Genomic DNA, 144179 nt, shown 5'->3' on the forward strand with positions numbered 1-144179 from the left:
CGGGCCCATAGTCATTGGAGTATCTAATGCCTTCAATTATTTCTTGATATTGAAATGAATTGATTTGGCTGAAGACTGGATTCTGTGATGCTAGGGACGCTGTTGGATCATTCACATGGCACTTCTGGCTGAAGATTGCTACAATGCTTCAGCCTTATCTTTTGCAGTTACATGCTGGGCTCTTCTATCATTGAGGTTGGGGATATTTGTGAAGCCTCCTCACCTAGTGAGTTGCTTAATTGTCCTCCACCATTCATGACTGGATGTGGCAGGACTGCTCAGCTCATATCTGATCTATTGGTCTTGGGCTCATTTAGCTCTATCATTTGCTCCTTATGCTGTTTACCATGCAAGTAGTCCTGTTGGGTAGCTCCACTAGGTTGACACCTCATTTTTAGGTATGCCTGGTGCTGCTCCTAGCATGTCCTCCTGCACTCTGAATGAATTAACACGTAACTACTGAGGTCACAGTGACATCACTGGTTACCTCAGAGGCTCACTTACATAATCATCAAATCCTATCCTTGCATCCTCCAATTTGGTATACCACTATGCATGTACAGCAGATAATAAAGAAAGTGAATGTATTGTTGGCTTTTATAGCTAAAGGAATACAATATAAAGGTAAGGAAGTATTGTTGCAGTGGTAATTTTTTGAAGAGATACCAAAGAGTTGATAAAGGCAAGCATGGTGATATGATGTACATTGACATCCAAATGGCATGGAAACAGCATCGTTGAAAGTGACACATCATGGAATAAAAAGAACAGTTGCAATGTAGAAATAAAATTAGCTGAGTGATAGAAAACAAGTGTAATGAATAACATATATTTCATGTAAGTAGTGGAGTTCTCCAAGGATTGATATTGAAAGCATTGCTTTTCCTTATATATCTAGATAATCTAGATCTTAGTGTATCCTAGGATTAGTGTTTTACAGCATAGAAAGAAGCCCTTGTAGAATCTCAAAAGGATATAGGTAATTTGATGGATATGAATTTCAGTGTGGAGAAGTGCAAGAAGTATACGTTTGCACAAAGAACATGGAGAGTCAGTCTAAAATAAAGGATACTATTCGAAAGGAAGTGTTGCAACAGTGAGAACTAGGTCTGTGTGTGCATAATTCATTAAAGGTGGCAGGACAGGTGGAGAGACTTTGTTTGTTTATAAAGCACGTAGTATTCTGGACTCCATTAATCAGACAAAGAAGAGGAAAGTTATGTAAACCTTATTTAGGACACTTAGGGTCATGCTCTGGCCACCACAGTTTAGGAAGGATATATATGTAGTGGAACAAATGCAGAAGAGGTTTACAAGAATGATTCCAAGGATAATAAACTTCAGTTACAAGGATAGATTGGGGAAGTTGAAACTGTTTTCCTTGGAGATAAGAAGGCTCAGGTACAGCTCTCTTTGAAGCAGAGAAGGCTAGGACAAGATTTGATTGAAGTTTTCATAATTATGAGCAGACTGGACAAAGTAGATAGGGAGAAACTGTTCCACTCTCAAAATGATTGAGAACCAGAGGGCACAGAGTTTTAAGTGTTCTGCAAAGGAAGCAAATGTGAATGAGGAAATCTTTCTTGCGCAGCAAATGGTTTGGGTTTAGAATGCAGTGTCCAGAAGTATGATGGAGGCTGGCTCAATTGAGGCATTGAAGGCAGCAGTAGATGATTATTTGAAGGGAAATAACATATAGAGCTAAAGGGAAAAGGTAGGAATCTGGTACCAAACCAAAATGCTCAGAGCCAGTGCAGACACGATAGGCTCAATGGTCTACTCGTGCATTATAACAATTCTATGATAAGGATCTATGTGATAAATTTATGGGTACAAAACTTAAGATCCTCTATATCTTTGACCCAAACAGATCAATATTAAATAAATGTAGAAAATGTCTGGAACTATGCAGCACATTTGTAAACATCTGTAGTTAAGTAATTATGCAGATTATAGAGTATTAAAATCTGTGTATTCCCATTCGTTTGATTTAAATTTCACTGTTTGCTTTCACTAATCTGTAATTGTTCTGCAGTCAGTACGAGAAGCTAGGTACCAAATTACGAAGCACAGCCTCGAAGGTCATAAACTTTGCATTATTATTCTACCTGCATGCAAATTGGTATTGGATATCAGATCAGAGAAATAAGTGACATGGGAGAAATGGATTCTGGTTCATGGGACAAGGCCCCAATACTGGAGAAAGTGATATCAATGATCAGTCTGTAACTCAACTGCTCTGGGGCTGATGTTCTGATTTAATTAGGGTAGTAGAGAGGATTTTAAAATAGTGAAGTTAACGGATGAAATTTGGGAAGATGTGAATAGATGAGTACAATCAAGGTCAAATATGGGAAATGAAGAACAGTCTGTGACAAAAGGTAAAGACAGCAAGAATCTATGAATCAACCAAATGATAAGATTAGAATTTACAAACAGAGTCAATGGATAAAACTAAAGGCTCTGTATATGAATGCATGTAGCATTTAACAAAACAGATGAACTGAGAGTGCAAATAGAAACAAGTAAGTATGATATGATAGCCATTACAGAGACATGGCTGCAGGATGATATGGATTGGGACCTGAATTTTCAAGAGTGCAGGCTATTTAGAAATGGCAGGCGACGAGAAACAGGCTGTAGAGGTGGCTCTGTTAATTAATTAAAGTATTAGCAGAATAGAGGTAAATTATGAAAATTTATGAAACAAGCAGTTTGGGTAGAAATTATAAAGGTAAAAGAAGCCACTTTGGGAGCAATTAACAGGCCCCTAACAATATACCATGTGGTATAATGGAGTATAAAGGAAGAAATAATGAGAGCCTGTCAAAAAGGTACTTTGGTAATCTTGAGACATTTGAATCCATATATAGACTGAAAATATCAGATCAGCAAAGGAAGCATAGGTTAGGAATTAATGGAATACATTTTGTTTATTTTCTTAGGACAGAGCATTTTGGAGTTGATCAGAGATCAGGCTATAATAAACCTGCTATTGTAATCTGTAACAAGATTGAATTGATTAATGATCTCACAGAGAAGGTTCTCAAAGATAAACCCTTGAGCCTCCTCTGTCATTGATAAGATCCTGACTGATCTGATTGTAACCTCAAATCTGCATTCGAGCCTACCCCTGATAATCTTTTATCCCCTTGCATAACAAGAATCTATTTACTTTCACCTTTAAAATATTCAAGGATTCTGCTTCTGCCACCTTTCCAGGAAGAGAGTTTCCAAGGCTCATGACCCTCTGAGGGGAAAAAGGATCACTTAATCACTGATTTAAATGGATGATCTCTGCTGTTTAAACAGTGACCCCTTGTTCTAGATTCTTTCACAAAAGGAAATATCCTCCCCACATTCACTCTTTGTCAAAACCCCTCAGGATCTTCTGTGTTTCAACCAAGTCATCTCTGATTTTTCTAAACTCCAATGGAAGCAAGCCTAGCCTGTCTAACTGTGTCTGATAACACCGTCCACTTGTTCCAAGTATGAATCTGGTAAACTTGCTTTGATCTGCTTCCAATGTATTCACATTCTTCTTAAATAAGGTGACCAATACTGTACTGTGTCTGGATTAAAGTGGTGCTGGAAAAGCACAGCAGGTCAAGCAGCATCCAAGGAGCAGGAAAAGCCCTTCATCAGGAATGGAGCATCTATTCATGATGAAGGGCTTTTGCCCGAAACGTCGATTTTCCTGCTCCTTGGATGCTGCCTAACCTGCTGTGCTTTTCCAGCACCACTCTAATCCAGACTCAGGTTTCCAGCATCTGCAGTCCTCGTTTTTACCCAGTACTGTACTGTGCACAGTACTCCAAAATGGTCGCAGTGGTATCCTGCCTAACTCGTGCATAATCTCCCTATTTGTATAGTCAATGCCCCTTGCAATAAAAAAATAACATTCTATTAGCTTTATTAACTAATTTCTGCACCTATTTACTTGTCTTTTGTGATTCATGCGGTAAAACACCAAAATCTTTCTGAATGCCGAAGCTCCACAATTTCTCACCATTTAGATAGTAATATTTTTTAAAATTCTTCCTGCCAAAATTGATCATTCTACATTAGATCCCAAATTAGATTCCATTTTCTACATCTTTGCCCATTCACTTAAACTATTTACTTCTTTTTGTAGCCTCCTTATGTCTATTTCATAATTTACTTTCCTACCTAACATTGTGCCATCAGTAAATTTAGCAACCTTGTCTTCTGACCCTTCATTCTAGTCATAGAATCATAGATTATACACAGTTGAGGTCCTAGCACCAATACCTGTGGCACACCACTCATTATGCCTTGTCAACCAGAGAAAGACCCTTTTATGCTTACTGTCTGCTTTCTGTTAGCCAGTTAATTTTCTATCCCTGACAATATGCTACATTACGATTGGATGTAGGTTTGTTCGTTGAGCTGGAAGGTTCATTTTTAGCTGAAAACAAACCTTCCAGATCAGCGAGCAAACCTACATCCAGAACCTCAACCTGAGCTACAAATTTTCTCAAAACTCGCTAACTCCACTACTCTGCAAGCTTCATTTTCCACTGTAACCTTTGCAGTAGCTTCTAACATTTTCCCAATGACAGATGCAAAATACATCTTCAATTCTTCTGCCATTTGCTTATTTTCATTATTAATTCTCCACTCTCTCTTTGTATAACCTAATATTCACCTTGTTAACTCTTTTTGAATATATTTATAGGCACTCTTACTCTCTGTTTTTCTATTTCTAGCTAGCTTTCTCATACAGCAGATTTTCCCTCATTTTTTCTTAGTCATAGAGATGTACAGCTTGGAAACAGACCCTTTGGTCCAACCCGTCCATGCCGACCAGATATCCCAACCCAATCTAGTCCTACCTGCCAGCACCCAGCCCATATCCCTCCAAACCCTTCCTATTCATATACCCATCCAAATGCCTCTTAAATGTTGTAATTATACCAGCCTCCACCACTTCCTCTGACACATACTTTGCTGTTTTTTTCCTATTGTCCAATCTTCTGTCCTGCCATTGTCTTTGCACAATTTTATGTCTTTTCTTTAAATATGATACTACTTTTAACATTTGTAATTAACAATGGATGGGTCCAACCCCTAGAATTTTTCTATCTCTTTGGAATGTATCTATTCTGTACATTCTGAATATCCCCTTAAATATATGTCATTACATCTCTATTGAACTATCCTTTAATCTCATTTGCTAATTTTATTTTAGCCAGTTCTGCTTTTGTGCCCTCATTATTGTTCTTATTTAAAAATTTCAAATCCCTCAAACTAAATGTAAAATTCAATCACATTATTGTTGCTATTACCCAGGGGCATCTTGATGATGAAATCACTTCCTGCTCACTCTTTCCCCATAGTCTTGCAATCCTTTTCTTTCTCAAATATTTATACATTTCATTTTGAAAGTTACACCCGAATTTGCTTCCACTACCCCTTCAGGCAAAGAGGTCCAGATCACAAAAACTCATTGTGTAAAAAGCATGTTTCATCTCTTCCTGTGATTCCTTCACTAATGATCTTAAATCTGTGTCATCTTTTACTATACAGCTAACAGTCCCAATTGTCTGGCTGGGAATGGACAACACTTCTCAACTGGTCTCAGTCTGTGCACTGACAGGAAAGCCACTTTTGAGGCACAGAGTTCAAACTATCTTTGTTGGACTGCTACAGTCCTTTACTCAGTCCAATGTTATTAAAAGAACTAAGAGAAGTAGGCCACTCAGCCCCACAAAAATGCTGTGTCATTCAACACCATCACGACTGATTCCCTAGATCAACTTTACTTTCTCACCTGTTCCCTTGATTTTCTTAGTATTCCAAAAATCTATCTAGGTCAGTCTGGAACATGCTCAATAATTTATCATAGACAACCCTCTGGGTATAACCAAATTGATGCCGGCTCCTTAAACTGCATTTGCAATATGGCAGATCTCTGTTAGTACAGTAGCTTCCAATGTTCAGACATCAATGTGGACTGTACATTATATTAAGTTTCCTACACTCCTACAGTGACTACAGTTCAAAAGTATAAAATTGTCTGTCAAAAACTTTGAGATGACCTGAGGTTGTGAATGGTTCTATATAAATGCAAGTCTTTTATTTTGCTATGATTTGCAAAAGCCAGCACCTTATGTTTGTGTGAAACAGATGGTGAGTGCACTGGTCTTGCTCAATATAAAAGCAGCTTTAATCAGCCGGATTTATAGAATCCACTGCTTAGAAGGTGAATGTGTGGCTCGTACTGAACTGTAAATCGGAGTGATTAGTACCATCCAAAATTAGAATATTGATATTTATATGCCAGTCACTGAACAATTGCTAAACAAGAACTGGCAAGTTGTTAAATGCATATGCCGGAAGACCATTGATCTGATTCCTAAAGTGTTTTGCATATACTGTCACTTTAAATTTAATTGAATTTGTAGATCTAGTGAGCTAGCTAGAGCATCTAACTGGCCTGACTGTCTTATGTGGATACATGAACTTTTGTTCAAGGAGAGTAGAGGGCATGTGGTATTACGAGGTTGTAAGTCCATGGTGAAAAGATAATAGGATATCAAAGTGTTAAGGAACAGCTTTTATTATACATAGGAGAGTAAGAAATTCATGTGACTTCAAAGGCTGGAAAAAGTTGAATGAACTTGAACAATTTAAACATTATAGAAACTAAGTTACAGGGGCCTGAACAATTCAGGCTCTGGTGAGAAATATGGTAGAATCATGTGAGAAGTTCAATAAGGCCTGTCTAGACATTGGGAACAACTTGTTGTATTTTGTTTAACTAAGTTTTGGATGTCAAGGCAGGATTTTCGCTATGCAGTAGCAAGATTAGATTAGATTACATTACAGCGTGGAAACAGGCCCTTCAGCCCAACAAGTCCACACCGACCCGCCGAAGCGCAACCCACCCATGCCCCTACATTCACCCCTTACCTAACACTACGGGCAATTTAGCATGGCCAATTCACCTGACCTGCACATCTTTGGACTGTGGGAGGAAACTGGAGCACCCGGAGGAAACCCACGCAGACACGGGGAGAACGTGCAAACTCCACACAGTCAGTCGCCTGAGGCAGGAATTGACCTATTACCTATTAAGGAGGATTATTGCTTCTTAAGTATATTAACTGCAAAGCGTGCCTCATTAATACACAGATTTCTATCCTACCATCCGCCATTATTGAACTAGATGCTGAGAAGTCTCAACATGAAAGTCAGAGTGAGTACCTGGAAACTTCCACTGACTGCTGACGTCCATGTTGGTCATTGCGCAACAGCATCTCAGGATATAACCTGCGGCTATCAGCTACATGCATCCCTCATCCACAGGCATTGGCATTCGATAATTACTCCTCTCTCAGGATTCTCATGGTACCTCTGATCTGCTTGCAAAATGTTTTGAACTTTGAGAGCAGCACTTCTGGAAACACCAGAAACTAGCATTAAGATACCGCTGCAGCAACATTTTAGGTGCTGGGGCAGGCAACAGGCTCACAGATTGGACCAGGCTGCATCTCAGGGTTGTTCACTTGCTTTTACAAAATTCAGTCATTTAGCGCACACTTGCGTCATCACAACATTCTTGCCTTGACTTGCCATGCCATGACTCTTAGCCTAGCTACAGAACCAGGCAACTTGTCTTGTTAGTCATCAGACTTTGGTCAAGGGGTGGACATTTTGCTATATGGGCAACCAGAGATTCAAACATACAGATTTAGTGCAAAAATCTTAACATCTACGAAAAATGTGAGGCTCAATATACAGTGTGAGGCATAATATAACATCCATGCCACCAACATTGTTTCAGGTTACTTTTTTCTTCTTTCCTTCCCGTTACGTCTCAATGCAATGTCGGGTACCACGACTGGAGTAGAGGGAGCCTGCTCTACACTGCAGCCTGTTGGGCTTGGAGGTTCGGTTAGGTGACCTTTGGGGGCATTTGCATCTAGATGACCCAACCAAGCTGACAGTCTCCTTGCTGGAGGCAAATGCATCGTCCTTGGCTCAAATTTCCACAGGTTGGAGGGGAACAGGTGGGGTAGAGCTGGAAGGCCCAGCACTTCTGCAGTGTCCTCACTGGAAACTTCTGAGGGGCCTGTGTGCGGTTTCTCCTCCAGCAAGTTGCCTTCTGGAGGAAGGTGCACCTGGAGTAAGGTCAAGTTCCCCTGATCCCTCTCACCTTGCTTTTGATCCTGAGGACCAATGGGTTGGTTGATACAGTGCAAGTCCAATATGCTGTCTATTATACCCTGAAAGTGCTGGAACTGGCTCTGCATGGCAACTACCTTCCTATCTATGGAAGTAGCCAGACGATCTTGAAGCGGCATGGGTCTCCATTAGTGTAGCTACACCCTTTCAGCTTCTGGGCTAAAAAGATCCATTGCCTCGCACATACCTATCTGCTGCTCCTTTGTCTCCTTATGCATTTGAATGAAGTCCCTGGTTGCCAATTCTCCTGCTTAGAACCTGGGGGTCTTTCTTACTTGGAAAGCTGTGGAGTTATCACAGTTTAGTGCTTACCAGCATATGCTCCCAAACACTATAAAGCTGAACTTATGCCTATGTCTTATTTTTCTCCAATCTTTCCTCGTGCCCTCTCTGAACCCATCTTGTCCTGTAGACTTGTCCACTCCACCCTCCTTTCTGACCTATCACCTTCATCCCCACTCCCATTCACCCATTGTACTCTTTGCTATCTTCCCCCACCCTCCTCTCTGACCTATCACCTCCATCCCCACCCCCATTCACATATTGTACTCTATGCTACTTTCTCCTCACCCCCATCCCCATCTCATTTATCTCTCCACTCTGCAGGCACCTTGCCTCTATTCCTGATGAAGGACTCACATACGGATGAGGAAGGACACCACTTCGACTGGGACAACACATCCATCCAAGGACAAGCCAAATAAAAACACGCACGAGAATTCCTAGAAGCACGGCATTCCAACCAGAACTCTATCAACAAACACATCGAGTTAGACCCCATCTACCATGTTAGACCCCATCTAGAATGTCAATTTTCCTGCTCCTCAGATGCTGCCTGACCTGCTGTGCTTTTCCAGCACCACTCTAATCTAGATGTTGCTTTCTCAATCCTATTTCCACTAAACTACTGACCAGCCAACTTCTCTCCTGGCTCCAAAATAAGACAATATTATGAGCAATTCTCCCTCTTCAGATACTGTCCCCTTACCCTTCAAATCTGCCATTGTGTTTGGAAATATTGTCACTTTCTAACCTCTCTATCTTCTTCACAGTCTGTGGAACTGTTGTCACTTCCTAAATTAAGATCCACCTTTCCTGGATCACTATGATTGAATCCCTTCAGTCAGGTTTCTGTCACACCATATTAACTTGCATCAAAGTTATAAGTGAAAGACTGTATGACTATAGCAATGTTAAATTATGCCCTGTCTTCTTTCTCAATCTGTCAGTTGACTTACATGTAAGTTGATTGAACTATCCTCTTCCAATGACTCTGCTGTCAGGTAGACAGGTAGGACTTCACCCACCTGGTTCCAAATTTATATATCTAGTTGCAGCCAGAATATCACATTGGCTTTTTCTTTCCACTCACAAACCATTACCTTTTGTGACCTGCAGGAATCTATCCTTGGCTCTCTCCTCATTCTTTTCTACACAAGATACCCTTTGCAACATCATCTGAAAATATATTAATTTCCAGATGTATTGATGATATCCAGCTGTCCTCACCAGTACATCTTCAAATCCCACTATGTCTCTAAATTTTTGTCTGACATCAATACTGGATGAACAGTAAATTCCTCGAATGTTGAAATGATTGCAGCCATTTACTTTGGTCCAATCAGTGACTTCACCTCTTTGCCAAAGATCCTAATTCCTCCCTCAAGAGACTTAACCACATTAGTGTTGTATTAGACCCCAAGGTGGGCTTCCAACTACATATTTACATAGATATGTAAATTACTAAGATAATTTATTTTCACTCATCACTCAGGAGTTCACCTGCTGTTGAAACTCTTATCCATTCCTTTTTCATCTGTAGATTTGATTAATTCCTTTCTGCCTGGTGTGGTTCCTGTGTCTTAACTCACACCAAATCCTGTTATGACATCAACCTTGCACTCACTGACCTACGCTAGTTCACTATTAAGCAAGACGTTGACTTTAAAGTTCTTATTCTTGGTTCAAATCCCTTCATAGATTTATTCCTATTTCTGTAATCTTTTTCGACCTCACTACCTTCTACAATCTCTACCCACCTTTAATTCTGGATTTTAAAGTCCCAGACATTAATCATTCCACCATTTGTGGTTGAGATTTTAATTACCAAGAACCTAAACTCTGGAATTACCTCCCTCTTTGTCTCTCTAACTCTTTTCCTTCTTTAAGATACAGCACTCCTTTATTATCTACCTCTTTTTGACCAAGAAGCTTTTGGACCTTTGCCCAAATATATTTTTATGTTGCTTGATGTTTCAGAGTGCCCCTGTGAAAAACTTTGTGGTGAGATATTAAAGATTCTGTGTCAATATATGTTCTATAATTGTTTAATTTAAAGGATAAAAGACATTTTGTTTTAAAATCATGAGAGCCATACTACACTAGGTCAAGGTACAAATGCATGTTTACATCTTTCCTTACCTGCTGTTAAGACAGAAGATAACAAAAAAGTCAATAACTTTGGTATATATGCAACTTGCCTTCATTACACTAAAATCCTCCAGGGTGCTCACAAATAATGGCAAAAGAGACAGCAATTAAGAAGTGGACGTAAGGACAGGAGGTTGTAAATTTGATGGAAAGATCAAAAACCAGGGGCCATAGATTTAGGATCGGGGCAGGACGTTTAGATGGTACATGAGGAAAACAGGTTTCAACCAGAGAGCGTTGAAAATCTGGAACTCTCTGTCTGTGAAGGTGGTAGAGGGAGGTATCTAATCTCACTGCAGAAGAATTTAGATGGACAATATCAAGGGACACAAGACTATGGGCCGAGTGCTGGAAAATAGAATAGTTAGGTTCATCCTGTCAAAAACAAGCTCCTAAGGACAGAAGACCTAATCTGTACAGTAGACCTCTATGAGGGTTTCAAACAGAAGGAGAGAGCGAGAGATCAAGCTGGACACGATTTTGCAGGCAGTAAATTTGTTAAAGCACCTTTGTTACAAATGTCAACGCTGCAAGGGAATAAAAAAGAACGGGGTTTCTGCAACAGCTTGTCCCATTCCTTCCCTTCTGATTCACGGCCTCCTTGACAACAGCGCTCCTTAGCAACCGTCCGAAACAATATGGCCGACGACAAAGAAGCGGCAGGTAAGCAGCGGCTTGGATAAAGGACGGCGATGGTGATGGTGCAACCTTAATAAGACTCTTTTTTTTTAAAAAAAAGAACATCAACAACAAGGGACTCTTCAGGCCCGGAGCTTAATTCCAGCTCAATCTTTTCCGCTCAGATTCAAGATGGAGCCCAGCTGGAGACCTCCCAGTCTTTGTTCTGAGCCCAACCCTGAGAGGACGATTTGTGTGGAAAGAATTTTAACCCATAATTTGTAGAGAGTCTGTAGCCGTCTAGTGTTTTTTGATTTGTTCTCTCTCAAAAAGATCACGGGTACACTATATTAAAACTGGCGGAACCTGAGTTTACCTTTTCAAGAGCGTTAAAAGCCATGGAGTCTTGAAATCAATGTCAGCGACCATTTGAGCGACATATTGAAAAATAATCATCTTTTTCCAGATTATAAACAGAAACGGTACTTTCGTTCAAAAAGGCGACAAACGAGTTTATTTAAAGTCCAGCCTGCCTGGTCACAATTTAACGCAATAAACATAGAGACTGCTGGAGAGTCTCAACAGATCTAGCAGTATCTGTGGAGGAAAAGCAGTTAACGTTTAAGAGCCCAATCACCCTTCCTCAGAAGATTTAGTGCATATTATTTTGACAATTCATTTCCGATTTAAAGGACTTTTACCTTTGAGTTTATTTTTGTAGGAAATTGATTGTTTTAGCAGCAGCCCTACTTTAAAAAAACACCCGTTTATTGGTATTTCGTGAAGTAAATTAAACATAGCTTGTAGTTTAAAAATGCGCAATTTTTATATTGCATACAGCTGAAGAAGGGCACTGTCGTGATTTTTTTTTGCTGTGCAGGACCATCCACAAGAATACCACTGTAAAGGAGAAACTGCATTTATTCTGTACGAGGAGACTCCTGATTGATGAGCAACTGGCCTCCCAAATGGTAGATGCATTGCAATGGAAAATGCACCAGTTCAATGATGAGTGACAGTTAATTACCAAGATTTGTTTACATTTTAAACCAGACAGATTATCTTTGACTGGTCAAGATATTTCCCTGATAAATGAACCAGAGAATGGCCATCATTATTCTATTCTGGTTGAAACACACACAGTGTGTGTACATGTTCTGGATTAGTGGTGCTGGAAGAGCACAGCAGTTCAGGCAGCATCTAAGTAGCTTCGAAATCGACGTTTCAGCTACTTGGATGCTGCCTGAGCTGCTGTGCTCTTCCAGCACCACTAATCCAGAATCTGGTTTCCAGCATCTACGGTCATTGTTTTTACCTCGTGTGTACATGTTCGTTATGTCTATAAAGACTAGGACCCTACAGCTTCCAGTGTGCACAGGTATGCCACTTTGCAAACCTGACTAGCATTCCTAAAATAGGAACAAACTACTACAGATGCTAGAACCTGTGCTGAAAACAAGAAATACTGGAGATCACATCAGGTCAAGGAGCAGACGTAAAGAGAAAGCAAGTTAATGTTTTGAGTGTAAATGACTTCATCAGAGCTGAAGTGTGGAGGGGACAGCACTTATGCAATAGGCTGGGTGGTGGTGGGGGGGGGAGGTGGAGTGCTGGGGGAGAAAGGATGTTGATACTTAATCTGAATTATCAACATCTTTTCCCCTCCAGCACTCCAACCTGTCTGCTCCCACTGTTGCATAAATGCTGCCCCCTCTGCACTTCACTTCATCTCTGATGAAGAGTCATCTAGACTTGAAACGTTAGCGTGCTTTCTCTCCATGAATGTTGCCTGACCTGCTGTGATCTCGAACAATCCTAAAATATTTGACAGTGTAATTCTTTGTGCATTCATGATCATGTAGCAAATGTTTTCCAGTTGCAGACTCACATGTAGTATTTGGCACCATGTTTTGAATTTTTCAAACATGGACTGGTTTGTTACAGTCTTGTTTGCTGCAACAGCCAAAATGGTTTGTTGTTTGATATGATTTGCCAGGTTTTGGGACACACGGCCCATACAGCTAGCACTACACTGACACTGAAATTCATTTACCACGTTACTCAGTTGTGTAATGTGATGAACATCTTTTTAGCTTGATGGCAGAACGCATGTTAGTGGCGAATAGCCCTTATGATACCACTGCATTGTAGTAGCTTTCAATAGCTAGCATGCTGATCAAACCTTTGAGATATTGTACCCTTTCATCTAAGCTGGATTACTCAGAGGACCATGCAGTCAGAAACAAAAATGGAAAAAGTGCTGGTGACAGCCATTCTCTGGTTCATTTCTCAGAAAAGTGCCTTGACCAATCAGAGTAGTCTTGCTTGATTTAAAATTTAAATAGATCTTGGCATTTAACTGTTAGTCATCATCTAATTGGTGCATTCTCCATGGTAATGCTAACAGGAATCAATTTGCCAACCAATCAACATTGTCCTCATACAGTATAAATATTGTTTTTCTTACATTATTCTTGTGGATTGTCCTGAGGAGTGCAAAATGTAAAACCTTGAAAAATGTGTCCTTTTTCAGCAATGTTCTGATTCTGTACTACTAAACAACTGTTTCTATATCACTGTTAAGAAAAGAGCTGCATGAAATATTAAATTTCACAATTTATATTTTACCATTTTATTCCCTCCTTTGCTGGTAGTATGTAATTCATTTTAAATTCCTTTCTTGAATAACAGTCAGAGACCAGAAGCTGAAGAAAAGCGAGCTTCGCTATTCCCAAAGCAATAAAAAACAATTTATCTTGTTATTTCTGTGGGGTTTTATAATCTTGCCAAACAAAATTTCACTATTATCATATTCAATGGTGTTGATGTAGAGTGTGGAATTATTTCAAAGGCCAAAATATGTTGTTTTCTCATACCATTAACAAAATTGTATCACAAATGATATAAAATAAAATCAAAGGAAGAAGCATTTCCACCCCATCATTATTTTGATGTTATTATCATCCATTTGGATGGGCTGAAGATATGCTTTCTGCACACTTCTAACTTGAATTCATTTAACAGTTGGTGTGTGGTCTTCAGAAATTGAAGTGGTAAGGTATATTTACTCCTCAGGCCTCCCAATTTTTCCTATCCACCTGAAAAAACCTATTCAATCAAATAAAGCCACTGAGAAATGAAATAAAATCAGTCTGGATGCTCTATTTCTTTATTTTGCTGACTGAGAAAGATCTCACAATTATGTTAATTAGAGCTCCAATTCAGTAAAGTATAATTTTGGTCATTCTCCCTAATATCTTCAGAGATATTTGAGGAACTAGACTTGAATATCTACAAAGGCGATCACGGGTACTGTCCCACTGGTAGTATTTTCGGCCCGAATAAACTTTAGCTGCTTTATCAATTACCTTCAGCTGCAAATTCAGAAGTCAGACTGATTACATGCATTTGCAACTCCTTAGATAATGAAATATTCTGTACCTGAATACAGCAAGACCAAGGCAAATTCAGGCTGGAATTGAGAAGTAGCAAAGTGGAGTCACAAGTAGACAGGATGGTAAAGAAGGTGCTTGGCATGCTTACCTTCACTGGTCAGAATAGGATACAGGAGTTGAGATGTCATGTTGTGACCATAAAGGACATCGGTGAGGCCACTTTTAAATTATTGCATACAATTCTGGTTGACCTTCTATAGGAAGGATGTTGTTAAACTTGAAAGGGTGCAGGAAAAATATACAAGGATGTTGCTGGGACTGGAGGGTTTGAGTTAGAGGGAGAGGCTGAATAGCCTGGGGCTTTTTCCTTGGACCATCAGAAGCTGAGGGGTAACCTTATCAAGGTTTACAAAATCATGAGGGACATGGATAGGGTGAATAGCCAAGGCCTTTTTCTTAGGGTAGGGCAATCCAAACATACAGGGCATAGGATTAAGGGGAAAGATTTAAAAAGGACTTTCGCATAGAGGGTGGTTGTGTATGAAATGAGCTACCAGAGGAAGTGGTGGAGGCAGGTGCAATTACAACACTTAAAAGGCATCTGGATGGATATGTGAATAGGAAGGGTTTAGAGGGATATGATTGCTGGCGTATGAGACTAGGTCAGATTAGGATTCTGGATTAGTGGTGCTGGAAGAGCACAGCAGTTCAGGCAACATCCAAGTAGCTTCGAAATCGACGTTTCAGGCAAAAGCCCTTCATCAAGAATAAATTAGGATGTCTGTTCAGCGTTGGACTGAAGGGTCTGTTTCTGTGTTGTATGACTCTATGACCTTATTACTCTATTTGTGTCATGCAAGTGGCAGGCAATAAGCATCTCCAACAAGAGACAATCTAACTATATTTCCTCGACATTCAATTATAGTGCCTTCACTGAATCTCCATTGTCAACATTCTAGTAATCAATGCATGGATGCAGTGTATCCACCAACCACACTACAGCAATTTAGGATTCTTCAATAGTATCTTCCAAATTTACTTACATTTGTCCACTTTGATGAAAATCTGCCACAAAGTAGTTCATGAGACATTGAAATCAGTCCAGACCCTAGTTATTTAAATGAAGTTCCAACATCCATCTAACCAGCAATATTCCATTGATGTCCTCACCCAAATCATTTAAAAGCCAGTAACAGAAATGATTCGAAAAGGATCCTGGCAGGAAAAATTATGACGTGACCTTATACAGAATCTCCTCTCATCAGTTGCTGTCACTTTCTCTCATAAGATCAGAGTGCCAATTATATATGACAAAATTTAACACTTGATTGAGTACAACATTTTATTGAAAGATTTCTGGATACCAAAACATGGATACTAATTATTACCATCCACCTCCTTTAGGATTATCATTCAATTCTGCAAAAAGCTTAATCACATAAGCAATGTTTGGTAACATTATTAATGCTTTCATCTATATAGTTTTTGGCTGACAACTTTCAAGACTTCTGCCAATTCTACCCCACTGTACCTTTTGCAAAACTCTCTCTCTCTCCTATTAGCAGATCAATAATGTACTTTTAAGATCCTCAATCACCGAAACTGACATCCGTGTCCACCCTTAAAGTCATTAGAATCATAGAGTCACAGAAATGTACAGCACGGAAACAGATGCTTTGGTCCAAATGGTCCATGCTGACCAGATATCCCAACCTCATCTCGTCTATTTGCCATCACTTGACCCATATCCCTCTGAACCCTTCCTATTCATATACCCATCCAGATGCCTTTTAAATGTTGCAATTCTACCAGCCACCACCACTTCCTCTGGCAGCTCATTCCATACACGCACCACAGGCTGTATGAAAAAGTTGTCCCTGAGGTTCCTTTTATATCTTTCCCCTCTCACCCTAAACTGACGCCCTCTAGTTCTGGACTCCCCCACCCCAGGGAAAAGACTTTGTCTATTTATCCTATCCGGGCCCCTCATGATTTTATAAACCTCTATTAGGTCACCTTTCAGCCTTCGACGTTCCAGGGAAAACAGCTCCAGCCTATTCAGCCTCTCCCTTGAGCTCAAATCTTCCAACCCATCCTTGCAAATCTTTTCTGAACCCTTTCAAGTTTCACAACATCCCTTCAATAGGAAGGAGACCAGAATTGCATGCAATATTCCAAACGTGGCCTAACCAATGTCGTGTACAGCCGCAACGTGACCTCCCAACTCCTATACTCAATACTCGGATCAATAAAGGAAAGCATACCAAATTCCTTCTTCACTATCCTATCTACCTGCGACTCTACTTTAAAAGAGCTATGAACCTGCATTCTAAGGTCTCTGTTCAGCAACACTACCAAGGACCTTACCACTAAGTGTATAAGTCCTGCTCTGATTTGCTTTCCCAAATTTCAGCACTCGCATTTATCTAAATTAAAATCCTTCTGCCACTCCTCAGCCCATTGGCCCATCTGATCAAGATCCCATTGTAATCTGAGGTAATCGTCTTTGCTGTCCACTACATTTCCAATTTTGGTGTCATCTGCAAACTTACTAGCTATACCTCTTATGTTCATATCCAAATCATTTATGTAAATGACAAAAAGTAGTGGACCCAGCACCAATCCTTGTGGCACTCCACTGGTCACAGGCCTCCAGTCTGAAAAACAACTCTCCACCACCACTCTCTGTCTTCTACCCTCAAGCCAATTATGTATCCAACTGGCTTGTTCTCCCTGTATCCCATGAGATCTAACCTTGACAACCAGACTCCCATGGGGAACCTTGTTGAAAGTCTTACTGAAGTTCCTATGGATCACATCCACTGCTCTGCCCTAATCAATCTCTTTGTTACTTTTTCAAAAAACTCAATTTAAGTTCGTGAGACATGATTTCCCATGCACAAAGCCTTGCTGACTATCCCTAATCAGTCCTTACCTTTCCAATTATCTGTATATCCTGTCCCTTAGGATTCCTTCCAACAACTTGCCCACCACTGACATCAGGCTCACTGGTCTATAGTTCCCTGGCTTGTCCTTACCACCTTTCTTAAATAATGGTACCACATTAGCCAACCTCCAGTCTTCTGGCACCTCACCTGTGACTATCGATGATACAAATATCTTGGCAAGAGGCCCAACAATCACTTCCCTCGCTTTCCACAGAGTTCTCAGGTACACCTGATCAGGTCCTGGGGATTTACCCACCTTTATGCATTTCAAGACATCTAGCACTTCCTCTTGTGTAATCTGGATATTTTTCAAGATGTCACCATCTATTTCCCTACATTCTATATCTTCCATGTTCTTTTCCACAGTAAACACTGATGCAAAATACTCATTTAGTATCTTCCCCATCTCCTGCGTCTCCACACAAAGGCTACCTTGCTGATCTTTGAGGGGAGAAAGTGAGGACTGCAGATGCTGGAGATCAGAGCTGAAAGTGTGTTGCTGGAAAAGCACAGTAGGTCAGGCAGCATCCAAGGAACAGGAGAATCGACGTTTCGGGCATAAGCCCTTCTTCAGGAATGATTCCTGAGTAAGGGCTTATGCCCGAAACATCGATTCTCCTGTTCCTTGGATGCTGCCTGACCTGCTGCACTTCTCCAGCAACACATTTTCAGCTCTGATCTTTGAGGGGCCCTATTCGCTCCCTAGTTACTCTTCTATCTTTAATGTATTTGTAAAACCCCTTTGGATTCTCCTTAATTCTATTTGCCAAAGCTATCTCATGTCCCCGTTTTGCCCTCCTGATTTCCCTCTTAAGTATACTCCTACTTCCTTTATACTCTTCTAAGGATTCACTCGATCTATCCTGTCTGTACCTGACATATGCCTCCTCCTTTTTCTTAACCAAACCCTCAATTTCTTTAGTCATCCAGCATTCCCTATACCTACCAGCCTTCCCTTTCACCCTGACAGGAATATACTTTCTCTGGATTCTTGTTATCTCATTACTGAAGGCTTCCCATTTTCCAACCGTCCCTTTACCTGCGAACGTCTGCCTCCAATCAGCTTTTGAAAGTTCTTGCCTAATACCGTCAAAATTGGCCTTCCTCCAATTTAGAACTTCAACTTTTAGATCTGGTCTATCCTTTTCCATCACTATTTTAAAACGAATAGAATTATGGTCGCTGGCCCCAAAGTGCTCCCCCACTGACACCTCAGTCACCTGCCCTGCCTTATTTCCCAAGAGTAGGTCAAGTTTTGCACCTTCTCTAGTAGGTACATCCACATACTGAATCAGAAAATTGTCTTGTACACACTTAAGAAATTCCTCTCCATCTAAACCTTTAACATATGGCAGTCCCAGTCTATGTTTGGAAAGTTAAAATCCCCTATCGTAACCACCCTATTATTCTTACAGATAGCTGAAATCAATGGTATGAAAACATGGAGTCATAGAGTTTTACAAAATAGCACAAAATAGACCCTTTGGTCCAACTTGACTGTACTGACTAGAGATCCGAAACTGATCTAGTCCCATTTACCTGCATTTGGCCCTTATCCCTCTAAACCCTTCCTATTTATGTAGCCGTCCAGATGCCTTTTACATGTTATAATGTACCCAGCTCCACCATCTCCTCTGGCAGCCCTTCGACCATGAGTTAAGCTTCCACCCAACTGCCAGGATCGTCTATTGGCACTTTGGCTATATTGCTGACTTTGAATGTTTGATTATAATAAGTGCAAATTATTGTTGTAACTCAGCCAGAAATACTGAAATTGTCACATTCCCATTTATTACAGAGGCATTAATAGCAGAGCTTCAGAAGAACATCAAAGATGCTTTTGCTGTTTTTGATCATGAGTCAAACAACTCTGTGGATGTCAGGTCAGTCTATGATGCGGAGCTACATTTATGAAAGCAACAATTCTTGTTTTTGAGGGCAAAATTCGTATAGTTACAGAAGATTATTACAATTTGGATATAATTTTGTAATGGAGTTTGAGCTCTGTGTGAGGGATATTCAATCACCTTCTTGTATAGAATTGAGGTGTGTGAACTAAAATGCTTGATAGAGTAATGCAACCCGACATGTTCTCGTCACGTAAGGCGATATACATGATTGAGACAGGTGTAGTTATTTAAATAAGTGTATGGCTTAAGTGGCTGACACATTGATAGCATACACAATACATTTGAATTACTTTAGACCTTGGATGTTTTGTATTGTTATACCTGAATGGAGTACTTGCCATTGCTTGTGTCTTTTTAAATGAGTTTTTTAAAATTCATTCGTGGGGCGTGGGTATTGCTGGCTGGGCCACCATTTATTGTCTTGAGAAGGTGGTGATAAGCTGCCTTCTTGAACCACTGCAACCCCTATCTTGTAGGTAGACCCACGATGCCATTAGGGGGAGAATTCTTTTAATTATGGTAGAAATTTGCAATGACCATCAAAAGTTCTGGCTGCCTTTGCTTTCCCTCCCAGCCCATCCCCACTTACCATTCCCTCCCCTGACAATATTTACCTTGCAAGAACTGGATGGACATTTCATCTTTCAGAAGGCAAATTGGAAAATCTTGTGCCCTTGCTGTTTTTGGCGGGTTTCACTGGTATTCCACTAGACATCTTGTTGAAAACAGAGATCTTAAGTGGAAAGGGTCCCTGACATAAATGGAAAATATTGAGAGAGAAGGATGTAGATTGGACAGGAATTGGGGAGAGAAAGACTGTACTCCATTTTGGATACTGCTGGTGGGAATGGCCCACCAGGGAAAAGCCATAGTTGTCAGGTCTCTGGCACTGTGGCTCAGAAGGGAAGGGGGAAGAATAGAAAAGCGCTAGTGGTAGGGAACTCAATAGTTAGATGGATTGACAGGAGATTTTGTGGTAGGAAACGGGACCGCCGGAAAGTACGTTGCCTCCCCGGTGCCAGGATCCGGAATGACACCGATTGGGTTTACAGGATTCTGAAGGGGAAGGGTGAGCAGCCAGAAATTGTGTTACATATTGGCATCAATGATGTGGTTGGGAAGGGATTGAGGATCTGAAAAGTAACTACAGAGAGCTAGATTGGAAGTTGAAGAACAGGACAAGTAGAGTAGTGTTCTCAGGTTTGCTATCGGTGCCTCAAGATAGTGAGGTGAGGAACAGGCAGTGAGTGCAGCTTAACACGTGGCTGCACAGCTGGTGCAGGAGGGAGGGCTTTAGATATTTAGACCATTGGGATGCCATCTGGAGAAGGTGGGACTGGTACATGAAGGTTGGGTTGCACCTGAATTGGAGGGGCACGAATGTCCTGGGTGGGAGATTTGCTCATGTAGTTTGGGAGGGTTTAAACTAGTTTGGCAAGGGGGTGGAAACCAGAGCTATATATCTGAGAGGGGGGTAGTTAGATATGGGGGAGTGACAGGATGTAGTGCATCTATCGGGAAGGTTATTCATGTGATGGAACAAAAGGATCAGTTAAAGTGTGTCTGCTTTAATGCAAGGAGTGTCAGAAATAAGAGTGATGAACTTAGCTCATGAATCAGTACTTGGGACTATGATGTTGTGGCCATAATGGAGACGTGGATTTCACAGGGGCAGGAATGGTTGCTAGATGTTCTAGGGTTTAGAACATTTAAAAAGAACAGGGAGGGTGGAAAAAGAGGAAGGGGTGTAGCATTGCTAATCAGAGAGTGCATCACAGCTATAGAAACTAAGGTTGTTGAGGAAGGTTTGTCTACTGAGTCAGTATGGGTGGAAGTTAGGAACAGCAAAGGAGCAGCGACCTCATTAGGGGTTTTCTACAGACCTCCTAATAGCAATAGGGAGCTTGAAGATCTCATCGGCCAGCAGGTTTTGGAAAAATGCAGATGTAGCAGGGTTGTTGCTATGGGTGACTTCAACTTTCCCAATATTCACTGGAACCTCCTTAGTGCAGATGGTTTGGATGGAGCCGTTTTTGTCAGGTATGTTCAGGAGGGTTTCCTTACTCAGTGTGTAGACAAGGGGAGAGGCCATTTTGGATTTGGTGCTTGACAATGAGCCAGGACAGGTGTCAGATCTCGCGGTGGGAGAATACTTTAGTGACGGTGATCACAACTGCCTCACATTTACTATAGCCTTGGAGAGGGAAAGGAGCAGTTATCAAGGCAAGATATTTAATTGGGGAAAGGAAAATTATGACGCTATCAGACAGGAATTGGGTAGTACAGATTGGGAGCAATTGTTCCACAGAAAGGGCACAACAGACATGCGAAGACTGTTTAAGGTGAAGCTGTTGTGAGAGATGCACAAATTTGTTTCTCTGAGACAGACAAGAATGGGTAAGGTTAAGGAGCCCTGAATGATGAGAATAGAGGAGCTTCTCGTCAAAAGGAAGAAAGCAGCTTATGTAAGGTGGAGGAAGCAAGGGTCTAGCACAGCTTTAGAGGATTACAGGCTTACTAGAAAGGAGCTCAGAAATGGGCCTCAGGAGGGGATACAAAAAAGGCTTGGCAGGAAGGATTAGGGAGAACCCAAAGGAATTTTACTCACATGTGAAGAATAAGAGAATGATCAGGAAGAAGGGCCAGTCAGGGATAGCATAGTGAACTTGTGCGTGGAGTCTGAGCAGACAGGGAAGCCCTAAATGCGTTTTTTGCTTCAGTTTTCACTAAGGAAAGGGACCTTGTTGTGAATGAGAACTCTGAGGAACTGGGAAACAGGCTTGAACAGATCAAAATTGATGGAGTTGATGTGCTGGAAATTTTGGCAAACATTAAAATTGATAAGTCCCCAGGGCCAGACCAGGATTATCCTAGGTTGCTCCGGGAAGCGAGAAAGGTGGTTGCTAAGCTACTGGTGAAGATCTTTGCTTCCTCACTGTCCACAGGAGTTGTACCGGAGGATTGGAAGGAGGCGAATGTTGTTCCTCTTTTCAAGCAGGGGAATAGGGAAATCCCTGGCAATTACAGACCGGTCAGCCTTAGGTCTGTGGTCAGCAAGGTTTTGGAAAAGAATTCTGAGGGATAGGGTTTATGATATTTGGAAAAGAATAGCGTGATTAAAGGCAGTCAGCATGGCTTTGTGAGGGGCAGGTCATGCCTCACAAATCTTATTGAGTTCTTTGAGGAGGTGACAATACAAGTTGATGAAGGTCGAGCAGTGGTTGTGGTGTATATGTACTTCAGCAAGGCATTTGATAATGGTAGGCTCATTTATAAAGTCAGGAGGTGTGGAATACAGGGAGATTTGGCTATCTGGATTCAGAATTGGTTGGTTGACAGAAGGCAGAGAGTACTTGTCGATGGAAAGTATTCTGCCTGGAGGTCAGTGGTGAGTGGTGTCCCGCAGGGCTCTGTTCTTGGGCCTCTGCTCTTTGTAGTTTTTATAAATGACTTGGATGAGGAGGTTGAGAGGTGAGTTAGTAAATTTGCTAATGACAAAAAGGTTGGAGGTGACATTGATAGTATTGAGGGCTTTGCAGGCTGCAGTGTGACATTGACAGGATGCAGAGCTGGGCTGAGAAATGGCAGATGGAGTTCAACCTGGATAAATGCAAAGTGATTCATTTTGGTAGGTCAAGCTTGAATGCTGAATATAGGATTAAAGATAGGATTCTTTGCAGTGTGGAGGAACGGAGGGATCTTGGTGTTCAAGTGCATAGATCCCTCAAAGTTCCCACCCAAGTGGATAGGGTTGCTAAGAAGATATATGGTGTTTTGGCTTTTATTAATGGGGGGGGGGGATCAAATTTAAGAGCTGCAAGGTTTTGCTACAGCTTTACAAGTTCCCAGTGAGACCACACTTGGAATATTGTATCCAGTTCTGGTCGCCCTATTATAGGAAAGATACAGAGGCTTTGGAAAGAGCGCAAAGAAGGTTTACCAGGATGCTGCCTGGACTTGAGGGCTTGTCTTACGAAAAGAGATTGACTAAGCTTGGACTTCTCTCGCTGGACAGAGGAGAAAGAGACCTGATTGAGGTATACAAGATAATGAGAGGCAATATGGATGAGATGGATAGAGTCAATAGCCAGAAACTTTTATCCAGGGCAGCACTGGCTGGCATAAGGGATCATAGTTTTAAGATATTAGGAGGAAGGTATAGAGGAGTCCTCAGAGGTAGGTTCTTTATGCAGAGAGTTGTGAATGCATGGAATGCGTTGCCAGCGGTGGTTGTGGAAGTGGAGTCATTAGGGACATTTAAGCGACTGCTGGACATGCACATGGACATCACTGAATTGAAGGGTGTGTAGGTTAGGTTATTTTATTTTAGATTAGGAATAATCCTTGGCACAACATCATGGGCTGAAGGGCCTGTTCTGTGCTGTACTTTTCTATGTTCTACGTTCTAGTGGTAATTCCTACCGTCTATGTGACACGTTGGGATTACAGCTTCATTATTAAATAAAGTAAGATTAGACTACCTGTTGCACTTATCTTGACCAAGCTGACAAAAGGAAAGTCTATTCCAGAATGGGATTGATAGATTCTGTGATACTAAAGTATGAGGGGAATAGATAGGGTAGAAACCTCACCTTTTAAGAGCTGCCAACAACCAGGGGCCATGGCTTTATGATAGGAAATGAGAGGTTTAGAGGGGATCGAAGGAAGAAGTTTTTCACAAGAGATTGGCGGGTATCTGCCCAAAAGCATGCTCGAGGTAGCAACCATCATAGTATTTAAGAAGTATTTTGATGAACATTTGGAACAAGCATACAAGGCTAGACAGGTGCTTGATAACTGGCACAGGCAGAATGGACCAAAGGGCTTCTTTCTATGTTGTAAAACTCTATATTGCTATGACATGGGGAGCTAAAGGAGAGGAAAAATGAAGTTTCAACAGAAGATCAGACGAGGTTTTATTGAATGTCAGAGGAGGCTGAAGAGGCCTTCTCCTGCTCCTATTTCTTATAAACGTACGTAATCTCTATTGTAGCTACTACATAGAAGTGAAAGAACTGGATTAAAACTGACTGCTCTAATGGGAGCCCTAATTAGTCTTGTCTGACTTTCCTGAACTTAAATATTTAGCATGATCTGTCAGGCATATTAGAGAAACAAAACAATGGACTTGTTTAAAATATAGTAGGTTACTAGGCTGTCATAAAATAGGAATTTTATTGCTCCTAGTGATCATTTCTCATCATTGACTGTTGTGTATTTTGTGTGTGAATTTTCTCCATAGCATCAGGTATTGCTGTGAAGTGGCTATCTCGTTTTTATTAGTCTCTATTGAACATAATGGGCGGCACGATGGCACAGTGGTTAGCACTGCTGCCTCACAGCGCCAGAGACGCGGATTCAATTCCCGACTCAGGCGACTGATGTGTGGAGTTTGCACATTCTCCCCGTGTCTGCGTGCGTTTCCTCCGGGTGCTCCGGCTTCCTCCCACAGTCCAAAGATGTGCAGGTCAGGTGAATTAGCCATGCTAAATTGCCCGTTGTGTTAGGTAAAGGGGTAAATGTACAGGAATGAGTGGGTTACGCTTTGGCGGGTCAGGTGGACTTGTTGGGCCGAAGGGCCTGTTTCCACACTAAGTAATCTAATCTAATAATACTTTGCTCAGTACTTGCCAGTTGAGACTTCAACAGTCTATAAGCGAAGCTTAAATACTGCATTATTAATCATAATGTAATGTGGTATAATGCCTCACATGAGCCTAACTTCACTGTATATTATATAAAATAGGTAATAATTTTAAAGAGCACCCTTGCAATTGAATTAAACTTATAGGAAAGTGTAGGTTGGGGCAGGAGGGACGTTAAAGGGGGATGATGGAAAAGGGTACCTGAGCTAAGAAAATTAAAGTTACTTTGAAGAAATATTTTTGCCTAAAACTTGCAATCCCAGTGGAATGAATTCTCAGAAATTCACTGCTATTGAAGATCGTTACAGATTTCATACAGCCAGCTTATATTTAAATCTTGAAGTTGCAGTTTACTTGGATGTACCCAGGCTGGGATCAATCAGCATACCTGGATCTCATAAAAACATTGATTTATGTTTGCATTATTTTTTCATGCAATTTGGCCATTGTTGGCAAGATTACCTTTTCTTGCCCATCTCTAATTGCCCCTGACTTGAGTGGTTTCAGATGGCATTTAGAGGTCAACCACATTATTGTGGATCTGGAGTCACATATAGCCAGACATGCTAAGGAAGGCAGATTTCCTTCTCTAAGGGCATTAATGTACTAAATGGGTTTAATGACAATGAAAGTTAACTTCACAGTCACTATTATTATGTTCCCAGCTGTTAAAAATACAGGACCAGTCAGGTACCAGAGTTAAACCTGGCTTGATAGACTATATGTTTTACTTTTGCAATTTGCTTATTATGGTAGTCAGTCACTGAACATATTCATAAGATGCTGCCAATGGATATTTAACAAAAGAACTTATGTTTATCACATAAAGAGATAAAAACAAACAGCAAAAATAAAGATTCAACCCTTTTCCTCAGCAATATCCTTTACAGAATCTCAACCCCAATGAAGCTTCTGATTGTTCATAAGATAGGGGGCATCTCTGGCTAAGTCAGCTCATCCCCAAATGCCCTGGAGAAAGTGGGTCTCTCGGCTCTGCACGTGCACCTGTTGCTCCTAGCTCTCCATCCATCCCCACCCCTCCTTCCTTACCCTTCTCTCTATCTCCACCCTATAACTCTGGTTCTTCTGTCCCATGTATACCACAGAAGAGGCCTGGGTGACAGATGGATGTAGGGAAACTAGGGATATAGAGAGGCAGGAACAAGATGAGAGCAGCTTTGGGAATGCCAGGAGGGCCAGGATGAACGGACCCCCATGTAGTGGTGCTGATGAAACTGGGTGTATAAGGTTAATGGAAGCACTACAGGGGTTAGTTCGGGAGGTGCTGAGGGAGGGGAAATCTCGAAATGAAAGTAAATGAAAGAAAACATAAAGTGATCAAATGCACTTACTTGTTATTGAGCTAAAAGGACACAAGTTCAGTTTATGACATGCCATGGGCCATGACTCCATTGTTGGTATTTCAAAAGCCAGCATTGTATGACTGTAAACATGACTCACTCATCTGGAAGAGTGTTCATTATCATTTAACTGAAATTGATGACTGATTTCTGTCATTCAGGCATTAAAAACAGTTTTACTCCACTTAAGTCCTGGGTACAATGTTGTGCTATTTGTTATACATTAGAGTTTATCTCACTTCAAATAAGGTTATTACCTGGGGTGGGGTCTTATAGTAGGTACTATGATCACTAAGCGCATGGAAATAGTTAATTGAAATGTTTCTCTTCCGATAAGACACAAATTCTGGCAAACCAAAACATCAAGGAGTTCAGTTCCAAGTCCAGTTCTTTATCACAGGATTTCTTCTTTTGATGATAAACAACAAAGAGGACAAATTTCAAATTGGACACAAATATATGATGTTCCCACTCCCACAAAAATAAAGGTTGAAAATCTCTTTGTATTTTTTCTGAGCAGCTTCCAACATTTCTTTTAAGGTCTGCTAGCCAAGCCATACAAAACCTAATCCTACAGGTCAAGACAAGCCTGGTATTAGCAATGACCAATGTTACCTCAGAGTCAACTGGTTTCAGTAATTTACACCTTTAAGTAGCCTACACCTGTTGTGGTCATGCAACATATTAGAGGGAAAAAGCCTTCCGCCACTTCAAATCAATTGGCATCTTGGAGGTCAGATCATCTCTGGGCCAGACCAGGCACGACAGTTCACAATGTGAGATTCAGAGGCCCAATATCAAGTCATAATATGGGCTGCCACAAATTGAATATCTCCATCAAATGATTTTTGTTAAACTTCTTTAGCAGTCAAAGGTTTAAAAAAATCACTAATAAGTAAAACCTGAAGAATAATAGTTTATCAAAAATCTTTTTTGAGGGGTAATTATTTTGTATAATGAACACAGAATTGGCCAATGAGCTACAGACATTGTCACATATAGACATACTTCAGTGATATCATTGTGTTGGTTCTTAAATATAGATAAATTGCAACAGCAAACTTGGACAGCACTGACATTCAGTGACCAGATTGATTACTGCTGTCAGTGCAAGATCATATCCACACAGACCAGTTTAAATGGTACACATCTTCTATATTAAAAGTATTGTGTTTAGATATTTTAATGTACCTCTAATTCTGCTAGTTGCTCCAAGTTGGAACGTTGGGAGTGGGGAGGAATATAGATTTAGGAGCAATTTCAACTTGTTTTCACTGACAGTGAGATCTTTTGCATTTCTCCTATTGGGTAATGTTCCACTCAGGCATTTTACCTGCTTTGCTTGCTCCTAGATGTCTATATTGCTCTTCTCCTCCCAGGTTCGCTCAAGAGCCTCTTCCATCCATGATGGTTCACTTTAAGTACATTGAGCTTTACACTGTTGCTTCAACATTGGCTCACTTAAGTACTCCAGCTGTGTCTCCTACCTCACAGTGGTTTGTAATAATGTTCCACATTCTTCCAGCCTAGTCCATACAACTTTCTTTGAGTCTGTGCCCAACTGCTATTGCCATTGTCTTTTGAGGGTGCTGGTGAGGGGTTGTTTTTCAGACTGGAGGCCTGTGACCAGTGGTGTGTGTCAAGGATGGTGCTGTGTGCACTGCCTTTCGTCATTTATATGAATGATTTGGATGTGAAGATGGGAGGTATGGTTAGTAAGTTTACAGATGACACCAAAATTAGACATGTAGTGGACAGTAAAGAAGGTTACCTCAGGGTACAATGGGATCTTGATCAGATGGGTCAATGAGCTAAAGAGTGGCAGATGGAGTTTAATTTCGATAAGTGTTAGGTGCTGCATTTTGGAAAGGCAAATGAGGTTAGGACTTATACACTTAATGGTAAGGTCTTGAGGAGTGTTGTTTAACAAAGAGACCTTGGAGTGCAGGTTCATAGTTCCTGAATGCGGAGTCGCAGGTAGCTAGAATAGTGAAGAAGGCGTTTGGTATGCTTTCCTTTATTGGTCAGAGTATTGAGTACAGGAGTTGGGAGGTCATGTTGTGGTTGTACAGTACATTGGTTAGGCCACTTTTGGAGTATTGTGTGCAGTTCTGGTCTCCCTCCTATCAGAAGGATGTTGTGAAACTTGATAGGGTTCATAAAAGATTTACAAGGATGTTGGCAGGGTTGGATGGTTGGAGCTATAGGGACCAACTGAATAGGCTGGGGCCGTTTTCCCTGATGTGTCAGAGGCTGAGGAATGACCTTACAGAGGTTTATAAAATCATGAGTGGCATGGATAGAGTAAATAGATAAGGTCTTTCCTCTGGGGCGGGGGAGTCCAAAACTAGAAGGTGAGACGGGAAAGATTTAAAAGGGACCTAAGGGGCAGCTTTTTCACACAGATGGTAGTGCGTGTATGGAATTAGCTGCCAGAGGAAATGGTGAAGGCTGGTACAATTACAACTTTTAAAAGGCATGTGGATGGGTATATGAATAGGAAGTGTTTAGTGGGATATGGGCCAAATGCTGGCAAATGGGACTAGATTAGTTTAGCATATCTGGTCAGCATGGACCAGATGGACTGAAGGGTCTGTTTCTGTGCTTTACATCTCTATAACTCTGTGACTTTATTCTGTTCTGATCCATGATGCTGCATTCTTTGGATCTGTGCAGTTCTGCACATGGCCATGCTGAAAGTGCTGAATCTCATTGTAAATCTATAGCTTCCATATTGAACTGTCTTTATCTTGAGGGTCATTTTGCCAGAATGAAGAACGTTATTAAAACTATTGTGAAACTGCACCTGGTTCCTCTCCATGACACTTTTAACCACATCCAAGCCTACATGCTTGCCTTGTTTCACTGGGTGGCTTTCTCCTGCCTTCTGTAAACAGGACATCCCTCCTCTCTCTTATTGTCTCCAGTAATGTTTCACATTCCAAATCCTTGAAGCGAGGGACAGCCCTTCTCCATGTGGCAGGCATTTTCTCCTGGTCAGCTGCAAGTTCTACTCCAAACCACACACTATCCTGACTTGGAAATATATCGTCGAACCTTCATTGTCACTGGATGAAAATCCTGGAATTTCCTCCCTAATGGCATTGTGGATCCACCTATAGTATGTAGATTGCAGCGCTTCAAGAAAACAGCTCATAACCACCTTTTGAAGGGCAGCTAGGAAAAAGAAATAAATGTTGATCAGCCAGTAATACCCACGTCCCGCTGGACAGTAAAAAAAACTGGAACCAGTGTGCTTCCAAACAGTTGGCATGATAATGGCTGCTGTGATGCCTATAAATTGGACCCGTGTTTCAGAAGCCCTAACTCCATCCCACATTACGAATTATTAATTGGACACGAAAGCTTCCCTCAGCCGCTTATGTGAAAATCACAGATTGTGGGACTAGCTCCCCTTGACCCCTCCTCTGGTGCAGAATTGGGATTCAAAAATGGTTCCGACATTGGTTTCCCTACCCTGGATGCAATACCCTGCCCACAGTGATCCCATTTTACCATCATTATAATTGAAAACAGGTTGAAGTTTTCTCCTCTGGAAACTATCTGGTCCTTGAAACATACTAATTACCACAGGCTTACAACATTACACAAGAGCCTGTGGAAAATGCATATCATTTACATTGCCTGTATGTGGGTCAGTGTGCTGTCAGCAATGATCAAATTAACCACCAAGTGTCAGTGTATTCCATGTTTTTGCTGCTGCATGATGACATTTGTATTCAGGAACCTACTACTTGCTTGTCAGCACCGAGCCCAGTTTTTGAATGTCATTGTGTACCTTATCCCCAAGTTCTCTTCCCGTTCTAGTTTCAAAACCTCTGCCTCCCTACTACTTCTCCTACAGTTAACTTAATCCACTCCCTCTTGACCTGAACCTGCTATGTCTTGCCTGTTTAAATCATACACCACTGTAAGCCTAACATCCTGGTGCAGACCTCAGCCATGTAAATAAGAGCCTCTGCCTTCTCTCATTTATGCAAACTGGATTGTATTCTGGACACATCAGGACAATAATTCTAGAAATCATCCAGCTATTATAGACTTTCATCACAAGCATTGACTACTTTTCCTGTTTAAGATGTCTGTATCCTCACATTCCCTTAGCTGCTCCCTGACTCCTCCTACACACATTGGATTCCATTCCAGAATGTCTCTCCAACACCAAGAAAAAATTAGGTATACGTAAGAAATGGAAACAGGGAGAAGTGAAGATCTTCAGAAAGAGCAACATAGGAGAAGTGTGTTTTTTTTTGTTATATTTATATTGTATAAGCTAGCAATGTGTGAAAATTGTAACATTCCGGGGACTTGGTGGTCCAATATTAGCTGCATTCTAGTTTCACAACTAGTTACTATTCAATTCTGCTTAGCAACAGGGATGGGGCTTGTTGTACGGTTTTCATAGGTCTCTCAAACATTCAAGGTCTAGAGCCAGTTAGAGTTAAGAGAGTGTGTGAGCATATGCCTTACAGCGACCCATGCAGCAGGCAGGCTGTGTAATTATGATGCTGAGAAGGTGACTGAAGGCCACTGGTTCTGTATAGTTAGGGCTCAGGAGGAAGTCCCAGAGCTTTTTGATAGTTTGGTGCAGGTAAGATCCAGGTGAAGTCCTAGCAGCTGTGGGGAGTTGGAAGAACCCTGTGAATCATTAAAATTCATTGCATTAGAGAGTGAGATGCAAAAGCCCACAAGCAGTGGTGCACTATGTAGCTGAGCCAGCTTACAGCTAGAAGCTGGATAAATGTGAGGTATTGCATTTTGATACAACAAACAAGGGTAGAGCTTATACAATTAATATTAGGGCCTTGGGTAGTATTGTAGAACAGAGGGACCGAGGGGTCCAGGCACATAATTCTTTGAAGTATGCATCACGTGTAGACAGGGTGGTTAAAAAGGCTTGGCACGCTTGCCTTCATTGCTCAGTCCTTGGGTACTGGTGTTGGTAAGTAATATTTAGGTTTACAGGACATTGGTGAGGCCTCTTCTGGAATACTGTGTCCAGTTCTGGTTGCCCAGTTATAGGAAGGAGATTACTAACCTGGAGAAGGTTCAGAAGAGATTTACCAGGATGCTCCTGGGTTTGGAAGGTTTGAGTTATAAAGAAAGGCTGGACAGGCTGGGACAGCTGAGAAGTGGCAGATGGAGTTTAATTCAGATAAATGCGAAGTGCTGCATTTTGGGAAAGCAAATCTTAGCAGGACTTATACACTTAAAAGTAAGGTCTTAGGGAGTGTTGCTGAACAAAGAGACCTTGGAGTGCAGGTTCATAGCTCCTTGAAAGTGGAGTCACAGGTAGATAGGATAGTGAAGAAGGCAGTTGTTATGCTTTCCTTTATTGGTCAGAGTATTGAGTACAGGAGTTGGGAGGTCATGTTGCGGCTGTACAGGACATTGGTTAGGCCACTGTTGGAATATTGCGTGCAATTCTGGTCTTCTTCCTGTCAGAAAGATGTTGTGAAACTTGAAAGGGTTCAGAAAAGATTTACAAGGATGTTGCCAGGGTTGGAGGATTTGAGCTATAGAGAGAGGCTGAACAGGCTGGGGCTGTTTTCCCTGGAGCGTTGGAGGCTGAGGGGAGACCTTATAGAGGTTTACACAATTATGAGGGGCATGGATAGGATGAATAGATAAAGTCTTTTCCCTGGGATCGGGGAGTCCAGAACTAGAGGGCATATGTTTAGGGTGAGAGGGGAAAGATATAAAAGAGACCTAAGGGGCAACCTTTTCACACAGAGGGTGGTACATGTATGGAATAAGCTGCCAGAGGATGTGGTGGAGGCTGGTACAACTGCAACATTTAAGAGGCATTTGGATGCGTATATGAATAGGAAAGGTTTGGAGGGATATGTGCTGGGTGCTGGCAGGTGGGACTAGATTGGGTTGGGATATCTGGTTGGTGTGGACAGGTTGGACCGAAGGGTCTGTTTCCATGCTGTACATCTCTGTGACTCTATGACTTTATGAGGTTGAGAGGTGACCTAATAGAAGTTTATAAAACAATGAGAGGTATTGATAGAGTTAATGGTAGGTGTCTTTTCCCTAGGATGGGGGATTTCCAGACTAGGGAGCATATTTTTAAGGGGAGAGGGGAGAGATTTAAAAAAGACATGGGGGCAAATCATTTACACAGAGGGTGGTCCTTGTGTGGAATGAACTTCCTGAGGAAGTTGTGGTTTTGAGTACAGTTGCAATGTTTGAGTGACATTTGGATAAGTTCTGGATGTAGGTTTGCTCACCGAGCTGGAAAGTTAGTTTTGAGACATTTCGTCACTATACCAGGTAACATCATCAGTGAGCCTCCAGGTGAAGCACTGTTGGCATGGTCCACTTTCTATGTATGTGTTTTGGTTTCCTTGGGTTGGTGATGTCATTTCCCGTTCTTTTTCTCAGAGGGTGGTAAATGGGATCAAAGTCAATGTATTTGGTGATAGAGTTCTGGTTGGAATGCCATACTTCTAGGAATTCTTGTGCATGTCTCTGTTTGGCTTCTCTGAGGATGGATGTATTGTCCCAGCCGAGGTAGTGTCCTTCCTCATCTGTATGTAAGGATACTAATGAGAGTATGTCTTTTTATGGCTAGTTGATGTTCATGTGTCCTGGTGGCTAGTTTTCTGCCTGTTTGTCCAATATAGTGTTTGTTACAGTTTTTGCAAGATATTTTGTAAATGACATTAGTTTTGCTTGTTGTCTGTATAGGGTCTTTCAAGTTCATTAGCTGCTGTTTTAGTGGGTTTGTGGGCTACCATGATGCCAACAGTTCTGAGTAGTCTGGCAGTCATATTCGAGATGTCTTTGATGTAGGGGACGTGGCGAGGTTTTCTGGAAGTGTTTTGTCTGTTTGTTGGGGTTTGTTGCTGAGAAATCGGTGGACTGTGTTCATTGGGTACCTGTCCTTTTGGGTACCTGTAGAGGTGATTTTCCTTTGCACTGCATAGTTCCTCTGTGCTGCAGTGTGTGATGGCTCATTGAAATAATGTTCTAATGCAGCTTTGTTTGTGGATGTTGGGATGATTACTTCTGTAGTTCAGTATTTAGTCAGTATGTCTGGCAGCAAATTTATTTAGTCAGTATGTGTTGTTTTCCTGTAGACGCTGGTTTGAAGTTCCCCATTGGCTGTTCGCTCTACTGCAACATCTAGAACTGGCAGTTTGTTGTTGTTTTCCTCCTCTTCAGTGAATTTTATGCCAGTAAGCGTATTATAGATGGTCTTGGAGGTTTCCTCTAATTTGTTTCGTTTTGTGATGACAAAGGTAGTTTGGGTTGGATGGTTGGCAGAACTGTTTGTTTGAGTCTCTGCATTACTGCCTTTGCTAGGAACCCTGATATCTGAGGTCCCATGGGTGTTCCGTTGGTTTGTCTGTAGGTTTTGTTGTTGAAGATGAAGTGGGTGGTAAGACATCGGTCCACTAGCTTGACGACATTGTCCTTGCTGATGAAGTTGGTGGTGTTTCCTGTATGAGTCTTTGGTTCTTCTAATAATGTAGTCAGTGTTTCCTTGGCCAGGTTGATGTTGATGAATGTGAACAGGGCTGTTACGTCAAAAGAGACCATTATTTCATCCTCTTCTATCTTGATGTCTTTGATGGTCTTCTGGAATTCTTGTCTATAGACAAACCAATAGAACACCCATGGGATCTCCGATATCAGGGTTCTTAGCAGAGGCAGTAATGCAGAGACTTGAACAAACAGTTCTGTCAACTATTCAACCCAAACTTTGCGTCCGCTATGTGGATGACACCTTTGAAGACCACTTCACATTCAACAACAAAACCTACAGACAAACCAACGGAACACCCATGGGATCTCAGATATCAGGGTTCCTAGCAGAGGCAGTAATGCAGAGACTCAAACAAACAGTTCTGCCAACCATCCACCCCAAACTACCTTTGTCATCACTAAACAAAACAAATTAGAGGAAACCTTCAAAACCATCAATAATATCCTTACTGGCATAAAATTCGCAAAAGGGGAGGAAAACAACAACAAACTGCCATTCCTAAATGTCGCAGTAGAGCGAACAGCAAACCAGCGTCTACAGGAAAACAACACATATTGACCAAAGCCTGAACTGCAGAAGCAATCATCCCAACACCCACAAACGAAACTGCATTAGAACATGGTTTCAACGAGCCACCGCACACTGCGGCACAGAGGAACAATGCAGAGCGGAGAAAAATCACCTATACAGTATATTCAAAAAGATTGGGTACCCAATGAATACAGTCCACCGACTTCTCAGCAACAAACCCCAACAAGCAGACAAAATGCGTCCAGAAACCCTAGCCACTTCCCCTACATCAAAGACATCTCGGAAATGACTGCCAGACTACTCAGACCTCTTGGCATCATGGTAGCCTACAAACTCAACAACACACTAAAACAGCAGCTAATGAACTTGAAAGACCTGATACAGACAACAAGCAAAACTAATGTCATTTACAAAATACCTTGCAAAACCTGTAGCAAACACTACATTGGACAGATGGGCAGAAAACTAGCCACCAGGATATATGAACATCAACTAGCCACAAAAAGACATGACTCATTCTCACTAGTATCCTTACATACAAATGAGGAAGGACATCACTTCGACTGGGACAATACATCCATCCTAGGACAAGCCAAACAGAGACACGCACGAGAATTCCTAGAAGCATGGGATTCCAACCAAAACTCTATCAACAAACACATTGACTTAGATCCCATTTACCACCCTCTGAGAAAAAGATCAAAAAATGATGCCACCACAGGAAATGATGTCACCACAGGAAATGCTGTCACCAACCCAAGGAAACCTAAACACATAAATAGAAAATGGGCCATGCCACTAATGCTTCATCCGGAGGTTCACTGATGATATTATCTAGTATGGTGATGAAACGTCTGAAAATGAACCTTCCAGCTCAGCGAGCAAACCTACATCCAGAACCTCAACCTGAGCTACAAAACTTCTGAAAACTCGCTAATTTGGATAAGTACATGGATACGAAATGTTTGGAGGGATATGGACCAGGAGTAGGCAGGTGGGATTAGTTTAGTTTGGGATTATTTTCGGCATGGACTGGTTGGACCAAAGGGTCTGTTTCCATGCTGTGTGACACTGTGACTCGAAGAACTTGGTGAAGCTGGCTGCCTGTGAACAAACTGAAAGTGTGCCCATGAGTAAGTTCTATAGTGCAGTTTCCGGAAATCTGGGGAGTGTATTCCCAACTGGAGAGCGAAGTACCAGAACATGAGCATTTGTTGAGACTGTCCGTGAAAGGTCTGCTTTTGACAGAATTCTGAAACTAAATCTTTGAAAAAGAAAAATTAGAGTCACTTAGAAAGAATTCATGAGACTTGATGTCCCATGGTTTCACTAAAGCATGGAGGGTTGCTGAGAAATCAGTGAGATCTGTCTTGACTGCATTTGTGATTTGACATTTTCTGTGGGATGCTCAGCTGCAGGTTGACTGTTACTGATAGTAAGAAGGAAATAAGAAGGAAAACTCAACAGGGCATTTCACTTAAATATGAAATTGTTGATTCATGAAATAAATGTTCATTTTGTTAATTTTGAATATTGGAACATGGGTTGTACAACTGTATTATTGTTCTAACTTCATATGGCAAAGTTTATTTTTGTTTGTTCAAAACCATGGCATCTTGTGGCTTTATTCTCTTACCAAGTTCCTGGAATCTCAGAAGTTAGTTTAAGAAATAAGTTACAGGTCCCTAGCTGTATTGTAACATAACTTTGGCGGTATGATCTGTCATAAAAATTATTTGAAGAAAGATTCAAAGTTATAGATATAGCAATGACAAAGAATGTGGGACTTGTAGAGATTTATCACAGGTAGTTCTTCTATAACACGACGGTTGCGCTATTGTGCAACCTGCATTATAGAAAAATCGCACTTTAGAAACAGCACTTACTGTGTCGGTGATGTAATCGTGTTACAGCTAACACACACAGTGTCCCCAATTCGTCAATTGTATTACAGCGAATTCACATTAATGAATTGAGCATTATAGCACTATGACCTGTACGTAATAAAAGATAGTTAGACTGGAGCAACAGAATGAACAAGAAAGTAAAGCAAAAGGACAGAGTTGGTAACAGAAAGAACCACATTTTTCATTTTTCTGTGAGCAGCGCCCTATGAAATCAGTTTAAACATACATTGCTAGTTTCTGGCTGTGACTAAAACTTCAGATGATTTACAAAATATTTGAGCATAACTATCATGGTTTTTGATGTAGATAAGATCCCTTATTAAAAATATTGCTATTTAAGCAGCATATTTAAGCAATAAATTTGATTATCTATCATCTGTATTTTATGAAATCCATTTATTAAATTGCATAGCTAATCTGTTTATCTTCTGTACATAGGGAAATTGGCACAATAATTAGATCTCTGGGCTGTTGCCCAAGTGAAGGAGAACTTCATGAACTGTTGGCAGAGGTATGCCAAGTTTAACTAGTACTATTCTCAAATGATATAAAATTGACATGCATTAATTTGTGAAAACAGAGCCAGCGCAAAGCCAATTATTTACAGTTACTGCCCTATGTGTATCTGTTCATTTGGCATAATGTCATGCAATAAATGATTAGAGGGCTCGCAATCCTTTGATTTTATCTTTTTGGACCTGACCTGAACCTCTGGGTATTAAAGAGATAATGTTAGAAACTAATGATAATGGCACAAAAGCCGTGCCTTCTATGTCCTTGTCCAGACCTTATCAAGACCCATGCACTGGATACCAATCTAAGCCCCACACCCCCCTTCATGGTCTCACACACACTCCATACCAAGTTATGCCGTCTACCCTCACCATAGCCCCTCATACACTATATGCAAAACTACGCAACCACCAGCACATGGCCTCTCATACCATCATGCCAGGCCATGATGCTGTATTCACCCAATGTATTGAACCAAATTGACACAACGTGCTAAAAAAGTTTTTAAAAATCATTTCACTTGAAACAGTCCTTTCATTAAAGGACAATAAACATGTCAGTTACATAACTCCCTTTAATTATCAATAGCAGAAAGTAAAAGCACTTGAAACATTGGGACTCGGCAATTTCAACATTCTAATGGGTGTTTGAGCTCTCAGCTAGGTCTCACCATTCATTCTTGGCTGAGGGATGCGGGCGGTGAGGGCTAAATGACCCTAACTGTCCCAGAGCCTTATAAACAGTATGTCTGGTTAACCATGAGGTCTTGTGGCTACTTCCAAACGCTTCCTGAAATTGGCTGACTCGGCTAGTCTGCACTAACCACCCTACAATGAAAGTCTTATATTTGAAGCAACATTTTCCAAAATGGGTGTATATAGTCAGGAAATTTCTCAATTCTCAATACTCACCCTTAAGATAAAAAACCAGCCTAGTGAGCCTGTTGCTACAACACTCTCATATACTATGCAACATTCACTATTTTATATCCAGAAGTTCTGTGCATTCTAAGAAATGTATACATTACATAACCTTAAATGCACACTATTGTACAACCATAAGACCATAAGACCATAAGACATAGGAGTGGAAGTAAGGCCATTCGGCCCATCGAGTCCACTCCGCCATTCAATCATGGCTGATGCGCATTTCAGCTCCACTTGCCAGCACTCTCCCCGTAGCCCTTAATTCCTCTAGACAACAAGAACCTATCAATCTCGGCCTTGAAGACATTTAGCGTCCCGGCTTCCACTGCACTCCGTGGCAATGAATTCCACAGGCCCACCACTCTCTGGCTGAAGAAATGTCTCCGCATTTCCGTTCTGAAATGACCCCCTCTAATTCTAAGGCTGTATCCACGGGTCCTAGTCTCCTCACCTAACAGAAACAATTTTCTAGCATCCTCCTTTTCAAAGCCATGTATTATTTTGTACGTCTCTATTAGATCTCCCCTTAATCTTCTAAACTCCAACGAATACAATCCCAGTATCCTCAGCCGTTCCTCATATGCTAGACCTGTCATTCCAGGGATCATCCGTGTGAATCTCAGCTGGACACGTTCCAGTGCCAGTATGTCCTTCCTGAGGTGTGGGGACCAAAACTGGACACAGTACTCCAAATGGGGCCGAACCAGAGCTTTATAAAGTCTTAGTAGTACATCTCTGCTTTTATATTCCAACCCTCTTGAGATAAGAGACAACATTGCATTCGCTTTCTTAATCACAGACTCAACCTGCATGTTTACCTTTAGAGAATCCTCGACTAGCACTCCCAGATCCCTTTGTGCTTTGGCTTTATTAAGTTTCTCACCATTTAGAAAGTAGTCCATGCTTTTATTCTTTTTGCCAAAGTGCAAGACCTCGCACTTGCTCACGTTAAATTCCATCAGCCATTTCCTGGACCACTCTCCCAACCTGTCTAGATCCTTCTGTAGCCTCCCCACTTCCTCAGTACTACCTGCCTGTCCACCTAACTTCGTATCATCGGCAAACTTCGCTAGAATGCCCCCGGTTCCCTCATCCAAATCATTAATATATAATGCGAACAGCTGTGGCCCCAGCACCAAACCCTGCGGGACACCGCTCGTCACCGGCTGCCATTCTGAAAAAGAACCTTTTATCCCAACTCTCTGCCTTCTGTTAGATAGCCAATCCTCAATCCATCCCAGCAGCTCACCTCGAACACCATGGGCCCTCACCTTGCTCAGCAGCCTCCCGTGTGGCACCTTATCAAAGGCCTTTTGAAAGTCCAGATAGACCACATCCACTGGGTTTCCCTGGTCTAACCTACTTGTTACCTCTTCAAAAAATTCCAACAGGTTTGTCAGGCATGACCTCCCTTTACTAAATCCATGTTGACTTGTTCTAATCAGACTCTGCTCTTCCAAGAATTTAGAAACCTTATCCTTAATGATGGATTCTAGAATTTTACCAACAACCGAGGTTAAGCTGATTGGCCTATAATTTTCCATCTTTTGCCTTGATCCTTTCTTGAACAAGGGGGTTACTACAGCCATCTTCCAATCATCCGGGACCTTTCCTGACTCCAGTGACTCTTGAAAGATCTCAACCAATGCCTCTGCTATTTCCTCAGCAACCTCTCTCAGAACTCTAGGGTGTATCCCATCGGGGCCAGGAGATTTATCAATTTTAAGACTTTTTAACTTTTCTAGCACTATCTCTTTCGTAATGGCAACCATACTCAACTCAGCTCCATGACACCCTTTAATTTTTGGGATATTACTCATGTCTTCCACTGTGAAAACTGACGCAAAGTACTTGTTAAGTTCTCCTGCTATTTCCTTATCTCCCATCACTAGGCTCCCTGCATCAGTTTGAAGTGGCCCAATGTCTACTTTTGCCTGTCGTTTGTTTCTTATGTACTGAAAGAAACTTTTACTATTATTTCTAATATTACTGGCTAGCCTACCTTCATATTTGATCCTCTCATTTCTTATTACACTCTTTGTTATCCTCTGTTGACTTTTGTATCCTTCCCAATCTTCTGATTTCCCACTGTTCTTAGCCACTTTATAGGATCTCTCTTTTTCTTTAATACATTTCCTGACTTCCTTTGTTAGCCAAGGTTGTCTAATCCCTCCCCGGTTAATCTTTCTTTTCTTGGGAATGAACCTCTGTACAGTGTCCTCAATTATACCTACAAACTCCTGCCATTTTTGCTCTAGTGTCTTCCCGGTTAGCCTCTGCTTCCAGTCTATTTTAGCCAGTTCCTCTCTCATGCCCTCATAATTACCTTTATTCAACTGTAACACCATTACATCAGATTTTGCCTTCTCCCTTTCAAACTCCAGACTGAACTCTACCATATTATGGTCGCTACTTCCTAAGGGTTCCCTTACTTTAAGATCTTTTATAGAGTCTGGTTCATTGCAAAGCACTAGGTCCAGAATAGCCTGCTCTCTTGTGGGCTCCATGACAAGCTGTTCCAAAAAGCCATCCTGTAAGCATTCCATGAATTCCCTTTCTTTAGATCCACTAGCAATATTATTTACCCAGTCCACCTGCATATTGAAGTCACCCATGATCAATGTAACCTTGCCTTTCTGACATGCCTTCTCTATTTCCCGGTACATGTTGCGTCCCTGGTCCTGACCACTGTTAGGAGGTCTGTACACAACTCCAATTATGGTTTTTTTGCCTTTGTGGTTCCTCAATTCCACCCACACAGACTCCACATCATCCGACGCTATGTCATTCAATACCATAGATTTAATTTTGTTCTTAACTAACAAGGCAACCCCACCCCCTCTGCCCACCTCTCTGTCTTTTCGATAAGTTGAAAAACCATGGAGGTTTAACTGCCAGTCCTGACCCCCCCTGTAACCAAGTCTCTGTGATGCCTACTACATCATAATCATTCACTATTATCTGTGCCATTAATTCATCGGCTTTGTTATGAATGCTACGAGCATTCAGGTAAAGTGCCTTAATGCTAACTTCCTTATTAGAGATGTTGTAAGTCATATGTCCTAAGTTATCCTTGCTTTTTTCTGCATTCTCAGTCTGCCTCAATTTTAAATCCGCCTGGAAACATGCTATCCTGCTGCTTATCTTTCCATTTACCTCCATACTCCCTGTCGCTTTCACTTTCCCTTCCCCCCAACTCAGAAGTTTAAAGTCCTACTGACCACCCTATTTATCCTCTTCGCTAGAACATTGGTACCTGATCGGTTCAGGTGGAGACCGTCCCAACGGTACAGATCCCCCCTGTTCCAAAACTGATGCCAATGCCCCATGAAGTGGAATCCCTCTTTCCCACACCAATCCCTTAGCCACGTGTTTACTTGCCTAATTTTCTTGTCCCTACAAACTGAAATACCTTGTTTAATGAATAGTGGAAGATTATGAAATAAACATTCTCCAAAAAGAATAAATTTATCCTTAAAATGTCCAAACGCAAGCATAAGAAGGAAAACTCACTTAAATATGAAATTGTTGATTCATGAAATAAATCAAATATGTATGTTTGTATTGTGAATATGAAATCATTTTTATCAAGATTAAGCATTATAATTTGATATAGCAAAAGAAAATGCTGCAAACTACAGAAAGTTAAAAGCTTTTATTTCAGCCTCTTGGTAGTCAACTGTCATGACGTTTTCTGATAATTTAATATCAATTAAAATGGCACTTAATTACCTATATTATGTTTTAACAATCTGGATTATTTTGACATTTAGCTATTTTGAAAGCAATGTTGTTCACCCCCAACACTTTGACTTTGATTTATAACCTAGGTTTCAATATTACCAGAAAAACTATATATTATCATGGAGGCATAGTGTCATACAACATAGAAACAGGCCCTTCAGCCCACTATGTATGCTGGCCAACAAGCACCAAACTACACTAATCCCATTTACCTGCACGTGTTCCTTAGCCTATTGTGCCTTGACATTTTAAATGCTCAGGCAACAGTGAGGACTGCAGATGCTGGAAATCAGAGTCTAGATCAGAGTGGTGCAGGAAAAGCACAACAGGTCAGGCAGCATCTGAGGAGGAGGAAAATCAACGTTTTGGCAAAAGCCCTTCATCAGGAATGATTCCTGATGAAGGGCTTTTGCCCGAAACATTGATTTTCCTGCTCTTCGGATGATGCCCGACCTGCTGTGCTTTTCCAGGACCACTCTAATCTAGATTTTAAATGCTCATCCAGATGCTTCTTAAATGTTGTGAGACTGCCTGCCTCCTAGGCACCATGGTCCATATTTCTACCACCTTCTGGGTGGCAAAAAAAAAATTCTAAGATCTCCTGTAAACCACTTGCTCCTCATCTTAAATGTGTGCCTCAGGTCTTAGATATATCTACCATGGGAAAAGATTCTCATGACCTACTCTGTCTATGCGTATCATAATTTTGTATACCTCAATTAGATTCCCACTAAACCTCCTCTGCTCCAAGGAAAGCAATCCAGCCTATTCAGTCTCTCCTCATAAATGAGACATTTCATCCTTGGTAACATACTGGTGAGTTTTCTCTGCAGTGTCTCCAGTACACTCGTTCGAATAGTGTGGTAACCAGAACTGCATACAGTATTCCATCTGTGGCCTAGCCAATGTTTATAAATTGTAGCAAGACTTCCTCGCTCCTATATTGTATGCTGTGGCTAACAAAGACGAGTATTCTGCCTTCTTCACCACCCTGTCTACCTGTGCAGATACCTTCAGGGATCTATGACTTGTACGTCAAAGTCCCTTTGTTCCTCAGTACTCCCTCGGGATCTGCCATTCATTATGTATGTCTTGTCCTATTAGACCTCCCAAAATGCATCACCTCACACTTAGCAGGATTAAATTTCATATGCTATTGCTCTGCCCAATTTATCAGCTGGCCAATGTCAGAGATTGTAGCTCAAGACCATCCTCCTCACTATTAACACCACCAATTATTGTGCCATCTGCAATCTCACTAATTATACCTTCTATATATTTGGGGGAGGCAATAGACTAGTGGTATTATCACCAGACAGGGGAGCACGGTGGCTCAGTGGTTAGCACTGCTGTGTCACAGCGCCAGGGCAACTGTCTGTATGGAGTTTGCACGTTCTTCCCGTGTCTGCATGGGTTTCCTCCGTGTGCTCCGGTTTCCTCCCACAGTCCAAAGATGTGCAGGTCAGGTGAATTTGTCAGGTGAAAGTGTTAGGTAGATTAGTCATGGGTAAATGTCGGGGAATGGGTGGGTTACTCTTCAGAGGGACTTGTTGGGCCGAAGGGCCTGTTTCCACACTGTGGGGAATCTGTAGGGAATCTAAACTATAATTCCAGAGTCTCAGGTAATATCCTGAGGAGCCAGGAGGATGCAGGAATTTGAATTCAATAAAAATAAGTTTGAAGTTAAGAGTCTCACGATGATCATGAAATTGTTGCCAATTGTTGGAAAAACCCATCTGATTCACTAATGTCCTTTAGGGAAGGAAACTGCCAATCTTACTTGGTCTGGTCTACATGTGACTCTAGACCCACAGCAATACGGTTGACTCTTAACTGCCCTCTGAGGAATTAGAGATGGGCAATAAATGCTAACCTAGCCAGCAATACCTACATACTGTGAATGAATTTTTAAAAAAAGTGACTCAGCACCAATCCCTGTGGTATGCTGGTGGTACAGTCTTCCAATTATAAAAATAATCTTCCACCATCACCTTTTGCCTCCTAATTGTAAGCCAGTTTGGATCCAGTTTGCCAACTTGCCTTGGATCTCGAGAGCTCATACATTTTGGACTAGCCTTCTGTGTGAAGTCTTGTCAAAGGCCTTACTGAAGTCCACATAAACCAAATCAACTGCATTAGCCTCATCAATATATTTAGTTACTTTTTCAAAAAAACTCAATTAAATTAGTCAGACAGCATCTCCCTCTAACAAATTTGCGCTGACTATCCCTGATCAATCTCTGTCTTTGCAAGTATTGATTAATCTAACCTTCAGAATTTGTACCCAATAATTTCTCTACCACAGACTAACTGATCTGTAATTACATAGCCTATCTCTGCTGCTCTTCTTGAACATGGTCATTTGTGGCCAGTGAAGTACTGTATTGCAATTGTATCTGGTTGGTGTCTAGAGGAAGATTAATGGAATTAAAATATTAATATACCTGAGTTGTTTTATATTGTAATTTTGTTTTGCAATTTCTATTTAAAGGTGGAGGAAGAGGAACCCACGGGATATATACAACTTGATAAGTTCCTTCCTATGATGACTAGAGTGTTATTAGAAAGGAAGTGAGTTCTAAGTCTTTATTTGTTGATTTATATACTAATTTCTTTAAGTGCCTTGATAACTAATTTATGAAGTAAAAATTTATTACTGTGATGATCAAAAATTTCCAATCTGTTACAACATCGTTTGATAACATCCAAACAGATATTTTGCCACACTTTCTATAAATATTTTTAGGACTGCATATTAATTATTGTTCCATATTCCTAATCTTCCGCAGATGCTTAAATAAACTTCATTGGTGTTAAACTGCTGGGATGATTGGGAATTTTAGCAGTTTGTGAAAGTGAGGTGCCAGGCCTGAGAATGGCCGATTCCAACTCATTTATGTTGTTACCTGTTGGCATCAAAATCTTGTCTGAAAGATCTTACACAGATCGCTGATGTGTTTTCATTGAAATTCCATGTGTAGACCTTCTCAGTGTTTTCCTTAGGTCTCTCTTTGTATTGTTCAGCGGACTGCAGTTGTGGGAGCCACCAATTTTCTCTGGGGGCAACCTAGCAGGGACTAAGATCTAATTCAAAAAGTGTAATCTTTTTAAGTTTTCGTTTTTGGATTTTGTAGGATGTTGAACTATCATAGAATTGAATAATGAAGCAACAGACATTGTGATGAATAGTGCCACCATGTGCCCAAAGTATTCATTAACATCCTAGAAACCCTTTTCCAACACAGACTTATTTCACTTTGAATTACAGCTCAGACAGTGATTGAGTTTCATTTTGAACTACTAATAACTTTGATTTGTTTCTACTGTTCTATGGCCATGTTACAATTGAAACAATGATATCCATGCATGATTCAGTCACGGTGGATTTTGTTTGGTCCTTTTAGCTTGTGTTCAAAGTTTTGGATTTGAGGTTTTGCCTTCTAATAACTTTTATTTCCTTGGACCCTGTGTGTTAGTCAACCGTATTCATTTTATCAACTGTACAGGTTTGGCTCCAGCAGGAGTTTGGAAAGGCAGTGATCAAAGCTATACTGCTTACTGGGAGCCGATCCACATGCTGAGCTGCCTGCAACAGGTGGTCTGAATTCATCACAGCTTCAGAGATTTTCATCACCCTCTGATGCATTTAGGTTACTGTTCCAAATTGATTTTCTGATTTTTTTAAATTCATAGAACTGACCCACATCTATTTGCCTCTATTTTGAAATCTAAATCTAGAATATTTATAGATATATCAAGTGCACCTTTCACCACAACAGTGAGAGACTGTTGTAATTTTAGATTTTTATAGAGTTGTTTTGTTTTGATTTACTGATGATTGATTAACAGTTTCTCTACATGAACATATTTCTCCAATGATATTAAAACTACATATTTTTATTCTATTCATGCTGGCCTTGAACTTTTATTTACTCTTATTAATCCTTTATGGGATCTGGGCATTGCTGCCAAGGCCACCATTTGTTGACCATCCCACAGCCCTTTCACTGGGTTGCTTGCTAGGCCACTTTCAGGAGGCCGCTAAGAGATAAGAACATTGCTGTGGTCCTGGAGTCACATGTAAACCAAACCAGGTACAGTTAGCAGATTTCCATCACTAAAGAACATTAGTGAATTCGATGGATTTTCAGTGACAATTGATGTTGACTTCATGGCTACCATCACTGAGCCTAACATTTTGTTTTCATATTTGCTTAATTGAATTTTAATTAACCACTATTCATGGTGGGACATGTCCCTTGGGCAATACTTTGGGTCTCTGTGTTATTCTTTTGTTGACTACTATGCTACTGTCTCCCCTTATAATTAGCAATTACCTTGTTTGTGATGAACAAACAAACAAATTCAGTATTTTACCCTGTATAACCAAGTTTTCTTCAAAATGATGGATATTGGCATTTAGGAAAGAAGTTTACAGACTAAATTGGCTAATAATTAGATACTAAACGATAAATAAAAAGTATTTTCTGAGGATAATTGACTGCCTAATTATTATCCCTATTTACACAAGTGTTCCTTAAGTCTGTTTATTCACGTTTCTACATATTAAAGAAATGATTTTTGTTATATGAAATGAAACAATGATGATGATTATATCAAGGAAACAAACCATTTTGTTATCTAAATGTGATAAATATCTGAATTTTCTTAATAAACTACGTTTCCAGAAATTGAAATTAATAATGTACTCCCTGTGCTTTGTACTGTACAGGTACATTTTCAGTTTAACTGCATTGTTTTTATTCTTTTATTCCTCTGACTTGCAAATTATATATAATCATCTGGTGTGGAATTCTAGCATTTGGTCACTGATGTGATGTGACAAAGATTGAAATGAAAAGAGGATTCCCTGTAAAATTGACTGCACAAAGGCATCGTATTGTATTTAACAGTTATTATTTTCCCCATCTTCTATACCAATTATGGATAGAATGAGAAAAATTATTGAGGCTGCAATTTACATATAGGTAGGAGAGAGGGAAGTTTCAGATGGTGTTATAAACCAGAGTAGTAGTGCCTGAATGACTACTGGTATTACCTGAATCAATGGTAAATATTTCAGTCAATATTCTTTGATTTTTAACTGTAAAATGAAATTATATGAATTGCAGTAGGATTACATTCATCACTCTAATCCTACTATTCCATGAGTCACATCAGAGTTGAGATAAGGGAAGGATTTTCAGGATGGCAACATATAACCAGTGGAGTGCCACAGAATTCAGTGTTGGGATCACAGCTATTAACAATATATATTAATGACTTGAATGAGGAAAGTGAATAGAACTGGTCAGGTTTGTGGGTGACACAAAAATAAGTAGGAAGGCAAGTGGTGAGGATAACACAAAGCATCTGCAGAGGTATATGGACAAATTAAGAAAGTGAGCAAAAACTTGGCTGAAGGAACATAATGTGGGAAAATATGAGGTTATGCACTTTTGCAGGAAGAGTAGAGAAGCTGAGTATTATTTAAACGGTGAAAGCCTGCAGAAAGCTACAGAACAGAGGGATTTGGGAGCTCTTATGCATGAATCACAAAAAGCTAGCATCCAAGTTCAGTGATAATAGGGAAGGAAAATGGAATTTTGGCCTTTACATCTCAGGGAATGGAGTATAAAAATTAGGAGATTTTGCTAAAACTATATTATGTGCAATTCTGGTCTCCCTCCTATCAGAAAGATGTTAGAGTTATAAAGTCATACAGCACAGAAACAGACCCATTTTGTCCAACCAGTCCATGCCGACTACAATCCCAAACTAAATTAGTGCCACCTGTCTGCACATAAGCCATATCCCTCCAAACATTTCTTATCCAAATATCATTTAAACGCTGTAACTGTACCCGCAGAGTTGACTCAGCCCTAAACTCTGAAGTTCCCAGTCAAATATCTCTCTGTCTCTCTACCTCGCTTACCTCCTTTAAGACCCTCTTATAACTTACTTCTTTGACCATACTTTTGACCTAATATCTCTCTAGTGGCTGGGTGTTACACTTTAATACTATTGCTCTGTGACACAAGTTGGAGGGTTTAATTATGTTAATAATACTTTATAAATATAAGCTATTATTGTTTTCAATGAAATATCAGGAAATTTAATTTTAATTTGTTTTCATTAAATTTTATTTTAATTTTCTCAGCTGCCACCCCCTTACCCTTCCCAGCAATGCCAACATTGGGAACAAATCTGGATTTTACCCAGCTATTACCATTCTCTAAAATCACCATTACACCGACCTGTAAATATGACGAACTCAATTAATAATGAACTATGTTCTGATAAACATTAGGGAACAACATGTATTCAAAGTGTCATAGTGTTCTCAATATTTATGTTGTGAAACCTGGAAAGGTTCAGAAAAGATTTTCCAGGATGTTGGCAGGATTGGATGTTTTGAGCTATAGGGAGAGGCTGAATAGTGAGTTTTGAGAAGATTTGTAGCTCAAGTTGAGGTTCTGGATGTAGGATTGCTCGCTGAGCTAGAAGGTTCATTTCCAGACGTTTCGTCACCCTACGAGATAAAATGTTCAGTGGTGCCTCCGGGCGAAGCACTGCTGATCATTCCTGCTATCTATTTGGGTTTCTCTGGGTTGGTGATGTCATTTCCTGTGGTGATGTCATTTCCTGTTTTTTTCTTTGGGGGTGGGAGATGGGATCTAATGCGATGTGTTCGTTGATAGAGCTCCAGTTGGAATGCCATACTTTTTCTTATAATATATTTTTATTAAGAAAAAATAGATTTTTAAATATTACAACAAATACAAAACAATACAATTCAAAACAGTACAAAAATAGTACAAAAGTAAACCCAAATAATAAAAAGAATTCCCCAACCCACCCTCCTGTACAAATGTATAAACATATATAGAGAAATATAAAATTAAAAAAACTTAAACTAGCTGTTTAAATAAATAAATAACAACAAACAAATAAATAGTAATAACTCAGCCCAGCCAAAAAACACTCATACGTTCACAGTTCCTCCTCCCTGGATATTGGACCTATGAACCACAATCGTTACGGCTATATAAAAGCTCTTATTAGTGTGGCAGATAAATCTGGGTCCAGGTATTTCAAAAAGGGTTGCCATGTCTTGTAAAAATTTTCAGTTTTGTGGTGTACCGTATTTGTGAGAAAATCCAGGGGAATATGCTCCATAACAATCTTCCGCCAACCTGACAGGCCTGGGGGGGTTTTCTGATATCCATCCTAGCAAGATATTCTTCCTTGCACAGAACGTAAGAATATTGAAAAGCTTTTTCTTATGCGCGTCTGCAGGAAATACAATGGGTAGGCCCAAAAGGAGAGAAATAGGGTCCTTCTCCACCCCTACACCCAAAATCCTCTCCATTGCACCCGCCACAATATGTTTGAAGCCTGTCACAAGACCAGAGACACTGGGTAGGAGTGCCCGTGCAGACCTTGCACTTGGGACATGCTGAAGATACCCCTGGTTTAAATTTTGACAAACGGTCTAGGGCTAAGTGGACCCTGTGGAGAATCTTCAACTGTAAAGCATGGGTCCTATTGCAAATTGATATCTTCCTTGCATTCTCCCAAATATCCTCCCATGCCTCTGAAGAAACTTCAACACCCAGCTCTCTTTCCCACATCTTGCAGAGTCGATCATACTCATCTGAGGTGGCACCCCCCAGTTGGTGATATAGAGTACTGATAGAGAGTGTACTCTTAGCCCTTAGTACCCCTCTTTCTATGTCAGATTTGTAGGGATCAGTCAAAAGTGTGGTCCTTTTTTGAATAAAATCCCTAATTGAAAAAAAACGAAAGAGGTCTCTATTAGGTAACTCGTACTTCCATACTAACTGAATGAAGGACATCATTACGTCTCCCTCAAATAAATCACCCATGCAAGATACACCCCTAGCTGCCCAACGTTTAAATCCTGAATCTAACCGACCCGGTTGAAAACCCGGCATACCCACTAAAGGTGTAAACAAAGATGTTTTGCCAATATTACCTTCTCTCTGCCGAATTGCCCTCCATGCTTTAACAGTATTGATGACTATTGGGTTATGGCAATATTCCCTAACTGTCCTCACCTTGTCCAAAAGCAGCAAACTGGTAAGGGGGTACCTTGCCTGGGAGGCTTCGATATCTAGCCATATTAAAAGAGGGTCCACACAAACCCAATCACTCACGTTGGTCAAAAGCGAGCTTAATTGGTAATCTTTAATGTCTGGAAGGTCTACTCCCTCCAATCTGTGAGGCAACTGCAGTTTGGCTATGGCGCCAGATAAAGGAGCTGAACCAGCCGTTCAGTCCCCTGAGTGTTTGTTTATTGAAAATCAGGGGGAGCATCTGTATAGGGTATAGCAAATGAGGGAGAATATTCATCTTAATAAGCGCTATCCGACCCAACCACAAGACTGGAAGTGCCTCCCATCTTTGGAGATCTTGTTTAAATTTCCAAATAATTGAGTAAAATTGGCTTTGAACAGCCAATCAGAACTGGAGTAATGAATATGCCCAAATACACAAAACCCCCGTGTGACCACCTAAATGGGAATCTATAGTCACTCCCAAGAGCCAACTTTTTCGGAAGACCACCCATAGGCATAGCCTCTGATTTAGCAAAATTAATCTTATACCCTGAAAAAGCGCCAAACGCGTGAATGCATTGTATCAGGCAAGGCACTGAAACTGCTGGATTTCTCAAGAAAATTAGAACATCGTCTGCATATAGCGAGATCTTATTTAATTTTGACCCCACTTCTGGAGCTGATGTATTGAGTTCCCCCATGAATGGCCTCTGCCAACGGTTCAATCACCAACGTAAAAAGTAATGGTGAAGGGGGACAGCCCTGCCGGCTGCCCCTAGAAATATTAAAATTGCTTGATCGTACCCCGTTAGTGATGACTGCCGCGAGAGGTACACCGTAGAGAACATTCACCCATCTTATGAAAACTTCACCCAGACCAAACCGGTCTAGAGTATAGAAAAAGTACAGCCACTCAACTCGGCCAAATGCCTTCTCTGCATCTAAAGAAATCACCAATCCCTGTATTGACTGCTGTTTGCGTGCTTAAATTACGTTAAGCAGCCTCCTAAGGTTATTGGAGGATCTGCGACCCTTTTAAGAAGCCCGTCTGATCCTCTTTAATAATAGAGGGTAACACAGTCTTCGGCCTTAACGCAAGAGCATTAGAGAGGATCTTAAAGTCCACATTTAAGAGCAAGATGGGCCTGTATGAAGCACAGTCTTCTGGGTCCTTCCCTTTTTAAGGACAAGTGAAATATTGGCCTCTCTCAGAGATGGTGGGAGATAATCTTGATTGTATGAATCATTAAACATATTCAGTATCACGCCTGACAGTATCATTATAAATTCCTAATAGAATTCATTGGGACGTCCATCAGGACTGGGCACCTTTCCACTCTGAAGCTGCCTCACAGCTTCCTGCTCTGATAATGGGGCATTGAGAAAGGACTGTTGTTCGGGAGTCATACCCGGGAGCTTCAGATCTCTAAAACAGGATTCCATTTTGGCCTGCCCCTCCTCACAATTCTCAGATTGATATAACTTAGAGTAGAATCTCTGGAACGCCACATTAATCTTTTTAGAATCACATGTTAGGTCCCAGACCCCTCCCTAATCGCCGTAATGGTTTGTAGGGCACTCCTCTTTCTGGCAAGATATGCTAAGTATTTGTCTGGCTTGTCACCATACTCGTATAACCTTTGTTTTGCAAAAGCCAGCTCCTTCTTTGCCGTCTGCGTGAGCACGGAATTTAATGCAAGCCGCAGCACCGTAATCATCTGTAGTTTGACCAACGAGGGTCTGTCAAAATAAGCCTATCTCGGCTGCCTTCAACCGTGCTTCAAGGAGACATTGCTGCTCACCCTTAGATTAGATTAGATTACTTACAGTGTGGAAACAGGCCCTTCGGCCCAACAAGTCCACACCGCCCCGCCGAAGCGCAACCCACCCATACCCCTACATCTACCCCTTACCTAACACTATGGACAATTTAACATGGCCAATTCACCTGACCTGCACATCTTTGGACTGTGGGAGGAAACCGGAGCACCCGGAGGAAACCCACGCAGACACGGGGAGAATGTGCAAACTCCACACAGTCGCCTGAGGCGGGAACTGAACCCAGGTCTCTGGCGCTGTGAGGCAGCAGTGCTAACCACTGTGCCACCGTGCCGCCTTCTGCCACTTCCTACTGGTGGAATATGAAATAACTAACCCTCTGGCATAAGCTTTGGCAGTTTCCCAGAGAACAGATCAACCGAACCTATGTTGATGTCTAGGAATGCCCGAAATTCCCTGGAGAAATACTTCACAAACTTGCTGTCCATGAGAATAAAGGAGTCCATTCACCAGTACCTTGAATCCACTGTAGCATCCTTAATTTTAACCATGAGGTACACTTGAGCATGATCAGAGATGGCAATATTACCAATTGCATAAGATGCCACCAGATCCAGGGTTATCGCAGGGGTCAGAAAAAAATCAATCCTCGTGTGACATCTGTGTGGATTGGAGAAAACCGTGAAATCCCTCTCTGTAGGGTGGCGATGCCTCCAGACGTCCACCAACTCTAATTCCCCCACACAAACCCAATAACTGTTTAGTTTGTGCAGAGGGTATCCAGGGACCTTGAGGCAGCCTGTCTACTGTGGGGTCCATGAGACAGTTAAAATCTCCCCCTATAATGAAATGCCGAGACTTGAAACTTATCAGTTTAGAAAAAGCATCTACCAAGAATTTAAGAGGATGAGCTGGGGGGACAATAAACATTTAAAATGCCATATTCTTCCCCTTTTATCAAGGCTTTAAGAATTACAAACCTCCCGTATGTGTCTTTAACACATTCCAGCAATTTAAATGGGAGATTTTTCCTAACCATATAGCCACTCCCCTACTTCTGGTATTAAATGATGAAAAATAAACTCGGTCAAAGCCATTCTGCTCTAATTTCAGATGCTCCTTGTCATCCAAATGTGCCTCCTGTAACAAAGTAATATCCACCTTCTCCCTTCTAAGACTCAATAGTACCGTCTTCCTCTTAATTGGTGAGTGACATCCCTTGATATTCCAGGTACATCATTTAGTCAAATCATTCACAATAATCTTCTGCAATTACATTTAAATTCCAGAGAGGAGGAACCCAAACCACAAATTGCTGAGCCTTAGTGTCGCAAGGTCCACCAAATAGAAAAACTACATAAACTAAAACCACAACATTTAACAAACATACAAAATTATTAAATATAAAAAACAAAAAAAAACCAGGAAACAAACCAATATATAAAGCGCCAACAGCGCTGAGTATGGGAACTCACCCCCTGCCCGGAGAGAGCAACTACTCATCCCGAACTGCCCATAAATAGGCATAACCATCTCAACCACCTTCATTTCTCCCAGCCAGAGCCGCATCACAAGCACAAGCTAAAAAGAATAAAAACCCCATAGAATATCAATATGAATAAAAAAAATTCTTTCATATAAAAAAGGGGGGAAATAAATACCCCACCCATCCTTTGGTATGTCCTAACTTAGAAATTTAAAATGGACACCTTAACAACCGTCAGACATAGTTTGAACCAAATTATTATCAATAGAGGTAAACAAAAGGGGAAAAAAACAAAGCTCCAACTGGATTTCCTCCATTTCTCTTATAGAATGATAAACGCATACCGAAGCAACAATATTTGTACATACTACAATTGTTTAACTTAGGTTAGTTTGTTCACAAAGTCTCTTGCCTTCTCCGATGTGTCAAAGAGATGCATGGATCCATCTAAAATGATCCGAAGCACTGCCGGATAACTCAGGGAGTACTGAATCCCATGCTTCTTCAGTCTTCTCTTGACACCATCATACGATTTTTGTTTCTTGATCACCGCCGCTGAAAAGTCCTGAAAAAACATGATTTTAGACCCCTCGTAAATTAGGGCCTTTGGATCCTTCCCCTGGAGCCTGGAAGCCTCCATGACTCTCTCCTTACCCCGGTAATGATGGAACCGCACCAGGAAAGGACGAGGGCGTTGTCCCAGACCCGACGTCCGTGCTGCGACCTGGTGAGCCCTCTCTATCTTCAATCCTCTCATGACAGTCTCCAAGTCAAGGAATTTCGGAAGCCAATCTTCTATAAATTCTGCAGGCCACGCACCTTCTTTACCCTCAGGCAGACCGATGATCCAAATGTTTTGTCTCCTGCCCCTGTTTTCAAGATCATCCACTTGGTCACGCAAATTACGAACCTGCGTCTTCAGGGCTTGGATCTCATCCTTGAATGAACTGGCATCAGCTTCCACCACTGTGACCCTGTGCTCCACCTCATCCGTCCTCTTCTCCAGGTCCCGCAGCTGCTGCTCATGCTTCTGCAACATGAGAGAGACTGGAGTCAGTTTCTCTTCAATCTGTTTCCCCAACATCTCATGAGTCTTCCCGAGATGGTTCACCAGGTCCTGGAGAGTAATCGGCTCCGCGGCTGCTGCAGGCTGAGCTGCAGACCCAGCCTCAGATGCTCCTCCTCCCTTTTTAGGCATTTCTGGAGAGCTGAAAATACAGGTAAGTCAATTTTTAAATGCTTCTTGGGACTCCACAATCTTTCCAATGCCCCAAGAAATCCCGATAGCCTGGGTTGGGCGGGTTAAAGGACCGTTCTGTTCCTGCTGCGATGCGAGGCTCATCGTTGCAATCTTCTCAGATCGCCGCCATCTTCGATCCCCAGAATGCCATACTTCTAGGACCTCTTGTATGTGTCTCCAGGAACATGAACATAAACTAGCCATAAAACGATATGACCCCCTCTCACTAGTATCCTTACATACAGATAAAGAAGGATACCACTTCGACCAGGACAACACATCCATCCTAGGACAAGCCAAACAGAGACCACTCGAGAATTCCGAGAAGCATGGTATTCCAACCGGAACTCTATCAACAAACACATCGAGTTAGACCCCATCTAACACCCCGAGAAAAAAAATCAGGAAATGCCATCACCACAGGAAATGACATCACCAACCCAAAGAAACCCAAACATATAAAAAGAAACCAGGAATTATCAGCAGTGCTTTACCTGGAGGCCCACTGAAGATGTTACCTAGTAGGGTGATGAAATGTCTGGAAATGAACCTTCTACTTCAGCAAGCAAACCTACATCTAGAGACTGAATAGGCTGGGGCTGTTTTCCCTGGAGTGTTGGAGGCTGAGGGGTGACCTTATAGAGGTTTTTAAAATCTTGTGGAGCATGGATAAGGTAAATAGACAAGATCTTTTCCCTGGGGTGGGGGAATCCAGAACTAGAGGGCATAGGTTTAGGGGGAGAAGAAAAACATTTAAAAGGGACCTAAGGGGCAACCTTTTCATGTAGAGGGTGGTGCATTTATGGAATGAGCTGCCAGAGGAAGTGGTGGAGGCTGGTACAATTACACATTTAAAAGGCATGTGAATGGGTCTATGAATAGGAAGGGTTTAGAGGGATATGGGCCATATGCCGGCAAATGGGATGAGATTAGGTTCAGATATCTGGTCGGCATGGACAAGTTGGACCGAGGGGTCAGTTTCCATACTGTCCATCTCTATGTGTCTTTACAAAGCACTGGTCAGACCACAGCTGGACCACAGTTTTGGGTTCCTTATCTAAGGAAAGATAAACTGGCATGGAGGCAATCCAGAGAATATTTAATGGGCTGATACTGGGTATAGAACAACTGTCATATGAGAACAGATTGAATAGATTGGACCTTTACTCATTGGAACTTAAAATAATGAGAGGCAACCTTACTAAAACTACAAGATTCTTGACAGGGTCGATGCAGAGAGGTTGATTCCCCCCTGTGGGAGAGTCCAGGACCAGAGAGTATTATATCAGAATAAGGGGTCGCATATTTAAGACAGAGATGAGGAGGAATTTATCCTCTTAGAATGTAGTGAATCTGTGGAATTCTTTCTTCCAGATAGCTGATGAAGCTGAGTCATTAAGTATATTCAAGGCTGAAATAGACAGATTTTTAATCAATGAGAGAATCAAGGGTTATGGGAAAGAGGGAGGAAAGTGAAGTTGAGGATTATCAGATCAGCTGTGATCTCATTGAATGGTGGAGAGACTTGATGGGCTTATAAAACAAAGATACCGTATATACTCGTGTGAAACTCAATTTTTGAGATTATTTTTAAAGGTCCAATTTATAGGGTTGACTATTACTTGGGCACTAGTTTTGAGAGGCTGAAATTCATGCTGCAGTTTGAAATACTATTATTAACAGAAGTTAATTTGATCGCTCAACTAATCCCAGGTAAAGAAGAAAAACACAATGAATTATGGTAATGGTAATTACCGGATAAAAGCTAGAGAAACAAGAATGAATTTACTGGTAGTAAATTTTATTTATACATACCGGTATGAAAATCTAACATGTCAAAGATTAATTGAAATCCTGCAAAATCACACTGTACAACATCGTCATGGCCTGGTACAATGGCACACTTAAAATGAAACATTTATTAAATTCTGAATGTGTAAGTGTCTTGAACTTTCCCGCCAACTTCTTTCATTTCCTTCCCATTCACTCTTGTATGTAACGAATTTCAGCAATATTAACAAATTTGTCAAAGAATTAAAGATATATGTAGCTAATATATCTCAATTTTATTCAGATATAATGGCACAATTAAAATGATAAACTTTTTTTATAATATATTTTTATTAAGAAAAAATAGATTTTTAAATATTACAACAAATACAAAACAATGCAATTCAAAACAGTACAAAAATAGTACAAAACTAAACCCAAATAATAAAAAAATTCCCCAACCCACCCTCCTATACGAATGTATAAACATATATAGAGAAGTATAAAATTTAAAAAAAACCTAAACTAGCTATTTAACTAACTAAATAAATACCTAACAACAAACAAATAAATAGTAATAACTCAGCCCAGCAAAACAAAACACTCATACATTCACAATTCCTCCTCCCTGGATATTGGACTCATGAAACACAATTGTTACGGCTATATAAAAGCCCTTGTTAGTGTGGCAGATAAATCTGTGTCCAGGTATTTCAAAAAGGGTTGCCATGTCTTGTAAAAATTTTCAGTTTTGTGGTGTACCATATTTGTGAGAAAATCCAGGGGAATATGCTCCATAACAATCTTCCGCCAACCCGACAGGCCTGGGGGGGTTTTCTGATATCCAACCGAGCAAGATATTCTTCCTTACACAGAATGTAAGAATATTGAAAAGTTTTGCCTTATGCGAGTCTGCAGGAAATACAATGGGTAGGCCCAAAAGGAGAGAAATAGGGTCCTTCTCCACCCCTACACCTAAAATCCTCTCCACTGCACCCAGTACAGCGCTCCAATATGTTTGAAGCCTGTCACAAGACCAAAGACAATGGGTAAGAGTACCCGTACAAACCTTGCACTTGGGACATGCTGAAGATACCCCTGGTTTAAATTTTGACAAACGGTCTGGGGCTAAGTGGACCCTGTGGGGAATCTTCAACTGTAAAGCATGGGTCCTATTGCAAATTGATATCTTCCTTGCATTCTCCCAAATATCCTCCCATGCCTCTGAAGAAACTTCAACACCCAGATCTCTTTCCCACATCTTGCAGAGTCGATCATACTCATCTGAGGTGGCACCCCCCAATTGGTGATATAGAGTACTGATAGAGAGTGTACTCTTAGCCCTTAGTACCCCTCTTTCTATGTCAGATTTGTAGGGATCAGTCAAAAGTGTGGTCCTTTTTTGAATAAAATCCCTAACTTGAAAAAAACAAAAGAAGTCCCTATTAGGTAACTCGTACTTCCGTACTAACTGATCGAAGGACGTCATTACAGCTCCCTCAAATAAATCACCCATGAAAGATATACCTCTAGCAGCCCATTGTTTAAATCCTGAATCTATTATACCTGGTTGAAAACCTGGCATACCCACTAAAGGTGTAAACAAAGTTGTTTTGCCAATATTACCTTCCCGCTTCCAAATTGCCCTCCATGCTTTAACAGTATTGATGACTATTGGGTTATGGCAATATTCCCTAACTGTCCTCACCTTGTCCAAAAACAGCAAACTGGTAAGGGGGCACCTTGCCTGGGAGACTTCGATATCTAGCCATATTAAAAGAGGATCCCCACAAACCCAATCACTTACGTAGGTCAAAAGCGAGCTTAATTGGTAATCTTTAATGTCCGAAAGGTCTACTCCCCCCAATCTGTGAGGCAACTGCAGTTTGGCTAATTTAATGAGGGGCCGTTTAGGTGCCAGATTAAGGAGCTGAACCAACTGTTCAGTCTCCTGAGTGTTTGTTTATTGAAAATCAGGGGGAGCATCTGTATAAGGTATAGCAAACGAGGGAGAATATTCATCTTAATAAGCGCTATCCGACCCAACCTTGAAGTGCCTCCCATCTTTGGAGATCTTGTTTAATTTTTTTAAATAATTGAGTAAAATTGGCATTGAACAGCCAATCCAGAACTGGAGTAATGAATATGCCCAAATACAAGAGCCAACTCTTTCGTAAGACCACCCATAGGCATAGCCTCTGATTTCGCAAAATTAATCTTATACCCTGAAAAAGCGCCAAACGTGTGAATGCATTGTATCAGGCAAGGTACTGAAACTGCTGGATTTCTCAAGAAAATTAGAACATCATCTGCATACAGCGAGATCTTATGTAATTTTGACCCCACTTCTGGAGCTGATATATTGAGATCCCCACGAGTGGTCTCTGCCAACAGTTCAATCACCAACGTAAAAAGTAATGGTGAAAGGATACAGCCCTGCTGGCTGCCCCTAGAAATATTAAAATTGCTTGATCATACCCCATTGGTAATGATTACAGTGAGAGGTACACCATAGAGAACCTTTACACATCTTATGAAAACTTCGCCCAGTCCAAACCGGTCTAGAGTATAGAAAATGTACGGCCACTCAACTCGGTCAAATGCCTTCTCTGCATCTAAAGAAATCACCAATCCCTGTATAGACTGCTGTCGGCATGCTTGAATTACGTTAAGATCCTCCTAACGTTATTGGAGGATCTGCGACCCTTTATGAAGCCCGTCTGATCCTCTTTAATAATAGAGGGTAACACAGTCTCCAGCCTTAACGCAAGAGTCTTAGAGAGGATCTTAAAATCCACATTTAAGAGCGAGATGGGCTGTAAGAAGCACAGTCTTCCGGATCCTTCCCTTTTTTAAGGATAAGTGAAATATTGGCCTCTCTCAGAGATGGTGGGAGACAAACATGACTGTATGAATCATTAAACATATTCAGCATCGGGCCTGACAATATATGTATAAATCCCTTATAGAATTCACTGGGAAGTCCATCAGGACCGGGCGCCTTTCCACTCTGAAGCTGCTTCACAGCTTCCTGGACTTCTTGCTCTGATAATGGGGCATTGAGAAAGGACTGTTGTTCGGGAGTCACACCCGGGAGCTTCAGATCTCTAAAAAAAGATTCCATTTTGTCCTGCCCCTCCTCACAATTCTCAGGCTGATATAACTTAGAGTAGAATCCCTGGAACGCCACATTAATATTTTTAGAATCACATGTTAGGTCCCAGACCCTTCCCTAATCGCTGTAATGATTTGTGGGGCACATCTCCTTCTGGCAAGGTGTGCTAAGAATTTGCCTGGCTTGTCACCATACTCGTATAACCTTTGTTTTGCAAAAGCCAGCTCCTTCTTTGCCGTCTGCGTGAGCACGGAATTTAGTGCAGACCGCAGTGCCGTAATCCTCTGTAGTTTGACCAACGAGGGTCTGTCAAAATAGGCCTTCTCGGCTGCCTTCAACTGTGCTTCAAGGAGACGTTGCTGCTCACCCTTCTGTTGCTTCCTACTGGTGGAATATGAAATAACTAACCCTCTGGCATAAGCTCTGGCAGTTTCCCAGAGAACAGATGAGCTATCAACTGAGCCTATGTTGATGTCTAGGAATGCCCGAAATTCCCTGGAGAAATACTCCACAAACTTGCTGTCCATGAGAATAAATGGGTCCATTCGCCAGTACCTTGAATCCATTGTAACATCCTTAATTTTAACCATGAGGTACACTGGAGCATGATCAGAGATGGCAATATTACCAATCGTACAGGATGCCACCAGATTCAGGGTTACCGCAGGGGTCAGAAAAAATTAATCCTTGTGTGACATCTGTGCAGATTGGAGAAAAACATGAAATCCATACCTGTAGGGTGGAGACACCTCCAGATGTCCACCAATCCTAATTCCCCACACAAACCAAATAATTGTTTAGTTTGTGCAGAGGGTATCGAGGGACCTTTAGGCACCCTGTCTACTGTGGGGTCCATGAGACAGTTAAAATCTCCCCCTATAATGAAATGCCGAGACTTGAGACTTATCAGGTTAGAAAAAGCATCTACCAAGAATTAATGAGGATGAGCTGGGGGACAATAAACATTTAAAATGCCATATTCTTCCCCTTTTATCAAGGCTTTAAGAATTACAAACCTTCCATGTGTGTCTTTAACACATTCCAACAATTTAAATTGGAGATTTTTCCTAACTAATATAGCCACTGCCCTACTTCTAGTATTAAATGATGAAAAATAAACTCGGTCAAAGCCATTCTGCTGTAATTTCAGATGCTCCTTGTCATCCAAATGTGTCTCCAGTAACAAAGAAATATCCACCTTCTCCTTTCTAAGACTCGAGTACCTTCTTCCTCTTAATTGGTGAGTGACTTCCCCTGATATTCCAGGTACACCATTTAATCAAATCATTAGCCATAATCTTCTGCAATTACATTTAAATTCCAGAGAGGGGGAACCTGAGCCACAAACTGCTGAGCCTTAGTGTCGCATGGTCCACCAAATATAAAAACTACATAAACTAAAACCACTACATTTAACAAACATACAAAATTATTAAAAGTTAAAACAAAAAAAACAGAAAACAAACCAACATATAAAGCGCCAATAGCACTGAGTAGGGGAACTCACCCCCTGCCCGGGGAGGGTAACTATACATCCCAAACTGCCCATAAATAGGCATCTAACCATCTCAATCACCTTCATTTCTCCCAGCTACAGCCGCATCGCAAGCACAAGCTAAAAAGAATAAACACCCCATAGAATATCAATATGAATAAAAAAAACATTCTTTTATTAAAAAAAAGGAGAATAAATACCCCACCCATCCTTTGGTATGTCCTAACTTAGAAATTTAAAATGGACACCTTAACAACCGTCAGACATAGTTTGAACCAAATTATTATCAATAGAGGTAAACAAAAGGGGAAAAAAACAAAGCTCCAACTGGATTTCCTCCATTTCTCTTACAGAATGATAAACGCATACCGAAGCAACAATATTTATACATACTACAATTGTTTAACTTAGGTTAGTTTGTTCACAAAGTCTCTTGCCTTCTCCGATGTGTCAAAGAGATGCATGGATCCATCTAAAATGATCCGAAGCACTGCAGGATAACTCAGGGAGTACTGAATCCCATGCTTCTTCAATCTTCTCTTGACACCATCATACGATTTTTGTTTCTTGATCACCGCCGCTGAAAAGTCCTGAAAAAACATGATTTTAGACCCCTCGTAAATTAGGGCCTTTGGATCCTTCCCCTGGAGCCTGGAAGCCTCCATGACTCTCTCCTTACCCCGGTAATGATGGAACCGCACCAGGAAAGGACGAGGGCGTTGTCCCAGACCCGACCTCCGTGCTGCGACCCAGTGAGCCCTCTCTATCTTCAATCCTCTCATGACAGTCTCCAAGTCAAGGAATTTCAGAAGCCAATCTTCAACAAATTCCGCAGGCCGCTCACCTTCCTTACCCTCAGGCAGACTGATGATCCGAATGTTTTTCTCCTGCTCCTGTTTTCAAGATCATCTACTTGGTCATGCAAATTACAAACCTGGGATCTCTTCCTTGAATGAACTGGCATCAGCTTCCACCACTGTGACCCTGTGCTCCACCTCATTCGTCCTCTTCTCCAGGTCTCCCAGCTACTGCTCATGCTTCTGCAGCATGAGAGAGACTGGAGCCAGCTTCTCTTCAATCTGTTTCCCCAACATCTCGCGAGGTTTCGAGAGCTGGTTCACCAGGTCCTGGAGAGTAATCTGCTCTGAGGCTGCTGCAGGCTGAGCTGCAGGCCCGGCCTCAGATGCTCCTCCTCCCTTTTTAGGCATTTCTGGACAGCTGAAAATACAGATAGGTCAATTTTTAAATGTTTCTTGGGGCTCCACAATCTTTCCAACACCCCAAGAAATCCTGATGACCTGGGTTAGGTGGGTTAAAGGACTGTCCTGCTCCTGCTGCGATGCGAAGCTCTGCAGTGTGATCTTCTCAGATCGCCGCCATCTTAGATCCCCCAAAATGATTAACTTTTTAACAATATTAACTTTTGGATGTATAGTGAACAAAGTGCGATAAGTACCGAAAGACTTAGTATGGTCTGAATGAACAAATGAATCAAAATGTGCTGTAGTAAGCCGAGTGGGCTAAGTAGAGTTGTGAATAAATCAATGAATAGAGACCCAATATAATAAACAAAGAATGATGAATAGAGTTACCAGTATGAATGAATGAATGTGATTTTGTTTAAGTGGGCTAATGGAAACATGCAGTTTTCTTTGTAAGAGGTTTATAATGCGATATAGTAGGATGGACCTTTACATGAGATATATGGAAAATACAAGATTTTTTGGCCAAAAGTAAGGGGGTGGACTTTTACTGAGATCGACTTTTACATGAGTATATATGGTACTTTTCCCAGTCATAAAACATAGAACAATAGTCCGCAGAACATAGTTCTGTGCTGTATTGTTCTATGTTCTATGTAGAACAGGCCCTTCGGCCCTCGATGTTGTGCCGACATGTGAACTATTCTCAGCTCGTCCCCCTACACTATCCCAAAATCATCCATGTGCTTATCTAAGGATTGTTTAAATCTCCCTAATGTGGGTGAGTTGACTACATTAGCAGGTAGGGCATTCCACGCCCTTACCCCTCTCTGCATAAAGAAACTGCTTCTGACATCTGTCTTAAATCTATCACCCCTCAATTTGTAGTTAAACCCTCTCGTACAAGGTGAGATCATCATCCTAGGAAAAAGACTTTCACTGTCTACCCTATCTAATCCTCTGATCATCTTGTATGTCTCTATCAAATCCCCTCTTAGCCTTCTTGCCCATGAGAACAGACCCAAGTCTCTCAGCCTTTCCTCATAAGACCTTCCCTCAAGACCAGGCAACATTCTGGTAAATCTCCTCTGCACCTTTTCCAATGCTTCCACATCCTTCCCGAAATATGGGGACCAGAACTATACACAATATTTCAAGTGTATAGTTTTGTATAGTTGCAGCATGATATTGCAGCTCCGGAACTCAATCCCTCTACGAATGAAATCTAACACACTGTATGCCCTCTTAACAGCACTATCCACCTGGGTAGCAACTTTCAGGGATCTATGTACATGGACTCCAAGATCCCTCTGCACATCCACACTACCAAGAATCTTTCTTTTGACCCAGTACTCTGCCTTCCTGTTATCCTTCCCAAAGTGCATCACTTCACATTTAGCTGCATTGAACTCCATTTGCCACCTCTCAGCCCAATTCTGCAGTTTATCCAAGTCCCCCGCAACTTGTAATATTCTTCCAAACTGTCCACTACTCCACCGACTTTAGTGTCATCTGCAAGTTTACTAATCTAGCACTTATGCCTGTGTCTAAGTCATTTATAAAAATGACAAATAGCAGTGGTCCCAAAACAGATCCTTGTGGAACACCACTAGTAACCGTACTAGGAGAAAGTGAGGACTACAGTGCTGGAGACCAGAGTTGAAAAATGTGTTGCTGGAAAAACACAGCAGGCCAGGCAGTATCTGAGGAGCAGGAGAATCGATGTTTCGGGCATAAGCCCTTCTTCAGGAATGAGGGTGGTGTGCCAAGTGGGCTGAGATAAAAGGTAGTGGGGAGGGAATTTGGGGGAAGGGTGCTGGGAATATGATAGGTGAAAGGAGGTGAGGGTGAGGGTGATAGGCCGGAGAGGGGGTGGGGGAAGAGAGGTCGGGAAGAAGATTGCAGGTCAAGAGGGCGATGCTGAATCCGGGGGTTGGGACTGAGATAAGGTAGGGGGAGGGGAAATAAGGAAACTGGAGATCTCCCTAGGTCGTCTTCTTTCTTTCACTGTGTATGTGTTTCATATGAAAAGATACCTTTGATAGAGAGTGTTTCAATGTCTTGGGTCTCTCTCGATGGCAGTTACTCTGTCTGATTTTCAAAATGTCTGCCTTTTTTATACCCCCAACATTGGATTGTCTCATTGGTTTGAAGTTGGCAAAACCGTAAATTCAAACTCGATTGGGTTGTAATATCCTAAATTAAACTGATTGGTTAAATTTGAATTGTTGTCAAAACAGCAACCAGCTCTGGTATCTATTTCACAGCCAAATGTTACATATTTTCAATTTTCCAGTACACTATGAGACTGCTTCTTGCAAGCTCTCAGTGCAGAACAGCATTCACTCTCTCTTAAAGGTACAGTACATGTCTTCAACTGCCAGAGGAAGTGATGGATGCAGGTACAGTTACAACATTTGAAAGACATTTGGATAAGTACATGAATTGGAATGGTTTGGAGTGATATGGGCCAAATGCAGGCAAGTAGATCTAGTTTGGTTTGGGAACATAATTGGCGTGGACTAGTTGGACCAAAATGTCTGTTTCCATCCTGTGTGACTCTATTGGTTTAATATCAATCAAAACATATATTCGATGAAAATGTCAAAATAAATTAACAGTCAGTAATACAGAAATATAAAAGTATCTCCCTCTAAATAACCCACAAATCACTTTAGGAAAAGGGGAAAATAAACAAATTTTTCTGCAAAGATTGTCTTTCTGAAAAAAAAAGAAAAAAATTCTTTGACCTATAGGTTGCATTTAAGGCTTTGAGCTAGAAGATAAAGCATTAAATATTCTGGAGTCATTGCTCTGATGTTCTAGCATGGATAGTGTAATCACAAACTATGTATTACATGGTCTCTGAATCTTGCAGGCACAAATTACTCAGGAAATATTGAGATGTTTCCTCAATCACTTTTTCAAAATAACAAATAGATTTCTCCCTGAGGTCACTAACAGGGATTTTTCAAAAATGAAAGAGATCAGCTATGCAGCATATTCTAAGCAGGCTTCCCTCCAAATGAACCAGGTAAAACAAGCCCCTTTCAACGACAATCACTGTTAAGAAACAGTCCTAGCAAGGATGTACAGTTATCATCATCCATGTGACTTACAAGCAGCCTTTTTAAAAAAAATCTGATGTCCAAAGTGAACTCTCAATGACCTCTTTTAAATAAACTACTCCAGGTATTTCCACAAAACTTGAAATAAATCAATTTCTACAATCTTTCAAAACCTAAGTCTTCTAAACAATATTAAATGTAAAGTATCTTTGTAATGTAAGGCATGTGTATAAAGTGTATATTGAACTTATTAACCATTCTATTGCCTTAGTATGAGGCAGTGCAAGCCTAACCACTAGTGACACCATGTCGTGTATGTTTCATCGCCTTATGTGCAGTCAGATCCCTGTAGTGCTTATTTTCTCATTGACTCCACACATTTTTTTGATGGTTAGCTGAGAGTTTGATTTAAAATGGTCTCTCATGCTCTGAAATTGGACTATTCAAATAGTAACCCTTACTGCATGCATATAAAATTGCATGTTTCACTTTCTGAGAAATTAATGAGTTCATTGATTACATATAGGCATCCTTTTGCACTCAAATAAATATTCCCCTCAATAGTTAGTAGGTTCCCTATATTCTATTTCCAATTGTGATGGATTGGCAGAGCATAATGTGGCTGTAGTTAACCCTGGAGATTCAGATGACATCTTAAAGCAATAATAATAAAGCTCAAAATGTAGTTTAAGGTTCAAAGTGGCTAATTTCTTGAGATTGGCATGCAGATTTCATTTTCACATCTATCTAGTATTGGTTAATAATTATCATTGTCTAATTCTGAAGACACTTTTAGCTTAAATTTCAGGATTAGATTTTACTCACTGACTCATGCCTACCATTTCTGTACAGTGGTGAAATATAGGAAGAACATAAAAGGAACAAGGGATGAGAAAAAACCCATTTGAAAATTGATGGCACTGAGAATTACAAAATAGGATGACTGATAGGATATTGTAATTCAGAAAAGATTGAGCGTTTTAGTGCACAGATTGGACAGCTCTTATATCCAAAGGATGACCATTGATACTGCTAAAAATTGCAGTCAGTGTAATTTACCTTTGGGCTATGTTTCCCAGTATATAACAAAAAGATACTGTCAGACAATTCTAGTACATCTGCAGGCAAACATCTGTGTGACATTATAGGCTTACAGAACAAAAGAAAACAACTAATTTCAAGATATGCCATAACATATCTTCTTTTTGAGAAAATGGAAATTAAACAAATGAAAAACAATGTGTTGTTTTCCTCTATTGCACTTGCCTGACTAAGTAAAACATATCCAGATACTTAAAGGACTATCTTGTTGCATTTAGGAAATCACTACTTTGAACTATACCAGATAACTCCATAAATCACTGACAAAGTCTTCTTGACTGCAGAATGAGTTTTTAAAAATTCTTTACTGGGATGAGGGCATCACTGGCTAGGCATCATTTATTGTCCATCCCTAATTGCCCAAAGGGCAGTTGAGAGTCAACCACTTTGTTGTGGTTCTGGAGTCACATGTAGGCCAGACCAGGTAAGGACAGCAGACTTCCTTCCCTAAAGGACAGTAGTGAACCACATGGGCTTTTCTGACAATTGGCAATGGACTTATGGTAATCATTAGATTCTCAATTCCAGATATTTTTGAATTCTGCCATGGTGGGATTTGAACCTGGGTTTCTGGAATGTTATCTGGATCTCTGGATTAATAGTCCAGTGATAATACCACTAGGCCATCACCTCCCCTCATTAAATTCTAAATTGCTGGTTCTGGGTTCTACTGCCAAAGATGGAAAAGTCTGTGTTATGGACCAGACCAAACCCCCTCAAAGCATACCAAGAAAATAGCCTAGTCCCTAACTTTTATCTTATTTAAAGGCAAGTGTAAGTTGCTGTTCCAGATGTGATTCAATTTGTCAAACTACTTGACTTTAAGCAAAACACATTTTATTCTTACACCACAGTTTAAGTACAAACAAAAAAAAGCATAACTCTATTGAAATACTTTTGCAAAAGCCGGGAGACAGAGCTGTATCCAGCAGCTTTAACTCCAAAACCCAACTTCAACTCCAAAACCCAACTTCAACAACTGAAAGCAAAACTAAAACTGTGTGAGTGTGAGGCTGACTCCACCCACTTATGCTACCTTTATCTACTTTACAAAAAAACCCAAAGTTACTTACACTGCTTTCCATGGAGTGGACACCTTGTCACCAGGTTTACAACATGCCTCTTCAAGAGAAGCAGGACAGAAAAAATCCCTCTTAAAGGCACAACTCCTCACACTGTAAAGGACAAAATCAGACAATCATCCATGTAACCTGTCAAAACTGAACTCCCAATGTCAGTGATCATGTCACACAACTGAAGATTCTACCTTTACTTACACTGTTAACACTTTTCTTGGGTTAAAGTGAGAATGAAGTCACAATTATATATCAAATCCTGGAATAAAAACCACTGAAAGGAAAAAGACCTATCTATACATAATGGGCAACATGGTGGCTTAGTGGTTAGCAATGCTGCCTCACAGTGTCAGTGACCTGGGTTCAGTTGTCTGAGTAAAGTTTGCATGTTCTCCCTGTGTCTGTATGGGTTTCCACCAGGCTTTCCTTTGTTCATTCACAGGATATGGGCTTTGCTGGCTAGGCCAGCATTTATTGCCTATCCCTAAATGCCCAGAGGGAAGTTAAGAGTCAAACACATTGCTGGATCTGGAGTCACATGTAGCCTAGATCAGGTAAGGATGGGTAGTTTCCTTCACTAAAGGGCATTAGTGAACCAGCTAGAGCTTCCCCACAATTGGCAATGGATTCATGGTCATCATTAGACTCTTAATTCCAGATGTTTTTTATTGAATTCAAATTCCACTATCTGCTGTGGCGGGATTAGAGGTCAGACCCCGAAATCATTACCTGGATCTCTAGATTAACAGTCCAGCGAAAATGCCACTAGACCATCACCTTGTAGACAACGTTGTCAACAATTAATAATCTTGAGAATTGTTCTGGGCTGTACTGAAGGACCTCTCTTGAGCTATCCAGATAATGAAACTATTGTTTCAGGCTGTTATACTGGTCTGCTTTATCAGAACCGTTGACTTTGATTTGTTCTATATTGGCACTCTTGTCTTTGATCGAGTCCTTGATAGCATTCATGAGCCAGATTGCAAGGTTATATTCTATTGGCACTCTTAATCACCAACTTGCCCTGCAATAACCAGAGTGAACCAGAGATGTTGAGAATTGGCATAACATGAAAGTGGAATGACCACTGCTGGGAAACCAATGTACATGACATCACAAGCAAGTTGTGCATTGAGTGAATGGAAATCCTCTTCTTATTGTTTTTGGTCTCCACAATAAAGCCTTTACCTGGCTACCAATTCTGTCCCTTTCTGCCAATGAGCTGAATCTGAGTCAGACTGTTCAAACACTTGATGTGATTTCCTACATCTTTCCTCTATCATCAAGAAATCAAGGATGTGTACTTCTACTTCCATAAAATTGCCCACCTTCATCCCTGCCTGAACACCAACTCACCTGCTGCTGAAAACCCCTACTCATGTTCTTTTACCTCAAGACATGCTTATTCCAGTGTTGTCCTGGCTAACCTTCTATTGTCCATCCTACATTAACCTTTCCTTGTCCAAAATTTGTTGCCTTTATCTTAACTTGCAGAAAGCCCTGACGAGCCTTTGTTAGCTGTGCCTCAATTCAAGGATGATGTCTTCTCAGGGTCGTGCTTTTTTGGGTGTGGGGGTCTTCATGTGACTGAACAGGCTGATATTTGTAGATCTTTGGATGCATGCATGACATCACATGAGGTAGTGTGTTGTGGAGAGCAAGATTTGCTTCCTTTAGTTTCCTTCTGAGCTGCTCTTCTACGTTATCTTTAAGGCATTTGGACTGAAAGCGTGATATAGCTTAATAGATAAGTTGTCACCATTTGTACAATTGGTAGCAACTCCTTCCAGTCATTGATGTCATTGCTACCATGCTTTAAGGGAAGACAGAGTGTCTTTGCAGCATTTTCTTTACCCTCCCCAGAGCAGTGGCCAATTAAAAATTGAGAAAACAACACTTAGCAGGGAAAATTATTTTTTTCAGCTATCTAGGCAAGGTAAAAGCAATGACTGCAGATGCTGAAAACCAAATACTGGATTAGTGGTGCTGGAAGAGCACAGCAGTTCAGGCAGCATCCAACAAGCAGCGAAATCGACGTTTCGGGCAAAAGCCCTTCATCAGCTGATGAAGGGCTTTTGCCCGAAACGTCGATTTCGCTGCTCGTTGGATGCTGCCTGAACTGCTGTGCTCTTCCAGCACCACTAATCCAGTATCTAGGCAAGGTGTACAGTTCTTTATAGTGAGTTTTGCAGTTTTGCCTGAATGCTTTTTGTCTGAATACTTGTACAGCTATATTCAAGAAGTACATGAGCATTTATTCACTGTGCTCCCCCCATCCCTTCCACTGAATAGGGAGGATGACACAAGGCATTATTAGTGGATTTTCTCTTGTGTGTCACTGATACACAGTCTGGATATTCCTAAATGGTAGTGTGAATCCCTTTAAATAATGCATCTGAAGACTATTTCTTAACTGTTCCTGCTGTGATTTGCTGAATGGACTTAAGAAGTGCTGATTTATGCATGCACTAACACCAATTTAACTAATGAGCCTTGATCATTGATCAAAACCTTATACCTGTTTGTTTTAGACAACTACCAGGGATATCTATATAAACACATGAGTAACCAATATATGTATATATCATTTCAGCTCAGGAACCTTTCATTGCAAAATGCCAAGGTGGTGAGGAGTTTTGGTCAAGAAGTCTAATCCATTTCTACCCATAGTCTCACCAAGGCCACATGCAGTTTGAAACTGGTCTTGCACGTCCTGTTTGTAGTGCTCCTTGTTTTCTGTACATTTTAAAATTCTCATTTTATTTGATCTGCTGCTTGAATTTCCACTAATCACTTAACCAAACATCAAACTCATCTCTGCCAAATTTCAATTTGTTACATTTTCTGTACTGAATTTGATTTGCAGTTTTTCTGTCAGTGATAGAGCTTCCCAAATCCTTTTTGAAGTTGTGTACATTGATATTCATTGATATTCTTCAATTCAGTAACATTTGTTTGGAACTTTAGGTGCAATTCCTTTGCCTAATTTATTCATAAATACAATGAACAATCCATTACAGTGTGCTGCCTCACTGCCATGCCACCTTAAAGTTTCCTATTATCAGTGTTTATGGCTAATATCCTAATATAATGATTCACCATTACAACAGTGACTACTCTGAGATTGCAATGGTGCTAAATAAATGTATAAGTTGTATCTTCACGTGCATTTAAAAAAAATTTTCTTTATAGATACAGACCCCAACCGGAAGACGTTATTTTGCGAGCATTTGAGGTATGGTTGAATTTAATATTCCATCTCCTAAAGCCTGTTTTGAAATAGCATAGTTTCTAGTTTCAGTACTTCTGATTATTATTCATTTCGAGTGCAAAAAGTTAAGAAATTTTACAGATAGACAGCCCAGAGCAGCCAGTTCAGCCCATCTTGTCATTGCCAGCTGTAAAATAACTATCCAGTCCAAACCAACTTTCCAGCATTCAGTCTTTAGCCCTGTCTTTTTCAAAATGTGATGATGATTTCTGCTTCTAACACCCCTACAGGAAATGAGCTCCAGATTCCCAACAAATCCTCTGGGATATTTGCAGGCACTGAAACCAGACAGTCCAACTTGTGAAATGTCACAGTTCACTGTCTCTTTCAAGCTGAGACAAAGGTTTCATCACATCTCATCCCAGACCCATTGGTTGAAATGGCATCTATTCATCTTAGGATATGCTTAAAATGAATAGCAGGAGATGGCTAATTTGAAATGTATCTCAAGGGGGTGAGGAGTTTTTTTAAATAATAAACCAGATAGACTACTAAAGGCAGGAAGTACAAGTGTCTCAACACTCTCACTGGGTGGGGGAACAAACTGACAGAGTCATTTAAACAGACAGATAACATACAAAATTGATGGGTACTAAAAGATGAGCTGATACATTGAAGAGCCAATAAGTTTAGATGATGAGGATGGGAAAAAAACCTTGTGGAATAAAACACTGAATTAGACCAGTTGGATCAAACGGCCTGTGTCCATATGGTAAATTCAATGTGAAAGCTAATCTTTAGAAGATAGATGTCAAATAACAGCAGATCAGTTTTTGCGGTTAGAAGTAGTCAGAAAGGAAGGCACTGCCAAAAGCAAGAAAGGAACAGGTCATCTAGCTGAATACTTTTTCCTTGCATCATCAACTGAAAAGTGAGACTAAGTTACATAAGTGTTACCTACTTTGACTATTACTCACTTGCTATCAGTGAAATGAAGTAGTTCAACAATTACTGCTTGGCCTCACCTTACCAAGTACATGGCTTCAAAATGATTAGAAATGCACAGGGTAGGTCACACATGCTCCATGAAGAGAGCAGTTTGGATCAGAATTATTTTCACTTCTGGGCTACAGTATCATACTAGTTCAGTGTTACAGTGTCACTGGAACCTGTGAGTACCTGGCACTGCATTTGAGAAAATATCAAAAGTAAAACCCAAAACTTGCAAATATCCATTAAGGAGTTCTAAATTTAATCATCAACCTTTTAATGTCACTGCTACATTTCATCTCCAGGTGTTGGATCAAACTAAAAAAGGATATCTTACCCAAGAGGAACTTACAAAGTATTTGACTGAAGAAGGTACTGTTTCTTTTCTGTATATTGTGTATGTATGTGTATACATATGGCATGAACTTTCTGTAAATGTAACACCTCCTTCCAATAATACCTTCTTATGCTTTCTGTATTATGCTTCACCATTCTGAAGCTGAAAACACATGGCATTATGGTTGAGAAGGGAAAGATGACCAAATGGCAATTTTTGATTTTGGTTGGAGCTTTATTATACCAGTCTTGGAGTCCTTTATGTTTCTGATGGAAAATTGCCAGGCACTTATGATGGGATAACATTGAACATGCTCAGTTTCCCAAATGCCCTCGCAGCATCGAATGAAGGGGAATGACTGAAAATCCTTCCCATGTTACTGCTAGATATCAGTAATTCCACCAGTAACATGCTCCCACCACTGTAAAACTCATCTGGATTCCCCTTTAGCTTATGCCATAACACACAAAGCAATATTACTCGAGTCCAACACTCATACCTGTTCCTAATACCCACAAACCCTCCCCCATCACTACTCCTAAACTGCACATATTTAAAACCAGTCTGTTGTATTTCCTACCACATTCCTCAGTCTTCTGGTCTTATGGTAATATGGTCTTACCTTTGACTTTAAAAGAAACAGTTTTAAAAAAAGTAATTCTTTAAGACCACAGTTTCTAAGGAAAATCTAAGGAGTTGCACAATTTAATCAAAACTGCCAGAATATCATGCAATGAAAATATAATTTGACTTACTCTGTTATTACAAACAAGTGGCCCTGCTAATATGTTGTGGCTGCAATTGTTCATAGGATAAAACATCTTTTGTTGCAAGACAGATTTTTTTAAACTCACCATGGACAAAACCTTGGAATCTGTAAGTAATATTATAAAAAAAACTTCACACTGTCTACACTTCTTGTTAATTAGGTTTTGAATGCCTCTTGAAAATATATGTCATCATTGGCAGAGTATAAAGAATCAAAGGAATCCTCAGGAACAATACATATTAGAGCCATAGTATCTGCAGTCAACCTCTGTGTGAACAGTGTTTAAATTTGTGACCTGAAAGGGCCACATAAATACACATTGGTGGAGAGCAATGAAGAAATAATTTTAATTTATACAGTGCCTTATGTAAAGATGCCTCAAATCGTTCTACAGGAAGTGCAGTCACAGTTATTATATAGGCTGATACAGCAGCTGATTTCCATGTAGCATGGTTCTACAAACAGTAACTGAAACAAATAACTAGATAACCTGGTGGAGGTATATAGTATGAGAAAAAAAGTTACAGGCTCAAGGTGTTCACTGACGATACCAGCAAGACTACTTGATCTTTCCTCAGGTACTTTATATCCACCTGAACAAGTAAGTGGAACCCTGTTTCATGTTGTATTTAAAAGACGTCAGCTCCTGCAAAGTAGTGTTCTATCTGCACTGAGTGAGCAAGGCTAATACTTGTAGAAAATATTAGGATAGGTTTTCCTTTGAATGTGTGTTTTAGGCAACCAAGAGTCAGAGCAGAAATCCTCCCCTCCCTCATCCACTCCTGTGTATTCACCTGACTGTCAGCAGAATGTCTGGTCCATTTTGGTGCTAGTTATAACCAATATCCGGCATTAATGTGTGTTAATATTAACATAGCCTGCGAATACTCCTGTTACTCTTAGTCCCATAAAACGAAATCAGTCTTTAGCATCTTATATACCTCAATTAAATTTTCTCTGATCCTCCTAAACTCTAGCAACTATAGGTCTAAGCTTAATCTCTTCTCATATGACAAGCCTTTCATGTCTAGAATTAATCTAGTGAACCTTCTCTCAATTATATCTTTCCTCAAGGTAGTGGACCAAAACCTGTACATAGTACACCAGTTACAGGCTCACCAATGCCTTGTACAATTACATTATGGAAGAATAGAGACATGGACTATTTTCTAAATGGGGAAAGGCTGTGGAAATCTGAAATATAAGGGAAGTTGGGAGCCCTAATTCAGCGTTTTCTTCGCAAGTTAGGAAGGCAAATGCAATGTTATCATTTATTTCAAGAGGGGTAGAATACATGAGCAGTAGTGTATTGCTGAGACTATGTAAGGGTCTTGCAGACTACACTTAGAATATTAGGAGCAGTTTTGCACCCCATAACTAAGGGAGAATGTGCTGGCTTTGGAGGGGATCCAAAGGAGGTTTATAAGAATGATCCTGCGGATGAAGAGCTTGACTTATGAGGAGTAGTTGAAGACTCTGGGTCTGTACTTGAAGAATCAGGGGAGATCTGGGTTTTTTTATTCATTTGTGGGATGTGGGCATCACTTGCTCAGCATTTATTGCCCATCCCTAGTTGTCCTTGAGAAGGTGGTGGTGAGCTGCCTTCTTGAACAAGCAAGAGTAAACCAACTATGACACTGCAGTCCACCTGCTGTGGATTGACTTACAATGTCATTAGGGAGGAATTCCAGGACTTAGCCCAGTGACAGCGAAGGAACATCGAAACATTTCCAAGCTAGGATTGTGAATGGCTTGGAGGAGAACTTGCAGATGGAGGTATTCCCATGTATCTGCTGCCCTTGTCCTTCGAGATGGAAGTGGTTGTGGGGTTGAAAGGTGCTGTCTGACGATCTTGGGTGAATTTCTGCAGTGCATCTTGCTGCTACTGAGTGTCAGAGATGGAACAAGTGGATACTTGTTAATGTAGTGCCAATCAAGTGGGCTGCTTTGTCCTGGATGGTGTCAAGCTTCTTGAATGTTGTTCAAGCTGTACCCATCAAGACAAATGCAGAGCATTTCATCACACTCCTGACTTGTGCCTTGTAGATGGTGGGCAGGCTTTGGGGAATTCGGAGTTAAGATTAGAGTGATGCTGGAAAAGCACAGCAGGTCAGGGAGCATCCGAGGAGCAGGAAACTCGACGTTTCGGGCAAAAGCCCTTCATCAGGAATGAGGCTAGGAGTTTTGGTGGTGGAGAGATAAATGGGATGGGGTGTGGGGCTGGGGGGGAAGGTAGCTGAGAGTGCAATAGGTGGATGGAGGAGGGGGTGAAGGTGATAGGTCAGAGAGGAGGGTGGAGCAGATAGGTGGGAAGGAAGATTGACAGAATGGACAGGTGATGAGGATGATGCTGAGCTGGAAGGTTGGAACTGGGGTAAGGTGGGGGGGGGGGGGAGGGGAAATGAGGAAACTGGTGAAGTCCACATTGATGCCATGGGATTGAAGGGTCCCCAAGGTGGAAGATGAGGCGTTCTTTCTCCAGGCGTCAGGTGGTAAGGGAGTGGCGATGGAGGAGGTCCAGGACCTGCATGTCCTTGGCAGAGTAGGAGGGGGAGTTGAAATGTTCAGCCACGGAGCAGTGGGTTTGTTTGGTATGGGTGTCCTGGAGATGTTCTCTGAAGGACTTGTGAGTAGGAGTCCAGTCTCCCCAATGTAGAGGATACCGCATCGGGAGCAATGGATACAGTAAGTGACATTTGTGGAAGTGCAGGTGAAACTTTGATGCATGTGGAAGGCTCGTTTGGGGCCTTAGGTGTAGGTGAGGGGGGAGGTGTGGATGAAAGTTTTGCAATTCCTGCGGTGGCAGGGGTAAGTGCCAGGAGGGGAGGGTGGGTTGTTTGGGGCATGGACCTGACCAGATAGTCGTAGAGGGAACGCTCTTTCCAGAACTTTGAGGATTTAAGAAGTGGGTTACTCATCACAGTATTCCTAGCGTCTGACCTTCTGTTGTAGCCACAGTGTTTATTTGGTGAATCCAGTTGAGTTACTGGTCAGTGGTAACCCCCAGGATGTTGATAGTGGGGGATTCAGTCATTGTAACACCATTGAATGTCAAGGGGTGGTGATGAGATTGTCTCTTAGGTATGGGTTTTGTATAGCACAAATGTTACTAGGCACTTGTCAGCCTAAGCATGGAAATTGTCCAAATCTTGTTGTATTTGAACATGTGCTGCTTCAGTACCTAAGGAGTCATGAATGGTGCTGAGTATTGTGCAATTATCAGCGCACAGCCCCACTCCTGACCTTATGATGCAGAGAATGTCATTGATGAAGTAGCCGGAGATGAGTGGGCTCAGGACACTACCCTCAGGGACTCCTGCAGAGATATCCTGGAGCTGAGATGACTGACCTCCAACAACCACGACCACGTTCCTTTGTACCAGGTGTGACACCAACCAGTGGAGAGTTTGCCCTCTGATAACCATTGATTCCAGTTTTGCTAGGACTCCTAGATGCCATCCTCAGTTGAATGCAGCCTTTATGCCACTCTTGCCTCACTTCTGATTGAAACTTACAGAATAGGGAGACCTGAATAGTGTGGACATTGAGAAGATGTTTCCACTAATAGAGAGACAAGTTCCCAAGGTCTCAGCCTTGGAATGAAGGGACAACCCTTTAGAACTGAGATAAGGAGGAATTTCTTCAGACAGAGGGGGTTAATCTGTGGAACTCATTGCTGCAGGGGGCCAACTCATTGAAATAGATAGATTCTTGATTTGTATGAGGATCAAGGATTTCAGGGAAAAGGCAGGAGGATGGAGTTGAGAAACATATAAGCCAAGATCAAATGGCAAAGCAGACTCAATAGGCTAAATGGTGTCCTTTCGTTCTTATCTCTTATAGTTTAGCAACACTTCTGTACTTTTAAACTGCATTGCTTTAGCAGGAAATGCAAAATTTCATTTGCCTTCCTTAGTATTAGCTATATCTGCACACGAGCTCTCTGCAATGCGTGCATGAGGATGCTCAATCCCTCTGCATCCAAACATTTTGAAGTTTCTGTCCATTTAGATAATAAGGTGCCTTTTTATTCTTCTAAGCAAAATGGATAACCTTACAATTATCCACATTAAACTCCAAATGCTAACTTTTGGCCCATTTACCTCACCTTTCTATACCTATTTAAAATTTCTTATTTCTACTTTGCAGCTTACTTTCCCACTTATTTTAGTGTCAGCTGCAAATTTGGCTATACTATATTCATCCCTGCATCCAAGTCATTAATGTAGATTGTGAATGTAGGTTGGTGCCAGAGGTCAGATTCTGTGGCACCCCACCAGTTGTAGGGATGGTGATGGTCTAGTAGTATGATTGTTAGAAGCTCAGCCAATATTCTGGGAACATGGGTTTGATTCCCACCATGGCCGATGGTGGAATTTGAATTCATTACAAAAGAACCTGGAACTAAGAATCTATTGATGACCATGAAACTACTGCTGATTGTCAGACAAAACCCAGCTGCCTCACTAATGTCATAAACATTGTCATTGTCATGACATCTGCCATCCTCATCTGCTCTGGCCTGTACATGACTCCAAATCCACAGCAATATGCTGTCTGAAATGGCCAAGCAAACCACTCAATTGTATCAATTGCTACAAAGAAGTAAAAAAGGGGACCGACCACTTGGTGTAAACCTAGGCACCGGAAAAGAGACAGTGGCAGAAACAGCCCTGCAAAGTCCCCCTTACCAACATCTGGAAGATCATACCAAAATTGGGAAAGCTACCTCACAGATCAGTCAAGCAATAGCTAAAAACAAAGTGGCAACCTAGTGAAGCTACAAACCAGGATAAGCAGCAACTGACAGACAGAGCTAAGTGATCCCACAACCAAAACATTGGATCTAAACCCTGCAGTCCTGCCACATCCAGTGGTAGTGGACAATTAAACAATTCATTGGAAGAAGAGGTTCCACAAATATCCCCATCCTCAATAATGAAAGAGCAAAACACAACAGTGCAAAAGATAAAGCTGAAGCATTCACGGCAATCTTCAACTAGAAACGATGAGTGGATGATCCATCTAGGTATCCTCCAGTGGTTCCCAGCATTATTGACACCAGTCTTCAGCCAATTCAATTCACTACATTGATATCAAGAAATGGTTGGAGACACTGGATACTGCAAAGGCAATGGGCTCTGACAACATTCTAGCAATAGTACTGAAGATTTGTGCTCCAGAACTTGCTGTCCCCTAGCCAAGCTCGTTCAGCACAGTTATGACACTGGCATCTATCCGACAATGTGGAAAATTACCCAGGTTCTTCTGTACACAAACAGCAGGACAAATGTAACCTGACCAATTACTGCCCTTATCTCAATCATCAGTAAAGTGATGGTAGGTGTCATTAACAGTGCAATCAAGCAGCACCTGCTCAGCAATAACCTGCTCACTGATGTCCAGTTTGCATTCCACCAGGTCCACTCAACTCCAGACCTCAGTGCAGCCTTGGTTCAAGCATTGACAAAAGAACTGAATTCTTGAGGGGAAAGTGACAATTCTTGACATCAAAGCCACGTTTGATCGAGCGTGGCATCAATGAGTCTTAGCAAAACTGGAATCAGTGGGTATTCAGGGAAAACTCTCCGTTAGTTGGAGTCATACCTGGCACACGAAGATGGTTGTGGCTGTTGAGGTCAGTCATATTAACTCCAGGACATCTCTGCAGGTGTCCCCACCATCTCCAGCTGCTTCATCAATGACATTCCCTGCATCACAAAGTCAGAAGTGGGGATGTGTGCCAATGATTGCCCAATGTTCAGCACCAGTTTTAGATTAGATTAGATTAGATGACTTACAGTGTGGAAACAGGCCCTTCGGCCCAACAAGTCCACACCGCCCCGCCGAAGCGTAACCCATCCATACCCCTACATCTACATTTACCCCTTACCTAACACTATGGGCAATTTAGCATGGCCAATTCACCTGACCTGCACATCTTTGTGACTGTGGGAGGAAACCGGAGCACCCGGAGGAAACCCACGCAGACACTGGGAGAACGTGCAAACTCCACACAGTCAGTCGCCTGAGGCGGGAATTGAACCACAGTGCTAACCACTGTGCCACCGTGCCGCCCACGGTGACAGTTGTGACTCCTCAAATACTAAAGCAGTCCATGTTCAAATGCAACAAGATCTGGACAATTTCCAGGCTTGGACTTGTTATGGATCAGGCCAGATACCCTCAAAACATTTCAAGAAAGTTGCCCAGACCCTAACTTTTTGAGTTCTTTTAAGCAGACGTATCATGGATATTTCAGGAGTGATGCAGCTGGTCAAACTACTCAGTTTTAAACAAAACAGAATTTATTTACAGACTACTGAACAAAACACAAGCAAATGAAAACAGAATTCAGAATAACAACTATTTGAAAACCCACAACCTAACAAAGAGTTGTTCCGATTTCCTGTACCATTCCATAAAAACACCCCTTGGCAAAAAGGTAAATTCAAACACAGGTTCTTACATGAGAGAGAGATTGCAGAGAGGATCAGCCAGGGATCATTGGCTAAAATGTGGAATCCCTTTTTTCCCAGCAGCTTCTTGAGGTCCCCAACTAAAACTAAACCAAACTAGAAACATCCCTGAACTGGGAGAACTGGCCACTACCCTTTCATTGTACAAGTGTTTTAAAAAGAAAACCTAAAAGCACATTTCCCTGATTGTTGCCTTGTTTTTAGTTATCTATTAACCATAATCAAAGTGGCCTAATCCCAGACAAATCAGAACCTCTGCCTTTTACAACCCATTTTGAAAAAAAATCAAAGACAACATAACCTTGTTAAAAGAGCAGCATCATCACAGGCTGACAAGTGGCAAGTTGCATTCATGCCATACAAATTCCAGGCAATGACCATCTCTATGAAGAGGTAATCTAACAACCGACCCTTGACATCAATAGTGTTAACCAATACTGAATTTTATCAACATCTTGGGGGTTACCATTGACCAGGAATTCAACTGGACTCACCATACATACACAGTGGTCACAAGAGCAGGTCAGAGTCTTAGAATATGCAGTGAATAACTCACCTCCTAACTCCCCAAAGACTGTTCACCATCAATAAGGAGCAAGTCTGATAAGGAACTGATTAGGGATAGTCAACATGACTTTGTGCATGGGAAATCATGTCTTACAAACTTGATTGAGTTTTTTGAAGAAGTAACAAAGAGGAGTGATGAGGGCAGAGCGGTGGATGTGATCTATATGGACTTCAGTAAGGCGTTCGACAAGGTTCCCCATGGGAGACTAGTGAGCAAGGTTAGGTCTCATGGAACAAAGGGAGAACTAGCCATTTGGATACAGAACTGGCTCAAAGGTAGAAGACAGAGAATGGTGGTGGAGGGTTGTTTTTCAGACTGGAGGCCTGTGACCAGTGGAGTGCCACAAGGATCGGTCCTCTACTTTTTGTCATTTATATAAATGATTCGGATGCGAGCATAAGAGGTAAAGTTAGTAAGTTTGCAGATGACATTAAAATTGGAGGTGTAGTGGACAGCGAAGAAGGTTACCTCAGATTACAACAGGATCTTGATCAGATGGGTCAAGAGAGTTTAACTCAGATAAATACAAGGTGCTGCATTTCGGGAAAGCAAATCTTAACAGGACTTATACACTTAATGGTAAGATCCCAGAGAGTGTTGCTGAACAAAAAGACCTTGGAATGCAGGTTCATCGCTCCTTGAAGGTGGAATCGCAGGTAGATAGGATAGTGAAGAAGGCGTTTGGTATGCTTTCCTTTATTGGTCAGAGTATTGAGTACAGGAGTTGGGAGGTCATGTTGTGGCTGTACAGGACATTGGTTAGGCCACCGTTGGAATATTGCGTGCAATTCTGGTCACCCTCCTATTGGAAAGATGTTGTGAAACTTGAAAGGGTTCACAAAAAATTTCCAAGGATGTTGCCAGGGTTAGAGGATTTGAGCTATCAGAAGAGGCTGAACAGGCTGGGTGCGGCACGGTGGCACAGTGGTTAGCACAGCTGCCTCACAGTGCCAGAGATGCGGGTTCAATGCCTGCCTTGGGCAGTTATCTGTGTGGAGTTTGCACATTCTCCCCATGTCTGTGTGGGTTTCCTCCCACAGTCCAAAGATGTTCAGGTCAGGTGAAGTGGCCATGCTAAATTGCCTGTAGTGTTAGGTGAAGGGGTAATGGGTCTGGGTGGATTGCTCTTCGGAGGGTCGGTGTGGACTTGTTGGGCCGAAGGGCCTGTTTCCACGCAGTAAATAATCTCATGTAGGCTGAGGTTGTTTTCCCTGGAGCGTTGGAGGCTGAGGGCTGACCTTATAGAGGTTGCCAAAATTATGAGGGGCATGGATAGGATGAATAGACAAAGTCTTTTCCCTTGGATTCGGGGAGTCCAGAACTAGAAGGCATTGGTTTGGGTGAGAGGGGAAAGATATAAAAGACACCTACGTGGCAACTTTTTCACATAGAGGGTAGTATGTGTATGGGATGAGCTGCCAGAGGAAGTGGTGGAGGCTGGTACAACTGCAACATTTAAGAGGCATTTGGATGGTTATATGAATAGGAAGGGTTTGGAGTGATATGGCCGGGTGCTGGCAGGTGGGACTAGTTGGGTTGGGATATCTGGTCGGCATGGACTGGTTGGACTGAAGGGTCTGTTTCCATGCTGTACATCTCTATGACTCTAAGTCTTGAGTGTGATAGAAAACTTCCAACTTGCCCAGATGGGTGCAGTTCCAACAGCACTCAAGAAGCTTGACACCATCTAGGACAAAGCAGCCAGCTTAATTGGCACTGCAACCACTCCCTCCACCATCAATGCTCAGTAGCGGCAGTGTATACATTCTACAAGATGCACTGCAGAAATTCACTGAAGATCCTTACGCAGCTCCTTCCAAATGCATGATGACTTCCATCTAGAAGCACAAGGGTAGCAGATACATGGGAACACCATCACCCACCAAGCCACTGACCAAGCTGACTTATATGACAGTTACTTCACTGTCACAGGGTTGACATCCTGGAAATCCCTCCCATGGGCACTGTGTGTGGGCATGTGGGACTGCAGCAATTCAACAAGGCAGCTTACCACAACCTTTTCAAGGGCAGCTAGGGACAGGCAATAAATGCTGGCCAGTCTGCGACACCATGCCCCATCAGTCATAGAGTTATAGAGATGTATAGCATGGAAACAGACTCTTTGGTCCAACTTGTCCATGCAGACTAGATATCCCAGCCCAATCTAGTCCCACCTGACAGCACCCGGCCCATATCCCTCCAAATCCTTCCTATTCATGTACCCATCCAGATGCCTTTTAAATGTTGCAATTGTACTAGCCTCCATCACTTCCTCTGGCAGCTCATTCCATATACATACCACCCTCTGCGTGAAAAAGCTGCCCCTTAGTGTTTTAAAAAACTTACAGCTTGCCAACAGGAAAAGACACATTTATCCCAACTTGCTGCTTTCTGTTGTTATGGACCTGACCAGACCCCCTCAAAATATTTTAAGAAGGTAGCCTAAACCTAACCTTTTCTTATTTTAAAGGCAAATGTAAAATGCTATGTTCCAAAAGCAATTCAACTAGTGAAACTTCTTAATGTTAAGCAAAACACAACTTATTCAAACACTATGATTAAAATATTACAAAAGAAAGAAGAGCTTAGAAGAACTTAACTCTATTGGAAATCTTAATAGAATAATAGATTTATAAGAGGTATCGTTAATAAGTTTGCAGATGACACCAAAAATGGAGGTGTAGTGGACAGTGAAGGTTACCTCAGAGTACAACGGGATCTTGATCAGATGGGCCAATGAGCTGAGGGGTGGCAGACAAGACAAATGCAAAGTGCTGCATTTTGGAAAAGCAAATCAGAGCAGGAGTTATACATTTAATGGTAAGGTCCTCGGAAGTGTTGCTGAACAAAGAGACCTTGGAGTGCAGGTTCATAGTCCCTTGAAACTAGACTCACAGGTAGATAGAATTGTGAAGAAGGCATTTGGTATGCTTTCCTTTTTTGGTCAGAGCATTGAGTATAGGAGTTGGGAAGTAGTGTTGCTGTTGTACAATTTATTGGTTAGGCCACTGTTGGAATATTGCATGCAGTTCTTGTCTCCTTCCTATTGGAAGGATGTTGTGAAACTTGAAAGGGTTCATAAAAGATATACAAGGATGTTGCCAGGGTTGGAGGATTGAGCTAATAGGCTGGAGCTGTTTTCCCTGGAGCATCGGAGGCTGAGGGGAGACCTTATAGAGACTTATAAAATCATGAGAGGCATGGTTAGGATAAATAGACAAGGTTTGTCCCTGGGGTGGGGGAACTTCAGAACTAGAGGGCAAAGGTTTAGGGAGAAATGGGAAAGATATAAAAGGGACCTAAGGGGGAACATTTTCACACAGAGTGTGGTGCGTGTAGGGAATGAGCTGCCAGAGGAGGTGGTGGAAGCTGGTAGAACTACAGCATTTATAAGGCATCTGGATTGGTATATGAATAGGAAGGGTTTAGAGGGATATAGACAACGTACTGGCAAATGGGACTAGATTGGTTTAGGATATCAAGTCAGCATGGATGAGTTGGACCAAGCGTCTGTTTCTGTGCTGTACATCTCTATGGCTCTATAACTCAATTGTCCCAATATAGTAACATGCCATGAACACACTGAAATAACTGTAGCGGCCAGTATCCTGTCATCAAGTCACCCTTTATTTATATATGCACAGTACACTGGCTGTGACTAACCAGCTCAGAGTCAGTCTCTGAACTCAGGAGGCTCTCTGAATACTCTGTTTATCTCTGTCAGCCAGGCCTCCCTGCTTGGTTCAGGTTAATAACCCCAATCAAACATCTCATAGTCAATCAGATCCACCTGGTTCCAATCACTACAAACACCTCTCGGCAAAAAGGCAAATTCAGAAAACAGATTTTGTCTGACATGCAATCCAGCAGCCTACAAAGAAACCCCCAGCTTTTGACTGTAATTGAGAGAGGGAAAAATAGCTTCCACTTCTTCAAGCCCACAAAACTGCTTAAACCTAAACCTGCAAAACTAAAATAGCCAGAAATCCTGGTCTGTTGGCACTGGCCACGCCCATCCAGGCCACTTCTATTGTTCCAAATTTTAATAAAAGCCCAAGGCCTCATAAGTTGTTTATTTCTCATGGACTGCTCTTCACCTGTCCCCCAATCTCTCTCTAAAAGAAACCAGGTCAAAATGCACCTCTTAAATCCACAGCATCAGATTATCCAATCCTTTATCCAAGCTAATATATTACTCCTAACCCTGTGTGATTTTAGAACGAACCATATGGATCTGTCTCTTAGTGAAGTATTTCTGGGAACATAAGAATGTCTAACTGCTTCTGCACAATGAATTCTTATTTTTCCTATGAATGTAGTGTCCACAGTGAAAACAATACTGTAGCTTTGTGTCTTGTACAAGTTTAACTTCACCTCCTTGCTGTTGTACTCCATGGCCCTATTAAAAAAGCCAAGAGTACTATATGCTTCATTAACTACTTACTTCCTCTATCCTGCCACCTTCAATAATCTGAACACAGATGCACCCAGGCCCCTCTTCTCCTGCACCCCTTTAACCAATTTTTGCCACTTTAATGAATTTCATTTATAAAGAGTGAGTTATTTTTGAGTTTTGAAATAAATCTGGTGAAAGTCACTTTCACTCTGGATAGCAGCAATAAAGGGAAACAATGTTGGCCATTTTGGTGATTGAATTGAAACATTTACACCACGTTGCAGCTTGTGGAGTAATGGGGTTTGATTAGCTGCACATTCCACCTGTCAGAGTCACAAAAGATTACCCATTGGTTCAAGCAATTCTTCTGAAAATCTAGCAAAATGGTCATGACTATCACAGCAATGGGGCAGAAATCTCTCCGCTCTTATTTCCAGTACTTTATTCACTGGGGTGTCTCAAATCTTCTCTACTGTGTTTTAGATTATCTCCTCTTCCTGTCTTTCTAAAATATTACATCTTCTGACTTGCCTTTCATGGAAGATAATGTAAGCAAACATTTGCTAGCAAATGTTATAAGAAAATGTATAGTGAGTAGCACTTAAGGATGGAAACAATCACGCGACAATGACTTTGGTCAAAATTGAAATTCGTGCCCTGACAATGGGTCAATCGTATGGATTCTGTTTGATATTTATATACTGTATTAATTTAACTGTAATTCTTTATGTAAAATGAAGCATTTAAAGTTTCATGATTATCTCACTTTTAAAAGGGAGATCTTCCCCATTCCATAATTAATCTTGATGTATGTCATTTAGAAGTAAAACTAGGCTATTTATCAAGTACATGGGTATAACTTCATTAATTACCAGACAGATTTTCTGCATCTGGGTTCTGCCCTCTTATTCCAATCAGTACTTGACTCTTTCGAAGTAACATGTTTCATTCATCAAGAATGAAAACTAAATGCATCTGGCTTGTACTTGTCTCAACTTTCCCAAAATTTATTTTGTAAAACATAATCACTTGAAGATCTTTGTTGAAGACATATTTATATTTATGCAATATTACAAATTTGACAACACTTCCAGTTTTATTTTGTTGATGCTTTTACCATATTCTGCATTTAAGATTTGTTTTCCCTCCTAGATGTGGATGCGTTAATTTATAGTATATTTGTATTCCAATCTTCAGATGTGTGCCTGATTTTAATAGTTATTTGGATAATGTCTTTGGTATTTTTTTTTATTACACAAATTTAATATTTTTTCCACATCTCCTAACTTTAAAAAAATTTATTTCCCAATAGCTAGGTTTGTTGGTGCTACAACATTTAAGATGTTTCTTACAGTAATGTTAGTGTAGTCTGTCATGGAGCTGAGTTTTACCAAAATTGGCTAAATATCAATTTCAGAAGGTTTCATGGAGAGGTTTTCTTTATGAATTCTAGATAGTTACCCCACACAATCACAATGCTCGCCATGTCTCTACGTCACTAAGAGAAAGTGAGGACTGCAGATGCTGGAGATCAGAGTCAAAACGTGTGGCACTGAAGCACAGATAGTCAGACAGCATCCGAGGAGCAGGAGAGTCTTCTGTTCCTCGGACATTCTCTGACCGGCTGTGCTTTTCCATTGCCACACATTTTGACTCATGTCTCTACATCACCCCTCCTACCTTGTGTTCATCAACATCCGTGTACTTGCCTCTGCTGGGATCTTCTGAGATTCCTGCTGCCAGCACCATATTAACATGAACTGTGCACCAGGTCAGTCACTGCAGGCCAAGAGTTGCCAGTACAGTTACAGTGTGGGGGAAAAAAATGCCCTGCAGATGCCTGACAGAGGCAAATTGTCACACAATTTTTGTCATGGGTCTCAAGGTCCTGGTAAATGGGGCAGTGGAGAGGAGAACTGTCCTCTTTTTTTCAGGACCATGCCAGGAGACCACAGCAGCAGCTCATGTCCTTCTGCATTCTGCAAGGGTAAGTGCCATCCTCCTCTCTCTGCTACCTCATCCTCACTGAAACTCTGCTACTGCACCCACCTCCCACCACGATTCTATGGATAACACTCTCACTATTGCACACAGTATTTTCCCTTCTTGCTGTCACCCACCCTGCCCACTCCCCCCGCAGACAACTACCCCTGCATGCCGTCTGCCAATACTACTCACCTCACCACATTTCTCTTACTGCACCAGTTCTAACAGGTGTGCCAACCACTTTCATCTCATTCATTCCTCCCTTTCTCTCATTCCAAGAGAAAATAATCCACAACAGGGATGGATAGTGGGATCCTGACATTTCTCTCCTCATCCCCTACAAGGAGAGAATCTTTGCCCTGGCAGTTGAGGACTGTGACAGCGGATGTGATGATACCAAGAGTTCATGTCCTGGTATCCAAGTAAGATTTGTTGTCAAGTGCTATGCTGCTCTGCTATTACCATCACTGTAAATGTATTCTTAACATGCACAAACTTCTATTCCTATTTTGCAACGCATTCTCTCTTTTATCTCCAGAAGGCTGTGGTGTTATTGTCATTGTCCCCACCATGGAGAAAACACAATCTCTTCCTCCACCTCTGAGGAGGTGTCTGGCAGTGGGAAGGTTGACAGCTGCCTTGGAAAGCCAGTTCTAGCAACATTCAATGTTGCCTGGATATTCGGCACTGACCTGCCCACTATCACTTTCTTAGCATCAATGGCAAGGCAGTAGGAGGATGAAGCTCCTTGACCTCATTCCAAAAGCTCATTCCTGAGAAGGAGATAGGATCTTGCCAATAAGCACCTAGCAGGAGTAGGAACCACACATAGGCCTTGCAGAAGCCTCCTCTCAGGTCACTTCATAGAAGGCTAACACTTGCATCTCCACTCAGATACATGGGAACACCACCATCTGCAAGATCCACCCCCTCCCCCCCCCAAACCATTCTCCTTGCTGACTTGGAAATAGTTTGCCATTCCTTCAGTGTTGCTGCATCTAAATCCTGGAACTCTTTTCCCTAATGACATTGTGGGACTTCCCACAGCACATGGGACGCAGCAGTCAAGAAGGCAACTCACCACCACTTTCTCAACAGCAAATAAGGATGGACAATAAATATGGGTGTGGCCAGCAATGCCCACTTTACATGAATGAATAAAAATATTCTCTGCTTGCAATTCACAAACCTGTGGGAGTTGAGGCTGAGGTGGGTGGACCTGCATCTAGGCAGAATATTCTTAGCATGCCTGGACCCTCCTGCCACAAATACTTCAGGGGTCATATCACCCAATATTCCATGTCAACAGGTTCCAAAACAGGGCAGGCTCCTTCCACTTCAGCTGTGACCCTTGGACTACATGTAGACATAGTAAGAGGGAAAGGGAAAAGTAAACCTTCTGAGGGCACAGAGCTGGCATGGTTGGAATTTCATTGAAAACACATTATCACATTTGTAAATCATGTTCATTGTTCGTTATCAGCTTTGATGTCGAGATGCCAGTGTTGGACTGGGGTGGACAAAGTCAAAGGTCACATGACACCAGGTTACAATCCAACAGGTCTATTTGAAACTTCAAGCTTTCAGAGCCCCCACTCCTTTCTCAGACGGCTGGCTTTGGTTGGGGTGGGGGGGGGGGGGGGGGGGGAGGGAGAGCTTGTGGTTTCAAATGAAGCTGTTGGACTATAACCTGGTGTTGTGTGATTTTTGTGAGTGACTGTCATTTAAAATTCATACAACACCAGGTTATAGTCCAACAGGTTTAATTGGAAGCACTAGCTTTTGGAGCGCTGCTCCTTCATCAGGTAGACAACCACCTGATGAAGGAGCAGTGCTTCGAAAGCTAGTACTTCCAAATAAACCTGTTGGACTATAACCTGGTGTTGTGTGATTTTTAAATTTCTTTTTCATAGTTTCGCTACTAGCATGAAACTTTGTCATGATTAAATGAGGGAGAACCAGATATTGTGAAAGCTTCCATCAGTATGCAATCTTAACTTCTATTAAACAAACAGGTAAAGCATTAAAAGATTGAACTAGTTAGCTGCATTTGCAGTTGGGGTTCCATCTGCAGCATCAAAACATTTGCAGTTAATGAAAGATGACTCCATGCAATCAGTTCCATTGAACAGTGCTAACAAGGAACATTCTGTCTGTGTTGTTTCAGCCAGTGTCGCTGAGCTGTGAAATGCTGGAAATGCTGTTCCTTCTGAAGAACATCTTCATTGTCTTGACTTGGCACAATGCTGCAACTTTCATAGATCACCGTCACATAATCTCAGTGCATCTTCCTGGTGTATGGATGAAAGAATCCAAGTAACACCCTCTTCCTAAACAGTACTGCAACAGTACTCTCAGACATGACCTGAATAGGAACCTGATGTGATAGGGACATCTTATATCCCTCATTGGTCCCAGTGGAAGAAGGTGGTGTGCTGCAGATACAATGGACATCTGACTGCTACCTCTAAACAGAGTAAAGTGCCACTGCCCCTCTGTTATCTGCATGACGTTCCATGGGAGACAGGCAACTGTGGTTTACCTGCACGTTTACCAAATCATGTAGGCAAATTGTGTCCAACTTTGGGCACCTTATTTAAGGCAGGATAATAAAGCCATGGAGAAAGTGCAAAGGAGATTTACTAGAATGATATAAGGAATGAGGAACTTTAAAGACAAAGAAACATTTAGAGAAATTGGGTTTATTCTTGGAGCAGAGAAGATTAAGATGTGAACTTATGAATAATTTTGACAGGGTAAAGAAGGATATTCCATTTTGGTATGTCAGGGCGACAATTTCAAGGCTGTCAGCAAGACAGCTAGGAGTGAGATGAGGGGAAACGTCTTTACTCAGAGAGTTGTTAGACTTTGGAATACACTGTCTGGGAGAGTGGTGGAAGCAGATTCCACAGGAGTTTTCAAAAGAGAGCTGGATATATGTTTGAAAGAGATAACTGTAAGGGCGATGAGATAGGGCTGAAGAATGGGGTTCACTAGGTAGCTCTTTCAGGAGCAGTACAGACTTGATGGACTAAATGGCATCCTTCTGTATTTGAAATGCTATGATTTTAACATGAAGCCTCCTATGGCTGGAAGCACCGCATTAGGAGATGGTCCACGTTTGAAATAGACAGTGACATCTTGAAAAATGTCCATATTGCAGAGGAGGAAGTGCTTGATGTCTTGAAATGCATAAAAGTGGATAAATACCCAGGACCTGGTCAGATGTACCCTAGAACTCTGTGGGAAGCTAGGGAAGTAATTGCTGAGCCACTTGCTAAGATATTTGTATCATCGATAGTCACAGGTGAGACTAACGGTTGGCTAGTGTGGTGTCACTATTTAAGAAAAGTGTAAAGACAAGCCAGGGCACTATAGACCAGTGAGCCTGATGTCGGTGGTGGGCAAATTGTTGGAGGATTTGCATGTATTTGGAAAGGCAAGGACTGATTAGGGATAGTCAACATGGCTTTGTGCATGGGAAATCATGTCTCACAATCTTGATTGAGTTTTTTGAAGAAGTAACAAAGAGGAGTGATGAGGGCAGAGTGGTGGCTGTGATCTATATGGACTTCAATAAGGTGTTTGACAAGGTTCCCCATGGGAGACTGGTTAGAAAGGTTAGATCTCAGGGACTACAGGGAAAACAAGCCATTTGGATACATAACTGGCTCGAAGGTAGAAGGCACAGGATGGTGGTGGAAGGTTATTTTTCAGACTGGAGGCCTGTGACCAGTGGAGTGCCACAAGGATCAGTGCTGGGTTCTCTAGAGTCATAGAGATGTACAGCATGGAAACAGACCTTTCGGTCCAACCCGTCTATGCTGACCAGATATCCCAACCCAATCTAGTCCCACCTGCCAGCACCCGGCCCATATCCCTCCAAACCCTTCCTATTCATATACCCATCCAAATGCCTCTTAAATGTTGCAATTGTACCAGCCTCCACCACTTCCTCTGGCAGCTCATTCCATACACATACCACCCTCTGCGTGAAAAAGTTCCATGAGATCTAACCTTGCTAAGTCCTTATAGATCACATCTACTGCTCTGCTCTCATCAATCTTCTTTGTTACTTCTTCAAAAAACTCAATCAAGTTTGTGAGTCTTGATTTCCCACGCACAAAGCCATGTTGACTATCCCGAATCAGTCCTTGCCTTTCCAAATACATGTACATCCTGTCCCTCAGGATTCCCTCCAACAACTTGCCCACCACTGAGGTCAGGCTCACTGGTTTATAGTTCCCTGGCTTGTCCTTACTGCCCTTCTTAAACAGTGGCACCATGTTTGCCAACCTCCAGTTTTCCGGCATCTCACCTGTGACTATCGATGATACAAATATCTCAGCAAGAGGCCCAGCAATCACTTCCCTAGCTTCCCACAGAGTTCTCGGGTACACCTGATCATGTCCTGGGGATTTATCCACTTTTATGCATTTCAAGACATTCAGTACTTCCTCCTCTGTAATCTGGACATTTTGCAAGATGTCACCATCTATTTCCCTACAGTCTATATCTTCCATATCCTTTTCCACAGTAAATACTGATGCAAAATATTCATTTAGTATCTCCCCCATTTTCTGTGGCTCCACACAAAGGCCGCCTTGCTGATCTTTGAGGGGCCCTATTCTCTCCCTAGTTACCCTTTTGTCCTTAATATATTTGTAAAACCCCTTTGGATTCTCCTTAATTCTATTTGCCAAAGCTATCTCATGTCCCCGCTTTGCCCTCCTGATTTCCCTCTTAAGTATACTCCTACGTCCTTTATACTCTTCTAAGGATTCACTCGATCTATTCTGTCTGTACCTGACATATGATGCCTTTTTCTTAATCAAACCCTCAATTTCTTTAGTCATCCTTTCACCCTGACAGGAATATACTTTCTCTGGATTCTTGTTATCTCATTTCTGAAGGCTTCCCATTTTCCAACCATCCCTTTACCTGCAAACGTCTGCCTCCAATCAGTTTTTGAAAGTTCTTGCCTAATACCATCAAAATTGGCCTTTCTCCAATTTAGAACTTCAACTTTTAGATCTGGTCTATCCTTTTCCATCACTATTTTAAATCTAATAGAATTATGGTCGCTGGCCCCAAAGTGCTCCCCCACTGACACCTCAGTCACCTGCCCTGCCTTATTTCCCAAGAGTAGGTCAAGTTTTGCACCGTCTCTAGTAGGTACATCCACATACTGAATCAGAAAATTGTCTTCTCCACATTTAAGGAATTCCTCTTCATCTAAACCTTACAGATAGCTGAGATCTCCTTACAAGTTTGTTTCTCAATTTCCCTCTGACTATTGGGGAGTCTATAATACAATCCCAATAAGGTGATCATCCCTTTCTTATTTCTTAGTTCCATCCAAATAACTTCCCTGGATGTATTTCCGGGAATATCCTCCCTCAGCACAGCTGTAATGCTATCCCTTATCAAAAATGCCACCCCCCTCCTCTCTTGCCTCCCTTTCTATCCTTCCTGTAGCATTTGTATCCTGGAACATTAAGCTGCCAGTCCTGCCCATCCCTGAGCCATGTTTCTGTAATTGCTATGATATCCCAGTCCCATGTTCCTAACTATGCCCTGAGTTCATCTGCCTTCCCTGTTAGGCCCCTTGCACTGAAATAAATGAAGTTAAATGTATTAGTCCTACCTTGTCCCTGCCTGCCCTGACTGTTTGACTCACTTCTGTTCTCAGCTGTACCTGCCTCAGATCTTTCCTCTTATCTCCCTGGGTCCCACCCCCCCACTTTACTAGTTTAAATCCTCCCAAGCAGTTCTAGCAAATTTCCCTGCCAGTATATTAGTCCCCTTCCAATTTAGGTGCTACTTTTCATCATTTATATAAATTTGGATATTAACATAGAAGGTATAGTTAGTAAGTTTACAGATGACACCAAAATTGGAGGTGTAGTGGACAGTGAAGACGGTTACCTCCGATTACAACTGGATCTTGATCAGATGGAGTTTAATTTAGATAAATGCGAGGTGTTGCATTTTGGAAAAGCAAATCAGAGCAGGACTTATACATTTAATGGTAAGGTCCTCGGAAGTGTTGCTAAACAAAGAGACCTTGGAGTGCAGGTTCATAGTCCCTTGAAACTAGACTCACAGGTCGATAGGATCGTGAAGAAGGCGTTTGGTATGCTTTCCCTTTTTGGTCAGAGCATTGAGTGTAGGAGTTGGGAAGTCATGTTGCTGTCGTACAATTTATTGGTTAGGCCACTGTTGAAATATTGCGTGCAGTTCTTGTCTCCTTCCTATTGGAAGGATGTTGTGAAACTTGAAAGGGTTCATAAAAGATATACAAGGATGTTGTCAGGTTTGGAGGATTGAGCTATAGGGAGAGGCTGAATAGGCTGGAGCTGTTTTCCCTGGAGTGTCAGAGGCTGAGGGGTGACCTTGTAGAAGTTTATAAAATCATGAGAGGCATGGATAGGATAAATAGACAAAGTTTTTTCCCTGGGGTGGGGGAGTCCAGAACTAGAGGGCGTAGGTTTAGGGTGAGAGAAGAAAGATATAAAAAGGACCAAAGGGGCAAGTACAGGTATGGAATGAGCTGCCAGAGGAAGTGGTGAAGGCTAGTACAATTGCAACATTTAAAAGGGTCTGGATGGGTATATGAATAGGAAGGGTTTGGAGGGATATGGGCCAAGTGCTGGCAAATGGGACTAGTTTAGATTGGGACATCTCGTTGGCATGGATTAGTTGGACCAAAGGGTCTGTTCCGTACTGTACATCTCTATGACTCTATGCTGGAGGTTGCTGCTGCTCCAGATGCATGTGTTCCTCATCTATTCGTGTAGGTGCTCTTTGTGCAATAGCCACAGAGGTGACCATAGTTCCTGTTCTTGAATCATTTAGGGATGGTTCCAATGAGCCTTCTAATCAGTGGACAATATCACAAATAAAGTAGCTCCTCACTAATGTGATCATTCAGTAGTCATGCCATACACAAATAACATTTAAACAACATCTTCAGAACACTGGGACAGGGAGCCCTCCATCAAATAAGGCAATGCGATGCTTTTAAATGGACCTAGCACATCCTTATCCTGATTCAATACGTATATTGCTCAAGCCTTTTGGCAGACATACAGTCAGAGATTGTATACATAGCAGCCATAATGGGAATCTGTCTCCCACTCTCATCTCCCACATTATCTAAGAAAGGTAGCATTACCAATAGGATAATTGTGTGGACATATTACAGTTCATTTTATAGTGAGCACTAAGTTGATTCCACCTTTTGCAACTAAAGTGAATCTTTACATCTCGCCTGACATTACCTGTATTTCATAGCATGGAAATGTTGAATGATGTGGTCACATGTGCTTGTGGCCAGGATTTGTTCTCGACACAGTAGGTCTGTACATGCAGTCCACGTACAGCATTATGTACAGTGTGGGTTTCTCTTTAATGCTATTGCCCTTTGAAGGGCCTCTCAGTACACAAAAGCAGAGCCTACTCCCTCAGAGAGAGGATAAAAAATACTCTGCTCACTCTGCATGTGGTGGCAGCTATAATCATTTTGATCTGTTTTTGATGAGGGTGGTAGGCAACGCAGGTATTGATTCATGGAGTGAGTTGCACGTCAGCCTCTCACTGTAGGTGATCTGCCAAGCCGACTTATTCCTTTCTGCATTGTTCTCCCCATCAACCCTATTGACTTTAATGTTACCCACATTCCTACCTTAATGTTTTATTTAACTGCTCATTTTTCCATTTTACCCCCTGAACAGCTCAGCATGTCAGATGTGGTTATGCATTGTCACCTCATTGAATCCAGGGTGGTGGTGACTGTCGAAAAAACCCCTTTCAAGATACCCCTTGCCCTCCCATGCTCTACCATCTCTCAGCTTTATCTATCGAGTTGCCCTAGGCAATTATTGCCTCTTCTGCATCTCAAATTGTTGCCTCTAAACCTCAAATTTCCACCACAATACTGGCCCCTGACTTTCAGTGAACAGGACTGATTCTGACTGAGGAGTGATCAGACTGATTTCTGCAGCTCCTGACTGACCTATCACTAATCTTTCAAGAGGTTGCACTGGACCTGCAGGACTAACTGTGACCCACTCCTTGACCTGTAATGATATGGAATTATTTCACCTAATGACTGGAATGCTCACATTTAATTTCTTCCCACTGTGTCCAAAAATAGCAAACTGCATATAAATGAGGTGAGATTAAGTTCTAACCAGATGCAAAAACATCTCTTGCTGCTCATCTCTTGTCTTGCTGTTCAAACTTTGGTTGGAAAAATAGACTTGTTATTTCTCAACATCGAGGACCTAATTTTTCCAATCTCATCACATTTTTCCAACTGACTTACAATTGCCCATGTTATTCAAGACTGGGAGAGCTCTGCCCACAATATGAATTGTGGCTCAGTTGGTATCACTCTTACCTCTGTGTCTGAAGGCTATGGATTCAAGTCTATCTCTAGTACTTCAGTGCAAACTCATGACTGATATTCTTCCTGAGGAAGAATCACAGTGTTGAAGGTGCTATCTTTCAGATGAATAGATAAGACCCTCTCAGGTATGTTGAATAAATCCTACATCATCTCTTTGAAGAAGAACATGTGCATTATCCCCTTGTTCCATCCTAAATCTGCATTACAAAAGAAGTGATCAAATCTCAATGAAGTTGCTATTTGTGGAAGCTTTGAGTGTAAAGATTAATGACTGCATCAATAAGGATTATACCAGTGGACACACTACTAACAAGAGCAGGTTTGGAACCTCCAATTCATCCTAAAACTAGCAGGAAAATTCGGCATGGATACTGGCAACGAGAAAGGCATGGTGTAACTGCAAGTTCTCCTTTCTCCTTAGTAAAAATGCATCAGTACAGCAGCTCGTTAAATACTCAGTACCTGTGTAAGTTATCTTATTAGTAGCTCAGTGGTTAGCATTGCTGTCTCACAGTGCCAGGGACCTGGGTTCAATTCAACCCTCAGGCCACTGTATGGAGCTTGCACATTCTGCTGTGTCTGCGTGGGTTTCCTCGAGGTATGCTGATTTCATCCCACGGTTCAAAGATGTGCAGGTTGGGTGGATTGGCCAAACTAAATTATCCATTGTGTCTAGGGATGTGTAGGTTAGGTGGGTTAACCATAGGAAATGCAGAGTTGTGTGGATAGGCTAATGAGATTGGTCTGGGTGGGCTGCTGTTTGGAGGGTCAGTGTGGACTCAATGGGCTGAATGGCATGCTTCCACACTGTTGGGATTCTATGAGTTGTGTTCAGTACCTTTATTATCAGAGCATATGATGGTAAATATGTAAAAAGAACTGTGTTCCAATTATATGCAGAGAATATTACAGACATGTATATTGCAAACATTCAGGCTATCCAAATACTTCTTCGCCAGGGCATTTCTCAGCTTCAGTACAACTTCTTTCAAAGTTGGTGTAAATATTTGTTAGTGTGACAGATTTGCAGTAGCGGTACTGCAATGAAATGTAACAGTATTTAGTCTCAGCTTTTCTTCTCACTTTATATTTGGTTTCACAGATTCCAGGTGAGTGATAATAGTCATGAAACTGCTTCATCAATCTTAGCCATTAACCTCAGGAAGAATGAGAAAAGAGGTGATTATTATTATTCCTTCATTCCATAGGGGAGCCATTTACACAAGAGGAGATGGAAGAGATGCTATCAGCTGCTGTGGATCCAGAAAAGAATATCATCTTCTATAAAGATTTTGCGGCAATGATGACTATTGATGACACCTGACAACATTAGGAGAAATATCTTCACAAAAATTCAAAAACAAACCGACTCAAACTTAGCAAGATTTCAAATAAGTGGATTCAGGACATCTATTTTAAAATTGTAACTGTTCTACTTAGACAAAAATAAACCCTAATGCATAAGGCAGTAAAAAATATGTCTAAAATATTTTAAAATGTTTTTATTAGGAGGATTTATCCTCACTTATTACGGTGAAGTTATTACATTTTGTTGATGGATGTATAAATATTCATATACAGCTGTAGTTCTTTATGTCTGGATAAAATTGTATGTCACAGTTTCAAAGTTGAGACTTCACAGCTCTCAATATCTTGAGGGTTGTTCACTTTAGTATACTCTCAAGGCCAGTCCTTTCCATCCAGCACGTAATCAATGCAAAACTAGACAGGCTGATTGAATGCAGCAATTTGTCAGAAGAATTTTTTTTTGAGATTTATTGAGGTCAGGTATTTGCTGTCTTCAATATATCTCTGCAAATTGTTCAGTTTTGCTCAAAATTGCTTAAGGTTGCTCAGTGTAAACTTCAGAAATAGCATCTCATCTATAACTAGGAGCTTTGAAGCCCCACGGAATTTAACATTGCTTTAAACAACTTGAAACCTCAGCATAACCTTCATGTATCTGGGCACGTTAACTGAATATTGAATTAATTAATTTGAGATTTTAACCTTCCACTCATCTTCCTTTCTTTCTCTTTGCTTCATTTTTTGTTCTTATATATTTTCTTTGCTTGCGGAGGTTAAAAGCTTAGTTACAACTCCTCTAGATCTTTACTTCCATGTACATTAACAATCCCTATGGCCTTGGACTGTGAAACCTTTTATTTAAATCTTCCTCCCTTTCACTCTATCATCGACTTTTTCTTTTGCTTTTCTTCCTACCCTTTTCCTTTTCACTTGCTTCAAACCTATGATATCTCTAACTTTTTCCAGTTCTGATGAAAAGTCTCAGAAATGCTGGGCTAGATTTTCACCCTGGAAATGGCTTGCAGGAGTCATTTAATTTACCTGCTTGCCCCATCCACCTCAGGAGAAAAGGTGCAATTTTCTTTCTCTTGGGGCTAGGTGCATGCTGGAGACAAACCCTCCACCTTGGAAACAGTACAGAGACAGCCACATGGATTGGCACGTACCAAAGTGGGCTGTTTAAAAGACCTTGGTGCTCATGAACTTGGTCCCAGGTGTTCTATTTAATGTTGGACCCTCAAGGCCTCAACACATGCATTCCCCAAGCATTGCTCCCACACCTTCCCCGTGACCCCTCATGCTTTCCATGCCAACCTATGCTTTCCACTCTCCTCCATGGCCACTTTAACATGGATTGAAGATACACAGAAACTCTGGAAGTGGTAATAACAAGGGTCACATGGGAAGAGAGTGCTGGAGTAATTGTAATGTCCTTCTCTGACCGACCTCTGATAGGCTATCTAGACTTGTGAAAGCAGGCTTGGGGGCCCTGGCAAGATAGAAACCTCCCATTTGAGAGCCATTTCGATTTGCTAACTAGAGACTCAGCCAAAATTCATTTCTAAAATCAGCAAATGACCTATTAAAAATAATAACATATTTTGCATATGAATATTTGTAATGTTGATAATATTATTTCTCCTTATTCCTCCAATATTCATTAATCAATGTGTGATAGTGCAGAGAAAGGGATATTTATGCCATATTTGTGCCCAGAGTCACTCAAACTTAGTCACAGTGAAGAAACAAATAAACTGAATTAATGTAGCACCTTTTGCAATCACTGGATGTGTCAAAGCAGTTTACAATAATTAAGTAATTCAGAAGTGTACTCATTGTTGTAATGTAGGATGCCTTGCAGCCAATATGCACACAGCAAACTTCCACAAACAGTAATGTAATAATGACCAGATAATCTTTTAAATAATTCTTGTTGAAGAATATGGTTAGCCAGGCTATTGGTAATAACTGCCCTGTTATAGAGTCATAGAGATGTACAGCACAGAAACAGACTCTTCATCCATGAGACAGTACTATATGATCTTTTACACCCACCCAAGCAGCCAGATAAGATTTCAGTTTAATATCTTATCTGAAAGACATGGCCTCTGACAGTACAGCACTCTCAGTTCACAACTGCAGTAGCAGCCTTGATCTTTGTGCCCACACCCTGCAATGAGACTTGACCCCAGAGCCTTATAATGCAAAGATGATAGAGCCACAGCTGACAATGACACAATGTGAGCTTGATACAAAGGAATCTTTTTCTTCATAAAGGCAAAATATTGTGATTATTGGAAATCTGAAACAAGCACAGGGAATGCTGGGGAACTCAGCAGGTCTGGTAGCATTTGTGGAGAGAGAAACAGTTAACATCTCAAGTTTGGCGTAAGAACATAAGAACTAGGAGCAGGAGTAGGCTGTTTGGCCCTTCGAGCCTGCTCTGCCACTCAGTAAGATAATGCCAATCTTTTCATGGACTCAGCTCCACTTACCCGTATTTTCACCATATCCCTTAATGCCTTTATTTTTCAAAAAAGTATCTACCTTAGCTTTAAAAGTGATTTCTAAAGTCGTGTCAACTACTTCCCTGGGCAAAGAATTCCATAGCTTAACAACCCTCTGGGTAAAGAAGCTCTTTCTCGGTTCAATTCAAAACCCTCTTGTTCTAGTTTCACCTACCAGTGAAAACATCCTATCCATTTCTACTTTATCGATTTCCTTCATAATTTTATATGTTTCTACAAGATCCGCCCCCCTCATTCTTCTGAATTCCAATGACTATAATCCCAGTCTACTCAGCCTCTCCTCATAAGCCAATCCCCTCAACTCCAGAATCAACCTAGTGAACCTCCTTTGCACCCCCTCCAGTGCCAGTACATCCTTTCTTAAGTAAGGAAACTAAATCTGCACACAGTACTCCAGGTCTGGCCTCACCAGCACCTTGTACACCTGTAACGTTACCTCTCTGCATTTAAACTCAACCCCTTTAGCAATGAAGAACAAAATTCCATTTGCCTTCCTAATTATTTGTACCTGCAGACCAACCTTCTGCATTTCATGCACAAGGACACCCATGTCCCTCTGCAAATCAGCATACTGCAACTGTTTACCATTAAAGTAATAATCTATTTTGCTGTTACTCCTACCAAAATGTATGACTTCACATTTACTAACATTGTATTCCATCTGCCAGACCTTTGCCCACTCACTCAATGTGTCACTATTCCTCTGCAAAGTTTCACAGTCCTCTGCACACTTTGCTCTGCCACTCATCTTAGTGTCATTGGCAAATTTTGGCACCATACACGTGGTCCCCAACTCCAAATCATCTATATAAATTGTAAATAATTGTCCCAACACCGATCCCTTTGGCACACCACAAGTCACTGATTGCCAGCGAGAATAGCACCCTCAATCTTTGCTTCCTGTCAGTCAACCAATCCTCTATCCACACTAATACTCTACCCCTAACACCACGCATCCTTATCTTATGCAACAGCCTCATGTGCTGCACCTTGTCAAAGGCCTTTTGGAAATCTCGGTAGACCACATCTACTGGGTCCCCATTGTCCACCTTGCTTGAAAAATCTTAATAAAATTCCAAAAGATTTGTGAAGCATGAACCCATGCTGCGCCTGTACATTGGGACATTTTCTTTTGAGATGCGCTGTATTTCTTTCTTGATAATAGACTCAAGCATCTTCCCCACCACAGAGGTCAGGCTCACTGGTCTATAATTCCTCGTTTTTGTCTATTTCCCTTTTTAAACAGTGGTGTCACATTTGCTATTTTCCAATCTGCTGGGACTGCCCCAGAGTCCAGCAAATTTTGAAACATTACCGCCAGTCCCCCTGCTATTTCTCTCACCATCTCTTTCAGTACACTGGGATGCATTCCATCAAGGCCAGGAGACTTATCTAACCTTAGCTCCATTAGCTTACCCAACACTAACTCTTCCGTAATAATAATTGACTCCAGGTCCTCACCTACCTTTGTCTCTTCATCATTTACTGGCATGTTATTAGTATCCTCCACTATGAAGACTGATGCAAAGTACCTGTTAAATGCCTCAGCCATTTCATCATATCCCATAACTAACTGCCCCTTACATTGCACTTTGCTCAAAAACAGCATACATTCATGTAGAACTGAGCTCAAAAACTGCATGAATTTATGTCAAACTCTGTTATCTCACTTTTTAGATTAGAATCAATCTAAATATCAGGTCATAGACAGAGAACACAGGGGGCTAACACCTTCAACATATTGTCTAGCTATCACCATTGTTAACAGCTAACCTGAGAATGCAAATTTAAAAAAAAGGGTTTTGTGATTTACACATGAAAGAAGTGAAACTATCACTGTATTCTAACAGATGAAAGGCTTAACAGACAATCAATTTTTCAATGTATAATTTCAGTTACATCACACTGCAAATTTTTGCTATAAATTCTGTGTGACGATCGAGCCCTCCACAATCACCTGATGAAGGAGCGTTGCTCCAAAAGCTAGTGTGCTTCCAATTAAACCTGTTGGACTATAACCCGGTGTTGTGTGATTTTTTAACCCTTAACTCTTGACTGCCATTGTACAGGCTCATTGATGAGCTGTAGGCATCCATTAATGCATTGTTTGTCTTTCTGTTGCAGAGCTGTGTTTACTTATTCCAAAGCAGGATTTTACAGCTGACAGAAGAGATTTTCATACCATTAAATTTCTGTGGATTCATCCTGTGGTCCCAGAAGTGAAACAAACCCACTGCATCATTCAGTACTCACCTAGTTCAATACTTTCTGCATTATGTGGGAAGAGTAGAAATAGTTGATAGGATTTTCACCAATTCTAAATGATTTATGCCCTGTCACAGCATGTAACTGCATTATATCCATTTCAGTTCTATTTTTCAATATAGCAGTGGTTCCTTTCATGTCATAGATAGCAATGTTGAATGGTCAAAATGGAATGAAGTGAACAATCCACAAAGGCTTTTGCATAAATTTTGACTCTTCCAGTAAGTTGCAACAACCATTTGAAAAATTTCTCGCAATATTTTGCTTAGTGTTGTGAAGTTGGAATGTTATTTTTAACATGGTAAGGAATGTTGTTGAAATATCTTGGTGAATGAGAGAGTGGGGGAATAGTAATTTGGGTAGTTCACATGTCTGCCCAGGGTTAACAACTAAGTATGTCTTCACATTGGGGAGTCAAAACACAAGAATGCATTTTTGAACAAAATCTTCAAACAGAGATCTTGTTATTTTCTTTCATGGCATGTTGCTGGATATGAACTACAGGTACTCCAGTGTCTTATTTACGGCAAGCTTAAATAAGAGGATGAAAAGGGATAGAAGGATTTTCTGGTAGAGTTGGAGGAAGTAGTTTGGATGGACAATGAACACCAGCACAATACACTACATTCAAATGTTATAGATTCATGACATTAGCAAGGGACCATCTGAACAGAGATATACACTGCTCCATTTCAGCAGTATTCATTATTGTATATATAAACGTAGGAACATAGGATTGAGGAGCAGGAGTAAGCCTTCAGCTCTACAAGCCTGCACTGTCATTCCATAAGATCCTGGCTGATCTTGTTGTCATCCCAACTCCACTTTTTTGTCTACTCCCCCTTGACTCTATTGTCGATAGGAATATAGGGTGAATTGCTGCGATGGAAAGTCTCATTGCAAAAAGTTAAATTTAAGCTAATATTTAAGGTACTTCCATAACTGTCCAGTTCTTATGGTGTGTTCCTTGCTGGATAAAGCAGTTGGCCAGAAAGGGTTAACTCAGATGTTTTGGAATAGCTTCACCCATTGATTTGTACTTGACTGCCTCTGGGATGACCTAGTTAGTTATTCTTATTTGTCAGTTGTTAGTCAGTTCGACAGTCTACAGCATTTATTCTTAAATCTTAAATAGCATTAATGTAGTTAACCAGTCTCAAGCTAATCTAAACATAAAGATTGAAGAAAAGGTCTGAAGAACTTGGCTTGAAACGTAATTCTGTTTCTGTCTCCATAGATGCTGCCAGACCTGTGAAGTGTCCTCAGCAATTTTTGCTTTTATTTAAATTAATGTAACCTGTTATCTTACTATTATGTAATACTTGTTTCTCAAATAAGTGCCTTTTCTGCTGAAGACTTATTTGTCGTTAATTCTTCCATCATTTAGTACTATTAAGCCCTGTAGATGAGGAGTGGGTGGCATGGTGGCACAGTGGTTAGCACTGCTGCCTCACAGCGCCAGAGACCCAGGTTCAATTTCCGCCTCAGGCGACCTTCTGTGTGGAGTTCGCACATTCTCCCCGTGTCTGCTTGGGTTTCCTCCGGGTGCTCCGGTTTCCTTCCACAGTCCAAAAATGTGCAGGTTAGTTGAAGTGGCCAGGCTAAATTGCCCGTAGTGCTAGGTGAAGGGGTAAATGCAGGGAAATGGGTGGGTTGCGCTTTGGCGGGGCGGTGTGCACTTGTTGGGCTGAAGGGCCTGTTTTCACACTGTAAGTAATCTAATCTAATGACAATAAGGGTAGGTGGCAGACATCTATCCAAAACATGTCCTCTGGATGGTTATACATATGGGAGGGCTTTGGCAGGATGAAGGCAAAATGCTGGCATTTGAGTGGGAGCAGCGGCCGAGGAAAAGCGAACCCGGGAGACTACAGCTAAGGTAAGACAGTTTGTTTCAAAATTACTTACCTGTAGCGGGCAGCAGTGTTTTTTTTTCTCTCTCTTCACAAAAAGAGCGGGAGCAGCAGAGGAAGTGATGGCAAACAGAGGGGCAGCCGGGAAGGAGAACCGTGAGTATAAATACTCACCCTTTAATCACCAACGGTCATTTGAGTGGGAGCAGCGGCCGAGGAAAAACGAACCCGGGAGACTACAGCTAAGGTAAGACAGTTTGTTTCAAAATTACTTACCTGTAGCGGTCAGCGGAAGTGAGGTTGGAGCGCATAGCTGGGCGGGAAGGTAAGTGACTAGCATTTGAGTGGGTGTGTTCTAGACCCCAGGTCCTACTTTCGTAGGGCCTCCCTCCCACCCTCCTCCTCTAACCTAACTTTAAAGTCCACAGGTAAGTGACTCAGTGTTATTGACTCAGTGTTCTTGTTTTTGGAGACAAAGTGTACAGTCATGGCAGCGCAGGCGGTGGAATGTTCCTCCTGCAGGATGTTTGAGGTAGGGGTGACCACCGATACTCCTGCCGACTTCGTCTGCAGGAAATGCAGTCAGATCCTGATCCTCACCGAACGAATTAGGGAACTGGAACTGGAGCTGGATGAACTGAGGATTATTCGAGAGGCTGAGAGGGTGATTGATAGAAGCTACAGGGACATAGTTACGCCGGAGAACAGAGGTAGCTGGGTAACAGTTAGAGGTGGGAAGGGGAAGAAGCAGGCAGTGCAGGGTTCCCCTGTGGTCGTTCCCCTAAAAAATAAGTATACAGCTTTGGAAACTGTTGGGGGGGACAGCCTTGCAGGTATAAGCTGCAGTGAAGGGGTCTGTGGCTCTGAGATTCAGAAGGGAAAGGGGGAGAAGAGGAGAGCGCTAGTTATAGGGGACTCTCTAGTTAGAGGGACGGACAGGCGGTTCTGTGGACATGGGCGAGACTCTCGGATGGTTTGTTGCCTCCCGGATGCTAGGGTCCGAGATGTCTCGGACCGTGTCTTCAGAATCCTTAAGGGGGAGGGTGTGCAGCCAGAAGTCGTGGTACACATTGGCACCAACGACATAGGTAGGAAGAGGGGTGGGGAGGTCATTCAACAGCTCAAGGAGTTAGGCTGGAAGCTAAAAGCTAGGACAGACAGAGTCATCATCTCTGGGTTGTTGCCGGTGCCACGTGACAGTGAGGCAAAGAATAGGGAGAGAGTGCAGTTGAACACGTGGCTGCAAGGATGGTGTAGGAGGGAGGGCTTCAGATATTTGGACAATTGGACTGCATTCTGGGGAAGGTGGGACCTGTATAAACAGGACGGGTTGCACCTGAACCAGAAGGGCACCAATATCCTGGGGGGTAGGTTTGCTAGCACTCTTCGGGGGGATGGGATCCGGACTTGTAGTCCAGCAAGTAAGCTAGCTGTGTGTCAGGATGCCCAAGACTGTAGGGAGGCTGTGGAGAAGGTAGCACTGACAGGGACTACTTGCGGACACAGAGATGGGCTCAAGTGCTTATACTTCAACGCAAGGAGTATTAGAAATAAGGTGGGTGAACTTAAGGCGTGGATCGGTACCTGGGACTACGATGTTGTGGCCATCACGGAAACATGGATAGATGAGGGACAGGAATGGCTGTTGGAGGTTCCTGGTTACAGATCTTTCAGTAAGATTAGGAAGGGTGGTAAAAAAGGAGGGGGGGTGGCATTGCTAATTAGAAATGGTATAACGGCTGCAGAAAGGAAGTTTGAGGGGGATCTGCCTCTGGAGGTAGTATGGGCTGAAGTCAGAAATAGGAAAGGTGCAGTCACCTTGTTCGGTGTTTCTTCTAGGCCCCCCAATAGCAGCAGCACTGGCAACAGGGGTGGTACCAGGGGACTGGAGAGTAGCGAATGTTGTGCCCCTGTTCAAAAAAGGGAATAGGGATAACCCCGGGAATTACAGGCCAGTTAGTCTTACTTCGGTGGTAAGCAAAGTAATGGAAAGGGTACTGAGGGATAGGATTTACGAGTATCTGGAAAGACACTGCTTGATTAGGGACAGCCAGCACGGATTTGTGAAGGGTAGGTCTTGGCTTACAAGTCTTATTGAATTCTTCGAGGAGGTGACCAAACATGTGGATGAGGGTAGAGCAGTGGATGTAGTGTACATGGATTTTAGTAAGGCATTTGATAAGGTTCCCCATGGTAGGCTTATGAGGAAAGTCAGGAGGCATGGGATAGAGGGAAATTTGGCCAATTGGATAGAAAACTGGCTAACCGATCGAAGGCAGAGAGTGGTGGTAGAAGGTAAATATTCAGCCTGGAGCCCAGTTACAAGTGGAGTTCCGCAGGGTTCAGTTCTGGGTCCTCTGCTGTTTGTAATTTTTATTAATGACTTAGATGTGGAGAAACAGATTGGGAAACAGATTTTGGAAAGGTGCAGAAGCCACAGGGTCGTAGTCATGGGCGACTTCAACTTCCCAAATATTGATTGGAAGCTCTTTAGATCAAGTAGATTGGATGGAGCGGTGTTTATGCAGTGTGTCCAGGAAGCTTTTCTAACGCAGTATGTAGAGTGTCCAACCAGAGGGGAGGCCATATTGGATTTGGTACTCGGTAATGAACCGGGACAAGTGGTGGGCTTGTTAGTGGGTGAACATTTTGGTGATGGTGACCACAATTCTGTGACTTTCACCTTGGTTATGGAGAGAGATAGGTGCGCACAACAAGGTAGATTTTACAATTGGGGGAAGGGAAATTACGATGCTGTAAGACAGGATTTGAGGAGCATACGTTGGGAGCATAGGCTGTCAGGGAAGGATATGGTGGAAATGTGGAACTTTTTCAAGGAGCAGATACGACGTGTCCTAGATATGTATGTACCTATCAGGCAGGAAAGAAATGGTCGTGTGAGGGAGCCTTGGTTGACGAGGGAGGTTGAATGTCTAGTAAAGAGGAAGAAGGAGGCTTACATAAGGTTGAGGAAACAGGGTTCAGACAGAGCAGTGGAGGGATACAGGATAGCCAGAAGGGACCTGAAGAAAGGGATTAGGAGAGCTAAGAGAGGGCATGAAAAATCCTTGGCGGATAGGATCAAGGATAACCCCAAGGCATTTTATGCGTATGTGAGAAACCTGAGAATGACGAGAACGAGGGTAGGTCTGATCAAGGACAGTAGTGGGAGACTGTATTGAGTCAGAAGAGATAGGAGAGGTCTTGAACAAGTACTTCTCTTCAGTATTTACGAACGAGAGGGACCGTATTGTTGAAGAGGAGAGTGTGAAACGGACTGTTAAGCTAGAAGAGATACCTGTTAGGAAGGAAGATGTGTTGGACATTTTGAACAACTTGAGGATAGACAAGTCCCCCGGGCCTGACGGGATATATCCTAGGATTATGTGGGAAGCAAGAGAGGAAATTGCAGTACCGTTGGCAATGATCTTCTCGTCTTCACTGGCAACGGGGGTGGTACCAGGGGACTGGAGAGTAGCGAATGTTGTGCCCCTGTTCAAAAAAGGGAATAGGGATAACCCCGGGAATTACAGGCCAGTTAGTCTTACTTCGGTGGTAAGCAAAGTAATGGAAAGGGTACTGAGGGATAGGATTTACAAGTATCTGGAAAGACACTGCTTGATTAGGGACAGCCAGCACGGATTTGTGAAGGGTAGGTCTTGGCTTACAAGTCTTATTGAATTCTTCGAGGAGGTGACCAAACATGTGGATGAGGGTAGAGCAGTGGATGTAGTGTACATGGATTTTAGTAAGGCATTTGATAAGGTTCCCCATGGTAGGCTTATGAGGAAAGTCAGGAGGCATGGGATAGAGGGAAATTTGGCCAATTGGATAGAAAACTGGCTAACCGATCGAAGGCAGAGAGTGGTGGTAGAAGGTAAATATTCAGCCTGGAGCCCAGTTACAAGTGGAGTTCCGCAGGGTTCAGTTCTGGGTCCTCTGCTGTTTGTAATTTTTATTAATGACTTAGATGAGGGAGTCGAAGGGTGGGTCAGTAAATTTGCAGATGATACGAAGATAGGTGGAGTTGTGGACAGTGAGGAGGGCATTTGTCGTTTGCAAAGGGACTTAGATATGATGCAGAGCTGGGCTGAGGAGTGGCAGATGGAGTTCAACCCTGCCAAGTGTGAGGTTGTCCATTTTGGAAGAACAAATAAGAATGCGGAATACAGGGTTAATGGTAGGGTTCTTAGTCAGGTGGAGGAACAGAGGGATCTTGGGGTCTATGTACATAGATCTTTGAAGGTTGCCACTCAGGTGGATAGAGTTTGTAAGAAGGCCTATGGAGTATTATCGTTCATTAGCAGAGGGATTGAATTCAAGAGTCGTGAAGTGATGTTGCAGCTGTACAGGACTTTGGTTAGGCCACAGTTGGAGTACTGTGTGCAGTTCTGGTCGCCTCACTTTAGGAAAGATGTGGAAGCTTTGGAGAGGGTGCAGAGAAGATTTACCAGGATGTTGCCTGGAATGGAGAGTAGGTCGTACGAGGATAGGCTGAGAGTTCTCGGCCTTTTCTCGTTGGAACGGCGAAGGATGAGGGGTGACTTGATAGAGGTTTATAAGATGATCAGAGGAATAGATAGATTAGACAGTCAGAAACTTTTTCCCCGGGTACAACAGAGTGTTACAAGGGGACATAAATTTAAGGTGAAGGGTGGAAGGTATAGGGGAGATGTCAGGGGTGGGTTCTTTACCCAGAGAGTGGTGGGGGCATGGAATGCGCTGCCCGTGGGAGTGGTAGAGTCAGAATCTTTGGCGACCTTTAAGCGGCATTTGGATAGGTACATGGATGGGTGCTTAATCTAGGATAGAAGTTCGGCACAACATCGTGGGCCGAAGGGCCTGTTCTGTGCTGTATTGTTCTATGTTCTATGTTCTATGTTCTATGAGACTAGGTCTATTTAGGATATCTAGTCACCAAAGATGAGTTGTATTGAAAGGTCTGTTTCCATGCTGTGAATATCTCTTACAAAAACTTGCAAAGTGTGTATCTACATCTAGTTCCCACATAATATCAATTTATAATCTGTAAACAATTGGAATCCACATTGTCTGCAGGAATCTTGAAGGGTATCATGTATACTTTGCTTCCTCCACAATGTGAGTGATTTCTCTTCAAGCTGTCAAATTACCAAACACCACCACTTTCTTCACCAGCCATCCATATTGTAATGGTCCAACCCAATGGTTTTTAAATGTTTCCTTAAGAGTCTCCTGTGCAAGTATTAATTGACTTTTATGGTTTAGCTCAACTATTGAAATGTTCTGATTTCAGTGGAACAGGGTCCTCCCCCTTTGGAGAGGAGGATAAAATATCTGAAATATGTATGAGATTGCTGGGCTTTGGTATGGAGCTTTCACAGCTCCCCACCCCCAGCACTACTTCTATCCAAACCTACTTTCTGGCTGTCTATTTATGAAGCCATAAATCATTTATTTGTGATGGCTGGCAAACTGCGTGCGACAGCACGAAGAAATAACAACCCAGTGTCAATAAGATAATAACTGTAAAGCTTCTGCACTGCAATCAGAATGCATTATATAATCTCACAGGGTCAAGGTTTGCCCAGTGTTTATAGGAAACTCAATGGGTTGTGCTAATCCACTAGCATTTTATGATGCAAAACCCCAATAGTTGGCAGAACATCAGAACAGCATGTTATTACTCCTCACCCTTTTAAAAGTAATTATAATGAGATGTATTGATTCTCTGGCAAATACAAGTAGCACTTGGATCGTATTTCCAGAAATCTACAAGTGCTAACAATATCATACTAAGGTATAAATAGTCATAGATATTTAATATCATGACATGAACATTTGATTTTTAATATGGTTTTTGTTTGAATAGATTCAGAATGATTTAAACTAAACAACAACCAGATCTTGGATTTATATAAAGACTTTGACATGCAATGTATACAGAATATATACTCTTAAGACTATATAAAAGGAAAATGAATATTTGCTTTTATGCAGCACCTTTCACAGCTACTATATGCCCAATAGAGCTTTCCATCCAGTAGAGTGCTTTTTGAAATGAAGACATTGTTTTCATGTTGGGTCATATTATGTACTGCAACTCCCAAGAACTGCAATGTAAAAGCAATCAGATAGCCTGTTTTGTGATGTTGAGTAAGGAACATTTGGATAGATACAGGAATAAGAAAGGTTTGGAGAGATATTGGCCAGGAGCAAACAGGTGGGACTGTTTAGTTTGGGATTATGTTCAGCATGGACTGGTTGGACCGAATGCTCTGTTTTCATGCTATATGACTCTATGACTCTATATATAATAGCTAGGACACTAGGGATAACACTCTGCTTTTCCTTGAATGAGTACTATGGAATGTTTTGCATCCAACTAAGGAAGCAGATAAGGTATTGGTTTAATGTCTCATACAAAAGACAGCACCTCCAAAAATGCAGCACACCTTTAATACTGAATTGGAATGTCATAAAGATGTTAATTAATCAAAGCTAACATTCCACTTAAACCTGTGCATACAGACTCAGATTAGATTACTTAGATTAGATTACTTACAGTGTGGAAACAGGCCCTTCGGCCCAACAAGTCCACACTGACCTGCCGAAGCGTAACCCACCCAGTCCCATTCTCCTACATTTACCTCTTCACCTAACACTACGGACAATTTAGCATGGCCAATTCACCTAACCTGCACATTTTTTGGATTGTGGGAGGAAACCGGAGCACCCAGAGGAAACCCACGTAGACACGGGGAGAATGTGCAAACTCCACATAGAGAGTTGCCTGAGGCAGGAATTGACTCCTGCTGTGCTTTTCCAATAATTGATCTTGAAGTTCAGCCAGCATTCATAATGAGGCGATCTGGTGTAAAGTGGGCAATCATCTGCATGTTGCATTGTGTAAGTCTGTGGTGATCAATTCAGTTTTTGCACAGAGACTACTGAGTGAAAGAAATTTCCATCTTTGCGATATTTAATACTCTCACCAGAGGGAAATTGATATTTGATGAGGTAAATAGCCACTGACAGGTAGATTGCAAATGGAATTGGGGCTATCACACAGTCTTGCTTGACCCTAGTTTAGATTTTGAAGGGGACAATTTCAAGACGACTAGAGTCAGGTCATTGCGAACAGATCTAAGATTGTGAAGTTTGTTCGACATCCAAATCTCTGGAGCATGATGCACAAAGCCTCATGGTTTACTGAATCAAATTTTTTGGTCACGTTGATAAAAGCAATATAAAGTTCCTTGAAAATTTTCTTCGATTTGACTGATGCTATTGGAATCTCTGGAAGGTCTTAAACTGCATGTCTCTCGTGGATGATTTTCACAACCACAAGAAGTAGGTGATTCAGGTGAATGTGTCCTTATATGGACAAAGAAGAAACACCTCAAGAATTTCCACAGCATGATTTATCACCCTTCTTGACAATAGTTAAAATTGTTGCACTGCTGAAATCAGTGGTGAGTTGCCTTCTTGAATTACTGCGGTAGGTGGACCAAGATGCCATTAGGGAGTGAGTACAAGGATTTTAACCGAGCGACACTGATATATTTCCAAGTAAGCAAGGTGAGTGGCTTGGAGGGGAACTTACAGATGGTGGTGTTCCTCTGTATTTGCTGCCCTTCTTGTCCAAGATGGCAGTGGTTTTGGGTTTGGAAAGTGCTAAGGAACATAGGTGAATTTCTGCAGTACTTTTTGTAAGTAGTATACATTACTACTGAATGTCACTGGTGGAGGAAGTCAATGTTTATGGATTGATGCCAATCAATATGAAGACAGTTGCACATTGTGATCATTCAAATAATGAAATAATTACAATTGACAGGAAGGGTGGACGGTGTGTTGACTTGTGTGCTCAAAGAGTTCCCAGTCTGGGATGTCCACAATTAAACTTGTACAGATTAGTGTCATCCCCAATGATTCCCCATGGATGTGGACTGCTCTAATATGGGCTTGACTACTGCATAACTTGAAAACCTTTGTCCACCATGGCCGATTAACCAAACTCAAAGTTATGCAACAGAGTGGGGTGTAACAACCCACTTGCACCGACATCTTCTTACTTAGATCCTGTTGCTATGATATATGATGCTGCCTATATAATTGATTCATTAAATATTATCCCAATGCCATTTCCCTTTTATTTCAATGGCCTGACAGTATTATACATGCAGTAAGAGGAATGCTTACCTCAAAAACTTCTCCTGAAGAGTCATGGGGAAAGTGATTCTTCATTTAAGAAAACTGTGAAACATGTTCCAGAGAGTACCTTAATTAAACACTTGTTACCTCTTGTGGAACAAATATTAAATGAACCTACTTATTACTGCACCCTTCAGAAACCATCTGCTTGCTTGAAAATATTTTTCTCTCAAATTTATGTACTGATAACAAGTGTGAAAATAACTGATTGGTTGTTACTAACAGCCTTCATATCCAACATAGCCAATGTTTGGCTGATTACTTGGCTCCCAGTAAAGCAAAGTCTGGAATTTTAAATTCTCATCCATGTTACCAAATCCTATCATTGTCTGGATCTTCCCTTTCTTTGTAATCTCTAATTCCTAAATGTCCCTGATTTTAGTCATTTTGTCATGGTTACTCTAAGGCCCAGAATTCACTCCTAACTATTTCCTGCCTTTCCCTCCTTTTCTTCCTTTAACTCAAGCTTTTGACCAGGATTTTAGCCATCGGATTAAATGTGGTCCAGAGTCACAGAGTCATATAGCTTGGAAACGGACTCTTTGGTCCAACCAGTCCACGCCAACCACAATCTCAAACTAAACTAGTCCCACCTGCCTGCATTTTGCCCATATCCCTCCAAACCTTTCCTATTCATGGACTTATCTGAATGTCTTTTAAATTTTGTAATTGTACCTACATCCACCACTTTGTGTTGCAGTTCATTCCACACACGAACCACTCTTTGTGCAAAAAAGTGACTAATGTTTCTTGGCAACTCACCTCTTAAATGCCTTGGTTTGTTATTTACCTTGTAAATTCTGATAATCTGACACAGATTGTGGGTCAGCTGACAATCAGCATGCATTCCTCCATATTGCTGGAAAACAAGACGGTATGTATAGTGAGGGAAATATTGGGAACCAAGAACTATATCTTTGATCAGTGCTTGGAGCTGTAGTCCAGGTGGGACAATGTGAGGACTGCAGATGCTGGAGATCAAAGTCGAGAGTGTGGTGCTGGAAAAGTACAGCAGTTCAGGCATCATATGAGGACCAGGTGAATTGATGTTTCAGGTATAAGCCAAGGGTTCCCCGGATGCTGCCTGACCTGCCGTACTTTTCCAGCACCACACTCTTGACGCTCTAGTCCAGGTGTTGATGTGCACATTCACTTTGTGAAGTTAAAGGCAATTCAGTTCAGGAACCCTGAAATTACTGGACCATTAGGTGGCAGCGTGCTCAAGAACATTTTGCTGAAGGAGATCAATTTTCAGAGGAAGGCATTGAGAACGTGGTGAGCAGATGCCCACATTTAATTTGGACCAGGCTAGTTGCTGAGACAGAAAACCAAGACACCTTTCTTTTGTGGATAAAGTTTATTGACTCCTCAGTCCTACACCTCCCCCCACCCTAGCTCAATTGTTACAGGTGCTGTCTACAAATGTGCTCAAATATTAGCGATCAACTGTTTCTTCATCTTAAGCAAAAACATTAACAAACTTAACAATGTGATGAGCCAAACATGAAAACCCAGAGGAAAATCAGATGCCCATATCTCAAGAAGAAATTCATTTAAAAAAACTTAAATCATCCTGATGCCTGAGGGCAATGCAATGGGAGATTGAGGGGTATTGTATGTATGTAAAAACAAGAGTGGGTCTTCTTCAGCCTGTTTCACCAATCACTTGAGTGTTAGCAGATCTCTGTTTTAACTTCATTTACCCACCTTCCTCCATATACCTTAATGTCTTTGCATTACAAAAATATCAATCTCTGATTCTGGTACTTTTAGTTGACCTCTACCAGCCTCAACAATTATTTTGGATAAGAGATTTCCAGATTTCTACTGCCTTTTTAGTTATGGAGGTCCTTCCTGATATTAACTGTGAATGTCCCAACTCCAAATTTACTAATCTTCCCCACCCTAAGGAAATGTTCACTACTTATCTTTGACCACTATAAACACCTCGATTACTCATCTATATGGCTTCAGTTGTATTTCCAGCTTTGATAGACCTTTTATCAAGTTACTCAATTTTTTAACAATAAGTGACTATCATAGAATCATAGAGTCACTCCAGTGTGGGAGCAGATTATTTGGCCCATCATGTCCACATGACCCTCCAAAAAGTATCTCACCCAGATCACATCTACCCTCACATGCCTTTCCCAGTAATCCTGCATTTCCATGGTTAATCCACCTAGCCTACACATCCCTGAACACTATGGGCAATTTAGCATGGCCAATCACCTAACCTGCACATCTTTGGACTGTGGGAAGAAACCGGAGCACCGAGGGGAAACCCGCACAGACACAGACAGACAGAATGTGATTCTCTGATATGAAAGAGGGGTCTTTCCTAAACTGTGGGGTGACCTTATAGAGGTTTACAAAATTATGAGGGGCATGGATAGGGTAAATAGGCAAAGTCTTTTCCCTGGGGTCAGGGAGTCCAGAACTAGAGGGCATAGGTTTAGGGTGAGAGGGGAAAGATATAAAAGAGACCTACGGGGCAACTTTTTCACACAGAGAGTGGTACGTATATGGAATGAGCTGCCAGAGGAAGTGGTGGAGGCTGGTACAACTGCAACATTTAAGAGGCATTTGGATGGGTATATGAATAGGATGGGTTTGGAGGGATATGGGCTGGGTGCTGGCAGGTGGGACTAGATTGGGTTGGGATATTTGGTTGGCATGGACAGGTTGGACCGAAGGGTCTGTTTCCATGCTGTACATCTCTATGACTCTATAACACTTGTTGCATGGTTCCCTGACAGTGGTAGATGTGCTGGCGATAACATTTGATGTAATATTGGATGGTACACATGGTCTTTATTTTCATTTCCTGCTATGGAAAGCAAGACCTTTTGCAATGTGAAAATGGCCTTATTATTTTCAGCTCTATTTTGATCAGTGTTGAATTTCGCCTTTGATTGTCATGTTGTTATTTGTTGTCACAAGTTGAGAATCAAGCGGTGAACTGAAAAAACGTAAGTATAGTCATAGCTGCAAATGGTTACCTCACTGACAGTGTACTGATCTAAATAACCACTAAATAAGGAATGTGTGAAAGAAAGGCAAACAGTCCGACCAACCCAGTGTTTTTAAAGAGTTCTGAAAGCTGTGAATGCATGACTCTTATGACTGACAATGACATCATGATTAATTGAGCACATTGCCTCCTTGGGATTTGTTCATGAGCATGAGAGGATTCATTGTGGTCTAAAACAAGCCAAACTACTCTCCTGTGGGAACTGGAATTAAAAAAAATATTACCGGAATGCTCAGCATAAAGAAACATCAATATAACTCTCAAGAGTAATGATTGCCAGCCTCCAGTTAAACACAAAAGAAAATTCTCAAAGGAGTTCTCTACACAGTACCAGTGTTCATAATAGACAGTTCTTTCCTTAAAAGATGAAAGGTTGGCTTCCAATTGTTTAGTACCCAATTCTTTAGAATTGAAAGTGTACTTTTTGAAATAACTCTACAGAGGCCAGTATCCCGTCACCAGGTCACCCTTTATTTACATGTGTGTAGCATTTGACATTGATCTGCTCCCTCAGGGCCAGCTCTCAGAGTGATCAGGACCTTTAACACTCCTGTTTATATCTGCCAGCCAGGGCTCCCTGATTGAACCAGACTAACACCAGACTGTGAGGTCCACCTGGCTAACCTCATTACAATCACTACACTGTTTATTGCATGGACATTTTGATGCATTCCCTTACATCTGACTGTCCAATGAAATGAGACCTTCTTCGACTTCCTCAGGTGCATCTACCTCCCGCAGTTGATAAACTTCATGATTACCAGTAAGGCAATAAACTGGTTAAAACCAACAGTTAATCCTCTGTCTTGTCAATGAGCCTGCTGGAAATCAGAGGCCTCAGAGGTGACCCTGTAGACACTTGGGAAAATGGTTAGCTGAGTTAATACTGTCAGATAAGCCAGGTCAAGCAGGCACAGGCATGGACAGGAACAGGGACAAAATTATCATAGGCTGCCTAAAGCCATGGGCCTTAGTTCTCAGGCTTTGATGTACTCCCCACCACATGCCTTGGGCAGTTAAAGAGATGTGAGTCGAGAGTGTGTTGCTGAGAAAGCACAGCAGGTCAGGCAGCATCCGAGGAACAGGAGAATCAATATTTTGGGCAGAAGCTCTTCATCAGGAATGCGGCTTGTGGGCCGGGTTCTGAGAGATAACTGGGAGATGGGTGGGGTTGGAGGGGAAGGTAGCTGAGAATGCAACAGGTAGATGAAGGTGGGGGAGAAGGTGATAGATCACAGGCGGTAATGATAGATAGGTACGGAGGGCGGTGCTGTGTTGGAGGCTTGGGCCTGGGTATATGTGGGGGGAGGGGGAAATGAGGAAGCTGTTGAAATTCATATTTATCCCATGTGCTTGTAGGGTCCTAAGGCGCAAAATGAGGCGTTCTTCCTCCAGGCGTCGTTTGGTAATGGTTTGGTAGTGGAGGAGGCCCAGGACCTGCATGTCCTTGACGGAGTGGGAGTTGGAGTTGAAGTGTTCAGCCACGGGGGCGGAACCATCCACCTGGACTCCCTGTGCCAGCCTGTTACCCGCCCTTGATCTCTTCATTTCAAATTGCCGCTGTGACACAATCCAGGTTCAAATTCTGTCACGACAGATAGTTGAATTTGAATTCAATAAATATCTGGAATTGAGAATTTAATGATGGCCATGAATCCATTATGGATTGTCGGGAAAAACCCATCTGGTTCATTAATGCCCTTTAGGGAAGGAAACTGCCATTCTTATCTGGTCTGGCCTACATATGCTGTCCTAGCTAATGATGCGCTCATCCAATGAATTAAATTTAAAAAATCTCTTTGACCTTTCTTCACAACTAGGTGACTGTTTACAGTAGATAGCCTCTCACCCAATGTCTTCATGAGAAAAGGACACATGCATGAGAGGTGGCTACAGGATGAACACATCACAAGGATATCAGGCACACATATCCTAAAAAGCTTCATTGATCTTCATCTACCCCAGCTCTCCTTTCGCTTAGAGTCCGGTAACTTGTGATTTAATTCACATCCCGTTCTTCTTACAAGTTTCGGATATGGACAGTCACACCTCTGGGATTCACATCTCCATCTGTATCTATCAATGGGCATTGTGCTCGGGTACCCATGCTAATATCTCCTTAATGCTTCTTTCCTTCTGCAGCAGAAACGTGCACCAACCAACATAACTGTGTACAGACTTTGTTGGGGAGGAGGGAGGTGGCAACACCTGACAAAAAGCTGTGCTTGCAGGCCATCAAGGGGAGCTAATCTGTGCTGGATAGAAGATGGTTATGTGCAGCCAACTGGAAAGGGATCCTCCAAGCAGTTAATACCAGTTGGCCATCAAGCAGCAACATCTTAATAATAACTTTGAAAAGGATACGAACGTGTGGCCCAAACAAATCATTATCTTTTATTATTTAGCTTCGGGATCACAGACCTAAGCAAAGACTAGTTGAAAAAGAGCCCCAGCCAACAGGCCCATCTCTCCTAGTTCTCCAGGCTAACTCACCCCCAGCACCTCGCAACACAACTCTGAGGGGGAGTAGTCAGAATCCTCAGAAAAAGCTCCATTAAATCCTTTCCCTGCACCCTCTACCCCATGCTGTGACCTTTGCCCTGGTGGGTGAGGCAGGTAGAGTTGGCTCGGGGTCACATTTTGATGTGCACAGCACTGGCACATGCCCACGGCTAGAGGAGGAAGAAACGGCCCTGGGCTCTGACACTCAGGAGGGACTGATGGAGGCCCCTGCCCAGCCCAGTACAGATGCCAGCCTCTGGACTAGGCCATTCATGAGCTGACGAGAATGCACAGACACACAAGAGAATGACTGGTAGAGGTACCAGACTGGACCAAAGGGCAGAGGAGTCTGTCTGATGTTTGGATCCAGTCTGTGAGCACATGGTGGTCTACATGAACTGCATAATGCCCAGCCAGGCCCAGCAGATCAGTCAACATCTCCTGGATATGTAAAGAAAGTTCATTACAATAGCCATGCATTTACTTACTCACTGGCTAGTTGAGATGATTCTCTGCGACCTTAACCCCTTCCCTCAATTTACCCCAACTCCTCAAGGGGTGAGGGTGGTGCTGTTGCACACCAACACACAACAGATGCGATGGACAAGCCCTCTAGGATTTGTCTTGCATGACACTAGTGTGTCTCCTTGCCATAACACTTTCCCTTCATTAGGTCAGACTGAAAAGGTTGCTCTTGCACCTACACAGAGCCCTCTGGTCCCAGGCCCAACAGTGGATAAAGTTATTGGAGGCAAGATGACAAAACAGCCAGTAGCTTCCTCAGCTATAGTTTCTGAAGTGGCACCAAGATCTAATAGGAGGAAGAGAAAGAATAAGTAATGTTGAGTTCACTTGGATGCATAGCTGTTTGACTTCTATAAACTCAATTGTTAATAAAAATCTGGAATATAATCTCATTAATGAGCATAAAGCTACGAGAGACCCACCTGCCTCACTCGCCAATGCCATTTTGGGAAATAAGTTTGCCGTCTTTACCTGATTTGGCTTGTATGACTTATGAAAGAAATATGGTTGACTCTTAACTGCCCTTTTGAAATGGCCCAGCCAGATATTCATTTGTATCAAAATCATTACAGGGAAATAAAATGTAGTGTGTGTGTGTGTGTGTACTTGCAGCACTAATTGCAGCGGTTCAAGAAGGCAGCTCATCACTAACTTCTCAAAGGCAATTAGGGATGGATAATGAATGCTGGCTTTATTAGTTGCACCCATATCCCATGTACATTTTTTTTTAAAAAAATGACCCTTGTCCCATTGGAAACAATCTCTTTTAGCTCTATCCAAATCCCTCAAAATTTTGAACACTTTTACTTGATCTCCCCATTACTTTGCTCTAGGGAGACCAATCCAGCCACTCTAAGTTTCTCTGAGGAGCTGAAATCCTACATCTCAATGGCAGCCTTCTTATTATCACCACCACAGAGATAGTTTTGGCTAAGGGAAGAATGTAGGCTGAAACACTAGGAGAAGAATCCCTTTCCCCTGGTCAAATAAATGTCCCGGCATCTTTAATGAAGTGAGATCAGAATATTAAAGTCTGTGAAACACATTGATTGAGGCTCTCACAAAATATCTAAGCACTCATTTCCTTTGTGTTCTTAATTCTTGAGCATTAGTTAATGCATTTGTGTTAAATTAACACAATAATTTTCTCATTTATTTTGTACAAGGTGAGAGGTAAATTACAATTATGCAGTCAAGGATTGAACACAAATGTTTTATTCAATGTGTAAAAAGTAGCCACAGAGAAAATTAAATCCCCTTGTGTTTGGATTGAATAAAACTTACCATCTTCTGTGTAATTTTAATATTTTATGGTCTGAATATTCTTAGTAGTGAAATTTTCCCTTAAGGTGGTAATTTCAAACCAGTGGAAATAATAGTCTGCCTCACATGATGCATTAGCCACCAGTGTGAAGGTTTATTTTTATAATGTCATAGACCAACTAGAAAAGACTATGTTGAGTCATTTCACAAGTTCTTTCTGTAGCCCCTAACAGAGAAGGGAAAAGGTGGGCACAGAGCGTCGGCAGACATAAAATTAAGTTGGAGTGAGGTTCAAAATATTGTTAGTTATTATACACTCTACACAGTTTCAGCTGTGTAGTATTTAATACTTTTATTTTTACAACAGTCATTTATATGATTTTTTAAAACAAGTTGTCCCAAAATGATATACAGCAACTAAATTAGTTAAGGTTTTATACAGAATGCTCTCTGAGTCATGGTCATGGAATCATAGAGTCATGCAGCACAGAAACAGACTCTTCGGTTCAACTTGTCCACTACAACCACGTTTCCCAAACTAAACTAGTCTCCCTTGCTTGTGTTTGGCCCACATTCCTCTAAACCTTTCCTACTCATGTACTTGTCCAAATATCTTTCAATGTTGGAACTGTACCTGCATCTACCACTTCCTCTGGCAGTTCATTCCACATATGAATCAATCTCTGTGTGTTGAGATTGCCTTTCAGGTCTCTTTTAAATCTTTCTCCTCTCACTTTAAAAATATGCTCCCTAGTTTTGAACTCCCAGGGAAAAGACCTTTTCTATTTACCTTATCTATTCTCCTCATGATTTCATAAACCTCAATAATGTCACCTTTCAACCTCGTACGTTCAAGTGAAAAAACATCCAGCCTATCCAGCCTCTCCTTAAAACTCAAAACCTACAGTCCCGGTAATATCCTGGTAAACCTTTTCTGAACCCTCTCCAATGCCTTCTTAATTACACTGTCCATCTGTGACACAACTTTCATAGAACTAAGGACCTGAACCCTAGGTTTCACTGTTCAACAACACTATCCAGGGCCCTACCGTTAACTGTAGTCCTGCCTTTGTTCATTTTATCAAAATGCAATACCTCGCATTTATCCAAATTAATCTCAATCTGCCACTCCTCAGTTCATTGGCCCAATTGATCAACATCCCTTTGATCAATTATCCCTTAGATAACCTTCTTCACTGTCCACTCCAGTATCAATTTTGGTGTCATCTGCAAAGTTACTAACCATGCCTCCTATATTTTCATCCAAATTGTTTATACAAATGACAAGCAAAAATGAACCTAGCACCAATCCCCTGTCTCTGAGGAAACTGGATCAGTGTCAAAGACTCTCTGTGTGTAAATAAAGGGTAACTTGGTAATGGGATATCAGCCTCCATTTCTTTCTCCACAGTAAAACCTCTGCATTGGCCAAGCAACAGCAACTAGGGATGGACGATAAATGTTGACCTTGCCAGTGACACCCATACTGCATCAAAGAATAAAACAAATCCTCTGCATCTTCTCAATGACCTTCAAATCCTTTCTAAAATGTGGCGCTCAGAACAGGACACAATGCAATACTCCAGTTGTGGCTCAACCAGTTCATGGCTCTAAGGATATTGCCTATCCAACGTTGGCGGCCCTACGCTCAGTTCCTGCCTAATGTCAGTTTCTCATTCCATTGTAGTCCTGACTTGCTTTGCCAGTTTTCTGTGCATAAGTGGTCAAATGAGTGAAACTGGTGAATTTTTAATACTTGCTTGTTCCGCTTTCCAAATTGGCTTGGATTTAAAGGGGGATATTTAATGCAGTCTCAAAAAAAGGATTTTGTTTGCGTAGCTCACAAACCAAGGACATTTGGAAAGGGAACAAGAACTTTGAGATCATCTCTATCTGGGGAGGTGGACATATCTGAATACCCACTGCTGACAATATAATCGCTGATACCATTGGCATTGTTCATTATTAAATCCTTAATTTGCTGTGACAACATTTCACAGTACCAGAGATTTCAGCAGCAGCTGAATCAGCTGCATTTGAACTGTAATAGACACATTAAATTAGAAGTAGGCAGAGCGGAGAGGACTTAAATAAACAGTTACCAGAGCAAAGATAACAAGCTACATGCAGCAGCTGAGGACAAAAGAAATTCAGAAATGAACTGTGCTGTTTCAGAGACATTAATTGTAGTAAAAGGATCCAAGAAATCAAACACACAGCCTTACTGTAACTATGACATTCCACACTATTCAGCCCCTGGATATACAGAGTGTTGAGGTTAGGATCCTAGTTCCAATTTAAGAAGAGTTTGCGTCTCAATGATCCCAAATTGGTTGAAAGTGATGCCAATGAATGCTCACAGCTGAATTAATTGTGGGCAATGAAGTGGGGTTATAGAGTCCTACCTCCAGCTCACGCTAACGTCTTATAATAACATGCATTGCTGAAGGTTTACACATTTGTCCCTGAATTCAACCAATGTTGGGGTGGAGGGGTGGGAATTACAGGGGCTTTGATATTTACACTCTTTGATTCTTCAAATAACAACAGGGCACTGCAGCACCACAATATTAAATTAGGATACTTTTAGCTGTAATATATTTCTTAGGTTCCATCATTCAAGATGAATTCGCACATTTGAAGAGACATTGCATAATATATAAAAACCAGTATGAATTAATTGAAGTTATGCTTGAGAATAATAGACAATGGATGTAATATGTATTTATAAATGCTCATGAAACTGTGGTTCATTGGCAGTACTATCACCCCTCAAGGGACATTTCCCTAATATCCAAACTTCAGGCGGCTGACATTTCAGTGCAGCACTGAGATGGCCTTGTACTATCATAGGTGTGGTCTTTCTCTTTCACATCATTTATGACAATTGTTACAGTACAGAAGGAGCTCATTTAGCCCATTCAGACAGTGCCACCGCTATGCAAGAACAATTTGGATTGCCCTAATAATGTGACCTTTTCCCATATCCCTACAATATTTTTCCCTTCAGCTGCTCATCCACATTCCTATTGGAAACCATGGTTGAGTCTGTCTCCACCATCCTTTCAGGCAGACCATTTGAAATCCTGCATTAAAGCATTTTTTCTCACCTTGCCTTTGGTTCTTTTGCGAATTCATTTTAAATCTTTGCCCTCTGGTTCCTAGCCCTTCTGTCAATGGAAATGAGGTCTCATATTTATACTTTGTCAAGACCTCTAATAATTTGAATGCTTCCATCAAATCTCTTCTCAACATTCTCTAAGGAAAACAGTCCCAGTTTCTCCTATCTACTGATGTAACTCAATTCGCTCGTTCCTGGGACTGTTTTCTTAAATCTTATTGTGCTGTCACATTCTTCTGAAGGTGATGGTGTCCAGAATTGGACACAATACTCCAAGTGAGGTAAACCCAGGGTTCCATAAAGGCTTGTAATAATGTCTTTCCTCTGTCCCTCTATTTATAAAGGACTGGGAAGCTTTTAAAGAACAACAGAGGATTAGTAAGAAGGAAATACGCAGAGAAAAAATGAGGTACGAAGGTAAACTGGCCAAGAATATAAAGGAGGATAGTAAAAGCTTTTTTAGGTATGTCCAAGGCAAAAAAATGGTTAGGACAAAAATTGGGCCCTTGAAGACAGAAGCAGGGGAATATATTACTGGGAACGAAGAAATGGCAGAGGAATTAAATGGGTACTTCAGATCTGTGTTCACTGGGGAAGACACAAGCAATCTCCCTGAGGTAACAGTGGCTGAAGGACCTGAACTTAAGGGAATTTCTATTTGCCAGGATTTGGTGTTGGAGAGACTGTTAGGTCTGAAGGTTGATAAGTCTCCGGAACCTGATGGCCTGCATCCCAGGGTACTGAAGGAGGTGGCTCGGGAAATCGTGGATGCGCTGGTGATTATTTTCCAGAGTTCAATAGAATCGGGGTTGGTTCCTGAGGATTGGAGGGTGGCTAATGTTGTGCCACTTTTTAAGAAGGGTGGGCGGGAGAAAGCAGGAAATTATAGACCAGTTAGTCTGACCTCAGTGGTGGGAAAGATGCTGGAGTCTATTATAAAGGATGAAACTACGGCACATCTGGATAATAGTAACAGGATAGGACAGAGTCAGCATGGATTTATGAAGGGGAAATCATGCTTGACTAATCTTCTTGAATTTTTTGAGGATGTAACTCGGAAGATGGACGAGGGAGATCCAGTGGATGTACTGTACCTGGACTTTCAGAAAGCTTTTGATAAAGTCCCACACAAGAGGTTAGTGAGTAAAATTAGGGCGCACGGGATTGAGGGCAAAGTACTAGATTGGATAGAGAATTGGTTGGCTAATAGGAAACAAAGGGTAGTGATTAACGGCTCCATTTCGGAATGGCAGGCAGTGACCAGTGGGGTACCGCAGGGATCCGTGCTGGGACCGCAGCTTTTTACAATATATGTAAATGATATAGAAGATGGTATCAGCAATAACATTAGCAAATTTGCTGATGACACAAAGCTAGGTGGTAGGGTGAAATGTGATGAGGATGTTAGGGGATTACAGGGTGACCTGGACAAGTTAGGTGAGTGGGCAGATGCATGGCAGATGCAGTTTAATGTGGATAAATGTCTGGTTATCCACTTTGGTGGCAAGAACAGGAAGGCAGATTACTACCTCAATGGTATCAAATTAGGTAAAGGGGCTGTTCAGAGAGATCTGGGTGTTCTTGTCCACCAGTCAATGAAGGCAAGCATGCAGGTACAGCAGGTCGTGAAGAAGGCTAATAGCATGCTGGCCTTCATAACAAGAGGGATTGAGTATAGAAGCAAAGAGGTTCTTCTGCAGCTGTACAGGGCCCTGGTGAGACCACACCTGGAGTACTGTGTACAGTTCTGGTCTCCAAATTTGAGGAAAGACATTCTGGCTATTGAGGGAGTGCAGCGTAGGTTCACGAGGTCAATTCCTGGAATGGCAGGATTGCCTTACACGGAAAGACTGAAGCGACTGGGCTTGTATACCCTTGAGTTTAGAAGACTGAGAGGGGATCTGATTGAAACATATAGGATTATGAAAGGACTGGACACTCTGGCAGGAGGGAACATATTTCCGTTGATGGGGGAGTGCCGAACCAGAGGACACAACTTAAAAATACGGGGTAGACCATTTAGGACAGAGATGAGGAGAAACTACTTCACCCAGAGAGTGGTGGCTGTGTGGAATGCTCTGCCCCAGAGGGCAGTGGAGGCCCAGTCTCTGGATTCTTTTAAGAAAGAATTGGATAGAGCTCTTAAAGATAGTGGAGTCAAAGGGTATGGAGATAAGGCTGGAACAGGATACTGATTAGGAATGATCAGCCATGATCATATTGAATGGCGGTGCAGGCTCGAAGGGCAGAATGGCCTACTCCTGCATCTATTGTCTATTGTCTATTGTCTATTGCTGGGTGCTTTCAAAGTACTTCCTCACCTGTCATGCCACCATCAATGAAATGTGCACATAAATTCCGAGATCCCTCTTCTCCTGTTTTCATTTCAGGTATGACCCTGTTGAGCCAGTGTCTTTGGGAATGGGAATGCAAGAAAGTATAACATCAAAAACTAATTTCTTAAAAAAAAACAGAACATCAAATTTGAATTGTAACTGACCAGTGAAGGATAAAGGTTGTTACTGTCTCAGTTGAGACAGCCAAATTTATGTTATGACCTGGTTAGGGACCAGTAATTTCTCTGTTTAGTGTGACAAAGTTTGAAATCTCAGGGATTGTAATAAGAGAATAGAGCCACAAGGTTCCATGGTTTAGAACAAACACCAATAAGTTAAAAAAGTAAATCAATCTAAAACATATATGCAACTTATATTCTAAGATTCACAATTTATATGAGGTAAATACAGGTTAACCAAGTATGGTTGATCACCACATGAAAATATAAATACAGTCAAGACAGATCTCACAGATTTCTCATCAATTTCAATTTATTGCGTTGAAATATCAATTGGCATGTGTGTGGTGTGCTCAGAACCTCCATATGGCTACACAGCTACACAGCAGCATAGTTTCAAGGGATTGCTAGTAAGAAGAAAGTTACACCCAGATTAGAAATAAGGGCTTAGTCCAAAATGATAAATGTCTTTTTAAAAAAGGAATATTTGGATCCGTGTGCATTGTTTGTGAAGAGCAGATAATTAAACATTGTGACCATCACAATGGAGGTCACTGTTAGCATTGGTATTGCTGTTGAACAGTCAATTCTGAGGTTCTTGGCTTTACAAGTTGATCAAATCTCATTTTATTAGTTTTTTTAAAATTAGATTCCCTACAGTGTGGAAACAGGCCCTTCGGCCCAACAAGTCCACACCAACCCTCCAAAGAGTAACCCATCCCACTCTAACCAATATACCTAACACTATGGGCAATTTAGCATGGCCAATTCACCTGACCTGCACATCTTTGGACTGTGGGAGGAAGCCAGAGCACCTGGAGGAAACCCACACAGACACGGGGAGAATGTACAAGCTCCACATAGACTTTCAATTGACTTCAAGAGAGCTCAGCAGAGCAACATGATTTGGTTGGCTCCAGTCTAATATGTGGACAGTAGATCATAAACAAACAGCCCGCAAAAAGTAAGCACCTCACTATCTCTCTCTCTCTCCCTCACTCCTATGTGAAAAGAAGTGACAGAAAATCTCCTGGTCGCTGTTGTCATTCATCGTTTCCATGTAAGTTGCTCTCTCTGTAAATGTCCATGTTGAATGGAAAAGGTAAACAAAGCTTCAGAGACATCAGAAGGATGGTTCCTTATCGAGTGAATGAAAGACTAAGAATCAGTTACCCATAACGTCACATTATTAGCAAAACCAAAAGGAATGAGAAGGAATTGAAAGGAAATTACTCATCAAAGTGTGTGATCCAAACTGATATGAGAACTGTAATTCACTTTCCCACCCATAATATGTGTGCATTGTCTTGTCTCTTGTGTGCTGGTTTTTTGTATATAGGAATTTTAAAAAGGAGTTGAAGTTATAGAGTTATGTTAGCAATTTTAGTTTCTTTCTGCCATTCACTAAATACAGTTTGATTACATTAAATAGTGATTATCTTGTTAATGGAAAGAAAACCTGGCCTCCATATTCTTTTAACCTGAATCAGACAGTTAGGTAAAAAGATTGAACAATTTGATTGTTTAATCAAATGTTCACATTTTCACACAAGAATAGTTGGGCTTGATTTCCAGTGCATTATTCCAGTGACAGTGTTATCAGTAAACAAACACTGCACAGACAGGTGGGTAACAGCGTAAAGCTGGCAATATTGGATTAGTTGTCTATAGCACAATTGCCTTACTTGTCAGTCTCACACAAGATGTTGGAATTAAAATTGGATTGAGTCACAAAAACCAGCACTGGACGGTATGCCACAGGGTAGAGTGTGTTCCAGGGTGTTCTCACTGTATGTCCCTCTGCCTCCCATGTCACCTCATTAAGGAGGCAATGGCTTAGTAGCATTATCGCTAGACAGTTAACCCAGAGATCCAGATCATGTTCTGGGGACCCGGGTTTGAATACCATAAGGAAAGATGGTGGGATTTGAATTCAACAAAAATCTGGAATTAAGGGACTAATGATAACCATGAATCCATTGTCAATTGTTGGAAAAACCCCTGGTTCACTAATGTCCTTCAGGGAAGGAAACTGCCATCCTTACCTGGTCTGGCCTACATGTGACTCCAGACCCACAGCAATGTGGTTGACTCTTAACTGCCCTCTGGGCAATAAATGCTGGACTTGCCGGCAATGCCCTCATCCTGTGAATGAATAAATAAAAAAAACATTCTCCACACCCAATCTTGCCATGCAATGATTTCCTTTGATGCCAAAGAGATTCAACAATAAATGATCGTGAGATGGTGAAAATGTAGTGGTAATATCCCTGGACTAATAATGTAGTGGACCAGACTGCTGCATAGGTTTAAATCTACCTCTGCTGTTGGAATTTGCATTTAAAAATCTGCAAAGCTGGTCTCAGTAATGATGATGAAAAAAAACTATCACCAATTGTTGTAGAAGCCTATCTGGCCACACGTGTTCTTTGGGGAAGGATATCTATCATTGTTACCTGGTCTGGCCTACACTGGATAATCCTCTGAACTGGATAAGCAAGACACTCAGTTAAAGGGCAATTAAGCAAGGGCAACTCACATCCTGTGAAAGAACAAAGGGAAAAAAACAAACTTTTTGTCTAACTTATGAATTATTCTTAATAGTCTGATGATTTTTCTTCTGGGCAGGTTTGGGTGACCAACCCAGGTTCAATTCAGGAAAGAATAGATTGAGAAAACACAGAAGGAGATGAGACATCCGGCCTCAACTAATATTCACCCGCAAAATTTTTTTTTTGTATTTGTCATACTTCCTTACTGGAAAAGAACTAATAAAAAAAGGCCTCTTTTGTTGCATTTAAAATTCCCCAGATGTCAACAGGGCTGATATTACAAGAATTGTTATTAGCTCAAGTGCCTTGGGCTTCTCTCTCAACTCACAAAGGTTGGGGAGGGAGAGTTTCAAAAGAACTGGTAAATTGGCTTTTTTTGCCCATGCAGTCTTGTCATTGCCATTTCTGGTTAATATCAGTGTATTTCAATTAAGAGGGAATAGTCGAGATTTATGCCCTTAGTCTGGGAGGGGAAGAAAAATCACCCTTTGTGATGACTATCACATTACACCTGCTGGAACATTATGTATATGTGCTTGTGTGTGAAGGTTGGGTGAGGACTTGGGTTGGTCTTCCTGTGGTGATGTGAATCGTCACATAGTCTGGTGCTGTTTACTGAGTAGTTCAGGTTGTCACAGGACATTTCTGCAGTCCTTTTGTATCCCAGGATGTGTCAGTGACTTTAAAATCAATGTGTGAATTTGGAATGAGGAGTTTCAATGGCTTGAATGCAATGGGAGTATTCTGTTGATCTTATTCCTGTTAATTCTGCTCTTGCTTAGCCACTTCAGCCACACTTTGAGGTTGGTTTACCTTTGTGCTTAGAGTCTATTTGATGGTTACCAAGTCCCAGGGACCTCCAGATACTATGATATAGCCTTACTAAACTCTTTTGAATATACAATGCAGGAATCTGCAGCAAATATTACATTCGCAAGGCCCTCTTTACAAACTGATATGCTCCCTGGGGCTTCCTACTAATAATCAAGGATCCTCTGAAAATAATGACACACTCCTGTGAGTTCCCAGGAAATATTGACACATGCCTTCTGCAACCTTCAAATATTAACATGCTCTGGGTACCTCCTACAAATATTGAGCCATCCCCGAGGGACTACTGTCTTTATTTCTGAAAGGCAGTGACAGCCACCAAAAGGTAGGGAGTGCTACAGTGGCAGGAGATACTTTGTTGGTATACACAGCAATGGATGTAATGGGACAGCACATTAACAGATACAGAGGGCCACAGCAATCTGGTGATGGATGAACAGGAATTTGATAATCATCTGGTTTCCTAAGAGGTCCTGGATTGCATTGTGAAAGCCTATAACCTGAACTGATTGCAGCCCATCACTGTGTGGAAAGAGCCTCATTACTTACAGGGTGGGAACCATTTGCTCATGACAATGTCAGAGATTCTCTTTCCTTGACTTTCAGATGTTCCCACTGACTGTGTGACTGATACTGTTCTGCTGCCAAGTCTTCCAATGCCCCAGTCCCTACCCTCATTTTGCCCCAATTAGTTTTGCATCACTGCGTCTTTGAAAAGCCTTTTTATTGAATGAAGCTCTCGGGGAAATCTCTGCAACTAACTGCTGCTGGGATCAAAATCTAGATGTCTGATTCGGAAAAGTGACTACACTGAAGCATTTTTCCAGCTTGTCAGTTTATTGGTTGGGATGTCACAGAGTTCCTGTGCTCCCAAAAGGGAAAATCTTGGCATGTATGTAAACTGAGATTTTTTTTTCAATTCAAGCATCCAGATTGCAATCCAGATTGCAGCTCTTGCCTCTGAGATCCACACAGGTATCAGATTAATGCCAGAACAAATACACATCATTGAAAGAAGACACCAGGCAATTGCAATTTTTGATTATAATTTATATTGTCATTTATTTAATACACTTTCACATTATCTGGTGATGACAGAAAATACTGTCTCCCAGCTCATCTGCTGCTGAAACCCTTGTTCGTGTTGCCTGTAAACTTGACTATTCCAGCACACTCCTGGCTAGTCTCCCACTTTTAATCCTATAAACTTGAAGACGTTCAAAACTCTGCTGTCTGTATCTTACCTCACAACAAGTCCTGTTCCCCTATCTCCCCTGTGCTCGCTGACCTACAGTGGCTCCACATCAAGCAATGGCTTACTTTTCAAATTCTCATTATTATTTCCAAATTGCTTCATAGGCTTGCGCCTCCCTAACTCTGCAATCTCCTCCAACCCCTCCACAATCATGTGATACCTGATTTTGGCTTCTTGTGCATTCCCAATTATAACCACACCACTATTACTGTCACTGCCTTCAGTTCCTCATGCCCTAAGTTCTGGCATTCTCTCCCCATGTCTGTGTCTCACTTTCCTCTCTTAAAATCTACCTCTTTGATCAAGCTTTTGGTCATCTCACTAAATATCTCCTGTTGTGACTCAGTGTCATACACTCCTGTGAACAAAGGGATGTGTCATTTTGTTAAACATAAATATAAGATGTTCTTGTAGATGGAAGGGAACAATGGCCTGTCTGGCTGGAGTTCTAAACAAGGCACTACACCCTGACAAATGAGATCTAGGTTGTTCAGGGACTTATTACTGGTAGCGCTTCTTCAAAAGGCAGTGGAAATCTGGAACTTTCTCCCTTTAAAAACCTGTTGAGCCTGTGGTGAATTGGGGATTGGTGAACTGAAATAGATTTTATTGTGTGTGTGTCAGGTGTGGGTGTCAGAGATTAGAGAGTTATTTAACTGCTAGAACGGGATGGGGAGGAGCTAAGTGGTCTATTCCTTGATCCCTTGTTCTAGTGAGTCTGGTAAAGAGGTCCTTTAGGAGTCTTAGTAATCCAGCCCCATGCATCCACTTGTCCCAATCTAATCGTTATCCTCCGGGGGCTAGGATGAGACGCTAGAGTCTGATATAACTCGGTTACTTTTCACCCAAAAAGGGCAATCGACTCCTTGTGCAAACAAAATGTACAATAATTTCCGGATCCAACACTGTTCCTAATTTGGGAGCAAGGGAAAAGCACTCATTGATTCTGGTCGACCTGTTAAGTGATCTGCACTTTGGAGATTTCCACTGAACTGATAACGTTATCGATCCTTCTTCGAAACCAATATCCTCCTTCTCACATTTCTTTGCCTAACACACTTTCTTTGGGTCTGTTCAATGATTGCATTACAATCAGTTGTCATCTCTAAGGGCCCACGCCGCCCTTTTTTCTGACAACCCCATCGCCCCTCCTTTTCCATTGAATAAACTTTGAAGAATGCATCCAATTTGTACCCGGTTTTGAAGCACACGTTTCGTTTTGACGTTTGCATTCTCTGCTTTCGGAGAGGATGGGGTTTTTTTTGCAATATAAGAAGAACATCTGTTTTGGAGAAACATGAAAACAGCAGAGGGCGCCCGGCTCTCCCCTTGAATCGCCTTTCCATTTCAGCCCTGCTCCTTTCCCCAGGTCAGCTGTGACCTGCCTCGATAACAGCACCGCTGCGCATTTACAATCACAAACCCTTACCCCCCACCCCCACCATCCCCGTCGCTTTCAACCAGCTCCTTTCAGTACATTCAACATAATTCTATATAAATAACACACACCTCTACTATAGCTGGGTGTTCCAACATTATTCCCTGATACGTGCAGTGCTCGGACTCCGCAAGGACACAGCAATATCATCGAACACAAAAAGGGAGAAAAATCAGCGCGTTTACCGGTTAAACTTTTCCTTTGCAGAATTGCCTGGCATCATAACATCGACAGTGACATTGAGAATGATTCTTAAAGTTGAGAATGCATTTTTACATTGGTAACGTGTCTTAAAATGAAAGTGTCTTGGCTTTGAAAATGCATCTTAACATTGAGACATTAACAATACATTTTAACACTAACCATGCATCCCAACATCAACAATGCATCCTTAACTCTAAGAATGCCTTAACTCCGGGAATACATATTAATATTAATATTGCATCTTAACTCTGGCAATTCATTTTAATATTGAAAAGAATTGGCAATGCATTTTTGCAAAGACGTATCTTAACATTGACAGTGCATCTTAGACTGGGAGCTGTCTTAGCATTTGTCAGGGGGGGTATGTATCAAAGAGGGCTCAGGTAAGGATGAGGGCGAGGAGCTGTCAGTTATTTCCAATCAGTCCTCAGTCCCAAGTCCGCCTCCGTCTCCAACTCCGAGCGGCTGTGTCTTTAATATGGGAGCCCTACTTACCGAGCTCCCCAGTCAGCTAGAGCGGGGTGGGGGGGGGGGGGGGGGGTGCGGTCAGTGGCCAGGCTGAGCTCCGCCCACACGGCTGGCTGCTGGAGTTGGGCATTCTGAACCCGAGTCGCTGTGAGGAGGGGGGAGACAGCAGCAGCAGGAGGAGGAGGAGGAGGAGGAGCCCCTCAGCTTGAAGGGGGTGGAGTGAGCCGGGGTGCTGCCTGGAAGAGTGGCCCAAGTTGAGAGCAGCGCTGCCGTTTCCTCTTGAGTTCAGGGGGGGACTGCACTCGGGAAACAATTCTGCAGGATCGGAGGAGCAGCCCAGCAGTGTGTGCGTGTGTGTGTCTGAAACCGAAATGCAGACACGGACAGTCCTGGAATGAAGGACAATGTGTGACTCTGGCGGGGGTGGGGGTGGGGGGGGTGGTGTGGGGGCCGGCGGGGCGCACTGAAATAGCCCGGCAGCAATGAAGGGTTCCAGGGGCTGGTGAAGTTGAAATTGTGACAGTGAATGAGCTGGCACTGTGCAGCACTGAGGCTTCATACTGCAACTCTGGCTGTTGCAGCAAACCACAACGGTGATACAGTATCAATCCAGCGAGAGCGAGAGAAATCATTGATTTGATATGAATTCTGTATCTGGAAGCAAAGAGCGGGCTGTTTTTACAAGGAGTCGCAAGCATGTGGTGAGTGCTGAGGTTGTTTTATAAAAACTGTTTCAAATGTTTGTAAACCCCACTGTGCATCTGCCAGTGCTTTTCTTTTGCAAAAACAAATACTGGGTTTATTTCCTTCCTGTTGTTAATTGTCATTAATTATCATTTGATGGATACCCCAGGGGACGGCGGAGAGTTATTCACAGACGAAACTGGCAACTTTCACCCCGGAGATGTGGTACAGGAGAAGCTTCCAGCCGTGCGAGGAGTCCCGGACGGTGAACCGACCTGCCCCCGAGGGAGCCGGCTCAGTGCCCGGCTCGGGTACCGCGTCCCCGGGCTCCAGCAGCAGCGGCGGTGGCTCTCCCGGATCGTCTCTCGGCGGCTCCCCCGGCTCAGGGGGCTGCTCGCCGGGCTCGGTGGCCGGATCGTCTCCGGGCTCCGGTTCACCCGGTTCCTGCGGATCCGAGGACAAGGGTATTTGGTGCGAGAACTGTAACACGCGGCTGGTGGAGCTCAAACGGCAGGCGCTCAAGATGATGATCCCTGGCGCCTTCTCCAGCAAGGTGAGTGCCTCACCCCCTCAATACCTCACCCCATTAACCCCCTCAATATCTCACCCCCTCAATACCTCACCCCATTAACCCCCTCAATACCTCACCCCATTAACCCCCTCGGCCCCTCAACCCCCTCAATACCTCACCCCCTCAACACCTCAGCCCCTCAATACCTCACCCCCTCAACCCCCTCAATATCTCGCCCCCTCAATACCTCACCCCATTAACCCCCTCGGCCCCTCAACCCCCTCAATACCTCACCCCCTCAACACCTCACCCCCTCAATACCTCACCCCCTCAACCCCCTCAATATCTCGCCCCCTCAATACCTCGGCCCCATAACCCCCTCAATACCTCACCCCCTCAACACCTCACCCCCTCAATACCTCACCCCCTCAACCCCCTCAATATCTCACCCCCTCAATACCTCACCCCATTAACCCCCTCGGCCCCTCACCCCTCAATACCTCACCCCCTCAATACCTCAGCCCCTCAATACCTCACCCCCTCAATACCTCACCCCCTCAACCCCCTCAATATCTCACCCCCTCAATACCTCACCCCATTAACCCCCTCGGCCCCTCAACCCCCTCAATACCTCACCCCCTCAACACCTCACCCCCTCAATACCTCACCCCCTCAACCCCCTCAATATCTCACCCCCTCAATACCTCACCCCATTAACCCCCTCGGCCCCTCACCCCTCAATACCTCACCCCCTCAATACCTCAGCCCCTCAATACCTCACCCCCTCACCCCCCTCAATACCTCACCCCCTCAATACCTCGGCCCATCACCCCCTCAATACCTCAGCCCCTCAATACCTCACCCCCTCAGCCCCTCAATATCTCATCCCCTCAACACCTCACCCCATTAACCCCCTCGGCCCCTCACCCCTCAATACCTCAACCCCTCAATACCTCAGCCCCTCAATATCTCATCCCCTCAACACCTCATCCCATTAACCCCCTCGGCCCCTCAGCCCCTCAATACCTCACCCCCTCAATACCTCACCCCCTTCAGCCCCTCAACACCTCACCCCATTAACCCCCTCGGCCCCTCACCCTTCAATCCCTCAACACCTCAGCCCCTCACCCCTCAATACCTCAACCCCTCACCCCCTCAACACCTCAGCCCCTCACCACCCTCAACACTCACCCCAACATTTCACCCCATCACCCCTCACCTCCTCACTCCCTCACCCCATCACCCCCTCAGCCCCACACCCCCTCAACACCTCACCCCCTCAACATTCACCCCATCACCCCCTCAACGCCTCTCACCCCCTCAACATTCACCCCATTACCCCCTCAACGCCTCTCACCCCCTCAACATTCACCCCATCACTCCCTCATCCCATCACCCCTCAACACCTCACCCCATCACCCCCTCAACCCACCACCCCCTCAACACCTCATCCCCTCAACACCTCACCTCATCATCCCCAACCCCTCAACCCATAACCCTCTCACCACCTCACCCCTCAACACCTCACCCTATCACCCCCTCAACTCCTCACCCCATCACCACCTCAACACCTCACCCCATCACCCCCTCAATACCTTACCTCCTCATCACCTCAACCCATCACCCCCTCAATGCCTCACCCCATTACCCCCTCAACACCTCAATCCCTCACCCCTCAACCCATCACCCCCTCAACTCCTCACCCCATCACCCCCTCAACACCTCACCCCCTCAAAACCTCACCCTATCACCCCCTCAACACCTCACCCCATCACCCCCTCACCTCCTCAACACTGCACACCCTCAAGGTAGGTACCTGTGTGCTCCAACACCTCACCCCCTCACCCCTCACCCATTCCACACACTCAAGGTAGGTATCTGAGTGCACCAAACCATTACCCCCTCACCTCCTCAACACCTCACCCTTCAACACCTCACCCCTTCAAACCTCAACCACTCAACCCCTTACCACCTCAATACCTCATCTCCAACCCCTCATTCCCTCATCACCTCATCCCTTAACCTCTTACCCCAACACCTCACCCCTTCAACACTTCAAACCCCAGCCTACCCCATCACAACTGTTCGCTCCCTCAATCCCTGCTCTCGCTTAGCCCCCACCCCGAGCACCTCAGCTTCCTGTCCCTCGCCCCCCTCCTCCATCTGCAGATCCCAGCCTAAACAGCAGTATTGATCAGAGGTCAAAGATTGAAGGTGAGGTGCAGCCAGGAGGAGGAGCCGCAATAGTGTTTTATCAATGACGATCAGATTGTAATCAGATTGATTCCCCGCTTGGACATTACCAGTGTTTAGCTCCGAAAAAAAAGACATCACATCATGAACAACATTATTTTATAGAAGGTCCCTTCCCCCAACCCCTTCCAATCTCGAAATGCAACCAATATTTCTGTGTCGGAATGTTGATGCCCTAGAAATACCAAAAAGGTCAAAAATCATAGCTGGAGCAATGTGATTGGTTTCATTTCCTCGCACTCGCTGCTGAGCGGACTGTTGGAGATTTAATAGCAGGCTTTCTGAATAAGTCTTTAATATATCAAATCAAATCAAAATAACAGCCCCAGCGCCGACAAGCACTAAACTGCTGTTTCTCACTGATGAGAAGCACAAGTCCCGGTACAGATATGGATTGTGTCAGTGTGTGTCTGTGTCAGTGTGTGTGTCTGTGTCAGTGTGTGTGTATGTGTGCCTATGCCAGTGTGTGTCTAAGTGTGTTTCAGTGTGTTGTCTGTATCTGTGTATCTGTGTCAGTATGTGTCAGTGTGTGTATCTGTATGTGTGTCTGTGCCAGTGTGTATCTGTGTGTCTGTGTCAGTATGTGTCAGTGTGTGTATCTGTATGTGTGTCTGTGCCAGTGTGTATCTGTGTGTCTGTGTTAGTGTGTGTGTTATCTGTAGGTCTGTGTCACTGAGTGTCTGTATCTGTGGTCAGTGTGTGTCTGTAATTGTGCATGTGTGTGTGTCTGTGTCTGTGTGTGTTATCTGTATGTCTGTGTCACTGAGTGTATCTGGTCAGTATGTGTCTGTAATTGTGTGTGTGTCTGTGTCAGTGTGTGTGTTATCTTTATGTCTGTCACTGAGTGTATCTGTGGTCAGTATGTGTCTGTAATTGTGTGTGTGTGTGTGTCTGTGTCAGTGTGTGTGTTATCTGTATGTGTGTGTCACTGTATCTGTGGTCAGTGTGTGTCTGTAATTGTGTGCATGTGTGCGTGTGTATGTCTGTGTCAGTGTGTGAGTTATCTGTATGTCTGTGTCACTGAGTGTCTGTATTTGTGGTCAGTGAGTGTCTGTCAGTGTGTGTATTATCTGTATGTCTGTGTCACTGTCTGTATCTGTGTGTTCTGTGTCAGTATGCGTGTCAGTGTGTCTTATCTGTGTGTCAGTGTGTGTCTGTAATTGTGTGTGTGTATCTGTGTCAGTGTGTGTCTGTAATTGTGTGTGTGTGTATGTGTCCGATTAAACCAGCGGGGAGGCTGGGCGCTTGGAAAGTGACTGTTTTACATACAAGGAGAAATGATACGGGATATGCCATTGGCTCCAAGGAGACCGGGTCTGGGTTAGATTTGGCTGTTTCTGGGGAGAATTGCAGATGGGCTGGAGTTGGTCACTTCCCACCCCCTTTATTTTTAATCCTTTAAAGTCAGCGACGAGGGGCGAGCCGCTGAGAGGAACCAGACTGCACTGTCTTTTGCATTGGTTCATTCATTCATTCGAGTGCCGCAGTACCTTATGCCCACTCGCTGCAGATATCCCACCCACCCACCTTTCCCAACCCAGTGGCTCGCTGCTGTGTTCATGGGGAGGGGGGATTTAATACACCCGAACCTTGTCTCTTACCCTCTCCCCATATCAGGGGGCGAACACTTTACAGAAATACGTGCTTCGTGTAGAGAGCAGGATATTTGTAGAGTGTGCAATGAATTTGGAATGAAATAGAGTGAATCTGTGTTTTACAGTGCGAGGTCCAAACAAAGGCGCCGTGTTCATTAGAAACGGCAACTCTGCGTTGAAGCTAAAACACTCGCTACATTTGTAACTGTTCTGCTTGTGTAGATATGCTGTTTGTTTTGTGTTGAGTGTGAGAGAGACCAGCCTGGCTGAGTTTATCGCTTATTCACGCACGCTCCTCTTTCTTTGGAATCTGGCAGCGCAGAAAGAGGCCACCCGGCCCATTGCACCGTGCTAGCCCTTTGCAAGAATGATTCCAGTGCCGAGCCCACATTTGTCTTTCCGTTTTAAACGGTCTTTACCCACACACCCTTTTAAAAATGATTACGGAATGCAGTACGGTCTCTGTGTTAGATCACGTTGCAAACATGCACTGGGTCTGGGAGAGAGATCTGAAGGAATCTGCCTCCCTCCCGCCGCCGCCGCTATAGCAAGGCACATCCCCTGTGGGGCGGGATCGACTCCCAACGTGGTGAACTGGCCTAAGTCTGTACTGGTGGGGAGGGGGTGGGGGGGGGGTGGGGAGCTGGTAGTGAATTCTCCTGGGGAGGGGGAGGAGACTCACAGTTGGGGGGAATGGGGACGGGAGGAGGTTGTGACACTAAACAGATCTGCAGACGGAGAGAAGCGTAATACACTTTGCTGACAGCTCCTGTTTGTTCGCTGATGCCCCCAGTCCCTCCGTTAATGACAGTGTTGGAAGTGAAAGACATTTCAAAGTTGCGTTTTGGATGTGTTACTGTATACATCCAGGGCAAGGGTGGGCTGGGGGGAGGGGATGTGAACCCGGGGCTCCGGCACTGCACGTTATATATCAACAGAGTGAGCTCCTGACTAACCTATCTCCTGCTATCCCTGTCCCTAACTTGGTTAGAGATTTAAAAAAAGTCTGCAGATGCTGGAATCCAAAGTAGACAGGCTGGAGGCTGGAAGATGGGTTACCCCCGAAATGTCGACTTCAGCACCTCCTGGTGCTACCTGGCTTGCTGTGTTCTTCCAGCCTCCTGCCTGTCTACTTTAGTGTCCCCTAAAGCAGGCTGACCAGGAAGGACTGAGTTGGGGATGTGCAGGAATGAATTGGTTTCTGAAGTTGGCCGCTTACATTGATGTTGATGGTGTGAAGGTGAAAGGGGATTTAAAAATACATAATTGGTTGAAAACTGTGTGTGTGCAAGTATTCCAGGCTCCAGATACTGGTCCCGAATAAATTTAAACTCTTTTTATAACATAGAATCCACCCCCCTTCCTCACATAGACATGGAAATTAAACTGATGGCGATCCAGCCCTCAGCGATGCGCAATAACCTTCCGAATTTCTCTTTCAAATGGCCTTTGGGAACCGGTCAGTTTTAACTGGCACATAATAAAGCCCTGTTTTCCAGGGCTTATGTTTCCTGCTCTTCCAGTAACCGCGAACATCAGGGATGAAACAGTTAGAGTGGTTTTCTGTGGGGGGCGCAGTTTCTCTGCCGAGCCGCACACACACTCGCACGGTCAATATAGGAGTAAGCGATCCCGAGAGACTGACTGTGGGCTGCTCACATCAGCAGTGCCTGTGAGAAGAGTTCGCTTTGATAGTGGGAGTCTGTGGAATTTGAGAGTGCGTTTCTGTGTCTGTGTTTGACTGTAAAGACGTCTCTGTACGTTAGTGTGTATCTGTATGCCTCATTGTTTCTAGGCTCCTCCTGTGTGTGTGCTTCATTATGTGTGTGCCAGCGTTTCCTAATACCTGGACTGTTCGTGTTTGTGAGTGCGTGTGTCTGCTTCTGTATGTGTGTGTGGCTTTATGCATGGGCGTCTCTGCATATCTCTGTACATACGAATGTACATGTCTGTCAGTTTATGCATATATATGCATCTGTCTCCACATGCTTGCCTGTATTTGTCTGTCTGTGTGGATACGTGTTTTTCTGTGTTTACATGGTTCTGTTTCTACATACCTATCTCTAATGTTTTAGGGTCTGTACATATTTGTCTCTGTTTTTATTTGTTTGCTTATGGGACCTGGAAACTGCCAAGGTCAACATTCATTGCTTACCCCTAAATATGGATTTTCCCTGTCACTGATGTGTGTGGTGTTCTGCATATTTTCACTGCAGTACTGTGCGTGGATTGATGCTGGAGTCTGTTAATGTGCAGTCCCAGTGTAGTGTTCCTTATCTGGGTCTCTTCCCAATGGTGTAACCACATTTAGTCACATTAATATTGGAGGGACTGTTGCTGTGTCATCTTCCCATTCTTTAATCACCTGTGTGGCACCAACGATGCTAAGATGCTAAAGGATTCTTTGTCCTTGGAACTGAATACGATGCTTCAAGCTGTTTATTTTACTGTTATGGGAGGGAATTGTATTAACGTGGAATACTGGACCCAGTTTATTGAGAAAATGGGTCAGAAAATTATGTTTCCTCATAGTGTGTGATGTTTAAAATAGCTTGGTTCAGGAGACAAACTTGGCAGTTTTTCTAGGAGACTCCATTTGAAGAATATCAGGTCGTATTCTGGGCTCGTTGCATAGTTTGTTGGCAGTGTGCTAATTCTGTTTTTGTCTCAAATTGCTGAGGGAGTTAGCTGCTTTCTGATTTGAGCTGTTTATTGTAACCTTCTGCGTGTCCCTGTGAAATTCACATCTGTACCATCCACTCCACAAGATGAGCTCATTTGTTTTGTGTTTTAGGCTGTAATGTTGGAAACCTGGGTGTAGTGTGGGCTCCTCCAGTCCAGTCAAGTCCCAGCCTTCATCATTGAAACCTGGCTGGCATTGGGCGCTTTTTTCCAAGGCTGTGTGAGAGCAGAGGCCTGGGTAAATCACTGCTGCCAGTCCGCTCGATGCCATCTGCTCAGAATGTGGATGGACAGAGGTGGCAGAGTCCGATGGCATTGCCCACAGCCTGGCGTTCTCTCCCCTTAGCACCTCCCATGCTCCCCACCATTGTGCCAGCTGATATCACCAAACTCAGCAAGGACCAGGCATTGAATTTGTAACCCGGTTTTATTTGGCCCTTACCATACTATCTGGTGCCTTAAGCTCAGGTTTGGGGTGGAAGGGTGGGACAAGATCCTCCAATGAGAATGCCCATTGAAGTCAGAACTGGTTTGAGCACTGGGATGAGCAATGCTTACTTGCAGAGGGACAGCTCCTAAGCAGCCGAGAGTGTGTTGATGAAGGACTCTTGCCTGAAATGTCGAGTCTCCTGCTCCTTGGATGCTGCTCAACCTGCTGTGCTTTTTCAGCACCACACTCTTGACTCTGACCTCCAGCATCTGCAGTCCTCACTTTCTCACTAAGCAGTACACTGTATCTGCTGTCCACTTGCGGGTCTTTTTTAGGTCTTTCAGAGGGTAATGAATAAACAGCCCTTTTGTTTCCCAGCCTTTGATTTTCCATGGAAAGCATGAATTTAAGAACTCCATTAGAGGAGTTGTTTTTACAGTGTTTTGTTTTTATTCACTCTTGGGACTGATTGCCCTTGAGATAGTGGTGGCGAGCTGCCTTCTTGAACCGCAGCAGTGGATTGAGCAGACCTATATGGCCTTTAGGGTGGGGATTCGATGGTGATAGATGATACATGCTACTGCCACTGAGTGTCAGTGGTGAAGTGAGTGACTGTTTGTGGGTGTGGTGCCAATCAAGCAGACTGCTTTGTCCTGGATGATGCCAAGTTTCTTGCGTGTTGTTGGAGCTGCACCCAGGCAAGTGGGACAAATTCCATATAACGCTGCTGACTTATGTCCTGGAGATGAAGTTAAGAATCACACCACACCAGGTTATAGTCCAACAAGTTTATTTGGAAGCACAAGCTTTTGGAGTGCTGCTCCTTCATCAGGTAGTTGTCATCAGGGGCAGCACTCCAAAAGCTAGTGCTTCCAAGTAAACCAGTTGGCATAAACCTGGTATTGTGTAATTGTAACTTTGTCCACCCCAGTCCCAACACTGGCTCCTCCACGTCCTGTGAACAGGCCGAGGGGAATCAGGTGTTGAGTTACTCTTTGCAAGGTTCCTAACCTGCTCTTGTAGCCACTGTATTTATGTGGCTTGTCCAGTTTAGTTTTTGGAAGATGTTGATGGTGGGGTATTAATTTTTGGCAATGCCATTAAAATTCAGGGGGCAATGGCTCGATTCTGTCTTGTCGGAGGTGGCCCGGCGTGAATGTTACCTATTATGGGGGCGGCAGTGATGATGGTGCCCTTTCAGTGTAAGAGTTGTAGCCTGGGTTTCACTGTTGCCTGTCAGTCAGATAGCTCGACTCCATGTTCCACTCTGGAGACTTGAGCACCAAATCTGGGCTAGCAATCCAGTGCAGTCCAAAGGGAATGCTGCAGCCTCAGAGATACTTCCTGTTATTCGGACGAGCCATTAAAATCTGTCCTGGAAGGTGAAGGCAAAATTCAGAAGAAAGGGAGGAGATGTGGAGACTTTTGGTCAATGTTTATCCTTCGAACAATATCACATTGGATTTGGATTATCAGGCCGTGGTCACACTGCATTGTGTGGGAGACTTGTTGCGCATCAGTTAGCTGCTCACATTCACTTACCAGAAGAGCGATTAAAGTTCAGAAAGGAATTTCATTGGCTTTGGGAGGACTTGTTGTGCAGTGGGTAACGGCTCCTCTGACTCAGGAGCTTGGTATTTGAGTGCCATTCGAGAACTGGTTGACTAATGAGAGTGTGTTCACAGTGCAGCTAAATAGAGTGAGTAGAGACCTGGCAGGTCCTGCCAACAGACAACACACAGAGCAGAGAGAGATTCCAGGGTCACGCCATCTGCAGAGAGATGTCTCTCGAGGTCTGCTTCCAGACTAGCAGCCAGGAAGTGCGAGCTACGGGGAACCCGGACATAAGGCACTGCAGCCTTTGGGGTATGCAGGAAAGGTGCTATGCCAATGCAGATCCATTCTCTGTAAAAACTGTAACTGAGAACCAAGCTGTAACTGGAGAACGTCCAGATGGAGTGACGATGAAAGAACACGATTCATTTAAAAGGTAGTAAGACGGCCGACTCACTTTTAATGACTGCCAAATGCCTTAGCACGTTTGCATGGAGCCGATTAGAGAGGGGAGCAGATGTCCTGTGAGGTTAAACAGATTTTCCGAGGAGGTGGGGCAGGGATAATGCACAAATGTAAATATTTGGTTCAGCAAGCAGATGGCAGTGCCTTGCTGGAGGCTTGATACTCTTGTTATTTTGCTAGTGGTGTCGCTGGTCAGTTCTCATCTCAGGTTTCAGGCATCAATCTGGGACCCACAGCTTTTACGGCAGGTCAGAGCAGCTCTTAAACCCAGAGACACGCAATTAAAATAGCATTCGCCAGTAATGATCCACTCACTGGCTGGGGGATGGTCAGTCGTTTGCTGGGAGATGTAAGTGATATATTTGAAAGGGCTTTTTCACTCTAAATGCATAAAACCTTACAAATGCATGGCTCTGACCTATTTTTGTTTGAGGCTTCCGTTTTCTACCCGGAGCCCCCCCTACCCCCTCACCTTTGGTCGAGCACCCCACCTTCCTCCATTGCCCCTCAAGTCTTGTGGAAATTGATTCTGCGTAAATTTCGAAACAAACTCGCCATCTGCTAATTAGATTGGCGTTGTAGATGACCCATTCGCCTTGTAAGGAGTTCCAGGCCGCATACTCCAATATGCCAGTCTCCCCATGGCTCACCCCAGGGTGGGCCTGCTCATTAGGGGACCAGGTTTGAGTTGTGTTATTGGCTTCCCATTCTGAGGCACCACATTCATAAGACCACGGGTAGGCCTTTCGGCCCATCAGTGCAGCTCGCCAATTCAATGTGATCTTTGCTGATCCTCAAAACTTCAGTTTCCTGTCTTATCCCCATAACCCTTGATTCCCCATCAGATTAAAAATCTGTTTGTCTCAGTCCTGAATGACCTAGCCTCGCCATCCCTCTGCGGTCAGTCATTCGACAGACCTGCTTTCCTCTGAGAGAAGAAATTCCGAAAGACCATGAGAATTAGGGGCCATTCGACCCATCGAGTCCACTCCACTACTCAGTGAGGTCATGGCTATTCTGAAAATCCTTAATGCTACCTTGCTGTCTTACCCATAACCATTGATTCCTTCACTGATTAAAAATCTGTCTATCTTGATCTTGAATATACTTAATAACACAGCCTTGATGGCTCTCTGTGGTGAAGAATTCATCGATTCACAACACTGAGAGAAAAAATCCCCCTCATCTGTTTGTAAGACCATAAGAAGTAGGAACAGGAGGGACTGGTGTAACTAACCTCATGACAGACACTAGGCTAGTGTCATGAAACCAGGATCTATTAAATCCTATTGGTAAAATGTGCAAGTTTCCATTCCATTTATATCTTTTGTCACCCATCTGTTGATTTTTAACTTCCCCCATTTTGTGGGTGCTATTGATCACAAAGGGGGAGTCTTCAGTTGCTCTGGCAAAGTGCATAGTGCATAGAGTCATAGAGATGTACAGCATGGAACCAGACCCTTTAGTCCAACCCGTCCATGCCGATCAGATATCTCAACCCAATCTAGTCCCACCTGCCAGCACCCGGCCCATATCCCTCCAAACCCTTCCTATTCATATACCCATCCAAATGCCTCTTAAATGTTGCAATTGTACCAGCATCCACCACTTCCTCTGGCAGCTCATTCCATACACGTACCACCCTCTGCATGAAAAGTTGCTCCTTAGGTCTCTTTTATATCTTTCCCCTCTCAGCCTAAACCGTTGCCCTCTAGTTCTGGGCTCCCCCGCTCCAGAGAAAATACTTTGTCTATTTATCCTATCCATGCCCCTCATGATTTTATAAACCTCTATAAGGTCACCCCTCAGCCTCCGACGCTCCAGGGAAAACAGCTCCAACCTGTTCAACCTCTCCCTATAGCTCAAATCCTCAAACTCTGGCAAAATCCTTGTAAATCTTTTCTGAACCCTTTCAAGTTTCACAACATCTTTCCGACAGGTAGGAGACCAGAATTGCACGCAATATTCCAAAAGTGGCCTAACCAATGTCCTGTACAGCCGCAACATGACCTCCCAATTCCTGTACTCAATGCTCTGACCAATAAAGGAAAGCATACCAAACACCTTCTTCACTATTCTATGTATGTGTGACTCTACTTTCAAGGAGCTATGAACCTGCACTTCAAGGTCTCTTTGTTCAACAACACTCCCTAGGACCTTACCATTAATTGTATAGGTCCTGCTAAGATTTGCATTCCCAAAATGTAGCACCTCACATTTATCTAAGAGCTTTTAATTAGATGCATTCCTTTATTTCCTTGGTTATCCAAGGCTGGCTTTTCCTCACCTTGATATCCTAGTTTTTGACCTGAGTATACAGTTCTTGAGCACTCTGAAAAATTATTTTGAAAGTCCTCCACTGTTCCTCAACTGTTCCACCCTATAACTTGCATTCCCAGTGTAATTTAGCCAACTCCTTCCTCATCCCATTATAGTCTCCCTTGTTGAAGTGTAACACCCTGGTTTTAGATGATACTATTTCAGCCTCCATTTGTATCCGGTTTTCGATCATACTGTGAACATTCCTTCCGAGAGGATCCTTAACTACAAGATCATTCATTTTACCTGTCTCATTACACAGGACCAGATCTAAGATTGCACGCTCCCTTGTAGGTTCAGTAATATGCTGTTCAAGAAAGTTATCACAGATGTATTCTATGAACCCCTCCTCAAGACTGCCACTACTGTCTTCATTTGGCCAATCAATGTGCACGTTAAGGTCCCCCATGGCTACTGCCGTTCCATTCTTATGTGTGTCAGATATTTCTTGATGGATCGCCTGTGCCACTGTAGCATTATTATTGGGTGGCCTATAGCCTACTCCTGATGAAGGACTCCTGCCCCGAAACGTCGATTTTCCTGTTCCTCAGATGCTGCCTGACCAGCCGTGCTTTTCCAGCACCACTCTAATAGAGAGACTACTCCTATCAGTGACTTCTTCCCCTTACTGTTCCTGATTTCCACCCAAATGGATTCAACTTTTTGCTCCTTAGCTCCTACAGTGTCTCTGCCTATCACCCTAATCTCAACCTTAATTAACAGCATGACTCCACCTCCTTTATCTTGCTGCCTATCCGTCCTAATACCCTTGGATATTTAATTCCTAGTCATCAACACTCTGCAACCACATTTCTGTAATGGCAACTAAAGCATATCCCTTTGTACTGATTTTTGCAACAAATTCATCAACTTTATTTTGAATACTATGGGCATTCAGATAAAGTGCCTTTATACTCATTGTCTCTTTACAATCCAGCAATCTCCCTACCTTTTGCATATGATTCTGTCACCCAGTTTAACTTTTCTCTCTTCTAACTTTTGCCCTGATCTCTGCATTGCTTCCTTTCTGCCTGGCTTCCCATCCTCTTGCTATTTCAGTCTGCCCTTCCTCACAGTCTCCCTGCTTGTTGTATCTACCTTTACACCAACTGCTGCCTCTTCTGACCTGACACCCTGGTTCCCAACCCCCTCCCAACCTAGTTTAAAGCTTCCCCACTGGCTGTAGGAAACCTGTCCGCAAGGATATTGGTTCCCCTCGAGTTCAGGTATAACCTGTCCCTTTTGTACAGGGCATACCTTCCCCAGAAGAGAACCCAAATGATCTACAAATCTGAAACCTTGTCCCCTGCACCAACTCTTCAGCTACACACATCTTCCTATTCCTGCCCTCATGAGTGTGTGGCACAGCCAGCAGCCCAGAAATTACTACCCCTGAGGTCCTTGCTAGCATCCTTCCTAACTCCCTGAATTCACTTTTCATGACCTCATCCCTTTTCCTAGCTAGGTCATTGGTACCGATGTGTACCACAACTTCTGGCTGCTCACCCTTCTCTTTAAGAATGCTGTAGACTTGATCTGAGACATCCCTGACCCTGGCACCCAGGAGGAAATATACCATCCAGGAGTCTCGTTCTCGTTCACAAAATC

General features: G+C 42.3%; 2 protein-coding genes across 2 annotated transcripts in view; both read left to right on the forward strand.

Annotated features, from left to right (window-relative positions):
* Window positions 1–10600: 10600 nt before the first annotated feature.
* efcab2 (EF-hand calcium binding domain 2) lies at window positions 10601–100074 on the forward strand. Its single transcript, XM_072580422.1, has 7 exons — window positions 10601–11304; window positions 19401–19485; window positions 36914–36986; window positions 44150–44229; window positions 70264–70306; window positions 71578–71644; window positions 95429–100074. Exons 1-7 carry the CDS (start codon window positions 11280–11282, stop codon window positions 95542–95544), a joined length of 489 nt encoding a protein of 162 aa, XP_072436523.1. The 5' UTR covers window positions 10601–11279; the 3' UTR covers window positions 95545–100074.
* Window positions 100075–130538: 30464 nt separating this feature from the next.
* The window catches only part of kif26ba (kinesin family member 26Ba), a 336823-nt gene continuing 323182 nt past the window's right edge, over window positions 130539–144179 (forward strand). Inside the window, exons 1-2 of the mRNA XM_072580423.1 lie at window positions 130539–130779; window positions 130932–131315. Of these exons, the coding sequence (XP_072436524.1) occupies window positions 130720–130779; window positions 130932–131315 (444 nt within the window). The 5' untranslated portion in view covers window positions 130539–130719. The remainder of the gene's footprint in view (window positions 130780–130931; window positions 131316–144179) is intronic.

Source organism: Chiloscyllium punctatum, chromosome 11 (genome assembly GCF_047496795.1).
Source record: "Chiloscyllium punctatum isolate Juve2018m chromosome 11, sChiPun1.3, whole genome shotgun sequence".
Taxonomy (NCBI): domain Eukaryota; kingdom Metazoa; phylum Chordata; class Chondrichthyes; order Orectolobiformes; family Hemiscylliidae; genus Chiloscyllium; species Chiloscyllium punctatum.

Bases quoted from the DNA above. Each gene is read 5' to 3' on its own strand.
- efcab2 (XM_072580422.1), top strand. From the start codon at position 11,280: ATGGCCGACGACAAAGAAGCGGCAG. The intron at 36,987-44,149 runs GTATGCCAAGTT...TTCTATTTAAAG, and splicing joins TTCATGAACTGTTGGCAGAG to GTGGAGGAAGAGGAACCCAC. The intron at 71,645-95,428 runs GTACTGTTTCTT...TTCATTCCATAG, and splicing joins AAAGTATTTGACTGAAGAAG to GGGAGCCATTTACACAAGAG.